The following is a 114,045-nucleotide window of genomic DNA, read 5'->3' on the forward strand; positions in this document are numbered from 1 at the left end:
CTAGCCATCCCATCAACTTCATTTGTTCTTCATTGTTCACCTTCTTCAACGGTAAATGTGTCATGGACTATTCCATGCAGCTGTTTTTGTACTGTGCAATTCACACGATGTATGTCATACATATGTGGAATGCCCTCCTACGGATGGCTTCTGATTTTCTATTGGCTCTGACTTGGATGAAAATAGATCTAAGTTGATACAAGTCTTATTTCACTCGCTGTGACTCTACCCCTTTCTTGACTGCAGTTTATTGATTTCAAATGCCACCTTCTGTTTGAAGTCTTCCCTAATCTCTTCAAGTCCAACTAATCATTTTCTCCTCTGTTCTCCTGTGGGGACATTTCTCTCTCTACTGTGGTGGTTATTTCATCCTGTCTCATGTTACAGCTAAATACAGCGCACCCTCGGTGCCCAGTTCATCTCTGTGTCTCCCAGAGCAACCAGCCCAAGCCTTTCTTCTCCGTGGAGATTATACCATAGACTCTTGTCAAATCAAACCATATTTAACTGGCTCATTAACCAAAACAGGAAATAAACATGAATGAAACTGAGCTCTAAGCAGCACGTAACCTGGCCTGCATCCAGGAAATAGAGGACTTCGGATCCTTCTAACCCTACCACCCAACTGGCCCCAGTACATTCATTCTTTCAGGGAAAAAAAAAAACAAGGTCGCCACAGCAAAGAAAAGGGAGTAGGATCAAGAGATACATGGCTGCTGGCAGAGCAAGGTGAGTCTACTTAATCTGATGGTTGGTAACTGGGAGTTGGTGATAAGGTTTTTCTACCAAATGAGACTTACGGCGAACCGGTGTGGGTAAAGTATAGGCAGAGTGTATTGTACTAGCTTTATTGGGTCTGCTCCAAGAGAAAGAAAGAGAAAGACAGGAGATGGAGGGGGACGGGAGAAACAAAAAGAAAAAGAATTTCTTAAACCACATTAGAATGTGTAAGTAGCCTAGAAAATTGAGCAGTGGAAGCCACCCAATGAACAGACATTGCCTTAGCAATGGGGCTTCCCTTGAGAAGGATAATCTCCATTTAACTAATATTGACATACCTGGGACCTTGGAGGATTCTTGTCCACTCTCTCACCCTGTTTCCTGTTCCAGAGAATGAGAGAATTGAACTCAATGTTGTCCAAGAGATTTTCTAGTTCTGAACTTTTGCTTTCAGCCAGTACTAACATCTGCAAAGCAGCACTCTAAACACTATTAGAGGCCGGGCGCGGTGGTTCACGTCTGTAATCCCAGCACTTTGGGAGGCCGAGGTGAGCGGATCACCTGAGGTCAGGAGTTCAAGACCAGCCTGGCCAACAGGGTGAAACCCCATCTCTACTAAAAATACAATAATTAGCCGGGTGTGGTGGTGGTGGGTGCCTGTAATCCCAGCTACTCAGGAGGCTAAGGCAGAAGAATTGCTTGAACCTGGGAGGCGGAGATTGCAGTGAGCCAACATCATGCCACTGCACTCCAGCCTGGGTGACAGAGCGAGACTCTGTCTCAAAAAAAATAAAAAATAAAAAATAAAAAAAAAACACTATGATGGACACAAAGATGGAAAAGATAGACCCCTTGCCCTCTGGTAGCCTTTACCCTCTTTGAGTCTTAGTTTTCTCACATGTAAAACTGGGCGGGTGAGAGGATGAAAGGAAATGTATTTGTAAAGCACCTCTTAAGTGCCCTATAACTGATATCTATTTTTTGTAACATGGGATTCATAAACTTGTAGAGGGTTAAGATGCTCCAATGAGCCAGAAGAAGCAAAAGTCCTTTTTAAGTAAGTACGAGTCCATATGTGAGGGACAATTCTGTCACATTTATTTCTTGGCAGCATGAATTCGATGACTTCAGCAGTTCCGGTGGCCAATTCTGTGTTGGTGGTGGCACCCCACAATGGTTATCCTGTGACCCCAAGAATCATGTCTCAGGTGCCCTTGTATCCAAACAACCAGCCGCAAGTCCACCTAGTTCCTGGGAACCCACCTAGTTTGGTGTCGAATGTGAATGGGCAGCCTGTGCAGAAAGCTTTGAAAGAAGGCAAAACCTTGGGGGTAAGTGAGATTTCCCTTTGCAGGCCACGGACTGCACAGCTGGAGTGATGGCAGGGGGAAGGGAAGGCCTGGGAAATACAAAACACCACATCCCGCAAGTGGGGCTGAGCTGATTGCGCCTTGCCAGACACAGGTCTATAGAAAGCTCAACTGCACAACATCACGGGGGGGCCTCTGCGCAGACCTTGTATTTTCTGATTTAGGCATTTTAGGAAAGAGAAAGAAAAGCAACAAAAAAGCAGTGCGCTTGAAGGTTGATCCTGTTGCCAGGATCCACGCCCAGCCCTGTGGCCTCTGAAGGGGTCCCAGCAAGACCAAAGGAGACCACAAGGTGGAGTCAGAATCCAATAAGATCGAATCAAATATTTGCCCAACAGGAAACAAAGCAGGTTAGGCAATCAGCAACATAAATGGTCACCCCAACCCCTGAAAGGCTGTCCTGCGCAGGGCAAGGAAAGGCCCATTTCACCGTGCAGCTGAATGATGACGAGCATGAGTTTGGATGCAGACTGCCCGAGCTCCAACCCTAGCTCCACCCTCAAATAGTGGTCATGGGAACATAAATTGACACAACCCTTAGGGAGGGAAATTTGTATCTGCCAAATTTACAAAATATCCAATAATTCCATTGCTGGAACTTCATCCTCCAAATATGCCTGTGCCTACACACACTGTGATATATATGAGCTTATTCATTGCAGCGTGGTTTGTGATAACAAAAAAATTGTAATATTCATCAATATAATACTGGTTAAGTCAGTATATTGGTTAAGTCAGTGTAATGTACTGGTTAAGTCAGTGCATCCAAAGAATAAAATGTAGTGGAGCTATAAAAAGAACAAGAAAGCTCTTTGTGTAATGATAGGGACACACCCCAAGATATGGAGTTAATGGAAGAAAGTAAGGGGCAGACACTGTGTATAATTGGCTTACATTTATGTGAATTTAAGGAAGTAATATATTTGTATTTGCTACCAAGTGTGTAATATACAAACATACACAGATGTTCTTCCATTTACAATGGGATTATGTCCCAGTGTACCCATCATAAATTAAAAATATCATAAGTCAAAAATACATTTAATACACGTAGCCTACCAAACATCATAGCTCAGCCTCACCTACATTAAACACATTCAGAACACTTAGGTTAGCCTACAGTTGGGCAAAATCATCTAACACAAAGCCTATTTAATAATGTTATTGAATATCTAATGTAGTTTATTGAATACTGGACCGAAAGTGAAAAACAGAATGGTTGTATGGGTACTCCAGATACGGTTTCTACTGAACTCATGTCACTTTCACACCATAATAAAGGTGAAAACTTTTTTTGTTTTTTTGAGACAGATTCTCACTCTGTCACCGAGGCTGGAGTGCAGTGGCGCGATCTTGGCAACCTCTGCCTCCCGGGTTTAAGCAATTCTCCCGCCTCAGCCTCCCAAGTAGCTGGGATTACAGGCACCCGCCATCATGCCTGGCTAGTTTTTGTATTTTTGTAGAGACAGGGTTTCACCATGTTGGCCAGGCTGGTCTTGAAGTCCTGACCTCAGGTGATCCGCCCGTCTCAGCTTCCCAAAGTGCTGAGATTACAGGTGTGAGCCACTGTGCCTGGCCCACATGGCATTTTTTGTAAGGACACCAGTCATATTGGATTGGAGACCCGCTCTACTCCAGTGTGACCTCATCCTGGCTGATTACATCTGCAACAACTCTGTTTTCAAATAGAGTCACATTCTGAGGCACTCAGCATTAGAATTTCAACATAAGAATTTGGAGGAGGGTTGGGGGAGGGGAGCATAATTCAACACATAACAATATCCTAAAGAAATAAGAGATGAAGGCAAAGATTTACATACAAGGATGTTTATCACAATGTTACATATAATACAAAAAAAGTAGAAATAATCTTACCTGTCCAGTAACTGTCTCAACTGCTCCACAGACCATCCATAACGGGATCTGAGCAGCCCTGAAAAAACATATGTTCCAAGAATACTTAATGCCATGAGGACACATTCATGATGAAATATTAAGTTAATAAAATTCAGAACCATGTTGTGCTATCAAGGTATATATTTGAAAAGAATAATAGGAGAATACACCAAAATGTAAACAGTTGTTTTCTCCAGGCAGGGGTAGGGGGGAGATTATAGGTAGTTTTTATTTCATTTTTGTATTTCCCATATTACCTTTTAGACCATGAAAATAAAACATTTATCAAAATTAAAAGGATGCTCATAGGGGAGGCAGGACCCAGAAACAAGACTTCAGCTTGTGGCTCTCTTGACAGGCCATCCAGATCATCATTGGCCTGGCTCACATCGGCCTCGGCTCCATCATGGCGACAGTTCTCGTAGGGGAATACCTGTCTATTTCATTCTACGGAGGCTTTCCCTTCTGGGGAGGCTTGTGGGTGAGTAACTCAAGTCCTCCCGCAGATGAGTTCCCAGAAGGTGTCAAGGCACTCAAGGCCAGCTTGCCAAGTTGTACAGCTGTGCCCTGCGGAAGCAGTGCCCTGCGGAAGGTTCCCAGCCACCCAAACGTGGGGGATAGGAATCCAGCCAGCCCTGGCCTTGTTCTACAAGTATATTAGTTTGGTAGGGCCGCCCCAACAGAGTATAGCACCACAGATTGGGTGGCTTAAACAACAGAAATTTGTTATCTCACGGTTCTGGCGGCTGAAAGTCTGAGATGGAGATGTTAGCAGATGTTTTCCCCTAAGGTCTCTCTCCTTGGCTTGCAGAAGGTCATCTTCTCCCTGTGCCTTTCCATGGCCTTTCCTCCATGCCTGTGTCCTAGTCTCCTCTTCCTATGAGGACACCAGTCATATTGGATTAGGGTCCCCCTTGGTGACCTCATTTAACCTGAATTACGGTTTTAATAACCCTATCTCCAAACACAGTCAGATTCTGGAGCACTACAGATTAGGGCTTCAATCTATGAAATTTGGTGGGGGATAGAGGGTGTGGACACAATTCAGCCCATAATATCAAGCTACAACCTCGCAAGGTGACATCCGCTCAAAAGGGATGTATTTTCTTTTTACTTTTTTTTTTGAGATGGAGTCTCACTCTGTCGCCCAAGCTGGAGCACAGTGGTGCAATCTCAGCTCACCGCAACCTCCCCCTCCCGGATTCAAGCAATTCTCCTGCCTCAGCCTCCCCCGTAGCTGGGATTACAGACGCACACCACCACGCCCGGCTAATTTTTGTATTTTTAGTAGAGACAAGGTTTCACCACGTTGGCCAGGCTGGTCTCAAACTCCTGACCTCAGGTGATCCACCTGCCTTGGCCTCCCAAAGTGCTGGGATTACAGGTGTGAGCCACCGCACCCGGCCAAAAGGGATGTATTTTCTTAATTCACAAAGAAAACATCCACATGTAAAAAATACACTGCGAATAGCCCCTGGCATTGTTGAACATAGGCCCACAAGCCTGAGCTCCAGGAGAAAAACACTCAGCAAAGGTGAAGAGTGGCTTCCCAGCTGTAGAACAGCAAGGGTTTGAGTGCTTGAGCAGTGGGGACTCAATCTAGATCTGCAGATGGGCTTTGACGGCTCCATTTTGGCAAAATACCTAATATGTTAAATGTGTATTATTTTTCTGGAAGAGTCCATAGCTTTCGTCAGATTATCAGAGTGATCTGTGACTCCATAAAATGTTAAGAACTACAGTCCTTCTTCCACGTCAGTTTATTACCTTTATGGTTCCTTTGCAGTGTCCCCCTGCCCACACACACACACACACGCACACGCACATGCACACACACACACTCCTTCTCCTCCCCTCTCCACCTTCCTTTCTCCTTTCTCTCCCTTCTGTTAGTCTTCCTCCTGACTCACACACCTACGTGTGACACTAATGCAACTTTCCTCATAAATGGCACAACTCCAGAGTAACCTAAGTGCCAGCCCAAGTCCCTCTACCTTATAAGAGTTAAATAAAATAGCCTAGAGCTATCTCCATCCCCCACAGCCACACAAGTTCTGCAAATGAACAGGGCTCCTCTAGCGAGGCTCTGCACACACCCAAACTCAGAACTCAGCCCCTTTCCCTCCCACAACCACTCACATGATACCTGTTCCTGTATCTCCGACCTTCGTGGAATGTGGGGCTATGAAGAGGGCTAGCAGCACGGCCACCCAGGCCTACCGCTGAGTACACAATGCCTACCACGGAGCACTGGATTCCACCAAGTGCCGGTGAGCAGCAGCCAGTTGTCCTGGCATCTCAAATGCCTCACTGACCACGCCCCCTCCCACCAGGCTGCTGAGTCCCTTCAGCCCTTATGACCTTCCTCCTTTTGCTCTGCAGGGCGGTTGTGCTCTTTGCTGCCCTCTTGATCCCAGGACTGTCTTTCTATTTCCCAAAGATCATCAATATCCTCTTCTGAAACAAAGGCTCATCTCCTCTGGCTCCTCAGAAGGACTGAGAGAGACACCGAAAGTGTAGCCCTTCCTCTCCATCAAATCTCTATAAACAGGAAGGTGTGAGCCTGAGATTTGTTTTTCCACTCATAGGAGAATATGGCCTTGGCCGTGGAAGGCAGAAACAGCTGGAATAAGTTTTCATTGTAAATAACTATTTCCACTCTATGGCACATGCAACTGCCCTGGGTGGGAGGGAGTATGGAGTGAGGGTTAGGAACATGGAGTCTGAAATCAGGCTGCCTGGACTTGATTCTCAAATGCATGTGCCATAGAGTGGAAACACTTATTTACAATGAAAACTCCACTGGATGACGTTGTGTGAGTTTCAAATCTCTAAGCCTTAGTCTCCTCACTGATAAAATAGCAAGAGTAATAGTGCTTGATGGGCCACCATGCAGTTAAATGAGGTGAGGTTAAATAAGTACTTCATCTGTTGGGAGGAGGGCAGTGATGGGTTGCTAGTCAGGACGCGGCTTCTTTTGGGGCTGATGCAAATGTTCTAACTTAGATTGTAGTGATGATTACACAACTCTATAAATATACTAAAAATAATTGCATCATATACTTTAAGTGGGTGAATTATATGATATATGAATTATATGTCAATAAAGCCTTTTTTAAAAAAGCATTTTCTATAGTGCCCCACAAATGGTAGTTCCCATTAAATATAGCTCATGCCCTCTCATACCACCGTTGCTAGCCCATCAGGCAAATGATGGCAGGCAATCCCGTCAGCCACAGTGCCTGCAGAATACCAGTGTTGGATGAAATGCACGCAATTGACATCATCATCCTCCTTGAATTTGATGTTCAGCATCATAGTGACACAACGTTTATCTGAGTAACTAAAAGTTATTTGTCCAGATATGCAGACAGGCAAGGATTGATGTCAGGCTTCTATCTAAAAGCAGCAGAGAAGACGCTGGTAACTCCTTCCTTCTCCCCTCCAGAGCCCCCAAACCTAATTGAATCTTGATATAAAGATTGAAAAACAATAGGGTATACATGTGGGAAAATAAAATACAAGGAAATAATCCAATATTTATTCAGCATCCACTATGTGCAAAGATATACTAAATGCCAGATGTAGGGCATAAGTTGTCTCATGACAATGACACTTGGGAAGAGCTATAAAGTTTTCCATTTTGTAGATAAGGAAATAAAGATTTAGAGAAGTTAGTAACTTACCCAAGGTCAAGAGTTTCTAGCCAGAATTTAAAACCAGGTTTGCTGGATCCTAGAATATATATTTATCCCACCCCAGTGCCCTTTCATGCAGTGCAAAACAGCTCATTTTTTCTGTTCCCCATGTTGAGCTGATGGTTCCAGCAAAGGTACCCACTGTGTGTGACCAGAATCACAGAAGCCTGGGGAAGGGCACCCCAGCCCCTGACCTCTTTCTAAACCCACTCTGTTCTGCACCAGTTTATCATTTCAGGATCTCTCTCCGTGGCAGCGGAAAATCAGCCATATTCTTATTGCCTGGTAAGTTACACTCTGAGACCAGCTCTTCCAACTGGAGACCTATAGAATGGTGTCGCAAGGGAGAAAGTAAGGTCACATACGATTCCTCCCCAGCCTTGCACCTACTATAACCAGTCACAGGGTGCTCACACACATTCCCACTCATACAGACTGGCCACAGGAGCCTGGCCCTGGAGTCACATGTGGAAAAGTCCCAAGAGGATGCAGAAGTGAGAAGGGGCAATACGGTCATCTTAGTTAAGGCACCAGAGTATGGAGAGCGAGAGAGAAAGAGAGAGAGAGATAACAGCTTTCCTAAGAAGCCCTGACACGGAGAGGCACAGAGCTCCCAGGGGCCCAGGGCTGCCCTCTAGCAGAGCAGGAGCCAAGAGTACCTCCAGTACACAGAAGAGGCCTCCGGGGAAGCCGAAGGAGGCTCAGTCACTTGCTTTCCTAAGGAATCTGGCCAACAGAACTCTGATAATCAACATGGACAAAGCTTTGTCCTCCCTTAGCAACAGACCAAGAAAGTACCTTCATTTGTCTCATAATCAGGTTATGAAGGGTAAAGGGTGACCAGGTCCCTACAACCAGATGAGATCTATTTGAAAGTCTTCAAAAGAAAGCTGAAAATATGGAAGCATATCTTTCTGCACATGGCCCAGAATCATGGAGCATCTTAGCTTATCACATCCCAAGACACTTGGGCTAAGATTCTATTTATCCTATGGGACAAATAGGTCAAGTGTTTCCCAGAGACTATTCTTTTTTCTTTTTCTTTTTTTTTTTTTTTTTTTTGTGTGTGTGTGTGTGTGTGTGAGATGGAGTCTCACTCTGTCCCCCAGGCTGGAGTGCAGTGGTTTGATCTCAACTCACTGCAGCATCTGCCTCCTGGGTTCAAGCAATTCACCTGCCTCAGACTCCCTAGTAGCTGGGATCACAGGTGCACACCACCATGCCCAGCTAATTATTGTATTTTTTGTACTTTTTGGTATTTTGGTAGAGATAGAGTTTCACCATTTTGGCCAGGCTGGTCTTGAACTCCTGACCTCAGGTGATCCGCCTGCCTCAGCCTCCCAAAGTGCTGGGATTACAGGTGTGAGCAACTGTGTCCAGCCCCAGAGATTATTCTTGAGAACATTTCTCCCATGATATGCTCAATGAAGATAGTTAGATGAACTTGGGAAAATCTCTATGTATTGTTTCCTCTCTGAAAGACCTAAAATCCTCATTATAAGGCTCTGAGAAATACCACGATGATCTGTTTACCTTTGCCCAACCCAACTATTTTGAAAGCTAACTTACCCCAAAACCTTTTGCACAGAACACCTCTTTACTTGCAGTGGAAATAGGGTTCCTGGGATTCACATTAAGAAACACTTTTTGATTAAAAGAGTTATAGAGATGGATGGTGGCAATGGTTGCACAGCATTGTAGATGTATTTAATGCTACTGAACTGTAACACTTGAAAATGATTAGGATGTTAAATTTTATGTTGCATATATGTTAACACAATTTTAGAAATTGGGGGGAAAAAGAAACACTTGTTGGGTCTCCATTCATCTCAGCTATAACAGTTTTTCTCGCCCACCCTGACCCTCTGTGTCTTCTTCAGCTGTCTGGCAGTTTGGGCTTGAACATCGTCAGTGCAATCTGCTCTGCAGTTGGAGTCATACTCTTCATCACAGATCTAAGTATTCCCCACCCATATGCCTACCCCAACTATTATCCTTACGCCTGGGGTGTGGTGAGTATCCGTCTCAACCAAAGATCCTCTAAGTTCTGAATTAGCTACATTTAGAAAACTCCCAGAAAGGGCTTGACAACCAAGCTTCCTCACTGAACATGGTAGGAAAAGGAGGTGCTTTCAGAAAAGGAACAAATTTTAAAGTCCTTGACCCATAGCTTTAAGCACATGACCTTTCTCAGTTTGGGTTTCTGCCTTTGTAAAACAATACCTACCTTGTGGCAATGTTGAGAGAATTAAATGCAATTTTACAAAGAATGCATACGTGCCCACCAACCAGCACCTCTCCTCACATTCTCTGCCTTCTTGCCCATTACTATAAGCAAGAGGTTAGCAAACTTATTCTCTAAAGAGCCAATAGTAAACAGTTAAGGTTTTGCAGGCCTACAGTTCTCTGTCGTGCAACTATAGCTGCCTTATAGCAGCCACAGAAAACACTAAACAAATGAATATGGCTGTGTTCTGATAAAACTTTATTTACAAAACAGGCAGCAGGCAGGATTTGACCCATGGATCATAATTCGCCAACCTCTACTATACACTAGCACTGTCCAATAGAAATATGCAAGCCACATATGTTATTTTAAATTTTCTAGTTGCCACATTTAAAAGAGAGAGAGCGTGAAAGCAACAGGTGGAACTGATTTTAATAATCTATTTTATTTAACCCCGTATATCCAAAATATTGTCATTTCAACATGTAATCAGTAGAAAAACTTGGTTTGCTATTTTGCATTTGGGGAACAAAATCTTCGAAATCTAGTGTATATTTTGCACTCATGGCACATCTCGATTTGGGACCAGCTGAATCTCAAGTGTTTAAAAGCCACATGGGAATTGTGGCTGCTGAACAGAATAGGGCACCTACAGATGAGCTACCTGTGTCCCATGTAAATTCAATCCTCTGTCTGCACAACTGAGTCCATCTTCTCCTACCTGCTCAAGTTCTCCTCCCTTCTCCCTCATCCCGTCTCTCCTCTACATCATCAGTCTTTCCCCCTTTACTGGGGCTTTTGCATCAGCATTAAGCATGCTTTTGTTTCTTAAAAAACAAACCAACCAACCTCCTCTTCGTTCTACTTCCTTTATCCACTACCACTGTATCTCTCTGGCCCTCTTTGCAGACAAATTCTTAAAAGAATTGTCTACACTTAGTGAGTCCAATCCTCTTCTCTCATATTCTCTCTGAACCTGCTCCAATTAGACTTTCAGCCTCGCTTCCCTAAACACCTGCTCTTCTCCAAATCCCCAATGGGGTGATTGATCCTTCTTCTCGGAGGGACTTTGCTTGACTGGTTGCCCTCTTCTCTGTCTCCTCTGCTAGTTCTCTTTTTCCCAATCTCTTAGGCTTAATAATTGGTTCTCTGGTTTTCTTTCTCTACTCATTTGTCTTTCTCATTTAGTCTGGCAACTTGAAACACCTTGTCTATGACAATTGTTCTAGAATACATGGCTCCAGCCAAATCTTCTCCCCTATACACCAGTCTAGCATGTCCAATAATCAACTCAACAGCTCAAAGTTCATACGTCCAAGTCTGATCTCCAGATTTCACTTCCCAAACCTTCTCTACTCAGTTTTTCTGATTCCAGTTGATGGCAACTCCATCCTTCCAGTTGCTCAGGACAAAACCTTGGAGTCGTCATTGACCCTGTCTTTCTCTTACACCTCACAGCCAATCCCTCGGGCAATCCTGTTAGTTCTACTTTCAAAATGCATTCAGAATCCCACCATTTTCCCTCAGCCCCTCTACTCCCACGCTGGCCTGAGCCACCGCATCTCTCATCTAGTCATGGAAACAGCCTCCTGACTGCTCCCCTTCTCCCACTCTGACCTCACTGCAGCTGTTGATAGCATGGCCACCAGAGGGATCCTTTGGAAACATAAGAGCCCATCACTTCTCTGCTGGCATCTTACTCAGAAAAAAAGCCAATGTCCTTCCAGCAGCCTGAAGATGCTGGCCCTCTGGTGCCCCCAGCCCCAGGCTCTGCTGCTGAACCACGGGAACCTCTGTGATGTTTTCTCCAACACTCCAGGCATGTTTCCACCTTCGGGCTGGAATGTTCCCTCCGACTGGGGAACTCTTCCCTCAGATGTTCCCACAGCTTCCTCCGTCCCTTCCTCACCTCCTTCAGAACACTACTCTGCAACCACCTTCCCAATGAGGCCCACCTGAACAACCCAACACCCACACTCTCCCAGTAACCCGCTTCCCTTCCCTTATCTATCTTTCCTGTAGTCTATGCATCTAACACCCTCTGCAACTGACTTATTTGTTACATTTCATGCTTACTGTCTGTCCCTAGAATGAGATTCTTAAGGACAGGGACGTTTTTGGTTTCATTCACTGTCATACCTCAAATACCTAGAACTGTGTCTGGCACACGGTTGATACTCCATAATCATTTGTCAAGGAATAAATGAATGTGCCAGCTGTGATTCATACTCAGTAAACATCAACAGCCATTAACTGTTGTTTGTATTCGATCAGATCCTTTTATCCACAAGAGACTTAAAGACTTATCTTTCCAAGATTCTTAGGCAAAGCCTCTCCCTAGAGACCCTATGGACCAAGTCCATGTCATTTATCAAAAGTACCTTGAGTTTCTCCCCTCCCAGAAACATTTTATGGCTCCCAGATACTTTACGATTAAAGTCCAAATTCCTCAGCCAGGTATTTGCCCTCCCTGGGGGATCTGGCTCTATCTCACTGTGCTCTACAGTTCACCTCCTTTCGAATCTCTCACTCACCCTGAACCCCAGCTACTCCCATCCACTGGGAAAGGCAGACACAACCGAGTACTCGGGAATTTTCCTGCTGGGAAAGAACCAATCAGGGAGGCATGGACTGCCCAATACAAGAAATTAGGAAGCGAATGCTGATGGAGGAACTAAGGGAAAGGAAGATGGGAGAAGAGTTTAGGAAAGACTAAACCCCGAGCAGCACAGCCAGGTACCCTGGAGTAGAAGGAGCAGCAATTTTTGATTCAGAAAACTTGGCTTTTAATCTTAGTTCTGCCAATGATTGATCTTGGAATTAGAACTCGCCCCAGGCCCACCACCCATTCCACCTTCAGCTCAGTATCCTTCTGAACGTGGGGGTGGACTGCATTGAGCTTGCAAAAGACCAAGAATGGAGGCTGGGTTTACAGCAAATTATTTCATCAAAAAAAATATCTAGCTGCTGAGGACCTTCATGATTTTTAGTGCTCCGGGATACCTTTTTGCTGTTGTGTAGCTCTTACTCTATCTGATGTGAATTATAATTATTATCTGTATCTGTTTTCCTACTAGATTGTGCCTCTCAGGATGCATTTCTTAGCCACTTCTACCAAGTAGATATTTAATAACCACTTGCTAAATGGAGAGGAAGGAGAAGAAAGGGGGCTAAGGAGAGGCCTCTCCAAAGGAGAGAATTCTCCAAGCATCTGGCTGTCACCAATGCTGTTTTTAAAAATCATAATTGAGAATTGAGGCCGGGCGCGGTGGCTCACACCTGTAATCCCAGCACTTTGGGAGACCAAGGCAGGTGGATCACTTGAGCTCAGGAGTTCAAGACCAGCCTGGGCAACGTGGCGAAATCCCAACTATACAAAATATACAAAAATTAGCCAGGCATGGTAGCGCATGCCTGTAATCCCAGCTACTCGGGAGGCTGACTTGAACCCGGGAGGCGGAGCTCATAATGCTGAGCTCATGCCACTGCTCTCCACCCTGAGTGGCAGAGCAACACTCTGTCTCAAAAAAAAAATTAAAAAATCATAATTGACAGACATTTCTTTGGTACCTACTGCATGCCATCCACCTTCACTATGAAATGTTCTCATGTCACATAATTGGAACCCAAATGGCAATGGAAGTCTCCTGGATGGATCTTTTAGATTGAAACTCGCGTCCCACATACTCTGGAAGGCTCCATACTCCTGGGTATTCTTGGGTAACAGCAAATGGAGGGTTTCTATTTCTCCTGGTTACCTCCTGCTACGGTTAATTTACTTCATTTTGGGGATCCTTTCACTGACTCTTCTTCCCAAGCCAGAGAAACAGCCCCAATTCCTCCCCTCCACAAAACACCACTGTCACAAGTCAAGAAAGTCTTTTCAGAGGCTGACTTTTTCCCAAAGGTTCAGATGAAGGGATGGGTTGCCCCTCCACACCTGTGGGCATTTCTTGTTAGGTGGAACAAGAGACTTGGAAAAGAAAGAGACACAGAGACAAAGTATAGAGAAAGAAAAAGGGGGCCCAGGGGACCGGCGTTCAGCATACAGAGGATCCACGCCAGCACCAGCCTCTGAGTTCCCTTAGTATGTATTAATCATTATCGGGCATGGCAGGATAATAGGATAATAGTGGAGAGAAGGTCAGAAGGTAAACACATGAACAAATGTCTCTGCAGCATAAATAAGGTAAAGAAAAAAGTGCTGTGCTTTTGATGTGCATATACATAAACATCTCAATGCCTTAAGGAGAAGTATTGCTGCCAGCATGTCCCACTTCCAGCCCTAAGGTGGTTTTCCCCTATCTCAGTAAATGGAATATACAATGGACTTTACACCAAGACATTCCATTGACCAGGGATGAGCAGGAGACAGAAGCCTTCCTCTTACCTCAACTGCAAAGAGGCGTTCCTTCCTCTTTTACTAATCCTCCTCAGCACAGACCCTTTACGGGTGTTGGGCTGGGGGACGGTCAGGTCTTTCCCTTCCCACGAGGCCATATTTCAGACTATCACATGGGGAGAAACCTTGGACAATACCTGGCTTTCCTAGGCAGAGGTCCCTGCGGCCTTCCACAGTGTTTTGTGTCTCTGGGTACTTGAGATTAGGGAGTGGTTTGAGATTAGGGAGTGGTGATGACTCTTAACAAGCGTGCTGCCTTCAAGCATTTGTTTAACAAAGCACACTCTGCACAACCCTTAATCCATTTAACCCTGAGTTGACACAGCACTTGTTTCAGGGAGCATAGGGTTGGGGGTAGGGTTACAGATTAACAGCAGCTCAAGGCAGAAGAATTTTTCTTAGTACAGAACAAAATGGAGTCTCCTATGTCTACTTCTTTCTGCACAGACACAGTAACGATCTGATCTCTCTTTCTTTTCCCCACATTCAGAGGGATGGTGGAGGTTTACATCAGAGCCCAGCAAACCACTGATTACTGAAGATTAAACATCCTTGCTTTGGGAAGTCTTCATTTTTCACAGGAGGCCTTTTCTTGTGGCCTCCCCCTTCCCACCGTGGCGCTCAGCTCCTTCTTTTTCCTCTAACCATCTCCCTGTTCTGTCTGTGGCTTGTCCATACCCTCCAATTCCTACCCACGGCCTCCCCAGAGCAGTGTCACTGCTCCTCCCCTCTCTGACTCCAGAGCACACCCTCAGGTCTCCACACCCGAAGCAACCTATTAAGGGGCTTCCCTAAACATGGTCATCTTTTTTCTCAGAGGAACACTACCAAGTAAATGTTGCAATAACAATTCTTTTACCCCCCCACTTGATCCTTACAAAAACCCGGTGGGAAAATTCCCCCCACGAGGCTGAGAGAGGATAGGGGACTTCCACAAAGCCACGGAGAGTCCATGGCAGGGCCCCAGTGAGAGGTCAGTTCGGACTCCCAGTCCCATGCTCCTGTCCTCCCCATCTGCTCTGCCTCCAGAACCCTGGAATGGCGATTTCTGGTGTGCTGCTGGTCTTCTGCCTCCTGGAGTTTGGCATCGCATGCGCATCTTCCCACTTTGGCTGCCAGTTGGTCTGCTGTCAATCAAGCAATGTGAGTCCCAGGGCTCCTCAGTGGGTGGAAAGATGCCCTCAAAAAGGTGGAGGCAAGGGAGCTCTTTGCGCTTTCCACTGCCTACTCAGAAGCAGGAGTTCCTCAGTGTCCGAGGCCTTTGCCGCATGCCTGTCCTTCTTAGCATGCCCCCTGTGTGCCTGTGTTTTCCAGGTGAGTGTCATCTATCCAAACATCTATGCAGCAAACCCAGTGGTCACCCCAGAACCAGTGACCTCACCACCAAGTTATTCCAGCGAGATCCAAGCAAATAAGTAAAGCTACAGATTCTGGAAGCATCTTTCACTGGGACCAAAAGAAGTCCTCCTTCCTTTCTGGGCTTCCATAACCCAGGTCGTTCCTGTTCTGACAGCTGAGGAAACGTCTCTCCCACTGTTTGTACTCTCACCTTCATTCTTCAATTCAGTCTAGGAAATCATGCTGTTTCTCTATCAAGAAGAAGACAGAGATTTTAAATGGATGTTAACGAAGAGGGACTCCCTAGGGCACATGCATCTGCGTGTATGTGGGCATCCAGCCTGGGGCTTTGGCACACACACATTCATGTGCTCTGCTGCATGTGAGCTTGTGGGTTAGAGGAACAAATATCTAGACATTCAATCTTCATTCTTTCAATTGTGCATTCATTTAATAAATAGATATTGAGCATTCAATGTGTTCAAGGCTCTCTTCATGGCAGGAGGGGGCTGGACATTGACATGACACAGTCTTGGACCTCAAGGAACTTCTGGCCTCAGGAGAGAAGACACCAGGACATCATGGGAGCAATTTTCACTCACAAAGGGCAACATGGGGGAGAAGCAGAAGGAGCCCAGAGTGAATGTATTCTGGCTGTGATGCAGAAAGGAAGGAATGAGGACAGCAGAGGACAGGTCTGGTTTGGGGAGCAACATCTGAATGGGGCAGTAAAGGACATGAGGATTTTCAGTGTAATAAGGGACCACATGGTTCGGGAGGCCTTCAGAGAGAATGATCAGTCCTTTTAGATTCTGTTACCAATGAGGCAACCAAATTCACGAATGTGCGAGAATGTAGAAGGAATCTTCCAGAGACACAAGGCCAGTACATCACTATCTGTAAAAGGACTAATTCCAAAGAGAAATGGCCATGTCATTACTGTTACCATGTCTGCATTTACAGTGGTAATAGCATCTAAAAGGACTAATCCTTTCAGCAGATGACTCACTCTCCAAAGGTCTCCCAAAGAGCGTCGTCCCTCATACTGAAAATCCCTCACTGTCCTTTAATGACCCATTTAAATGTTGCTTCCTGAACCAGGCAAAATTTAAATATTGTTATGTATGATAACCAATGGGCATCCAAGAAGTTGCATTCTGAGGGGTTATAGCAATCATCTCTAAAGTCCAGCTGTTGTCAAGCTTTCCTTAGCTACAGAAGCACTGCAAAGATTTGTTTGTTTGTTTTTTGTTTTGATTACTAAATACAAAATGTGATTTTTCTCTTGTAAATAACTTTGTTCTTGGGGTTATCTAAGAAGTGTCTTCTAAATGGCATGCAGTTAGAGGTCTGTCCGGTGCACCTGCATCTTCTCATCTTCTCTGATCAGGGATCCTTCTGATGCCCATCAGCTAGCCAGGAACAGGAGGGTTTTCATTTGCTAGAACTAAACGGGCCTTAGGAATTACAGACCCCCCAAAAAACTGATTTTTCAAGTGGAACATCAGGCATGTAATATCCTGGTTCTAGATCAGCCCTTCACATATCTGTTTTGTAAGCTAGGAGGTTAAGACACTGGGCTCCCCAAAAGGGACCCACCTGTTTGCACCTTTCTCTGAGGGCTGGGTAAACAGAGCAAGCCTGCCCCTCTCACCACCGCCTTTCTTATTGCTGCCTCTTGCTGCCCCATCTAACTCCACACTTTCTCATTCTACAGAACTCTACCCCTCAACCCTGACCCTCCATTCTGTTCACAGAGGCTCCTTCCTGACATTTCTGACCTATGAGTCAACTCAGATATTGCTAACATAGCTCACTTCCTGCAGTGTGGGTCATCCCAGAGAAAGCACTTTCTAATGCATCTGGTTCCTCTCCAGATGGGGGCACCTGACCCTGCCCTCCTGAAATCACCATGGGGCTTGTTGGAACAGATTCTTTCCTATCTTATCACCTACTATATTGGTCCTGTGTTCTAGGCCCTTGTCCCAAGGGGGACCAATTGCCAACCAGGGGTGACAGCTCATTGCATAAAATTTTATGCATTCTCTGCACCACTCCACAAGCCCTCCATCCACAGGGTTCCATCCCCTCCCTATCCACTCCATAACAACGGAACATAAAACCCAGAAGAGATCTCAGAGATCTGTGGCCCACCCAACTATTTAACCATAGCACTGTGGTAGTGCAATGGTTTAAATCTCCCCTCCAAAACTCATGTTGCAATTTAATTGCCATTGTAATGGTATTTAAAAGTGGAGTCTTTAAAAGATGATTAGATCATAAGTCCTCTGCCCTCATGAATGGAGTAATGACATTATTTTGGGAGTGGGTTAGTTATCACAGGAGTGGGCTCCTGATAGAAGGATAAATTTTGGCCCCTGTCCTCTCTCCGCCTCTTGTGATCATTTGCCCTTCAGCCATGTTATGATGCATCAAGGCCCTCAGCAGATACTGGCACCACGCTCTTGGACTTCCCAGCCTCCAGAACTGTGAGAAATAAATTTCTTTTCTTTATGAATTACCCAGTCTCTGGTATTCTGTTATAGCAATGTAAAACAGACTAAGACAGGTAGAGATGGAAGTTTGCCCAAGGTAATCAACCCAGCTAGAGGTATAGCCAGGTCCAGAACCAGAACTTCAGGTGGCCAGTTCAGGACTCCTTGCAGAAGGAGGAACATGTGGTAAAAAGAAATCAGGGTGGTTAAGATTAAAACACTATCTTCACTTCCTTAGCTTGAAATGACACAGGATCCTTTGGGTGCCACTTCACCAGCCAGAGACCTCCGCAGCCAGCAACACCTCTGCTGGAGTTTTGCTCATGACTGCTGAGCTGGCTCCTCTCACTTGGCCCAGCAGGCTGTGCTCAGCTCATGCTTCTGGCCCAGATCTCACACCCACCATGGGCAAGTTAGGCGTGGAGCAGCAAGGGGTGTGTGAGCAAGCAAGCGAGAGTGGGGTCTGGCCATGGTACAACTGTGCCGGCTGCTGCAGTGGGGCAGGCAGCTCCAGGGGCCAGCACAGGCACAAGCTCTGTGCAAGGCTATAGCTGGACCAAGTATGCCTTAAGTGGCTTCCACCTTGAGCACTGGCATCTGGACAAGGGGAACGCATGATGCCTGAACACTTAGAGATGCCAGCAACTACAAAGCCCCAAGTGGGTGTTACAGCACATCACAGCTCTGGCTCAGGGAGTACTGAGATCTGGACTCCCAGAAGTTTCACAGCTCTTCTCTCATAATCTGGCAAATAAGAGCATGTCACCACCCATAGCTCGGTAGTCTGGCCAGAAACGTGTTTCAACTTGATTGTTTTACAGCTTGTTTGGTCCTGGTGCCCTGCTCCAGCCCACAGCTCCTGGGGTGGCCTGGCCCTGCCCCGCTTCCCATCATGCGGAGCAGCTGCCCAGCGTCTGTAGAAGGCAGGAGGGATACAATGTTACAGCTCCTTTTGCAGCTGCCATTCTGTGGGTGCTGGGTTTTTGTCCTGTGTCCAGGAAGAATGAGGTTACATGGACAACCAGAAAGTGAGCAAGGCAGAGAAGAGTTTTACTGAGCTCTTAGTGGAGAAGGGGCCCAAAGTGGGTAGCCCCTACCCAGAGGTGGGTAGTCCCATGTGGCTGAGTCCAGAGGTTTTATGGGCTCAGAATGGGCGAGTGTGTGCTCACTGGTCCAGGGCAGGCCTGGTAAGAGCACCACTTGATTGGCTAAAGACATCAAGGACGTTCTCACTCCAGGTCATGGACTTTACCTGGAAAACTGGCAGCCCAGTTTTCAGGCTTCAGGCTCTTTGGCTTGAAGATCAGGTTTCACTGAGGACCCACCCCTCTCTGCTTAGGAATTTGTCTGCCTCCTGCGGCTATCAACACCACTCTCAACTGGCTTTCTCCCCCAATTTCCCATTCACTGAAGATACCATTCTCATGAAACTCACCAATGCCCTTCATGTTCCCAAGCCCAGTAATTCTGTTTCCTACCTTACTGACATCTGCAGCATTTGACCCAGCAAACCACTTCTTAGAACACTGTCTCCTGGTTCTGCTCTGGCTTCTCCAGGTGTCCTCTTCATTCTCCTGCATGAACAACTATTTCTCCTTTTGTGCCTCCAATATGGCACTGCCCTTGGCCTGCTTCTCAGCCAATGTACTCAACCCTATCTCTCAGAGCTGTTGTGAGTCTCAAATGTGCTAGCAAGTGCATGAAAATGCTGCAGGGAGCTTATATCAATCAAACCTAAGCCTCACCATCCTCCAGTTTTGGATTATTTATGAAGGAAGCCATGCTATTTTCTTGTGCAAGTTCAAGTGCCACTTGCACAGGGAAGATAAGAGTCCGTATAAGATAAGAAAAAAACAAGTTGATTGTCCTATCTTAAACTCAACATGTGCAACTTTCAATGTGTGTTTTTCCTAATCTCACATTCAGCCTGTCTCACACTCAACAAAATGTGTGGGGATTTTTCCCATGCTGACCACTTCTCTGGTGGACATCGACTGGCTGTCCTATAATTCAATTCACTTCTGACATTATCTACCTGGAGTTAGCATCAGATCTCACAGCTCAAGGGCTCAGTCTCACAAAACTGCCCCTACTTCAAATGCCAATCACAAGTCTGGATCACTGGAACTTCTGACCGACTGGCTATAAATTATGGGTTCCTACCACTCCCTCCTGGGTTTGACTGTGCTACAGCAACTCACAGAACTCAGGAAAGCCTTTACTTACGTTTATTTGTTCATTATAAAGGATATTATAAAGGATACAGGTAAACAGCCAGATGGAAACATACATAGGGAAAGGCATATGGGAAGGGATATGGAGCTTCCATTATCTCTCCAGGCATACCACCTCCATGTGTTTAACAACCCAGGAGTTATCCAAACTCTGTAGTTCAGAATTTTTTATGGAGGCTTTATCACATAGACATGTTGGATTATTAACTCAACTTCCAGCCCCTCTTCCCTTCCCAGAGAATGGGAGTAGGGCTGAATGTTCCAAGCTTCTAACCATGGCTTGGTTCTTCTGGTGACCGACCCGCATCCAGGAGCACAACAAGAGTCACCCCATAAGAACAAAGGCACTCCTGTCACCCAGGAAATTCCTAGGGATTAGGAGCCCAGTGTCAGGAATCAGAATCAAAGACCAAATATTAGAAAAAAAGATCGTCCTAGCACCACTATTGCTCAGGAAATTGCAAGAATTTTAGGAGCTCTGTGCCAGGAGTCAGGGGCAGAGAATGCATATACACTACTGTTATAATATAGGTTCCCATAGGCAGAAGCATCCAGGGTAAAGCAGACCTGTGGTGGAGTGAGGTTGGGGGTACAACGTGATCTATCACTGTTGATGCCAAGTGCAACCTGGAGGATTGTTTTTTGGTCTTGACTGAAAAAAATTCTGGTTTTTGTATTATGGCTAAAAAAATAATAGAACCATGACTTTATGTTTCACAGTAGCTAATTCACACTTGCAGCATTTATAGCTCTTTCCAACCCCCACTAAGAACATTGGCACATCACACTGGGAAGGTATATTTAGTCTTGGAAAGGTGCATTTCAATGTCATAGGTATGTCATGCCCAAGAAAGACACAAGATTCCCAGAGCCCCCAGCCCCAATAGCACGCTGTGACCCACACAACCCTGACTTTCCCTTCCCAGGACTCTCTGGCCACGGTGTATAGCATTCATGTTGCTGCACTGGCTGCTGATGGTAATTTCAGTCTTCCAAGGTGCTGACATGATGTCTTCAACAGCTCCTAGCTCTCCTGCCAGGCCCAGGATAAGGTTTGGCACGTAGCAGCTGCTCACTGAATATTTGCTAGAATAAAAAGTAGTCTCTTACTTCCAGAAGAGAAACCTTACATATCCATGCCCTCAGTCATTTGGCAATATGAGGTGCCTACTGTGTGTCTGGAGTGGGGCATACAGCAGTGGATAAAACAGATGCAGTTGTTGCCCTCCTAGAGATTGCATGCCAGCGTGTGACAGGCAAGCTGTGTTTCACTTAAGTGAAGAAAAGTGAGATGAGGGAAATGAACAGGATGCTCGTGTAGATGTTATTGGGGAGAGGAAAAGTGGGACAGAGTTTTAGACTGGAAGCCCTCTCTAAACAAAGGCATTTAAATTGCAGTCTGGAGGATAAAGGCTAGCTAGCCACACCAGAATTACAGTGAAAACCATTCCATGGGCCGGGCATGGTGGCTCACATCTGTAATCCTAACACTTTGGGAGGCCAAGGAGGGTGGATCGCTTGAGCCCAGGAGTTCAAAACCAGCCTGGGCAACATGGTGAAACCCCGTCTCTACAAAAAATACAAAAATTAGCCAGGTGTAGTGTTGGGGGCATGTAGTCCTAGCTACTCAGTAGGCTGAGGCAGGAGGATCACCTGAGCCAGGGAGGTCAAGCCTGCGGTAAGCTGTGATTGTGCCACTGCATTCTCAGTAACAGGGTGAGACCCTGTCTCAAAAAATAATAATAATAAAATAAAAAAAGAAAACTGTTCCATGCTCTTGCACTATATCACATGACAGAGACCACACAGCTCACAAAGCCTAAAAACATTTTCTATGTGGCCCTTTACAAAAAAAAAACGTTTTCCTACCCTGGAGACTCATGATCATGATGATGATAAAGTCGCTGTCCTTGGTGTACCAGAATTGTGATGTCCCATGTCACTCGCTCACAGTGGGGATGAAATACCATGACCCACATCCCCTCCTGCCCTTGACACTCAGAGGCTCCCCTGGTGAAAGCAGTTAAGATGGACTCTGTACCCACATGATCATGGCACAGGGAGGTGGTACTCAGGACATAGCTGCTGAACATCTGGACTAGGAAGTGACAGTGGACACAAGGAGGCAGCTTTGGGACATGGTTTGGCGCTGACAACCCTAGGGCTCATGGATGGATTGGAGGGTATAGAGGAAGCTGAGAAAGAGGGGCAAATTGAGGACAAGTTTTCTGGCTCAGGTAACTGGGTGATGGTCCTTTACTGAGACGGAGAAGACTGAAATATAAAAACCAAGATTTTAGTAATATGTCCCTCAAGAACTTTGTGAAAGGAAAATAAGTCTTGGGACTCCAAAATCACTAAGCCAAAGGAAGAGTCAAGCTGCGAACTGAGTCAGGCAAACCTGCCATCCATTTTATTCCTAAATACGACAGCTACAAAGATTAAAAAGCTACATACCTCCCTCACAATTTGCCCACAAGGAAGTTCCTCTTGGACAAAGGACAGACTCAAAGTCATGCCTTTGTTCACCTGAGACAAAAGCACATCTGATGGCTTCCTCTGCCCTATTGTTTCACTAAGCCATACTAAGGCATAAGTGACTATTTCCTCTACCCTAAACTGTGTATTCAGTGAAAGGCTAATCAGAGACTCAAAAGAATGCAACCATTTGGCCAGGCACGGTGGCTCACATCTGTAATCCCAGCACTTTGGGAGGCTGAGGCAGGCAGATCATGAGGTCAGGAGTTCAAGACCAGCCTGGCCAACATGGTAAAACCTGTCTCTACTAAAAATACAAAAATTAGCTGGGCATGGTGGGGTGCGCCTGTGATCCCAGCTACTCAGGAGGCTGAGAGGCAGGAGAATTGCTTGAATCCAGGTGGCAGAGATTCCAGTGAGCCGAGATCATGCCACTGCACTCCAGCCTGAGCGACAGAACAAGACTCCGTCTTGGGAAAAAAAAAAAAAGAATGCAACCATTTGTCTCTTATCTACCTATGACTTGGAAGCCCCTGCCTCGAGTTGTCCTGGCTTTCAGGACCAAACCAATGTATGTTTCACATGTATTGATTGATGTCTCCTGTACCCCTAAAATGTATAAAACCAAGCTGTGCCCTGACCACCCTGGGCACATGTCCTCAGGACCTTACCTTCAGAGGCTGTGTCACAGGCACGTCCTTAACCTTAGGAAAATAAACTTTCTAAATTGGTTGAGGCCTGTCTCAGATATTTTGGTTCACAACTTACAGTAACATAGAATTTCAGAGGTGGCCAGAAACTTAAAGATAACATACTGTAACCTCCATTTAGTGCTTGAGTATCCTCTATAATTTCCCCTGGATTTATAATATTAACATCACCTGGGAGCCTGTTAGACGTGCAAACTCTTTGGCCCCATCCCAGACTTACTGAATTAGCACTCTGCGGACAGGATCCAGCAATCTGTTTTTGAACAAGCCTGCTGGGTGGTTCTGATGCACACTCTCAGATTTGAGAACCACTGCTCCACTGCATCTTCTCAAATGACTGTTTTTCTCATTTTGAATACCTTCTAACGTGATGGCGTATGTTATGACGGTGTTTACAGAGGCAGCCCATGCCATCTGTAGACAATTGTACTGAGAGGCTCTTCTTAAGAATGAACTATGTCAAAAAGGAATGAATTATGTCAAGTTTTCATGAGGGAGATTAAAAAAAAAAAGATGACCCTTCACCTTTAGACTTGCGGAATCAGAGTATTAGATAAGACTCTGTCTCAGCCCATCCACTTGCTGACAGTCTCTGGTAGGTTACGTCCCACATGTTCCCTTTGGTCAACCTTCTCCCCCTTCTTACCCCAGCAAGGCTAGTATCAAGTATACTTTTTATGTCTCATAAAGTTAAATCAACAACCAGGAGTCAATAGAAACTATATAGATACAGAGGGCAATAAAGGCAGAAGCAGCAACATTCGACTTCACCCAGGTAAGAGGGTAATAAAATTCCATAAAGGACAACCCAGTGTGCCAATCCACAGACTGCCAGAAGCATCTGGCAATTGAACACTCCCCACCTCCACTACTGAACACTGCCAGCATGCTGGCCACAAGGCTAGTAGTGCTCAATAAATGTTTGTCAAATGAACACAATCTTATGAAAATGGAAGCAATGAACATTTATTGAGTCTTTAATGTCTGACAACTTATTCTGTTCAATGCCCTTTGATAAAAGAGAAACTTCAGCCGAATTAAATTTAAAGGAGTTTAACTGAGCAATGAACAATTCACAAATCGGGCAGCCCCCAGAATCACAGCAGATTCTCAGAGACTCCATGAGTGCCTCATGGTCAGAACAAATTAATACACAAAAAGGAAACATGATGTACTGGAATTGGAAGTGAGGTACAGAAACAGTGAGATTGGTTATAGCTCCCCATTTGCCTTAGTTGAAGGCAGCTTGAATACTCAGAGGTCTATGAACGGTTGAAGTATGGCCGCTGGGATTGGCCAACGCTCAGCTATTGTTACTGATGCATACTATTAATTTAGGTTTTCAATTTTGTCTGACTATTAAGCTAGGTTACAGTTCATCCACAAGGACTCAAATATAGAAGTACAGAGTCCTTCTCAGGCCATATTTAGTTTGCTTTAACACCTTTCAGCTGCACGATCTCATTTTGTATTGCAACAATACAAAGTGACATTATTTATGCTTTAGGAAAGAGAAAAATGAAAAATCTGGGGCTCAGAGAGGTTAAGTAATTCGCCCAAGTCTGCACTGCTAGTAAATGATAGAGCTGGATCTTAATTCATGTCTCCTCACTCCAAATCCCATGTTCTTTCACTGCAAAATGTATCTGTCACAGTTCTGGAGGCTGGGAAGTCCAAGACCAAATTACCAGCAGATTTGGTGTCTGGTGAGGGGCTGCTTCCTGGTTCATAGATAGCGGTGCTCTCACTATGTCCTCACGTGGCAGAGGGGCCAAGGGAGCTCTCTGGAGTCTCTCTTTTATTATATAAAACTGTGAATCTTATTCATGAGCCCCTCATGACCTAATCACCTCCCAAAAAACCCACCTCCAAATATCATTACATTGAAGACTACGTTTTAACATATGAATTTTAGGATGACAAAAATGCTCAGTCTATAGCACAGAGTACAAAAAGCTTACTGATACAGCTTCAGATTCCACACTGCAAGTAACCTTTCGGGAACTAACACTTGAGTTCAGTGTATCAGGGGTTCTTAAGAAGCGGGAAGAGGTGAATTTGGTAACGTCTGGATGTATTTTTTGTTGCCACAACTGGAGCTGAGGGAAAGAGTGCTACTGGCACCTAGTGGGTAGAAGCCAGGGATAATACTGAACATCCTACAATGCACAGGGCAGCCCCTTCATCAAAGAATTGTCTAGCCCAAAGTGGCAATAACGTTGAGGGCTGAGAAAGAAGACTACCAGTAATTATCTGAAAAGGCTATTAAAATACTCACTTTTCTAACTACCTATCTGATTTTCTTCATATACTTCAACCAAAACAACATACCAAAACAAACAACATATAAGCAGATGTGAAAATCTAGCTCTCTTCCAGTAATCCAAACAGGAAAGAGGTATACATACCTGATATGGTTCAGGTCACACAGCCACAAAATGTGGCATCCTAGCATTGGTGAAAACAGCAGAAACAGGAAGGTCATGCTCACCTTTCCCCACCACTTCTTCCCTAAAGCAACTCATAAGACCCTAATTCGAAAGGTACCCTCCCAACACTTTGGGAGGCTGAGGCAGGAGGATCACCTGAGGCCAGGAGTTGGAGGCTGCAGTGAGCTATGATTGCACCGCTACACTACAGCCTAGATGACAGAATGGGAGCTCAAAGACAAAAAAAAAAAAAAGTAGAAAAGAACAGTGCCCTCCCTACACCCAGAGGAAAGGAACATCCTTATCTCTGAATAAATGTGGTTACAAAGTGATATTAAACAAATAGGCCTTGCTAATTTCACCCCAGTTTATTACCATTAAGTCATGGTTTTTTATTTAATAATACTTCACAATTATTCACGTCCTCATCAAACCTAGCATAAAAAGTACACAAGTTTATCTGTTGCTTCAGGTCTTTATTTCCTTATGAAGACCATCACATCAAGCAAAACTTATATTAAATAAATGTGTATGCTTTTCTCTTGTTAATCTGTCTTTTGTCATAAGGCCCTTGACCATAAATGTAGTGATGGGTGAAGAAAAGGTATTTCTCCTCTCCTACGAACCTATAAAACAATACCATTCTTCTCACTAATTTTTGTTCATTTTGGAAAATATAACTTTTTTATTTAAAAATATTTATTTATGTTAATGTGTAATAAATGTTTTTTATTTTAAAATAGATTAGTAAATCATTTTTAAGTATCTCCATTTTAATTTCTAATATGGTATAAATATCAACAAATTTAACCCAAATAAACAAGTGTTCTTTGAGGGTACTTAATAACTTTTAAAAATGCAAGGGACTCCTGAGACCAAAGAGTGTGGGTCCTGAGACCAGAGTTTATGCTGTTATTCTCCTCCTCAAAGCCCTGCAAGAGTTCCTAGCATCCACCGAATAAATTCCTTATCACGGCATTCAAGACCCTATTCAGCTGCCCATCAATCCCTCTTCCCACAATGTCCAAATCCCAGTTTTCCAGCCTCTCTGTCAATGGCTCCTGCCTTGAACTCACCAAATTCAGGCATCCATTCACTCATTCATCAAATGCCAAGCACCTGCCTCTGCAGGTAAGAACCACATCCCACCGCTTAGGAGCTCAGAAGCTCATAAGGAAGGATACACACATACTCGGATAACAGTGGGGCAAGGATGCAGGAGAGGTTCCAGCAAAATGCTATGGGAGCCTGTAATCCAGCCCTTTGGGAGGCCAAGGCAGGTGGATAGTCTGAGGTCAGCCTGGCCGACATGGTGAAACCTGGTGTCTACCAAAAGTACGAAAATGGGTCTGGTGTGGTGGCAGCCACCTGTAATCCCAGCTAACCTGTAATCCCAGCTACCTGGGAGTCTCAGGCAGGAGAATCGTTTGAACCCGGGAGGCGGAGGTTGCAGTGAACCGAGATTGTGCCACTGCACTCCAGCCTGGGTGACATGAGGCTGAATGAGGGCAAATGAAGCTCCGTCTCAAAAAAAAAAAGCTATGGGAGTTTGGAGTAGGATGCTGTCAAGGGACAAAGCACTTATTTTTTTCAAGTGGCGGCAGGTTTCCTTAGGGAATAACTGTTTTTGGCTCTTTTGGGGTATGGGAAATGAAGCCCTCCTCCCATCCCAAGGAATGGCCAGGTTGGGGAGGGTAAAACAGAGAATTGTTCTGTACAATATTGCAGGGAGTGTCTGGAGATTCTGAGGGCAGCTCTGCAGGGGCTGGAGAACGAGTCTCTAGGATGGGAAGAAAAGGAAAGAGAGGAGAGGAAGAGGATGGGGCCTAGAAGCATGGAGGAAGGCCAGGGTCCTGGAGAAGAAAGGGCCTCACTGAAGTTCTCTGTGACAGGAACGAGCAAGGGACTAAGATCAGAGACATCCAGCACTTGATGTTTAGTTCATTGCTCTGTTTTGGGGCATTGGCATCCTTCCCACCCCCTATACTTTAGTAAAATTCTGCTACACAGAACCACTTTGTGTGAGTAAAGCTGTAGGAAAATCAAGCAAGGGAGAGTTTTCTAGTGCTGCCGTAACAAAGGACTACAAACTGGGTGGCTTGTTAATTCAACGTATCATCTCACAGATCTGGAGACTGGAAGTCTGAGATCAAGGTGTCAGCAGGGTGGGCTCCTTCTGGGGCTGTGAAGGACTCCGTTCCAGGCCTCCCTGCAGGCTTCTGGTGGTCCGAGGGCATCTTGGGCACTCCTTGGCCTGTAGATGCATCACCCCAGAGTCTGCCTTCATGTTCATGCAGGCTTCTCCCTGTGTGCAAGTCTGTGCAATATCCCCTTTTTACAAAAACACCAGTCATAATAAATTAGGGCCTCTTTTAACCTAATTACTTTTGCCATGAAACTATCTCTGAATAAAGTCACATTCTGAGATACTAGATAAGGGGTTAAGACTTCAGTATATCTTTTTGGAGAGTTCCATTTCAACCCACAGCAGGAGATGTGTTCCAGGACTGAGTTCATGTGGGTGGACAAACAGCCATAAAAGGGGAGATGTGAGGGAGATCAGGAGTGTATAGGAAATTGAGCAAGGAAATTGACTATGTAAAGCGTAATCTACATGAAGAAATCCTCCAACTTACTGGGAATGGAGCCACTATACATAGGATGGCGGCTTTAGCCAGTTCATGTAAACTAAAGGAAAGGGTGATTCTATAAGGCTGGAAAAATTGGAGACACACACACACACAAACATCACAGGCAGCTCACATTTGGGGCATGTGGGTTCCAAAGAGATTTAGTTTGACTGGAAAGTTCAGGGAAGGCTTTGTGGAGGAAGAGGCTTCAGGATGAGTGTTGGAGGATGGGGTGAATCTAGACATGACCCCGTGCCTCTGATTCACACTCTTCTGGAATACACTGTGCCTTCTGTGCAGCTTTGATCTAATCCTTCTTTCAATGCCCAACTTGAGTTAGATGTCCAATTCCACGTCCAGCCACTCAACAAACCTCCTAGGACCAGCCCATCCCTTTGACACATCTCCCAGCTACGTCATCACTGATGGTCTGACTGAATATTTGTTTGTTCCTATCCATACTTGTACTAGAATTATCCCAACAGTGGTTATATTCTGTCTCGTCAACTCCTTGCAAATTCTAGAGCACCTTGTTTCCTAGCATACCACCCAGCACACACCAGACACTCAATAAATGCTCACTAATTGCTTATAAGGGAAATCTATTGGCTCACAAAATCTTAATGACCCACTTCTGGATTTCTCACTTTCTCAAAGAGAAACTTTGGAAGGAGATCCCATGGAATCCCACTTTAACCAAGGCCATAAATACTCTGAGGGGCAAATAAACTCAGCGTGGATGCCAGAGAATAGACGTATTGACTCCAAATGAAACTGCAAAGAGGACTTTGGAGCTTGAAAGAGAAACCTAATTTGAGTTTATTTTCTAGATGATTAACATTAAATAGTGCCAATCCATCAGCTAGCACCAGAATTTCTAGATCAGGCTGCAGAAACCCACAGAGTCTGAAGAAAGAGCATCCAAAGACTTACCAGGACCACAAGGTAAGACTTCTGTGAATTCTTCTGCAGGACTCTGACAGAGCCTGAATAGCACCAGCAGAGACATGGATCTAGGCAGTCCCTGGGAAGTGTCTCTTGGGAACCACAAGGATTCAGGTGTTCAGACATAGAGTAGTGCCCTCCACCAAGACAGGCGTGCAGCCACCCATCCTTGGAGGTGCTGGGAGGCTGGGAAGTAACTGAAGAGTCACAACAGATTCTTAAATCCAGCTCCTGTCTCTGCATGGACACAGCAATCTTAAGATAGAAGGCTGGAGACTCTGCTAGGCATTTTCTGGCTGCCTTGCTCCTTGAGCCCAGCTGTAGGCACACTGTGATCAGGTCTACTTAGGACCTCAATCTAGAACTGGTGGAACGGCTTCTGATGGAACCACTCTTTTTTTTTTTTTTTTTTTTTTTTTCTTTTTGAGACGGAGTCTTGCTCTGTCACCCAGGCTGGTGTACAGTGGCGTGATCTCGGCTCACTGCAAGTTCCGCCTCCCGGTTTCACGCCATTCTCCTGCCTCAGCCTCCCAAGTAGCTGGGACTACAGGCCCGCCACCATGCCTGGCTAATTTTTTGTATTTTTTAGTAGAGACGTTGTTTCACCGTGTTAGCCAGGATGGTCTCGATCTCCTGACCTCGTGATCTGCCCACCTCGGCCCCCCAAAGTGCTGGGATTACAGGCGGAACCACTCTCTTTGTTCCTGACATTTTCCTGACTGGAGGTAGAATCTCAGGGGTCCCAGGAGCATCCCTCACAGGGCCCAGCTGTTTGTGCCGATTGTCGGGTCTACAGTTGTATTGTTTTTCACACATCGAAGAAGGAGTCCTGCTCTGAAGAAAAGGAAGAGAGAAATGATTCATTTTTTAATATCATGAAGCACAGTATAATATTTATCACAGTATTCATTATGAAAATTGAAGGCAGGGAGACTTTCAATTCTTGTATTTCAAATCTCAACTTCAGCATTTCCTACCTGTGTGACTATGGTCAAGGTACTTAACCTCTCTGAGCCTCAGATAGTTTGTCTGAAAAATGGTCATAACAATAATATATTGCTGGGGGAACTACCTTATATCTACAGGGTTGTGAGGCATCAACATCCAAGGATGCTGTAGTTATTATTCTAAACCACCCTCCTGGGAAACCTGTTATTCTTCAAGAAAGCAAGGAATGTCAAGGTCTAAGGCAGAAGTGGCTCACACTGCCTGCACAGCCTCCATTCATGCAGCTGAACATTCCACCATCCATATGTCACTGGTAGAACATTTCTTCTGGGAAATGAAAACATAGTGAAATGCAAATAGCAGTCAGAAAAAAATAAATTTGAGTCTGAGATCTATTCCTGTGGGTTGCATAATTGTAGGCAAGTTATTCCACTTTCAGAGCCTTGATCTCCCTACTTTGCAAAGAGGCGGGTCAGATCAAAATGAGTGAGAAGACAGGGGTGAGTGCCTTAGTCGTCAGGTGAAAGACCAATGACAGTTGTTTTTCCTATGGAAGAGTAGCATGGAAAGGGGCCTCAGAGACCAGCTAGATTTTAAAATAAGGAAAAAGCTAGGAATTTCCTGAAGCTTGATATAACCAATATTTTGAACTGTTGGGATCCAAGGAAAGAGAAGTGAAGCCACAAAGGAGAAGTGTAGGGCATTTCTGCATGGAAGTGTTTCTCACAGCAGCATGAGAATCACCTGGAGGGTGTGTTGAAAAACAGATGGCTGATCCTTGCCCCTGAACTTTCTGGTAGTTCTGGGGAGGGGACCAAGAATTTGACTTTTCAACAAGTTCCAAGTGACACTGATACTGCTAGTCCAGAGACCATACTTTGAGATCCTCTGCTATTAATACTAAATCAAAATAGTTTGGGGTCAATTAGGAAAAATATTCAAAACAATGGCCCTTCTCTTTTTTTAGATTGAGGTAACACTTTTATTTTATTTTATTTTATTTTTACTCTAAGTTCTGGGATACATGTGCAGAACATGCAGGTTTGTTACATAGGTATACATGTGCTATGGTGGTTTGCTGCATCTATCAACCCGTCATCTAGGTTTTAAGCCCCACATGCATTAGGTATTTGTCCTAATGCTCTCCCTCCCCTCGCCTCCCACACTCCAACAGGCCCCAGTGTGTAATGTTCCTCTCCCTGTGTCCATGTGTTCTCATTGTTTAACTCCCACTTATGTTTGGTTTTCTGTTCCTGTGTTAGTTTGCTGAGAATGATGGTTTCCAGCTTCATCCACGTCCCTGCAAAGGACATAAACTCATTCTTTTGTATGGCTGCATAGTATTCCATGGTGTATATGTGCCACATTTTCTTTATCCAGTCTATTGTTGAGGGGCATTTGGGTTGGTTCCAAGACTTTGCTAAACAATGGCCCTTCTCTTATGGGTGGTCTCTACCTTTCAACAAAGAACAAATGTTAACTGTTCCCTCTGTGCCAGGTTTATGCTGGCAGTTTTCTCAATCTTCAAAACAACCTTTGGAGATGGTGCCATTATTATGCACCTTTTATAGATAAGAAACTGACAGTGTATGCAACTTGCTCAAGGTCGTACAACTAATAAATGAAGGAACTGAGAAGTGGACTTAGGGCTGTCTGAGCTCTTAACCCTGATACTGTCTTGCTTTCGAGTTTATTTTATAGATGATTAATATTAAATAATGCCAATTCCTCAGCTAGCACCAAACTCAAGATGACCATTGACAATTTGGATGGAGTGTTTCTCTCACTCAGGATGCAGTTGGGACAGGGGGATCAATTTATACTTGTGATTTAGAGAGGACAGAAAGCCTCCTGAGAACATACTTCTGGGGTCCTGCACACGTTATTTTGTGCCATAGGATTTGGTGTCTTGCCAGTAAGGACTGTATAATTTAAGTAAAGGGATAAGCCCACCAGCCACAACAATTAACAAGTAAAGTACACCAGTAACGTTATCTCTCATCTGAATGGGATATCTTTGCATCTAATAATATCTTTAATGTTCTGAGGGCTACATATGTACCTCCTCCCATTGCACACTTGCTCACCAGCATCAAAAAATTAAGCAATTCTCTAAGTCCAGCTTATCAGTCCTTATCAAATCGGGACAATATCCCAGGTCTCCCTCCAAGTGATTCCCTTCTCAACTTTTTCTAATGCCCAAGATTCAGTAGAAACTGCAGGCTACTAAGGGTTTGATCACTGTCATAATCTCTAGGATCCTGGACCATAATGGTTTAAACACAAAGAAAATGCAACAAAATTTCTACATGGTCCCAATCCCAACACCAACATGGACAAGACCCATGAAGAGATTGAAAGGGATGATCATTCCCAGGCCACTTGGTCCATGGTTCCTCCTGGGATGTCAAGGGCACCCAAGAAGCCTGGGAAAGACAGTCTGTTTTTTTGCTCTGAAACCAATTAATGTTGAAAAATCATACACGAAATGCCTTAATTAAATTAAACCCATAAATGAGTTAACTAAAGGACAGAAGTACAGCTGCGGCAAATGAGAACCTAGAACCAAGAGTCAAAAGGACATCAAAGATCAAGGTAGTATCTGTGTGTATGTGTGTATGTATGTGTGTGTGTGTGTGTGTGTGTGTGTGTGTGTCTGCGTGTGTATCTGTGTGTGTGTGTCTGTGTGTCTGTGTCTATGTCTGTGTATCTGTCTTCCTCCCTCCTTCCCTGTGTGTATGTGTGTGTGTTTGTGTCTGTGTATCTGTCTTCCTCCCTCCTTCCCTCTCTGTGTGTGTGTCTGTCTGTCTGTCTATGTCTGTGTCTTCCTCCCTCCTTCCCTCTCTCTGTGTGTGTGTGTCTGTCTGTCTGTCTGTGTCTGTGTATGTGTCTTCCTTTCTCCTTCCCTCTCGCTCTTTCTCTCCTTCCTCCTTCTCCTTCCCCTCTCTCTCTCCTCTCCTCTTCTTTTATCTCTCCCTCCCCCAATGCTTCTCAGCTTTATTCTCTTCACTCTGCTAACTGGTGTTCTCTGCTCCCCCTGCACACAACATACATGTGACCCCTCCAACTCTGCATAGCCTCCCATCCCACAGTAGTCCTTGGATGCAATTCCAAATTCCCAGGAGAAAGAAGTTACCAGAGCATTTGGGATCAGTTGTTCATCCCCAGATCAATCAGCTGTTGCCAGGGCAGGGGGCAAGATGGGGAGCTAGCCTGTGCCCACTCAACAAACTCGAGGCATGCAGATTAAAATGCCAACTGGAGGGGGCTAAGCAAAGCCACCACCCAGACTGTGAACAAAAGGTCTGCAAGGAGCTAAGTAGCCTCAGGAAACCTAGTCTTGCAAATCCAAACCCGTAAAAGGAAAACAGCGTGTTCTTGCCAAGAAAGGCAAGAAGTTTATTTTGTCTGGTACCATGCTAGGTGATTCTTATTTTAATGAAGATGAAACTAAAGATAAGAATGAGATAAGATGCATTATTCATTTTGTCAGGAGAGGGAAATGCACCTTCTTATGTGTTTTGCAGCAGTTGTACACCATGACCGAACAGGTGATTGGAGCCAACAGTGTACCTGGCATTATTGCCCCAGGTAATGTTCACGTCATCCAGCCCAGCTACCTCGTGGCCTCTGGAAGTCATCTGCAGCCTTCAGAGGTGACCACTTACCCAATTTCACCAAAAGTAATCCAGTGTGATACAGCAAGAGCAAACTTACAGAATCCACTCATGGTAAACCAGAACTCAGCAGCAGGTGTACAGAGTCAACCCATTGGGTATCAGCGACACTATCCGGTGGGAACAGCCAGTTTGCAGACTGTGCCTGGAGTGATCCAATACACACAGGGAACGACGAATCTCCAGATACGGCCTGGAGACCTTCAGAATCCTCTGAATGCTAATCTTGGGCTGACACACACCTCAAACTCATCCCAGTGGAACACGTCATTTGCATCATTTACTTCATTTAATCCCAAGAAATTCATAAATGAGGAGGTCAGAACATTAGGGGTGAGTGTGATTTCTCCTTCTCTCCAATTTGGGTCACTTCATAAGCCCTCGTCTAGTGCTCTGGGATGAGGAAGGGAATGTGTTGAGAGGGTAAAGGGGAGATGGAGTGGGTGTGGGGGACGGTTTCTGCAGGCTGGACCCAGTACAATCACCCAGATGCTGGCACCTCTCCCTTGTCTTCCTTCCACTCCCCAAGGAGACCCATGGTTTGGGGGAGGCTGAATAATCAGTGAACTTGCCTACCTCACCCAGCTATCTATCAGGGGCATGGGTCAGCAACAATTCCACTCAAAAGACCACTGAGCAGGGAGTCAGGCAATCCAGGTCTCAGGCCAGCTAGATTTGCTGAGTGGCCTCGCAGACATCTCTTCCTCGCTCTGGGCCTACATTTCCTCATCTTTAGAATAAGAAGATTCAGCTTTCTTAAATTCCTTCCAGCTGCAAGGTTTTGTGATTTCCTCTTCAATCAAGGGGACCCCTGCCTCTTTCCTGCCTCCTCCAGTTTCATTTAGCAAAGCTCAATTCAGTTCTGTTTTTGAGGCAGAAGCCAGATCCCACTGGATGCCCGGCCAACTCCTAGTATGGAGAATGGCATGTCACAGATGCCCATAGTCTATGCACTCATCCATTCAACATGGCAGGTGCCCTGCAAGGAGCTGGAGACTCAGAGATAACCAAGACATCATCCATGAAGACCAAGGAGGGTCTTTGTTCATGGCAGCTGTCGTAATGACAATACCTTCTGGCAACTGCCGTGAGACATGCATAAGTTATTGTGGCTGCCCAAAGTGCAAATTGTCTGGCTTCTTTGAGAAGTAACAAACTGCCTAGTGGAGGCAGGAAGACAAGGAAAGGTGCAGGAAGGGGACCCATTCCTCCTTATTTAATCCAGGATCCTTCAGGAGTAGACAAGTAGATTGTACCAGGAACAAGGCGTTGTTTGCCTCCCAAACAACTCAAAATCAAATCCTGAACTAAATTCTATAAAACAGCAATCAGGAATAGAAATCCTGATCAGGCCGGGCATGGTGGCTCACGCCTGTAATCCCAGCACTTTGGGAGGCCAAGGCAGGCGGATCACGAGGTCAGGAGATCAAGACCACCCTGGCTAACACGGTGAAACCCCATCCGTACTAAAAATACAAAAAATTAGCCAGGTGTGGTGGTGGGCGCCTGTAGTCCCAGCTTCTCGGGAGGTGGAAGCAGGAGAATGGCATGAACCCGAGGCGGAGCTTGCAGTGAGCCGAGATGGGGCCACTGCACTCCAGCCTGGGCGACAGAGCTAGACTCCGTCTCAAAAAAAAAAAAAAAAAAAGAAATCCTGGTCACGAGCATCGAGTGAGATTATAAATGTGTGCGGAAATCCTCCAAAAGGTAAAGCTGGTCTATGATATTGCGTAGTAATTATCACCTTGTATTACAATGACTATCCTTATTATTAATTAATACTGGGTAAAGGCGTGTTAACTTTGGCTCCCAATTATTCTGAGATATTTTGGAAGGATTTGAAAATTTGTCAAAACAGAATTAAGTCAGAGCAAATGTCTGGGGAACCTGGCCAAACAAAATGAAAAGCCAAAAAGCCAAAACTGTGGACTATCTTTAATCAATTACAATTTTGTTTTGGGAAGGAAACTATGCCTGCCTCTTAGCCCTTTTCCCGATTGCCCCAAGAATACTCGCCGGCAGCACTTGCAGCTGCAGTATTTAGCCCGAGATAACTTGGCCAAAATCTCCCTTTTATTATAACTTTCGCATTGCTCTAGCATATCGACCTTGGAAACAAGAGATGTCATTCTATTTATAGCATTCTGTTTTTAGTAGTAGTATTCACATTTACACAATACAGTAATTCTCAATTGCCAAAAATGTCAAATCCTAGAAAATGTAGCATTTCTACCCATGGTGTTAACATTGTTCCCAAACAGTTGTTGGCCGAAGATTCATCTGATGAATCCAATGTTTCCGAAGTAAACAATTCTGATGTTAGTTCTGTTTAGAAATCACTCAAAAAAACCGTTTTTATCATTTATTTTCACACTGAAAATCAGCCAGATTTGCTTCAGCCTCAAGAGTGTGTTTATTTAAAATTAAATGAGTGCTGGCAGCGAGCAGCACTATTTTTTTTCTAAACGGGAACGGGGTTCATTAATATACTGATAAAGTGGGCCTGTAGACAGAGTCAAGCATGTCATCTTAGGAAGGGATGTTCATATGAAACCCAGGTCTGTCACCAATTCATAGACTCATGGACCAGAAGGGCAGAAAGTGGCTGCTCTACACTGGTCATTTGATCCCTGAGGAAACTGAGGCCCGGAGAAGCCAGTGGTAAACACTGTAGGAGCCCCAAATGAGAGGGGATTCATCCTGGATGGGGGGTCAGGAAAAGAATCTGTCTGGTCCTTAAGGGAAGGATAGGATTTCAGTAGGAAGAGGGTAAAGCAAGCAGATTTCAGATAGTGGCAACAGTGGAGGAAAAGCAGGGGGGAAGGGGAAAAACACAGGACTTGCAGGGGACAGAGGATCTCCCCGTGTGTACGTTGCCAAGTGGAACTGTGGGGACATCATAGAGGAGGCCACGAAAAGAATATCGGTACCGGGAAGATGAATAGAGTCAGCAGAGGGCATTGAAATACTTACTGCACCCAGGCTGGCGCAGTGGCTCACGCCTGTAATCCCAGAACTTTGGGAGGCCAAGGCGGGCGGATCACGAGGTCAGGAGATTGAGACCATCCTGGCTAACATGGTGAAACCCCGTCTCTACTAAAAATACAAAAAAAAATCAGCCGGGCGGGGTGGTGGGCACATGTAGTCCCAGCTACTCGGCAGGCTGAGGCAGGAGAATCACGTGAACCCGGGGGGCACAGCTTGCAGCGAGCCGAGATCACGCCATTGCACTCCAGCCTGGGTGACAGGGCAAGACTTTGTCTCAAAAAAAAAAAAAAAAAAGAAAGAAAGAAACTCCTACTGCATGCTAGGAACTGGGCTACAAGTTTCATAGGCACTTTCAATCTCTACCACAGCCCTGCAAGCTGGATACTGTTACCCCCATCTTACAAATATGTAGCCTCTCATAAACATGCTCTTGAGGCTGAAGCAAATCTGGCTGATTTTCAGAGTGAAAATAAAATATAAAGACCTTTCTTTGAGTTATTTCTAAACAGAACTAACATCGAATGGTCTGAATCATCAAAATCATATATTTTGGAAAAATTGGATTCATCACATGAATTTTGGCCAACAACTGTTCGAGAACGATGTTAACATCGCGCGTAGGAATGCCAAGTTTTCTAGGATTTGACATTTTCGGTTTCCCTGCAAATAAGGAAACCCTGAGGCAGAGAGGATATTTGCTGGAGACCACACAGCCGGCCAGTGCTGCAGCCAGGACAGGAGCCCAGGTGGTTTTCAGCCACAACCCAGGCTCAGCCTGTGTCTCTGCACACTTGTGGGCTCAGTCTAAAGGGAACACATTTCTTCCTCTGTTATAGGCTGTCTTACCTTTCCTTTAGGCCTGTGGTTCTCAGCCTGAGTGCAAATTCGCATCACCTGTGAAGTTTTTTAAAAAACACCCAGGCATGGACCCCACCCTCAGAGATTTGTATCCAATTGGTCTGGGATGAGCCTCAACACCAATCACACCTGGGGTTATTCTGGGGCACAGCCAGGGTGGAAAGCACAGCTCCACAGCCCACAGGCCCCCAGTTCTGCTCTCTCACAGTGACTTGTTCTCCCTGCAGGCCATCCAGATCCTCATCGGCCTGACGCACATGTTCTCTGCAATTAACCCTGTGCTGTATCACTATTCTTCTGTGACCTGGTTGTCAGGCTACCCACTCTGGGGAGGATTATCCGTGAGTACAAGGCCATATGGTCTCCTTCCTGGGTCACCAGACTGGGACAAGAAGGAAGTGGAGGAAGAAGGAGCATGGAATCCCATTCCCAGTAATATGCCTCTGTAGACTAGAGCCAGCCTCCAACTTGCAGATACAGCAAAGGGTTGTATCAACTCCCTGCCCCAGCAACACTCCCTCCCACCACCACCCTCCCCATCTCCCATGCCCCCCACCCAGCCTCTAGGGAACTATTAGCTACAAACACTCATTATCATGTGCTTTACCTCTTCTACCCTCTCTGGGTTCTCTTTTATGAGATATTTATCTGATAAGACCGGGCAGGGTGGCTCACACAGGTAATCCCAGCACTTTGGGAGGCCGAGGTAGGTGAATCACTTAGGGTCAGGAGTTTGAGACCAGCCTGGGCAACATGGCAAGACCCCCTATCTCTACAAAAATACAAAAAATTAGCTGGGTGTGGTGGTGTGCGCTTGTAGTCCCAGCTACTTGGGATGCTGAGGTGGGAGGACCACCTGAGCCCAGGAGGTGGAGGCTGCAGTGAGCCATGATCGCACCACTGCACTCCAGCCTGGGTAACAGAGTGAGAGCCTGTCTCAAAGAAAAAACAAAGAAATATCTCATATGTAACTCAGAGTACGTAAAGTTGTGTGCTATAGACAGCATCTACCTACCATACCAGTTATGGGAGCCAACTGCAAAATTTCCAGGAATTATGTAAAATGATTGTCAAACCATTTGGTAGCAGGAAGTTGGCCATGTTGGGTATATATACGACATGGAAATCAACACGTGCTCCAAATCAGGGCCCTTCCCTGCACTGCTGCCACCTCATAAGGCAGATGTACCAGCAGGCCATTCAGTGTATTTAATCTTGCAGAGCTTAAATAATATTAATAAATTGAACACCCACATGTACGATTCCACTTAGATAAGGTCCCTAGGGTAGTCAAATTCATAAAGATAGAAAAAGCAGCATGGTGATTGCCAGGGGCCGGGGTAAGGGGGTAATGGGGAGTTAGTGTTTTATGGGGACAGGGTTTCAATTTGGGATGATAAAAGGAGATCTTGGGGTGGCTGGTTGCACAACAATATGAATTTTCTTTTTTCTTTTTTTTTTTTTTTTTGAGGTAGAGTCTTGCTCTGTTGCCCAGGCTGGAGTGCAGTAGTGCCATCTCAGCTCACTGCAACCTCTGCCTCCTGAGTTCAAGAAATTCTCCTGTGTCGGCCTCCCGAGTAGCTGGGATTACAGGCATGCACCACCATTCCCAGCTAATTTTTTGTATTTTTAGTAGAGACAGGGTTTCGCCATGTTGGCCAGCCTGGTCTCGAACTCCTGACCTCAGGTGATCTGCCCACCTTGGCTTCCTAAAGAGCTGGGATTACAGGCATTAGCCATCCCACCCAGCCTAACAATATGAATTTTCTTGGTGCTAGTAAACCAAACACTTGAAGGAGTTTGAATGGTATGTTTTAAGTTGTGTGTATTTTACCACGATTTAAAATAATACATTAAATTAAAGTTTTTAAAAATGAACACTTATGTGTCCACCACCTAACTTAAAAAACAAAGTATCACTCGTGGTTTTTAAATTTTCAAATCCCTATGAGTATCCCCTCTATGCCCCGAGAGGTAACCACTATTTTCAATGTAATGTTTTTCATTCCCTTGCTTTTTTTTTTTTTTTTTTTTTGAGACAGAGTCACTCTGTCACCCAGGCTGAGACACAGTGGCACAATCTTGGCTCACTGCAACCTCTGCCTCCTAGGTTCAAGCGATTGTCCTGCCTCAGCCTCCTGAGTAGCTGGGATTACAGGCGTGCACCACTACTCCCAGCTAATTTTTGTATTTTCAGTAGAGACAGGGTTTCACCATGTTAGCCAGGCTGGTCTCGAATTCCTGGTCTCATGATCCGCCCACCTCAGCCTCCCAAAGTGCTGGGATTACAGGCGTGAGCCACCGCGTCCAGCCTCCCTTGCTTTTCTTTATGGTCCGATCATATTTCCCTATATGCCTAAGCAACGAGTGGCTTGGCTTTGCATGTTTACAAATGCATATACATGGAATAATCCTGTATCTGCATGCAGCTGGCTCTTTTCCCCCACTGGGCATTTTGTTTGGGAAGAAGTGAGTTCCTTTGAGGGGTAGCTTCAAGAGAGCTAGCAAAACCCCTGAGTGCCCCTATTCTCCCCCACCAATAATCCCACCCTTGTTCTCTCACTTGAACTGCATGACCCACTTGTAGATAGAGAGGGCCGGAATCATTATCTATGCCCATTTGCCAGATGAGGAGACTGAAGCTCAAGATACTCCTCTAGCACTTTCTGGCTATGAGGATGACACCACCACATCCTCATAGCCAGAAATTGCTGGAGGAATGTCCTGAGCCCAGGCCTCCTCAGTTCAGGGCTCTCATAACTGAACAGAGCTCTTACTGCCTCTGATGCTCATGTTTCCATCACCTGCCTAGCAGCATCAAGTGCTAAAGAGGACCCTCCAGCTGGGTCCAGCACCACAGCAGATGAGGCCACAGCCCAGGTCTCCTGTCTCCCAGCCCCAAGGCTCCACCCCCCACACTACTCAGCCCCTGAGTTTCCAACATCACAGTTGACGATAGGGCAGCGTGAGGCCAAATGAGCAATAAATGCATTTGGGCGATGATATGTCCAGACAGTGGACTCAAGGAGAATCAGTCAAAAAATAATAATAATGAGATTTACAGCATCCTAGGACAAAATTCAGGTTTTTAGGGGAAAGGAAGGTGTTAGCCTAGACCCACAGAAGTTTGAGTATCATGGTATTTAGTATATTTGGTGCCTAACCATTGGGATAGTAAAAATGTTGGGAGGAAATAAACAGATTTGCACATTTTGTGAAACAAGGTGCATAGAACATAAAGATTGAGAAATGCGTCCCCGAGTGGACAGCTGTCTTTTTTAACATGCTGCACAATTGGTCATTCTTTTTTTTGTCTGCATAGTATATTGTATCTGGATCCCTCTCAGTATGGGCTGCAAAGGACCCCAGTCCTTGTGTGGTAAGTCACAGTGCTGTCTTTGATGATCCTTGAATGTTAGAATTTGACTCTCTACCAAACATGAAAAACAGAGACTCACAGTAGTGGTGTGGCCTGGCCCTGGCCCTGGGTACAGTGCATTTCCATACCTTATTCCAGTCAATCCCCATCACTCTATGAAGCTGTATTATCCCCATTTTTCAGAGGAGAAAATTGAGGAGCAGAGAGGTCAGGTGGCTTGCCTAAGATCACACAGTGAGTACATGGCAGAGCTGGGATTTGACCCCAGAACCCTCTTATTCCGAAGCTGTTCTTTTTTAACTATTGCATTTTACTATTCAAAAACTTAGCTCTTTGGGAAACTCATGAGTATTTATGCGCAGTGCCTTATGGGTGCTCTGAATTAAGCAGAAAGCCAGGCCTGAGCCAAACGAAAATGTGTGTGCATTTTAGCCATCTCTTTAAGATATTTTCCACCATCCTCTTTGTGTGGACCTAGAAAAGTGACAGCAATGCCTGCCTTGAACAATTTAAAGTCCCAACCAAGAGCACAGGACCCAGAATTCCCTTGCACCTTTGGGGCATTTATTCTCTGTCTCAGCATCCAGCAAAGTATCTGGTCATGTTTTGATTTTTGTTGCAGCTTCTAAGAAGCTTAGGGATAAATTTAGAGCTCCACAATGGCCCTTCTCTCATCTCCTTCCTTCTCAGATCCTCCTTTCCCTCTCCACTTTCTCTACATGGCTTGTCGTCTTTCTTCTGCCTTTTGATGGGAAATCAGTGGGTCAGCTAGGTGCTGGGTGTCTAACAGAGGGTTTCCCAATTACCAATCTCCAGTCTACAAGGCAAACTCCTGTGGCCCCACAGTCTGCCTTGCTTCACCCCCTTTAGGAAGAACAGAGTCCTCCAGACACCCCAGCATCAGCCAAGCTCACACCGCCTGCTCATATTCGAACAGGACTGGGAAGTTCCATATCCCCTGGGAAGTCAAATGCTCTCCCTAAGGTGTCTGCTGACTTGTGGGGGTCTCCTGGTCCTCTCTTGCTCTGACATCTGACTTTCTATTGAAATCTCAACTTCCGTTTCTACTTTATACATCTTACAGCTGTCCTGGCCTCAGCCCAAATGTAGAACACGGTCCCTTTCTCTTTCACCTTTCTCTCTTCATCCCCATAACCCTCTTAAAGGGAAGCAGCTTGAGTAGGGGACGGATAATGAATAATTAGAGGATTTCAGCCTCTCAACACTGAGCAGCAGACCCCTCAAAGTTGAATATGAGACTTTCCGGTTCTGAAAACCTTCCCCAGCCAATCCTGCCAGCATGCTGGCCCCAGCCTTCCACCACAGGGACCAAGTCTCCCCAATTCCCTTCCCTCAATTCAAGCTTGGGATCTCTGCTCACTTGTTCTGCAGAGCAGTTTTGCATCTTTGCCTTATCTCTTTCTGAATCTCATTGCCTACTCTCTGCTGCTTCGCAAGAAATTTTCCCAAACAAATCCAGTCCCTGCCATAGAAGGATGCTGCACATTGATTAACGAATGATTTTGGGTGGAGGTTTGGAGGAAAGAAAGGATCAGGTAAAACAATTAACAGGTACTAGGCTTAATACCTGAGTGATGAAATAATCTCTACCACAAACCCCCATGCCACAAGTTTACCCATGAAACAAACCTGGACTTGTACCCATGAACTTAAAATAAAAGTTTAAAAAAAATGCGATGGTTTTTCTCACCTCACTATCGCTAAAATAAATGCTTCTCCACCCTGCCTGGCCATCTCTTTTCTGCCCTGCCTTCTCTCTTCTCTGCCCTGCCTTCTCTCTTCTCTGCCCTGCCTTCTCTCTTCTCTGACTTCCCAAGAGTCCCCACAAGCTGGGCTTCAGACTCTTCAGACTCGGTTCCCTCTCTCCTCTCCCTCCTCTCCTGCAGGTGAACAGCAGCATCAGTTTGAACATCATCAGCTCACTCTTTGCCTTTGCCGGGATCTTCGTTATCATTACAGATCTGATCCTTTACTATGTGACGGTGAGCATTTGACTGCCAGGGCCCCGTGCTGCCAAAGGACCAGGAGGGCTTCTGAGGTTGCCTCCAGAGCAGAATGGAATTGCCCCAGAATTCCATCCTAATATGACAACCACTACATCCATAAGCTATTTAACCCTCACCAAAACTCTGTGCCCTCTGAGGTGGCCATGATAAACTCCATTTCACAGTGAGGACACTGAGACTCAGAGAGGTATAGCCACTTGACCCTCCTCATACCTATCCTATTCTCTGCTTGGAGGTAGCAGGTGGCCAGGTAAGCAGCCTAGGCAGCTGCCACACTCAGACTCACAAGATCACCTGCCCCTAGGGGTCTCTCGAGGGATAGCCTTTCACATAAACAGGAGGTGCTGATGCTAGTTCTGGTCTTTTGGTGGGGGGACCTCCAGATGCAGATGCAAAGACAAGGATTCAGGTGCAAGTCGTCTATTTCAGAGGTTATTCTAGGAAACCTCGCTAGAGGAGGGAAGAAGTAAGACAAGCAAGGGGAGGAAGCTGCACTATAAACGTTATTATCTGGCAAGGACCCCTGGAGACGGACCTGCCAGGGCCCTAGTAGCCAAGGAATGATATGCACCTTAGCTACACCCTGTCTTGGAGTGAGGGAGCTGGGGTATTTATCCATCAACTCCCCTCAATCATTGATCAAAAACTGCCCCGAGGGGCATCAATTCCCTAGTGCTTCCAGTCTGCCATGCTCATGGGCAAAGGAGTTTCTTGTGGCCAAAGGAAGCCCTCAAGTGAAGCCATGCAAATGAAAGTCAGGCAGCAGGCATGGAAGGACATCAGTAACATTGACACAGTACTTGAGGAGGCCTGAAGAACAAGATCGAGAGTAGCTAGCTCCACAGTTGGCTGCAATCTGATCCTCTCTCAGGACTAACCAAATGGGCAAGGGAAGGCTGGCAGGACACACGGTCTTAAACCAGACGTGTCTACAGGGGTGAGGGCAGTCTCTAAGGGGAGAGCTCCCTGAAGGCCCCAGGAAGAAACCTGATGCACAGGGTGTAACCTGGTATCCAGGGAATGTGGCAGCAAGACGCTGGCCTCTGGAGTCCAACAGGATGCAACAGGATGTCCCAACAAGGGAGTGGATTGTGGTCATGCAGAACCAAGAGCACAACAGCTACAAATCCTAAAGGTGGTCATTTGGCAATCAGTATCTCTGTCATCAAGGAGCATACTAGTGCAGTGTAGCACAACGGCGCTGGATTCCAACAGGCATTCCAAGCCCTGGGCTCCCCACCCTCTGCTCCAGAGAAAGAGTGTGTAGGCATGAGAGGAGCTCAGTGACCCCTCCCACCCTACTGTGGGCAGGGACCAGGCCCAGAGCACACTGAGCTCTCTGGGGCCCCTTCAATCCTGCCTTAGCTTCTGTCTTGACAGAATCTCTTGAAGCTCTGAGGTCCCATCCCAACCTGTCAAGGGCAGTATGAGGCAGGGATACTGGAAGAGAGCTGAGAAAGCCAGGAGCCAGGCAGAGCTAATGACCCCGACCTAGCTGGTTTCTATCCCCTGGCCCCATGCAAGGAGCCCAGACCCTCACACAGGGTTTCCTAGACAGTGCACTTGTTGAAGTGTCTCAGTTTGGGTTCCTCCCAGAAGCAGAATTTGAGACAAGTAGTTTATCTGGGAGAGGAAACAAACACCAACCTAAGCAGTAAGGGAGCTGGGGTATTTATACACCAGACCCTGACAGTCATGGAGAGAGGGCTATTCTCAAGAGGCACTCATTTCCTGGAACTCTGAGCCTGTGCAAACAGCAAAGTAGGCTCCAGAGGCCAGAGAGAGCCCTGAGGCAAAGGAATACAGGTGCTGGCAGTTGAAGTCAGGCCAGTGACTAAGAGGGTAAGGCAAGGGCATATAAAATGGGTGACCCAAGCATCTGTTCCAAAGGGCCACATGCAGAGAGGGTCTCAGGCCTTCTAGGTGAGGTGTGTGGCACTCCAAATGAGGACTGTCACCTAGGCCATCAACCTGAAGGACTAAATGCCTTCCATTTCTCTTTGCCTTTAGACATATACAAAGGCAGTTTCTGGCAGTCTTCTCCCCTTTGCCCTCCTGGAGGTCATCCTCACTTGTGTGGTCTCACATTTTGGGTGCCAGGCTACCTGCTGCAGACAATTTGAGGTAAGCATTGGACTCTGTTCCAGGAATCAGAGCATGCTCTGGGGTTGGGCATGGGCTATAGCAAGAGGTAACCAGAGATCTGGAGAAATGAGGCCTAAGAGAGGGTATATTAGTTAAGTTTTGCTGCATAGCAACCTACCCCAGAACTTAGTGACTCCCGGTTATTTAGCTCTTTATTCTGTGCATCATTAGCTTGGGCTATGATCAGTGGGTAGCTCTTCTGTTGGCTTCAGATGAACTCACCCTTGTATCTTAGCTTGGGGATGGATGGTCTCCAGAGACCTTCGTGAAATAGCTCACCTCGGCTCCAGATGTTATCTCATCCTCCAGTACGCTCACCAGAGCTTCTTCATGGGGAGCTGGGTTCCAAGAGTAGCAAGACACAGCAAGCTCCCACAGGCAAGCACTTTAAGTCCCTGCTTGCATCACATTTGCTAATGTTCCACTGGCCACAGTCAGTCACATGGCCAAACCCAGATTCCACGAGTGGAGCAACAGCTTTACCTCCTGATAAGAGGAGCTACAAAGTCACCCAGCAAAGGTTAATGAATATAAGGATTTGTAACCAGTATTGCAGTCTACAACACTCTTTCCTCTGGCCACAAATTACTCACAGCTGTCCAAGATGCAAAGTATGCTCAGCCCATATTTTGGATGCCCAAACGTCCCATCTAATCATGACATCAGGCTTGAAGTCTAGGATCCAAATCAGATCTAGATGTGACTGAGGATTTGGGTGTATTGCTTTTCTTGATCCAGAAACCATGAACTAAAAGCAAGTTCTGTCCCCATATATCCAACCTACTTTAGTGAGAGAAAAATAGGATAAATAGAATTCTGTTATTTCCCCATTCAATAAAGGAAAGAACAGAAGCACAAGATTGTCACTGCTCCATAATAATTCTGAAATCCTATGGGGCACATGTTGTCCTACCCTGGAAGCAGAGAATGTTTCTTGATTAGGAGTCAATTTGTCTCTCTGGAAGACTCTACCCATGCCATTGTTTTCTACTGCTTCCTGAGAGGAGCTCTCTAATCCATTGTTTTCCAGGACCTTGACTCCATCCTCTGGACTCTTGGCTCCACCCTCAGAAACATGTTTTCTTTTTGCATAAGAAAAGGCCTATATTTTCCACCTTGCTTTCTCAATCTGCTTCCCATATTAAGAGTGAGCCCCAAAGGTCTTTTTGCAGTTTGAGCAATTTCAGTCAGATTCAGTCCAAGTTGGTAATCCTGTTACTAATACAATTCCCTTAAAAACTCCAAGGGTGTTTTATGTATCAGATTATGGCTTTCACCGTCTGATAAGAGCCACACCTGAGACTGTGTTCTAGACACACTTCTCGATCTAAATCTACCAATGTCTATTGTGGGATTAGGCTTCTGTGAGACCAATACCTTAAGATTCTTAGAAGCATTTCTGTCTAGCTGAAAGGGTCTAATAAGCACTGATTAAGCTTTTCAAAGGTCTTAACAAAGGGCTGTGTAGACACATCCTTGTTTGATCTTTGTTCTTAGGCCTGGTTTTACTTTGAATGCTATTTATCCATTGAGGACCTTGGAAATTAGAGAAAATCTTGTTTTCTAACTCATCAAGTCCTGGGCTCTCTACTTTGCCTCTAAATACCGCTTGCAAACTAAATCATTCCTTCTTTATCCTCTCACTTTCTCACAGCACTTTACCATACGCAACCAGTAGCACCCAAATGACATTTTCAGTACTTTGCCTGATGATCTCCTTAGCCAAGTCCAAAAGTTATTAGATGCATATTTTTGTCTTCTAAAGTACAACAGCACTCCACCACTACACAACATGGGAAATCATTTCTCCAGTCTGCTGTGGCAGTTTCCTCTCCCCTTTTCCAGACTCCTCCAGCAGTGAGATCACCACTTTTCCAGCCTTTGCTAGAGGCTTACTCACAGCTTCTCCAGCCCCACCTGCCACCTAGTCCCAAACCCAATGCATGTGTTGGATTATTGTTATCTTACTTCTAGCTACCAATTTCTAAGTCAATTAGCTTTTGCCCCATATCAAACAACTCCAAAACTTAATAGCTTACTCAACAACCACTTATTTAGCTCCCGATTCCCTGGGTCTGCTGGGCAGTTCTTCTGATCTCTGCTGGGCTTGCCATGAGTCTGCAATCAGTTGGTGAGTTGTCTGGTGGCTGGATAATATTGGGCAGTCCCACATGGGTGTCTGGCTGTTTGCAAGCTGGCAATCAACAGGGACAACTGGGCCACTTGTCTTGCATTATCCAGCAGTCAGGCCAGTCTTTATGATCAGTGTTCCAAAGAGCAACAAGAGAAAGCAAGCTCCAATGGGCAGACACTGTACAGGCCACATTTACTGTTATCCCCTTGGCCAAAGAAAGTCACATGACCAAGCCCAGCATCAGGGAGAGGGTCTACCTAAAGGTATGGAAACAGAAAGGAGAAAAAATTTATGGCCATTTTTGTTGTTTACTACAGAGGAAGATGATGACCACATGTCCTTTGTCTTTCAGAATGTGACAGTGATTCCAACCGTATCCAGTTTCGACCCAGCCAATACCACCACCAGCCCTGTCAATGCTACCACTGGTCCTGTCAATGCTACCACTGGCCCTTTCAGTGCTACCAATGGTCCCATCAATGCTACCATTCACCCTGTCAACACCACCACCAGCCCTGTCAATGGTACCACTGGTCCTGTCAATGCTAACATTGGCCTTGTCAATGTGACAACTGGCCCCGTTAACACTACCACTGCCTGTGCCAAAACTACCACCAGCTCTGTTGATGCTATCCACACCAACAGTGTACCCCCGAACCCTCATACCAAGAAATAGCTGATTTGCACAGAGATAGATGACATGGGATGCCTGTCTCAATGACAAGGGGATATACTGCAGCAGTATCTTTCTTTCTCCCTGAAACTTCCATGACCATAACTCTAGCCTTGTTGCTAGACTGAAATGAACAAGCATTTCCTCTCCTCTTCACTCCTAAGCTTCATTTTTGTTTGTTATTGATGTCTTTTTTTCATTCATAAATAATTTTCCTTTGGCTCTCAGTATCTTTTAACCTTGGCAAAGTGCAGGGTGCATTTTGTTTCCATGGTTCCTGATGTATGCTCACTGTTGAAAAACCGGTTCTAAATCGGTGCCTCAGCCATGGAATTCTTATAGGTCCAACTTCTTCCCAGTCCCCAGCTCTAACTCTGACATGGTTCTCCCCAACAGAGGACGGAGAGCAATGTGGAGTGTGTTCAGTATTCCCAGGTGTAGGAGGAAGAAAATCTTTGTGACCTAGAGTTAGGTGAAGAGTTTTTAAACAAGACACCAAAAATACAATTCACAAAAGGAAAAAAATCAATAAGTTGGACTTAGAATTAAAAACAGTTGCTCTGTGAAAGATCTTGCTAAGATAAACAGTCACAGGCTGGAAGAAAATATTTGCAAATCATATATCTGACAAAGGACATGTTTCCACAATATATAAAGAATTCTCTAAACTCAACAGTATAAAAAAATCTAATCACAAAATGGACAAAAGGCTTGAACAGAGGCTCTAACAAAGAGAATATAGGGTTGCAAATAAGCGTATGAAAAGATGTTCAATGTTATTAGCCGTTAAGTACAATGAAATAACACTACACACCTATTAGAATGGCTAAAATTAAAAATACTGATAATACCAAGTGCTGGTGAAAACAGAGCAACTGGAGGTCTCAGATGTTGTTAGGATGTAAATGGCACTGCTACTCTGGAAAACAACTTGGCTGATTATTATAAAGCAAAGTATACACTTACCACATGACTCAGCAATCTTGCTCCTGGGTATTTATCCTAGAGAAAATAAAACTTACTTCCACACGAAATGCGAATAGCAGCTTTATTTGTAATAAACAAAAACTGGAAACAACCTGAGTGTTCTTCACTGGATAAATAATGGAAAAGCAAATCGTGCTACATCCATACAACAGAATACTTCTCAGCAGTAAAAAGGAACAAGCTATTGATGGCTGTGGGGGAAGCAAAACTTTACCTCTACCTATCTTCATTTTTGTTTGTTATTGATGTCTTTTTTTTTCATTCATAATAATTCTCCTTTGGCTCTCGGTATCTTTTAACCTGGCAAAGGGCAGGTGCATTTTTGTTCCGTGGTCCCTGAAGTGTGTTCACTGTTGAAAAACCAGTTTTAAGCCAGTTCTAAATCAAGCTAAACTAGGTTTTTCAGCTGAGGCTCTTTAACAAAAAGACAGGTTAACAAGAGAAAAGCAGTTTAATTAGCCCACACAGCACACATCACCTGGGAAAAACCTCAAGGAGAAGTAACTCAGGGCAGCGGCTTGGAATCTGCTTACATAGCATCTTCCCCAAAGAACAATGGATTTGTAGAGAAATGACAGGACAAAGGAAAGCAGTTTTAGGCTTCCAAAGGCAGGAAACGGTGGGAAGTTAAATATATGGAAAGAAACTAATGGAGTAAGGTTTGCTTACAGTTTCCTCTGGAGCCATTTCTGGGCTAATAAGAGTCTAGAGTCTTCTCCAGCAAAGGAGAATTTACATCCTGCCTTTAGGCAGAAAAGGAAGAGGATAGAGGGAACTTTTCCTGCATTTGCTTCTTCTTAATTGCCTTCAGCTTGAAATACTTTTTACATCAAAGAGGCATATTTGGGGGTGACATAATCTGGTTTCCTTCAATACACACAACAATTTGGATTTCAAGGACATGAGTGAAAAACCCAATCTCAAAGTATTGCATACTGCATGACTCCACGTGTATAATATTCTCATAATGACAAAATTATAGCCAAAAAAAGGAATGAATTAGAACATCAAGAATAATAGCAATGGCCGGGCACAGTGGCTCACGCTTGTAATCCCACCACTTTGGGAGGCTGAGGGGGGGGGCAGATCACCTGAGGTCAGGAGTTCGAAACCAGCCTGGCCGACATGGTGAAACCCTGTCTCTACTAATAATACAAAAATTAGCTGGGTGTGGTGGTGTACGCCTGTAATCTCAGCTACTTGGGAGGCTGAGGCAGAAGAATTGCTTGAACTCAGGAGGCAGAGGTTGCAGTGAGCTGAGATAGCACCATTACACTCCAGCCTGGGTGATAAGAGTGAAACTCTGTTGAAGAAGAAGAGGAAGAGGAGGAGGAGGAGGAAGAGGAAGAGGAAGAGGAAGAAGAAGAAGAAAAGAAGAAGAAGAAGAAGAAGAAGAAGAAGAAGAAGAAGAAGAAGAAGAAGAAGAAGAAGAAGAAGAGGAGCAATCGCAATAATAATAATAGCAACAACACTAAAAACTTGTAAATAACGGGAAACAATCGAGCATTCCCAAAAGCAAAAGCAAGGAAGGAATCACTCGGCCTATAGCAGCACCAAGGAAGGTAAATAGGTCATCAGCTGGGATAGCACAGCACTGGGCAATGAGAGGGTAGGGCTTAGTGCTGGGCTTAGAGTCTGGACATTTCCATTTTTTCCTGCTGTTCCTAGTTCTTAAATTGCAGCATGCCTTGCTTGGTCTGGGCCTACAGGGTTGCTGATATGAGCAATGATCAGGCCACCATAAAGAAACGGACTGTTGCACTTAGCTATTGCCACAAAATTTCTGTAAAACCTCAGAGGCATCCCACAAGAAGCGTTTATTTTTGCTCACAAGTCTGTTGGTTGGCTGGGCAGCCTTCCTGATCTGATCTGGGCTTGGCAGGACTCATCCATGTGCTTGTGTTCAGCTGAGGGTCAGCTAGGTGGCCCTGCTGACCTTGACTGCATGTGTGGGGCCTCAGCGGGGACAACTGGGCCAGCTTGGCTGCGCTCCATGTGTCTCATCCTCCAGCAGGCTGGTCCAGGAGTGGTCCATGGTGGTTGCAGAGCTCCAAGGGAGAACAGAAGCAGCTCAGACCCGATACATGGCCACTTCTGCCTTGTTCTATTGGCAAAGGAAGCCACAAGGCAGCTCAGTTTCAAGGATTTGGCAAAAGAGACTCCATCTCTAGCTTCAGGAGGTGTGGTGCTGGTTCAACTGAGAGCTGGCCCAGCCATGGGCATCCAGACCATTCCCTGTGCCATCTTGAGCCCTCAGGTCCTGTGTCATCTCCCTAACTTTGTGTGGGGCCATCAGGAGCAATTTTGGTGAGAACTTGAACCCAGAAACTGATGAACAAATTGCTCCACTTGCATGTGCCACTCCAATATCACTCCATGTGCACACTCACACTAACGTGTGCACACATTCACACACACACATGCACACACACTCATTTGTACACACATGCACACGTGTGCATCATGCACATGGGTGCACACAGACTTACACATGTGTGTGCACACTCACCCATATGTGTTCTCACACACATGTGTGTGCATAGGCACGTGTGTGCACACACCTTACTCTCACATGCATGCACACACACCCACATGCTCATGTGCACAAGCACGTGTGCACACACACTCGCACCTACATGTGCACACACATTCACACTCACATCCTCACATGTATTTACACACACGTGTATGTGCACACACGTTAACGCCCACCCTCACACATTCACACACCGCCACACACATCCACGCACTCACACACTCACATCCACACACATCCACACACATCCACACTCACATGCACACACATGCTCACATATTCACACACACATGTGTGCGCATGCTCAAACCCTCACACACCCTCACCCCTATGCTCACACACCGCTATGCTCCTGCCATTGGGAAGTTGTGGGATCCCTGGCCCCCAGTCTAACATTGGACAAGTCCAGTGGAAGAAAGCCAGTTGGCCTCTGATTACTCAGTTACCCCCTCTCAGCGGCAGGAGGATGAAGGCCAGTGTGGATCCCCATCCCAGCTCTGATGCTAACTGGGGGACCCCAGCAGGCAACCTGCCTCTCTGGGCCGCGGTTTCCCCTTTTGTAGATTGTAGGAAGGGATCCAGATGCTCTCCCTGGGCCCTTGCGGCCTGGCGGCCGATGATTCCACGAGCGGCTTCCTCCTCTCCCTCAGTTGGGCCATATGGACAGAGGCCTCTGAGCCAGGAGGGACCTGAGAACTTCCCAGAGGCGGCAGCTCGCAAGCAGAGTGGATTTCCAAGCCCCACGCAAATAGCAAGGATTTCACATGAATATGTGTGAACTCAGGAGAGTTGGCTGCGGGAGAGCAGACGCAGCCGGGAGCAAGCGGCAGCATAGCAGCGGTGGCAGCCCGGTGAGTACCCTCTGCCCTTCCAGGGGGGCAGTGCAGGCCCCCCAGGCCGGAGGCGTAGCAGGGGAACTGGCGCAGGAGCACCTGGGATCCCCGGGAAAGGAAAGAGGTAGAGCTGCTCATCAGAGGAGGGTGCGGCCCTCCCCGTGCATCTTATCCCCCACCTGGCACTAAGGGGCTGGACGGCTCCCGGGGCCCTCTGAACTCCTTGCCTCCCATAGACAGGGAACCACCAGCCCAGAGCCCGTGGGCCCCATTGCACAGGTGAGTGGGGTAAAGGAGGGGCCTCTGTCTTCTCTCCTCAAAGCCGGTGGCTGAGACGACTCAGGCATCCCCTAGAGACCCTGGGGCCCTAACCATTCTCCCAGGGAAATGGAGTGTAGGTCCCCACTCCCACCCAGCCCCGGACTGGGCAGAAAGGTGATTCCTGCTGAGATGCAGGCAGCTTGCAAGAAAAAGAGAAGGACCCGGCAGGGCTTCTTAGCTGGAAAGGAGCCAAGGGGCCAATTGTTTCACCTCTCATTTATAGATGAAGAAACGGAAGCCCAGGGCAGGAAAGGGGCTGTCCCTGCACCTGGCCCTTAGTGGCGATGGAGAGCACAGTGGCGTAGAGCAGAACCCTGCCAAGGGGCCAAGCTTGGGGAGTGGGAAGGCAGGGGAGGCCTGCGTCCACCATGGTGTGTTTGCATCTGTTGGCATCCTTTCTAGGCCGGCAGGGCAGGTCTAGGCTGTCCTGGAAGGGCTGAGATCGGAGGAACCCGGGCCCAGCTTCCCGGCTCTGGCATCCAGATAGATGCCATAGGGTCAGACTTAGACAGAAGGGGTGAATTCCTACCTGATCCACAAAGTGGTGGGGCCACAGCGACCAATGGGCACAGTAGATGGAGCATCCTCAGGAGCCTGGAGCACCCACCACCCTCACAGCCACCCATCTGGCAGATGGGGAAAGTGAGGCCCAGAGAGCCTAAGCAACTTGCCCAAAGTCATGCAGCTAGTTAAGCTCATTGAATAGTAGGGTGCATTCTTACCAAGCTGATCCCAAGGCCTGTAGCTTAACCACTAAGCAGAACTGCCTCCTCTCAGATGTGCAGATGTGTAGGGCCTCACCACCCAGATGTGCTCTTGTAAATTTTGTCCAAGACACCCTCTCTTCCAGCTGGTAATGCCCCATTCCTGGCAGCAGCTGCAGCCCGTGAACAAAGCTGCTTTTGGCTCCTCGTGAATAAAGGTGATAAACAGAGATGCTCACACGACAAGTCCTGGCTGCTCAGGGCGGCTCAGCCTAGGACTCTGGGGCAGCCTGTCACTGAATGTCCTGAGCTCAGTTTCCTCATCTGCAAAATGGGAAGACTAATAGTACCAACCTCATAAGGTTGTTAAAATAATAGAAGCTAAAAGGCATGGCAATGGCATGCCTCCTGTGTACCAGGCACTGTGCTAGGCACAAGGTTGGGTATTAACTCTTTTAAAACTCACAGCAACCATAGAAGGCTGAGATTGGGGCAGTCCAATGGCTTTTCTGACTGCACTCAGACAAGACAAACAGCTGTGATCTAGTAATTAAAGTGTTCAATCTTGTGTTATGTCACGACTTGATTTGGGGCCCCTCGGTTCTCAGCCCAGGCACATGGCAGGTGAGAAAGGGTGTCTGGTGGGCTTCCTCTCCCTTTTCCCACTGGATTTCCCTCCTCCTCCCCAGCCAGCCAGCTAACTGTGGCTTCTGCTCCCTCCAAGGCTGAATAATGGGGAAAGAGGGGAACGGGGTAGGAATGCGTACTTGTCTGATACTGTTGGAAGCTAGCATCAACTCCCTGAGACTGGCAGAGGAAAAGCTGACTCCTCTGCAGGTGTTTTCATGGGTTCTACGGAAATGCCCCCCACACTTGGGATCTCTCTCCTGTGTCCCCCCCACAAAATTCCTCCCTCAACTCAGGAGGAATCTGGCAGGTCCACTATGCAGGCTGTACATTGAAATGTCTCCCAGGAGTCTCCTTAAAACCAGCCTCTCTGCCTTAAGATGAAGAAGGACGCATCCCCCTCCCCCATATACAGTGCTCAGATGATTCTATAAGTTCTCTCCCAAAACCTGCTCTCAATCCCCACTCCCAACCCCATGGGGGAGGTGCGAAAGGCATCTAGCAGGTTCTCAGCCACCCACTTTCTGCACGTCCCACTGGGCCGTCTACAGCACAGCTCACTTGAGTACCTGGTCTCAGCTGAAACCTCCCTTTAACATCTCTGATAAATACATCAGCCTTCAAGGCCCACAGCCTGTCCCATTCTCCCACACTGCTATTTCTAGCCTTTGGTTTACTGGTCTGCAAAATGGGCTGAATAACACTCACCTTACAGGGCTACTGGATGGTTCTGTAGTCTCATACAGGTGATGGCTCTTTATAAACTGTGAAAGGGCTGTGCATATGAGGGGCTGTAACTACCACTGCTCATTCATTGGGTGATGACATGCATTTTGGTGATGTCTAGGTATTTTCTGTGTCTCTGCTACAGGCAGCTGTTCCTCTGGTGGGTATCTTGCAGATTCCTAGAGGCAAGGGACAGTGGCTTTCCCTCCTCCACCTGTCTGTCCCTGACATACATGCATTTGTGTTTTGGGCATGCTGACTGATTGGTTAGTAAGAGAAAGAGACTCCTCCTTCTGAGTGGCACAGAGCTGGGGCATGGGCCAGGTGGCCTCTGGAATGTGGTGGATGGGTTAGTCCCTGGCCCCAGTGTGCAGAGGTGCTGGTGGTGGCTGCAGAGGGCTAGGAAGAGAGAGGAATTTGCAATCTCAGGAACTATGTGACACTTTCATGCTCATGATTTCACTTAACCTGCCTGTTGACAGGGAGCCTATTTTTGTAGGTGTTTTCTCTTGAGGATCACAAGGTCTCCATTTTCTCAAATTTCTCACCACCTGCCCAGGAGAGATGTTGTTAATTACACATGTGCTCCCTTCTGGGGCTGGGCAGGCCCAGTCTGACCTGAAAGACCAGGAAGAGCCCAGCTGAACTGCATGGGGCTGGTCCTTCCCCACCCCAGAAGGTCCACAAACCTGCCACACACCACTGTGGGTCTCAGACGCAGTGTTCACCTGTCCCTAGTGAAATGACAACTATACGGGCAGAGTGGTGAGGGGCTCACCAAGTTAAAATTGTTTCATTTAAATTTTAAGGTTTGAGATGGAGTCTTGCTCTATCGCCCAGGCTGAAGTGCAGGGGCACGATCTTGGCTCACCTCCACCTCCTGGGTTCAAGCGATTCTCCTGTCTCAGCCTCCCAAGTAGCTGGGATTACAGGTATATGCCATCACGCCCAGCTAATTTTTGTATTTTTAGTAGAGACGGGGTTTTACCGTGTTGGCCAGGATGGTCTCAATCTCCTGACCTCATGATCCACCCACCTCGGGTTCCCAAAATCCTGGGATTACAGGTGTAAGCCACCGCACCCAGCCTGTATCTTAAAATTATGTCCTTTCTACTTCTTTGGTGTTAAAATATCTTTTCTAGATGATGTTGAAAACATGGATGACTTTTTGCATGAACTTACTTGGGGAAGTAGAAAACTGGCACACTCATTTGGTCCCAATTTGTTTCTCATTTGCTGATCTGTGAACAACAAGCATTTCAGAACTATTACTCCCAGGAGTGAAGTTCAAGCATTTGTTCCTTCATCTGACAAAGCCAGGACTCAAACCTAAAAGTATAGGAATTCCATAACGTCAGCACTCTTCCTACTGACAGATGGGAGTCTGGGTCCATTCCTGTTCTGCCACTGAGGTGCTGTGCAACTAGAAGGAAAATACTCGTCCTCTCTGAACTTCTGTTTTCTTATCTCTAAATCACACCTAATAATCCCTTAGAGTGAGATGCAGGCTGTAAATGTTCATAATTACATCTGAGGAAGGGAGAGACCGATGGGCGGGGTGGGTCCCCTCTCACCCCGAGTTCTTCGTCGTTCTGCTATTTGTTTCTCTTGTCCAGTGTTCATGGACTCCCAGCCAAGGCAATCTTTAGCAATGTCCTCAGAAACTGTACAGTCTCCCCAAATATGTCCATTTTGTGCTGCTATCACAGAATACCCAAGACTGGGTTATTTATTTATTTATTTATTTAAGACAGAGTTTTGCTCTGTCACCCAGGCTGGAGTGCAGTGGCATGATCTCGGCTCACTGCAAGCTCCGCCTCCCAGGTTCAGGCCATTCTCCTGCCTCAGCCTCCCGAGTAGCTGGAACTACAGGCACCCGCCACCAGGCCCGGCTAATTTTTTGTATTTTTAGTAGAGATGGCGTTTCACCATGTTAACCAGGATGGTCTTGATCTCCTGACCTCGTGATCCACCCGCCTTGGCCTCCCAAAGGGACTGGGTAATTTATAAACATCAGAAATGTATGCCTCACAGCTCTGAAGGCTGAGACGTCCAAGATCAAGGTGCCAGCAGATTTGGTGTCTGGTGTGAGCCCCATTCCTCACTTACTTCTGAGGTGGCACCTTGTTGCGGCATCTTCCGTGGAGGACAAATGCTGTGTCTTCACATCGTGGAAGGCATAAGGGCAAAAGGACCTCAGCTAGTTCCCTCTCTGCCTTTTATAAGGCATGAATCTATTCATAAGGCAGAGCCCTCATGACTTAACCATTTTCCAAAAGGCCCCACCTCCTAATGCCATCACAATGGAGATTGAGTTTCAACATGAATTTTGGAGGGGACACATCCAAACCACAGAAGGTGGGGAACGAGAAAGAGATTGAAGAAGAGAGAAAAAGGAAAGAGAAGGAGCGTGGGGCAAGGGAGATGGGGACAGCAGGAGAGCAGGCAGAGGACCCTTGTTTTGGGTCCACGTCCTCCCTGAAGACATCCCGGAGTTCCACAATCAGGAACACTTCTCCCTCCCCTCACTGAGCCTCCTCTACCTTGCTAGTCTCTGAGAGCAGGACATCCAGCCTTAATTCATCATTGCATTCCCAGCCCCTGAACTTGGTGCTCATAGTAAACACTCAACAATTGTTTGTTGGACTGAATTGCAAACCGCTCTTGCTCCTCCTACTAAACTCTAAGTCCTTTGAGGACATGGACTTTGTGTTTTACTCCTGTATGTATTCATTCTGGGAAAATGTAACAATCAGGAGAAACTAAGTTATGCTGCTATAACAAACAGCTCAGTGGCTTAACACAACAAAGGTTTATTTCTTCCTTCTGTTCTATGTCTCCTGGAGGCTCTGCTCACTCAGGGACACAGATCGATAAGGTAGCCTCTGCCTGGAACACTGACAGTCACTGTGACAAAGGGAAAAAGAGCCCTGCAGAGTCACGTGCTGACACCTAAATGCTCCACCCAGAAGCTATGCGTTTACTTCCACTTGCATTGGTTTAACCAAAACAAGTCACATGGCCATGCCAAACTTGAAGGCACCCAGAATGTAAGGGCTGGAACAATGGGGAGATAACAGTTGTGTCTGGCACTGGAGACAGCAATAGGGGGTACAGATGCAGACTTTGCAGATGACCAAACTTGGACTTGAATACCAGCTCAGCCATTTCATGACATATCACCTTGAGCAAGTCCTTTCACTGCCCTGAACCGAGGTTATCACATCCATAAAACAAACTTTCAGGAATTATCAAAGGACCATTGTGAGGATAAGAAATAACTTATTTGAAGTGCCTAGAAAAGAGTAAGTCCTCAAAAAATGTTTATGATAAGCTCTTATTAACCTGGCACCAGTGCAGAAACAATGTGGGGCTCTATCACTGTTAATTGGTTTAGAAAGTTCCAGAGAGGGCCAAACGAGGTGGCTCGCACCTGTAATCCCAGCACTTTGGGAGGCCAAGGTGGGTGGATCACCTGAGGTCAGGAGTTCAAGACCATCCTGGCCAAGATGGCCAAATCCTGTCTCTACTAAAAATACAAAAATTAACTGGGCATGTTGGTGATGCCTATAGTCCCAGCTACTTGGGAGGCTAAGGCAGGAGAATTGCTTGAACCTGGGAGGTGGTGGTTGCAGTTAGTCAAGATTGCGCCATTGCACTCCAGCCTGACAGAGCAAGACTCCGTCTCAAAAAAAAAAAAGAAAGTTCCAGAGAGGTGAGTGATGAGATAGGATCATTAGCAACATCGTCTTGAAACCCTCACCCAAAAGTGAACCCCAACACATCCACAGCACCTCGCCAGTTTCCAAGGACTTTCTTACCATTTTCGACCCTTACAATAAACTGAGGCATAGTGAGCGGCCTTCAGTATCTTTATTTTATGGAAATGTAGAGTAGCTCAGTGCCATTTCACATTTTGCCCAAAATCACAGCAAATAATCAAAATAAACAACTAGGATAGGCAATATTTAGCAATGTCCCCAGAAACTATATAGTCTTTCCAAATATGTCCATTTTGTGCTGCTATAACAGAACACCTGAGGCTGGGTAATTTATAAAGAAAAGAAATTTATGCCTCACAGTTCTGGAGGCTGAGACACACAAGTTGAAGCAATAGCTAAAATTTACTGAGCATTTACTATGTGCCAGGCAGTGTTCTAAGAATGGGGTTGGCAAATTACAGCCCACAGATCAGACCTGGCTCACCATCTGTTTCTGTAAATAAGTTTTTGTTTTGTTTTGTTTGAGACAAGGTCTCACTCTGTCACTCAGGCTGGAGTGCAGGGGTGCAGTCTCAGCTCACTGCAGCCTTGACCTCTGGGGCTCAAGAGATCCTCCCACCTCAGCCTCACAAGTAGCTGGGACATGTGTGTGCCACCACACTTGGCTATTTTTTTGTATTTTTTTTTTTGGTAGGGACAAGGTTTCACCATGTTGCCCAGGCTGGTCTCAAACTCCTGAGCTCAACCAATCTGCCCACCTCAGCCTGCCAAAGTGCTGGGATTACAGACATGAGCCACTGCACCCAGGCATAAATAAAGTTTTATTGGAACACAGCCACACCCATTGGGGTATATATTGACTATGTCTGCTTTGCACTACAATGGAAGAGTCACGTGGTTGCAATCAAAGTTATATGGGTCCCCAAAGCCCAAAATACTTACTATCTGATTCTCTCTCTTTTTTTTTTTTTTTTCTTTTGAGATGGAGTCTCGCTCTGTCGCCCAGGCTGTAGCACAGTGGCGCGATCTCAGCTCACTGCAAGCTCTGCCTCCCAGGTTCACGCCATTCTCCTGCCTCAGCCTCCCGAGTAGCTGGGACTACAGGCGCCCACCACCACGCACGGCTAATTTTTTGTATTTTTAGTAGAGACAGGGTTTCACCATATTAGCCAGGATGGTCTCGATCTCCTGACCTCATGATCCGCACGTCTCGGCCTCCCAAAGTGCTGGGATTACAGGCATGAGCCACCACGCCCAGCCTACTATCTGATTCTTGACAGAAAAAGTTTGCCAACTCTGTTCTGAGTAGTTGTCATGTCTACTAATAATCAGGTTAGTGTCAGATCATGGAAATGAGAGACTCAGTGGAGATGGTGTTTTGTGGGAAGTCACAGCATAATCTCTCTGGAGATCCACTCTGAGCATCACGTGTTGGTCACACCTCCTAGGCTGAAGGGAGCCATGTTAGTAAGCCCTTAAAAATGTCAAATGGCTTCCCCCACCCCTTAATGCCAGCAGATTTTTATCCTGTGTTTTCTCAGCCATCTCCTTGGAGGTGCCTCCAGTCACTGAAAACCTTGCTTAAGAGCCTATGTGTCCTTTTCCCTCTGATTCTCTGCATAGGGTCCAACGCTGTCCCTTGCTCCCTTTGTCCACCAATATAGGTCAGACCTATCACAAAATAAATGGCACAGAGGCTTCCCGAAGACACACATATTTTGAGCACAGAATAGCGAGGCTGAGCCCTTATCAGCCAAGAGTGCTTACAGAACCACAGAGAATGTGCTGCACAATCTGCAAGCTGGCGGTCTCCCGAGCATGCACAGCAGCTCTCAGAGCACTGGGAAGCAATGCACATCCACGGCCCATTGTAAGTCACTGGCTTAGATATGTTATATTTAACAAAACATCTCAGCTGCATCGTGTTATAACAAGTCGCATTGTAAGGGATGGATTTTATCAAGTTGGTGTGTGTTCCCCACCAAACTCTACGAGATTGGTATTATCCTGATTTCACAGGTAAGGAAACTGAGGCAGAGGGGTGACCCTCTTGCTCCCGTGCCTCACAGTAACCAGAGGAGCCGGAATTCAAATCCTGGCTTCTATCTCAGACCCTTACACTGAACTGGTAAACTCCTCACCCACCCATGCCAACAAGAAGGATGACTGTTTTCGATCTCATTGTATAATCTGGCAGATTCATCACTCTGTTGTTTCCTGGTAAGATCGTCGCCTGACACCTGGGTAATGGGTGTTTTTTCCCAAAGTGTTTGCCCAGGCCAGTCACACCTAAAGTGTGAGGGTACATGGCAACATATCCAAGCTTATGTACGTGGCATTTGAGGTTGGGGCATGGAAAAATACGGAGGCACTGTGTGTATGTTATTTGTGCATAAGAATGTAACTCCTTGGCCCTAAAAACAGGACAAGCAGTGAAGTGTGTCATAAGGAACGCTGAAAACAGCCTCCTAAGAATGTGGTTGGAGAGCTTTTACAAGGCCACAGGTGTCTCATGACCCCACCTCAAAAAGCCATCTAGAGGATGTTTGTGGTTTAACAAGCCCTTTCAATAAATACTTGGCGGACGGATGCTGGGGCGGACTCTCTCAGAAGAGCTGCCCCCACCCCCTCCCCCAGCCCCCTTCGGCTGAAATTGTCTAAGAACTCATTCTTGGCGTTCACTGCAAGCTATACACTCTGCAAGTGGTGACCCCGATGTGATCGCCTTGAAGTTACGCGTGAAGGAGGAAAACTCATCAATTTTCGGGGAATCCCGGTAAGGGACAGTCCTGACTCCCGTCAGAAGGATGGGACCCGGCATAAAATATCAGGGCTTGGATTATCATGGGTCAAGAAATGACCAAAGAACAGAAAGTGTTTTTTTAAAAATAGTGCAACAGCTACTTAAGGCTAACCAGTGCACTGTAGAGCCTGGAGCTCTACACAAGGCTATGATTTTAATTCGGCAGGAACGCCCTTGGTTTCCTCATCAAGGAACCTTAGACTTGAGTCATGGGAGCAGGTAGGTCATTGCCTGAAAAGAGGATATGAGGAAGGTCATTTTACTAAGGTTATTGTTTTGACCACCTGGGCGCTGGTACACTCGGTGTTGTATCCTCTTTATCTGCCAGATTGCGGTGGGTCAGACCGCCCATCTTCTCTGCCTGAAGGGAATTCAGGTTTAAAGGAGAAGGAAGAACAGGAACCAGAACAGCGGGAGGGTCCTCTCTCTACTTCATTCCCTTCTGTAGGGCATAAGGGGATATTTTTTTCTAGTGATGATGAGGATGGCCTTTTCCTTCCCCTATAGAAAAGCCATTGCCCTCTTTTCTTCCACCCTTAAAGGGACCTGTATTCGTTGGCCCCATTCAGGCAATGGCGCCTCCCATCCCCCTTGAGGAGATTGGAGGCCGCCCAAGAGATGGTTCTTGGATAAGACCTCCAGTCAGTGAATATCTATATGATCGGGTGGCCGCGTCCTCAACGCTGACTCCTTGTCAAACTTCCTTAGTAGAGGAGTGCCTCCAAGAGGGACTTAGGAAGGGAGACTCTGAGGCGCTTTTTGGCACATTCCCTGTTATTGTTCAAAACAACAGGAGATGGCATGAGAGCTTGCCTTTTACTGTCTTTAAAGAGTTAAAGAAAAGTATCCGTGAAAACAGTGTACATTCACCGTTTACCAAGGGGATGATTGAGGCTCTGGGAAATGGCTATAAGATGACTCCACATGATTGGAAAACTTTGGTAAAAGTTTTGGTTTCAACTGCAGAATATACTGTGTGGTGGAGTGAGTACAGTGATTTAGCCATGTAGCAGTCCTTGCAAAATTTGGATAATAATATCCCGATACAACTTGATATGCTATTGGGAACAGGGCCTTTTGCTTCAGCTCGGACTCAGGGTCAAGCAGATGGCCATCTATTTCCTCAACACTCACAGCTAGCAATACAAACATTAAAAAAAAAACCCATAAGACAATCCCAGGGTTCCTTTATAACAGTTAAACAGGGTGCCACAGAAACATACATTAAATTTATCAACCGATTGCAAGCTGCAGTTAAAAACGGGTACCCCATCCTAAAGCTACCAAACTTCTTATGTTACAATTGGCTTTTGAAAATGCAAATAAGGATTGTAAGACAGCAATAACTCCAGTCTAAGCCACTGCCACTGAAATCAGTGTGTTTATTAAAGCATGCCAAAATATAGGCACTACAACTCATCTGACTCAAACTTTTGCTGCAATAATGACCGGAACCACATATTATAATTGTGACCTAACCAGGCATATGGCAAAAATAACCCTGCTACTGTTTTCCTACCGTTAAGCAAAAAACAATTTCATACTCTTCTAGCTTGTGCTCTTGATTGGCAAGTCGCAATAGCTGACTTTATTGGTAATATCGGCTTTCATTTACCAGCCTCTGAGCTCCTGAACTTTTTATAAACTGTGCCTGTTAAATTTGTATCTATTGTTGTTTCTGAGCCCTTGCTTCACGCCACTACTGTCTTTACAGATGGTTTAGGAAAAACTGGAAGAGCAGCTATAGTGTGGCAAGATGCCATGCAGAAATGGCAGCACAAAATCCAGGAACATTTTAAAACTACGCAACAGACAGTTAGGTGCCCTGATATTGGCCTTACAAACTTTTCCTCACCAAGACATAAACATAGTTAGTGATTCTGCTTATGCCGTGTGTAGTATTACTCATTTAGATCTTGCACATGTGAAGGGCATTACTAATGAACCCCTACTAGCTTTGTTTCTCGCAGCATGAGAGCTCCTCTGTGCCCATCATTGTGGGGAAAAGAAAGAGAGATCAGACTGTTACTATGCCTATGTAGAAAAGGAAGACAAAAGAAACTCCATTTTGACCTGTACAAAGAAAAACTGTTATGCTTTGAGATGCTATTAACCTGTAACTTTAGCCCCAACCCTGTGCTCACAGAAACATGTGCTGTATTGAATCAAGGTTTAAGGGATTTAGGGCTGTGCAGGATGAGCCTTGTTAACAATATGTTTGCAGACAGTATGCTTGGTAAAAGTCATCGCCATTCTCCATTCTCTATTAACCAGGGACACGACGCACTGCGGAAAGCCGCAGGGACCTCTGTCCAAGAAAGCCTGGGTATTGTCCAAGGTTTCCCCCGACTGAGACAGCCTGAGATAGGGCCTCGTGGAATTGGAAAGACCTTACCGTCCCCTAGCCCGACACCTGTAAAGGGTCTGTGCTGAGGAGGATTAGTAAAAGAGGAAGGCCTCTTTGTGGTTGAGATAAGAGGAAGGCCTCTGTTTCCTGCATGCCCCTGGGAATGGAACATCTCGGTGTAAAGTTCTATTCTGAGATAGGAGAAAACTGCCCTGTGGCTGGAGGCGAGATATGCTGGCAGCAATACTGCTCTGACTCTTTACTAACTGAGATGTTTGGGTAAAGAGAAACATAAATCTAGTCTACGTGCACATCTGGGCACAGCACCTTCTCTTGAACTTATTTATGACGCAGATTCCCTTACTCACATGTTTTCCTGCTGACCTTCTCCCCACCATCACCCTGTTCACCCTGTTCTTCTGCCGCACCCCCCATGCCAAGATAGTGAAACTAGTAATCAATAAACCCTGAGGGAACTCGGAGACCGGCGCCGGTGCAGTTCCTCCCATGCTGAGTGTGCCGGTCCCCTGGGCCCACTGTTCCTTCTCTATACTTTGTGTCTTATTTCTATTCTCAGTCTCTTGTCTCCACCTGACGAGAAATACCCACAGGTGTGGAGGGGCAAGCCCCCTTCGATCATCACCCTCTTTACATCACACATATTCACTCGCATTCTGGGCTACCTGGTCCCTTATCAGAAGGGAACGCTCGAGCTAATGATCTGGTACAAACACAGATGTGGTTTGCAGACTCTCCTGCTTTTTTGCGAGTTCAAGCTGATTGTGCTTTTTTTTCATCAGAACGCCTGCAGCCTTAAAGAATAGTTTCATTTAACACTTGCTCAAGCTCACATGATTATTAAAACTTATCCTGATTGCCAACAGCATTCTCTTTCCCCTTTTTCCTTAGGACTTGGTGCCAACCCACGAGGTCTGGTGCCTAATGCTGTCTGGCAAACTGATGTTACTCAGTATCCACCTTTGGACGTTTTAAATCTTTCCACGTTACTGTGGACACTTACATAGGCCTACTACATGCTACTCCCCAGGCCGGAGAAAAAATTAAAGATGCAGTTGCTCATTTGTTTGAATCTATTATGACTCCAGGCCTTCCACAAACTGTAAAACTGATAATGGCTCCTGCTATCTTAGTGCTTACTTTGGCTATGCATTGCAACTTTGGCAATGAAATCAACATACAACACAAGACTGGGATTCTCTATACCTCAACTGGTCAGGCCATTATTAAACAAGCTCATCAAACTCTTAAAGTATATCTTAATAAACAAAAAAGGGGGGATATCGGGCCCTCTTCTCGAGAACAGGACCTGTCATTGGAGAATTGACTGACAATGACAGTGATGACTCAGAAGGCACCTGACATTACCTGGGGACAGCTAAAGAAATTGGATCAACAGGCAACTATCCAGCTTGCAGCCATAGAAGCCTCTGTAACTGCAGAGAATCAGTTTCTTATGTATCTGGCGGTAATTGGGAAAACTTCTGAGAAAGTAAGACAGACATAGATGTTGGGGTGGCTGCTAATTCTTGTCCTTTGCCAAGTGGGATCAGCTCAAGAACATGTTTACTGGAGTCATGTTCTAAATCCCCCTGTTTTTAATGTTATTTCATGGTGGGATGCTGACCTGCCTTTGTCATCTAGTGATACTTCTTGGACAAGAGGTAGATGGATGCCCCTGTCTTATCCTTTAATGGAAAATTTGGGATGGATTAAACTTAATGACTCCTTGGTTGTATTGTCCAGTAATCCCCCTCTTTGTTTTTCCACAATAGCACATGCTAAGTGTGTTACTCTTATTCTTCAGGAGTATCTTTACTATCAGCCTGAAAGGGGTGCTAAGCTTGCAAACTTGACCTTTGTTTCTGCTATTACCACTAATCTTACGGAGGTCTCTAATGAAGCCACACAAGTGCCTGATCTTCCTATATGCCGTCTGAGTAGGGACTGGCGATGTAAGTTTGAAGCCATTCAGTGGTCTCCATCCAGACAGCCTGCGCCATGTCAAGGGCCTCTGTTTGATAATGGCACCTTGCTTGGTTGGAGTTCCCATGGTTATCTTACGTCTGCAAATCAGACTATTGGATCTGGGAGTCCCTCCAATAAGTCTATCACCTGGTCAGAGTACAGGCTTTCAGGACCAATATTACAACTAAAAGGGAAACAAGCTTTAAGCCCTGCTCATACCCAAATTTGGAGATTAGGACTTCCTTTTTTTGAACGGGTTCTTTCACATGGTGAGTATATTACTAGCGGTGGCAATTATACCCTCTCTTTCCATAATAATGTTACTGACACAGTTATGATTTGTACTACGCACCCTTATAGACTTTTGTTTGGGCAAGGTGTTCCTAACATAGAGCAGAATCGATCCTTTTATAGTATTAAAGTCTCTTCCAGTATGCTACATGCCTGTCTCATCGAAATGTTACCTAGTTAAATATAACCTATGTCATGATCTTAAAATGGCGTGCAGAATTTTGGCTGCCTGTAAATTTAACCTGGAGCTGGGAAGGAGATTCGACCCTGCAGCTATTTAGAAAAGCACTGTCTCCTACTCAGAGAAAAAGATTTCTGGCCACTTTAATTGCTTTTTTAGTCGCAGCTATTATTATATTAGCAACTGCTGCTACTGCAGCTGTTTTTCTAACTAAATCTATTCACACAGCTTCAGTGGTGAACCACATGGTATATGATGTAACCCATAAATTTCAAAAACAGGTAAATATTAATAGAACTACTCTGTCTCACCTGGAGGCTCTTAAAGCCGCTGTTGAATGGCTGGGGGATCAGCAGCAGGTATTCATTACCCATCAAAATTTATATTGTAATTGGCAATATAATTCTATCTATGTCACACCTCTGCCATATAATAGCTCCCAATATGCTTGGGAGAGAGTGAAAACACACCTGCAAGAGGCTTATCACAACCATTAGTCTTCTCACATTTCCACTCTTAAGTGTCAATTTAAAAAACAACTTAAAAAATGGTCGCAGCAACTATAAACAAATACCCTTCAACAATTATAAAAAGGCTTTCAACAGTTAAACCCAAACAGTTATCTGGGTTAAACATACACCTTTGGGTAATGGCCGCTATACTTATTCTTTTTTGTATTTGTTTGCTAGGTATGTACAAATGGCTCTGTGCTGCCACTCAGCACATCTATAACCAAGAAAAAGCAATAGAAGCTTACCTCGCTTTAAATAACCAACATACTCTAAAAATTAAAGAAGAGGGAGATGTTGAGGGTGCACGGCAACATATCCAAGCTTATGTACGTGGCATTTGAGGTCGGGGCATGGAAAAATACTGAGGCACTGTGTGTATGTTATTTATGCATGAGAATGTAACTCCTTGACCCTAAAAACAGGACAAGGATTGAGGTGTGTAACAAGGAACGCTGAAAACAGCCTCCTAAGAAGGTGGTTTGAGAGTTTCTACAAGGCCATAGGTGTCTCATGACCCTCAAAAAGCCATCTAGTGGATGTTTGTGGTTTAACAAGCTCTTTCAATAAATACTTGGCGGACAGATGCTGGGGTGGTCTCTCTCAGAAGAGCTCCCCCCACCCGCCCCCAGCCCCACTCAGCTGGAATTGTCTAAGAACTCATTCTTGGCGTTCACTGCAAGCTATAAACTCTGCATAAAGTTTCCATATCTACACATTTCTTGGCTACATCAATGGTAACTGCTTGGGTGGCCAAATAGAAAGCTTCCCACAGCAGGTGGGAAGTTCCCACACCCAGGGGAATTATTGACACCAGCTCAATAGCCGAGAGCTGAGAGGCAGGAAGTGGCAGTGAGTCCTGGTCTAGGGGTGAAGAAACCGGTGCTGTAGCTAAGCTCTACCTTGCACTAGCTGTGTGTCCTTAGGTAAGTCACTTGCCCTTTCTGGGAAAAGAAGGGCATTTAAATATACGCTCCTCCAAAAGGAGCTTTCCACATAATATAGCTCAGAGATTAAGAGCAGGGCCCTTTGAAACCAGAGAGACTGGAATTCAAATCTCAGTCTTACCCCACCTAGAGGCCCTCGACCTCAGACATCTTTCGCTTCTCTTAGTCTCAGCTTCCCCAGCTTTGATGAGAGCGTTTGGGGCCATCCTCACAGGGCTGCAGTAAGCAAGGGTAAGTAGGCCCGTTGCTTATCAGCTAAAAAGCTTTATGCACATGTGTGACAATCATCATTACCATTATTATCTCCCAGGCCTTTGTTTTCCAGGCTCTCTGAACACGATGTCTGCAGCTCCCGCCAGCAATGGAGTGTTTGTCGTCATCCTGCCAAGCAATGCCAGTGGCCTCTGCCCACCTCCAGCCATTCCGCCCACATCCATGTGCCAACCTCCAGGGATTATGCAGTTTGAGGAGCCACCACTGGGGGTACAGATACCAAGGGCCACACAGCCACCTGACTTGCAGCCTGTGGAGACATTCCTGACAGGAGAGCCCAAAGTTTTGGGGGTAAGAACAGCCTCTCTGCACAACCTGAGGCAGGTAGTGAGTATCCCAGCACCGGAACATTCATGCATGTTTTGTAGGGGGGAGAAGGCAGTTAACAAATACTTAGTAATGACTCAAAGATTCAGCCATGCACCAGGTAGACAAGCACCCTTCCCGCATAAAGCTCACAGAGAGTAAACCAGTAAACAAATGACTCAGAAACCTCCAAAGAGAAAAGCAAGGTTGAAAATGATGACTAGGGCTAAGGGGAATACTAGCGAGGGTAGATGGAAACTTCTCCCTGGGGAGATGACATTTAAGCCCAAACCTGGCTGTTAGATTGAAGCCAGCCAAGGGAATAGCTGGTGGAGGAGCTGGAGAGGGAGGGTTCACCAGGTAGAGAGAACAGCAAGTGCAAAGACCTTGGGAATGAGTGTGGCTGTTAAAGGAAGAGGTGAAAGCTTGACATAGCTGGAATGTAATGACCAAAGGAAAGGGGGAGATGAGATGGAATGAAAGTGGTAGATGAAAGTCAGCCCTGATAGAGCTGAAGGCGCATGAAGGATTTCAATCTCAGATGGCCTTGAGCTATTTTGGTCTCAATAAAATACTGAAGGCATAAAATATTAGGTAGAGATAGAAAGATACATACACACATTTGCACGTGTATGTGTATACATGCAGTGTTAAAAAGAAAAGCTTTAGGCCAGGCACAGTGGCTTACACCTGTAATCCCAGCATTTTGGGAGGCCAAGGCGGGTGGATCACGAAGTCAGGAGATCAAGACCACCCTGGCCAACATGGTGAAACCCCATCTCTACTAGAAATGCAAAAATTAGCTGGGCATGGAGCTGTGTGCCTGTAGTCCCAGCTACTCGGGAGGCTGAGGCAGGAGAATTGCTTGAACTCAGGAGGCGGAGGTTGCAGTGAGCTGAGATTGTGCCACTGCACTCCAGCCTGGGCAACAGCGTGAGAACCCATCTCAAAAAAAAAAGAAAAAGAAAAGCTTTAAACAAATTAAATTTAACAGAGTTTATGTGAGCTAAGAATAATTCAGGAATCTGGCAGCACTCAAAACCAGAAGAGGTTCAGAGAGCTCCATCCAGCTGTGTGCGCAGCAAGCTCCTATAGGTCAAACACAGAAGTGAAGTAATCTCCTGATCAGCTGCAGCTAGGTGTCTGCCTTATTTGGGCATCACGTCATGAGGCATTTGCCTTATTTGGGCATAGTCTGATCAGTTGGCTGAAGCTGTTTGTCATTAGCTGCAACCCAGCTATCTGTTATAAAAATTTACTCCTAGGTTAGGTTTCAGTGTGTTTATGTACTGGTTGGGTTGCAGTTTGTTATGTAGGAACTCAAATTATGGAGACAGGCTAATGGCCGCCTGCTATTTTAATTATACTCACATATATGTAGATTCTTCAGTATGTTCCTTGGCCTCAGTTTCTCCAAGTAGAAGATGAAAGCATAGATTAAGCAATGGTGATGATGATGATGATGAAGGTGAAGATGATGACAGCTCTTGCTTATGAAGCATCTCTGAGAGGTGCACGTACTGTGCCGGCGACTTTGCATGCATCATCTCACTAGATTCTCAGCACCACCTTGTAAGAAGGGGATCATCGTTCCTATTAGACAGATTAGGAAACTGAGGTTTCTTAAGACTAAGTCATTTGCCTAAGGCCACACTGCTGATAAATGGCATCCTGTAAACTAGTGATGGCTGACCCTAAAGTTCTACTTCCACCCCTCTGCTTTGTGGCATCCAGGACCTCTGGCTCAAACATGTTGGAATTCTACCCTAATAGCTGCACCACATCCATTGGTGCAGGGGGGGACTGGACTGGGGGCACAGACACCAAGGGCCACACAGCCACTGACTTGTGGCCCATGGAGACAGTGGACAAAGAGGGGGTCAACAATTGCTGGAATTCCGAAGCCTCAGAGCAGACCCTGGGAACCAGTGCTCTACCCCTCCAAAAAAAAAAAAAAATTGATGAGACAAACAAACTGCCGAAAAGCACAAAAAAGTGGAAAATACAAATAAGAGTTATGGAATGCCACCCACTAAGAATACCACTGCAGACTTAGCTGGCCTGCCGCCTCATAGCGGGGACACTTCGGGCAAGTTACTGAACATCTCTGACCCTCAGTTTCCTCATATCCAAAATTAGGATAATAGTAACCTACCTCTGGCGGGGCACAGTGGCTCACGCCTGTAATCCCAGCACTTTGGGAGGCCAAGGTGGGTGGATCACCTGAGGTCAGGAGTTCGAGACCAGCCTGGCCAACATGGTGAAACCCCGTCTCTACCAAAAATACAAAAATTAGCCAGGCAGGGTGGCAGGCACCTGTAATCCCCACTACTCAGGAGGCTGAGGCAGGATAATCACTTGAACCTGGGAGGCAGAGGTTGCAGTGAGCCAAGATCGCACCATTGCACTCCAGCCTGGGCAACAAGAGCAAAGCTCCTCAAAAATAACAATAATAGTAATAACCTACCTCTTCTCATTAGGATTAAATGAGACCACATCTGTAAAACCCCCAGCACAGTGCTTAGCATAGACAGGTGTTCAATAAGCGGCAGCTGGTGTTTCCCAAGGCATAATGGCAGTGGCTGTGGTGGTCTATCCGCAGGGGAAAGATCTACCAGGAAGGGGAGCAACGCTGGCGCCTTGGACGCCATGCCATGCTGTGCCCTGTGAGGACACTGAAAAGATGAAAGACATGTAGCTGAAGAGAAAAAGAAGCTGAAGATTCAGGGGCTCATGTCCATGAATATCCAAATACTTGGCACTCATGTTAGAAAGAAATATATATCCCATGTAATGCTGAGATGACAATACTAGTTGTTCCCCGTCAGAACTGCCCATAGAAGGACCATGCTGGTTTGGGTAGTGGTGAGTACTGGTCACTGGAGACCCCGTGAAAGGCTCCCAGGGCTGGATTCCAGCGGTCTTCAACATCTCTTTCCACTCAGTTCCAGAATTCTATAGTTACCCAAAACGTTGCAATGTTTCTGCTATGTGGCAGACCTTACTAGAAGCTCACTCTTGGGAAAACCATCCCACTTCTGGGCATAGACTAGTAGGGTGCTAGTAAACCAACTCTTAGAAAGAGAAAAATCCCACTGGAAATTTCAGCAGGCTGAGAGGCAGCTGCTGCACAGGGCTGGGACGATCAGTGACGCACACTGAAATAGAAAGATGCTCTAGGAGAAGGTGCTCGCTGCAGATTGACAGGGTGGTATGGGATGAGGAAGGGCAAGGTGAGGCATGCGGTGCAGGGAATGTTGGGCCATTGAACCGAGTCCTGAGAAAGCCAGGTAGGGACACAGCGATGCTTGAGATCCATGGATCAGAGCAGAAAGCAGGAGGCAGGTTGGCTGAGAGCTGTGCTTTGTGGGTCCCGTAGGCTGCGGGGAACTAGCTTTCTCCTTTGAAGTGTCTCTATTGGTTTCTGTAATAATGTCGCCTCTAAAGAACAGAGTCTGAGTTTCTTTCCCAGTCGCCAACAAGCTAGAGGAGGGCGGGGCCAGCCACGCTCTCCGCGGGGCCGGCAGGGGGCGATGTGGAACAGGGCCCGCAGCACTGAGCCTCCGGGCTTCCCGCAGACGGTGCAGATCCTCATCGGCCTCATCCACCTGGGCTTTGGCAGCGTGCTGCTCTTGGTTCGCCGCGGCCACGTGGGCATCTTCTTCATCGAGGGCGGTGTCCCCTTCTGGGGAGGAGCCTGCGTGAGTGCCGGGGCCATGGAGAGGGAGGGTAGGGGGATGCTGCCCAGGCTCACCTCTCCCCCACGCGCCCATCCCCACCATCCTCCTGGGCACAGCCTCTCCTAGGTGGGAGCCTGGAGGCACTTCCTAGAAGAACTAGAGTCTAAATCTAACTCCCTCCAAACCCTCACCATAAACTTGAGCCTGACCCCACTCCTGCGGATCAAAAGCTCCCAGCAAACAGCCAGAGAACCTGCCAAAAAGGACGGGAAAGGCCGGGCACGGTGGCTCATGCCTGTAATCCCAGCACTTTGGGAGGCCGAGGCGGGCAGATCACTTGAGGTCAGTAGTTGGAGGCCAGCCTGACCAACATGGTGATACCCTGTCTCTACTAAAAATACAAAAATTAGCCGGGCAAGGTGGTACATGCCTGTAATCCCAGCTACTTGGGAGGCTGAGGCAGGTGAATCGCTTTAACCCGGGAGGAGGAGGTTGCAGTGAGCTGAGATCTTGCCACTGCACTCCAGCCTGGGTGACAGAGCAAGACTCCACCTCAAAAAGGAGAAAAAACGGGATGGAGGGCATCAGGGCTGGGTGCAAACCACCTGCACTGCCCAGATCCTAAGCCTCACCCCGCAACTAAACCCCTCCTGCAGAAACCCTCTAGCTCCCTGAGTTGGGTCCCAGCCCTCCAGGAGCTCTGTCCCCTGGGAGTCCAACCAGCTCTGAAGCCCCTGAGCCCATTCCTTTGACCTCCTTCCGGCCAAACTGGCCACTCACCCCTACCGGAAAACAGGCAGGTGAGTCCTTGTCATTGCCAACATTAAAGGGCACTTGAGTGTATACAGTGAACCCTGGTGTTTGCACCCCCATCAACACATCACCAGAGCCTCCAGCCACCCCAAGGAAGCACAGGCCTCAGGATCAGGTCAACGGGGTCTGAATCTCAGCTCCACCGCGTGTTAGGGTGGAGTCCCTTGGGCGTGTCGCTGAATCTCAAGACTCAACTTCCTCATCTAAAACTTGGGCTCATAGATCTAGCCCTGCCTCCCCCATAGTTTGCAGAGGAAATCAAGAGATAAGGTGCATGGTGAGTGGATTACTAACCCTAAAATTCTGCACCAAATGGTGACTGTTGAGCGATTCCCTTTTTCGAGAGAAAGACAGAGATATGCATAAAAGGGGTCTCCATTGCGTGAGTGCTGGTTCCAGAACCGAGGCACAGTGACTTTCTTCCCCTGCCCAGGCTGCCTCCAGCAAGAGCGCAAAATCCACCAGAATGGGGTTCAGGGAGGACAAAGTGGCTGACACATCATAACCAGATCAGGATGGTCACCTTGCCATGCTTGGGGACAAGCGCTGGCCCTTTGAATGGTCCCCCTGACCTGAAGGTGGAGGAAAATTTTGCAATCGGGAGAACCCACGGGGAGAAATCACAACAGGAAGAAACAAAGGGGACACTTTCCCCTCTGAGCCCCCTCCTGCCAGGCTTTATCACCAATATGCCCAGTAAAGCTTCAAAAATGGGAGAAGGAACAAAAGCAAAAACTTGATTTTCAATCTCAGGAGACATCAGGGTTGGGAGATCCTGGCAGGACACGTGTGAGCTCCAACATTTAATCATTGTGTTGGATCTTCACATCGCTGACGTCTGGGGACCCCTGAAAGTACAGGGGTATTATGTGCATTTTTCTAGAAAGCAGGCTCATAGCTTTTCTTGGAGGCTCAAAGGAGTCCTTAGTTGAAAATTCCCAGAATTCCAGGATGGGGGATGAGTTGGAACAGAAGGAAAGAGGCAGTCAGCCGGCGTGGGGGTGCAGCCAGGCCTCCTTCTCTGTGTGAACCTGGGCAAGTCGCTGCCTGTCTCTGGGGCTTGACTTTCTCATCAATAAGACATCATGCCTGTCTCCAGCCCAGAGAGCCAGATTCTAAACCCAGCTGCCCTCTCGACAACTCCGCTTGATGTTGAAGAGGCAACTCAGTATATCAAAATGAAACTCTTGATTCCTGCCATAGGCTTGTCCCCAACCCCATCCCTCCTATCACCTCCTCATCTCAGCAGATGGCACCTCCAGCCACCCAACTGCCAAAGCTAAACACATCCCAAGAATTGTCCTAGAGTCTTCTTTCCCTGCTGCGCATCCACCCCAGCAGCCGGTCCCGCCGGCTCGCCCTCCAGAGCATAGCCTGAGTGTGTCCCCTTCTTCCCACCCCCATGGCCACCACGCTGAGCTACACCTGCTTGAGACCTGTAGTGACTCCTTCCTGGTCCTCTGTTTCCATGTCACCCCAGGGCCTCCTCCACCCACCGCTGACCCTGTGGTCTCCCCAGCATGGCAGCTGAGTGCCCCCTGCAAATTGCAGACCTGCTAAGCTGCAGGCCCAGAGTGGCGCAGCGCTGCTCAGCCCCATCCTCTCAGCTCAGCAGACGCAGGGCCTGCCCCACCTCAGTGTGTCAGGTGACTGCCAAGTACATAGATGCCATGATGCAGGTCCCTGGGCTATCCTTATGGGCAGCTTTGTGCCCGGCTGTTGTCATCCCAGCTCACAGAGACAACCCTGACACCCACCCGACCTCGAGTAGCCCCGGTGACCGCTATGACTTCATCACAGCTCTTAGCACCACTGTCTGTACTTTTCTTCACTGTTTGCTAAGTGTCAGTCTTCCCCAATTAGAATATAAGATCTGGCCGGGCATGGTGGCTCATGCCTGTAATCCCAGCACTTTGGGAGACTGAAGCAGGTGGATCACGAGGTCAGGAGTTCAAGACCAGCCTGACCAATATGGTGAAACCTCGTCTCTACTAAAAATACTAAAATTAGCTGGGTGTGGTGACGGGCGTCTGTAGTCCCAGCTGCTTGGGAGGCTGGGGCAGGAGAATCGCTTGAACCTGGGAGGCGGAGGTTGCAGTGAGCCGAGATCATGCCACTGCACTCCAGCCTGGGTGACAGAGCAAGACTCTGTCTTAAAAAAAAAGAATATAAGCTCCTTGAGGGCCGAGATCTGGTCTGCCTTATTCAACTCTGTTATGTTCCTGGCACATAACTGCCACTCAGAAAATGTTTGGTTTTTTTTGTTTTTTGTTTTGAGACAGAGTCTCACTCTGTCCCCCAGGCTGGAGTGCAGTGGCACTATCTTGGCTCACTGCAACCTCCGCCTCCCAGATTCAAGTGCTTCTTGCTCCTTAGCCTCCCAAGTAGCTGGGATTACAGGTGCACGCCACTATGCCCAGCTCATTTTTGTATTTTTAGTAGAGACTGGAGTTTCACCATGTTGGCCAGGCTGGTCTTGAACTCTTGACTTCAAGTGATCCTCCTGCCTCAGCCTCCCAAACTTCTGGGATTACAGGCATGAGCTACCACATTCAGCCTCACTCAGTAAATGTTTGATGAGTGAATGTTTGAAGGAACAATGCCTTCCCCATGAGGCCCTGATGATATGATGTCAATGAAAACATTCACCTTGTAAGCCACAGCCCTAGTTCTCTGGACAGGGGACACCCCTACTGAAAGACCCCAAGGTGCCTGCCTGGCAGAGAAAGTGGCATCAGGAGGCTGTTGTCTCTCCCTGGCACCTCTTGACAGATCCCAAGCAGGGTGTGCCCTGCCCAGGGTCCTGGCTGAGGCCTCACTGGGTCCCCTCTCCCCATACAGTTCATCATCTCCGGATCCCTCTCAGTGGCAGCTGAGAAGAACCACGCCAGCTGCCTGGTGAGTGTGAACAGGGGGACCCAGGGGTGGGGATGAGGCCACAGCTAAATCTCACTCTACCCTGCCCCTCCCATCCACTCCTTCAGCTCATTCCCCAGCACTTCAGGGGAACTGCAAAGTGCCAGGGGAGGGGCACCACCCAGGCAGACCAGACGCAGACTGTGCACGTCCAGGAGAAGAAGACAGGGATACTCTTTCAATACACAAACCAGGGTGGAAAGTGAGGTCCATGGATAAAATGCTCGTGGTCATTCTGAGAAAGGAAAGATGCTAGAAGATCTCCTGTAAGAGACCTGCTGGGCCTTGGTGAGCAGAGAGGACTTAGAAATGCCACAGGGAAAGCTGGAGAATGCACGGAGGAGTGTGGGCAGGGTTGCCACTGAAACCACGCCTGGCTCCGTCCAACGAAGGCAAAGGTAGGAGAAGGAAAGTGGAAAGAAGTTAGATAGGGAGATTTAATCCCATGATGGGGCTGGATCGTGGAAGGCTTGGTGCCTTCTGCAGGCACTGGGAGGCGATGGAGGCTTTGAACAGGAGGGTGTGAGCTTTATGTCAGGCTCAGAGAACACGGCAATGAAGATCATGAACACGGCGGCGAAGGTCATGAACACAGCAGTGAAGGTCATGGCACTTACCTTCTGGTGCCTTGTAAGACACCCATAAAGCAAACTAACAAAGATAGTTGCCAAGCATGAGAAGTGCTGAAAGGAAGCAGGCAGGATAATATGAGTCATTCTAAGCTCAGCTGGGATGGTCTGGAGTCCCTGAGCAGGGGTCACAGAACCGAGTCTTCACAGTTCAGAGGGCAACAACCATGGAAGAGCCCGGTCGGGAAACGCCATGGCTGGACGGGGGACCAGAGTGCAGGACCATCACAGGCAAGGGGTGGGCCGAGAGGGAGAGGCTGGGGCGGTGACTCAGAGCCTAAATGCCAAGTTCAGGATTTGTTTTAAGGACAATGAGAGACCACGGAGGCTTCAGCAGGGGATTCCTTGCCCTGTTTCCATACTTGAGAGGTATCCCAGGTGCTGGGCAGAGAATGGGTTGTGGAGGGGCAGGACTAGAAGAGAGGACTCTGTGGACCAAACCCAGTGTCCCCCAGGCCATGAGCTCCAGGAGGACAAGACCTGACTTACTCTCTGCTGGACTCACAGTACTTTGCATAGTGCCTGGCAGGCAGTAGGTGCTCAATAAAAGCTTTTGGCTTAATTAATCAATAATGGATTTCTTGTGAGGCTCTTCTGATCTCAATGACCTCCTGATTGCCATTTAAAAAGAAGAATCAGGGGTCTTTAAACCTGAAGAGGTCCTAGAGTCCCCAGCCCACCCATGAATGTTTCCCCTTGGGGCAGTTTAACCAGAAGGCTCCAGCTATGGGTCACAAGACCGCAGGTTCTGGCTGCACGGGGATGGTGATGCCTGGGTGGCTGCCTGGACCACCCCGGGAGTCACTTGCCCTGCACGCTCTTCAGACCCTGGAGTCCTAGGCCTCTCAGCCCACCCAGACTTCAGACCTTCAGCTCCTGCCTCTCCTGTCTCCCCTGCCTGGTGCCCCACCAGTGTCTGCAGTGCCTCACTCCGCCAGCTGCTTCCTGGGACCTCATGGAAATGAACTCAACCCTCTCCCAACCAGGCCTCAGTGTCCACAGCAAAGGGCTTCCCCCAACCCACGCCCCTGAGCAGGCCTCAGCTGCAGCTGCTCCTGCGAGGTGCTGGGCCTGGGGTTGAGGGAGCCACAGTAAGGGGTAGGCTGGAGGCTGCAAACTCCACCCAGAGAGGCTGTAAAGGAGGTGGTGCCCTTCTCCCTAGCAGCTTCCAAGAAGACAAGAGAAGGAAAGAGAGACAACAAGACCTCTGACCGAGGTCCCAGGGGAGGAGAAGAGAAAAGGGGAGCAGTCAATGAGAACACAGCTGCGTGCAGGGTGGTGCAGCCACTGCCTCCTTGGCTGTGGGAGGCAGCGTGCTGGGGGCTGAGCAGCAGAGCCACAGCCCCTGTCTTTTCTCCTTCTCTTTGCCTCTTCCCTCTGCTCCTGTCTCTCTGCTCTCTGCAGGTGAGGAGCAGCCTGGGCACCAACATCCTCAGCGTCGTGGTGGCCTTTGCTGGGACAGCCATTCTGCTCATGGATTTTGGTGTTACTAACTGGGTGCGTTGTCAGATGGCCCTTGGGGTGGGAAAACTTGGAAAATGATGCAGCCATGTCCAGGAGGGCAGGGAGGTGAGAGTTTGCAGTACCAGCACATTGGCAGGGCCTGCCAGTCCCTATAGACCCCATGAATCCATGGATCCTCTGAGCCTTCCCCAAGATAGGCATCAGAAGGAGCAAGGAGGCAGCCTGCAGGGTGAAGGGGAGGGTGCAGGACTGGTGGCAGGGGGACTGGCTCCAGTCACAGCTCTGCTCCCAACTAGCTGTGTGACCTTGGGCAAGTGGTTCTCACTCGGGGGACCCCCTTACTCTAGAACTCTGGACTCACCTTTCTGTGGGTTTTGGTCCCCAGGATGTGGACAGGGGCTATCTGGCTGTGCTTACTATCTTCACCATCCTGGAGTTCTTCATCGCAGTCACTGCCACTCACTTCGGGTGCCAAGCCACCCATGCCCAGGCCAGTGCAGTGAGTACCCCCACCCCCACGTCCACTAAACCTGAGCTGAGCCTCTGTGGAAGGCAGTTGTCTGGGAGCCCACTCTGACTCCAGCCCCTCCCTCTGCACTCTGGGAAGCAATAAGAAGAGACAGCGCTAGGAGGGGTGTCCCATCCGTGTCAGGGGGCCCAAAGAAGTTTTTGGGCTGGGCATGGTGACTCATGCCCTTAACCCCAGCACTTTGAAAAATGAGATGGGAGGATCTCTTGAGCCCTGGAGTTTGAGACAAGCCTGGGTAACATAAAAAGATCCTATCGCTACAAAAAAAATGTATTTTTAATTAGCCAGGTGTGGTGATACATGCCTGTACTCCTGGCTAGTTGGGAGGCTGAGGCAGGAGGATGGCTTGAGCCCAGGAGGTTGAGGCTGCAGTGAGCTATGATCACACCACTGCCCTTCAGCCTGGGTGACAGAGCAAGGCTGTCTCTAAAACCAAAACAATACCAAAGACGTCTTCGCAGGTCAGTGAAGACAGGACTGCTCTCCCCGTGGCACTGGGTGCACCAGCACCCACATGGCCACTGCTCTGTGCAGCCCCGCAGGGAGCCTTGCAGAATGGAAGGCTGGGGCTCGGGGCATGGGGGCAGTGCTGCACCCAGAGGAGTGGGACTTTTTGGAGTTCCCAGGCCACATGGGAGACGGGGGCATCAGGGAGGGCAGCATGATGCCGATGGAAATTAAGCTTTGATTTCCAAAAAAAAAAATGGAGGACAGTGATGACAGAAAGGGGCTGGAGTGAGTGTTCAAGGCAGGGGAACCAGTTGGAGCAAAGGCTGCCTCGGGCAGGCAAATGCAGGCCACAGGGTGGGGTGCCCTTGGCAGGTGCACGATGGGATGCATTGAGGGTGAGGGGATTGAAGGTCTGAGCAGGAGAGTGAGCTGGTTCCAGGAAATCAGTCAAGAGGATTTGTCCAGTGCCAGAAGGTGGAGAGGGTGGACAAGCAGGGGCTGGAGGTCAGGAAGCTGCAAGGAGGCTGGTGCATGGTGCAGGCAAGAGAAAGCGAAGTCCTGAACCAGGCCAGGGCAGTCGAGAGAGAAAGAACAGCAGAGCCAGGCGCGGTGGCTCATGCCTGTAATCCCAGCACTTTGGGAGGCTGAGGCGGGTGGATCACCTGAGGTCAGGAGTTCAAGACCAGCCTGGCCAACATAATGAAACCCCGTCTCTACTAAAAATACAAAAAATTACCTGGGCGTGGTGGCAGGCACCTGTACTCCAGCTACTCGGGAGGCTGAGGCAGGAGAATAGCTTCAGGCCAGGAGGCAGAGGTTGCAGTGAGCCGAGATCACGCCATTGCACTCCAGCCTGGGCAACAAGAGCGAAACTCCGTCTCAAAAAAAAAAAAAGAAAAAAGAAAAGAACAAGAACAGCAGAATGTTAGCGAACAGCTAACAGCAGAATGTTAGCGCCTGGAGAAATGGGACTTTTGTCTGTTTTGTTCACTGCTGTATTCCCAATGCCTAGATCATAGTTGGTCCCAGTAAATGCTGTTTGAAATATTGGTTGCACAGAGAGCCCTGAGCAAGCGATTCAGACTTGCGGAATTCAGTACCAGGGCGCTGTTCTCAGATTACCCACAAGGGGGCACTATTGCGACACTACCCTGAAGCTCCAGCGTCCTCCAGGATGCTCAGTGCTGTTTTCTTTGCAGCCTGTGATCTTCCTGCCAAACGCCTTCACCGCAGACTTCAACATCCCCAGCCCGGCAGCCTCTCCACCCCCTGCCTATGACAATGTGGCATATGCCCAAGGAGTCGTCTGAGTAGCAGATGTGGCACCTGCGGGTGGAGTCCAGCCTTTTCCCTCTGGGCCCAGCCTCTCCCCACCCCCACCTTGTTCATCAGGGGCCAGCCCCATCCCAGCTGCCCTCCCTCACCACATCCACACATGCTCCGGCATCTGAGTGAAGCGTGCCCAGGGACGTCTCTCCCACACTTTCCCCAGTGGTTTCTTTCTAAAAGACACCAGGCTGACGTCAGGGGTGTGTGTCCTTCAGCTCCCCGAGCCCTGTCACCCTTCCAGGGACACCCACCTTGTGCATCTAAGCATTTCTGTGCTCATTTCTGGCCTCACTGGAGACTCAGGTTCGAGGCCTGCCCTGACCCTCAGGCCTCGGGAAGGTCATTCAGGCCTCGGGAAGGTCAGAGAGCCCGGAATCCTCCAGAATGGAAGAGTCTGACTCTGGCATTTCACAGAGGTGCCGATACCAGGCCAAGGCCTCACAGCAGGGCAGTGGCCTGGCGGCAGGTCTCTTGGCCCCAAGGTCAGCTCTGTCCTTTGTCATCTGTTGCCACATCCGTGGACCTCAGGTTTCCCATTTGGAAACTGGAGTGTTGAACCAGATAAGGTTCATCAGGCCCTTCCAGCTCCCCAGGCTCCCTGAAGTCCTGGGTCTAGGCCAGGCATTGTCCCCCTGCTTCCTGGAAACCCTCATTTTCCTTGTCTGTAATATGAAGTCAGCATTTGCCCTGCCCCCCGCCCCCACCATTTCCCAAGGGAGGGGAGGTTGCAGGGGAGAGCTGACGCCAGCCCACTCCTAAGGCGCCACCACAGTCAGCATCGACAGGGGCACAGCAGTGGCAGTTTGGGACGTCCCTGTGCCTCTCAGCACTCCCTTCCCCACCCCCATAGCCCAAGGACAAGGCTACCACAGAAGGTTACCACGGGACCTGGGCTTCGTTTCCAGGGGATAAGGAGACACTGTCAGCCTGGTGTTCACCAGCCCTGGTAGATGAGATAGCTTGTCTCATCCATACCACAGGAGGAAATAAACCATGTGGCTTAAATTTTGAGCTGGTCTTGTTGCAATGACTTTTTCTTTTTAACCTCAGGAGCTTCCAAGGGTCATCCCACATCTCTCAGAACACCTGGGTAACTGTCCCACTATCACAAAAGGGCACCTCTGGGTGCCTCGCTCTGTGTGGTGTAATCCTTACACTTACTCTGTCCCCATCTCGGTTCAAACAAACGTGCCTTCATATCCCCACTCCACAACTAAGGACACTGAAGCTTAAAGGTGTTAAATTATATGCCCAAGGCCACCGAGCTAGTTAGGAGCAAAACTGGGATCCGAACCTAGTTCCATGTGACGTCAGAGTCCGTGTTCTCACCACTTGGTCTCCCCTTAGTACAAACCTAAGGGCTTCCCACCAACCCCTTTTCCTCCTTCCTTCTGTTTCTTCATCCCCAAAACTAAGGCACGGCTGCATTCCTCAACACACTCACTTCTTCTTCACCCAGCAAACTCCCACTCCTCCTTGAAGGCCCTATTTAAATGTTGCCCCTTCTGTGAAGTCTTCCCAAAGGAAGCGTGGTCCACGAGGTAGCTAAGTGCCGTGACCACAACACTGGAATGAGGGTGGGGCTAGGGAGGTGCCATTCAAGGGGACATTCACTCTCAGGATCATGCCAGTTGGGGTGAGGGGTACAACAAGCTTTGGCTTTTACAATCAAGAAAGGAGACTCGAGGATTTAGAGCTTTGAGTTTAAGACCGTTAAGTATAGAGCTGGAGGAAATGTACTTGAAGATTTAGGACCGGTTTTCTCGCCATATAAAGGAGACTAGAGACATTTCAGAACTGAGGGGAGGAGTTTGGGGAGAGAGAGGGAGAAAAAGAGAGAGGTTAGCCCCAAGCTGGGATTGCTACCCTCTCTCTTCTGCTGACTGAATCCCTCAGGAAGTGTGTAGGCCAAAAACCACAGATCCATTAAGAGGAATTAGAGACTACAAGGTCCCTAGAGATGTCCCATATCCAGACAGCATGGAGCCACAACAGAAAGATGGCTGGGGACTGTGCCTGGTGACACAATAGTCCTGCATTCCCATGTAGTATATGAGTCCAAGCATGACAAAGCTCCCTGCGTTTCCTGAGCTGGCCAGTGGCCGGATGTGCAATGTGGATTATGTGAGACTATAACTTTATAACAAATATGAGTAGCAAATAAGAGTGGGGACAGTGGCCACCACTGAGAGACCAGCAAGGACAAACTACACCTCAGCAGAGGCTAGCAAGGACAGATGAGGGCTGAGGGTTTATGGACTGGAAGTCATTGGAAGTGACTGAGTTATCCTGAATTGGCAAAATTAAGTTCTCTACCACTACTGAGAGTAAATGGGAGGTAGAGATATAATTTCTGTGAAAAAGAACTCTGAGAACTACAAGACATTACTAAGAGAAATTAACAAAGATCTAAGTCAATGAAATGATATCCTATGTTCATGAACTGAGAAGCTCAAGTTTGTTAAAATGGCATTGATTTTCAAAATTTACCTATAAATTCAATATGATTCTATTCAAAATTTTAGCAGTTTATTTTGGGGAAATTGACAAGTTAATTCTAAAATTCATTTGGAAATTCAAAGAATCTTAAGAAATACAAGGAAACTTAAAGACAAAGTTGGAGGATTTAAATAACCTGATTTCAAAATGTACTACATAGCAATAATTTAGACAGCATAGTTTTAGCACAAAAATAGACAAAAAGACCAATGGAATAAAATAGAGAGCTCAGAAACAGACCCTCACATACGGTCCTTTGATCTATGGCAAAGGCACCCACAATTAAGTGGATAAATGACGTTCTTTTTAATCAATGGTACTGAAGCCATTAGATATTGGCATAGAAAAAAATGGACCTTAATTCCTACTTCACACCATACATAAAAATTAATTCCGGATGAGTCACAGATCTAAATTTTATAACAAAGCAAGCTTCTAAGAGAAAACATAGGAAAATATTATTTGGGGATAAGCAAAGATTTACTAAACTAGAAATGCAAAAAACGCTAACCATAAAAGACATAAAAACCATAAAAGAAATTGGAGTTTACTAAACATTAAGAGCTCTGTTTATCAAAAATCACATTATAAGTGTGAAAATGCAAAACATATACTGGGAGAAAATTTTGAAATACATCTTATCTGACATAGGTCTCATGTGCAGAACATATAAATAACTCCTAAAAATAATAAGTAGGCCAGGTGCACTGGCTCATGCCTGTAATCTCAGCACTTTGACAGGCCAAGGTGGCTGGATCACCTGAGGTCAGGAGTTCAAGACCAGCCTAGCCGACATGGTGAAACCTCGTCTCTATTGAAAATACAAAAATTAGCTGGGCGTGGTGGCATGAGCCTGTAATCTCAGCTACCTGGGAGGCTGAGGCAGGAGAATCACTTGAACCTGGTGGGGGCAGAGGTTGTAGTGAGCTGAGATTGTGCCACTGTGCTCCATCCTGGACAACAGAGTGAGACTCTGTCTCAAAAAAATAAATAAATAAAATTAAATAAATAAATACATAAAAGATAGAGAGCTCAATTTAAAATGGGCAAAGAACTTGAGCAGACATTTCACAAAAGAAGATATAGAAGAGGCCAATAAATGTGCTCAACATCATTAGTCCTTAGAGAAATACAAATTAAAACTACAATGAGATACCACAACACACTAGAATGGCTAAAATTTAAAAGACTGACTACAGAAGTGTTTATTAGCTTGGGAAGCTAATCTTCTTATACATTGCTGGTGGGAGTAAAAATTAATACAACCACTTTGGAAAAAAATGTTTGGTAATATCTACTAAAGCTAAACATACACATTCGGTATAACCCAACAATTTTATTCCTGGATACGAACCCAACAAAAATCACTAAAAGACATGGACAAGAGATTTTGATGACAGCTTTATGTATCACAGGCAAAAACTTGAAACCACTCAAATGTCTGTCAACCACAGAGGTAAATAAACTGTTCTATATTCGTTAAAAAGGAATAAATAAAAAGAACAAACTACCGATACATCTAACACGTGGATGAATGCCTATGTGAAAGAAGACAAATATAAAAGGGCACATTCTGTGTTATTCCACTGATAGGAATTTCAAGAACAGTTTGGATAAACTAATGGTAGTAGAAGTCAGCACAGTTGTTGGCCCTTGGGAGCAGCATGGGAGGGGAGTGTGAGGTAGTCTCCTGGGGCAGTGCAGATCTTCATATCTTGATCTGAATTATGGCTGCATGAATGTATACATAGATAAAAGTTAACCAACTTGGACATACCTGTGCACTTTACTGTATGTTATTGCCTCCATTTTTTTTAAGTGGGAAAAAAATAAATTAAAAAGTTACTATATTAGCTATCTATTTCTGCACAATAAATGACCACACACTTAATGGCTTAAAGCCACACACATACCTATTACCTCACAATTTCTGTGGTCAGATACAGGTGCATCTTGGTTGGGTCCCCTGGTTAGGGCTTCACAAAGCTGCACTCAAGATGGTGGCTGGGCTGCACTCTTATCTGGAGACTCAACTGGTGAAGAATCCACTTCCAAGCTCACTCAGGTTGATGGCAGAATTCATTTTCTTGAAACTCTGGGACTGAGGGCCATAGCCTCTTTCTGACTGTCATTACCCTCAGCCCCTAGAGGCTGAGCTAAGCTCCTTGCCCAGGGAACCTTATAACATGGACATTTACTTGTTTGAAACCAGCTGGGGAGCGATCCCTATAGTGAGTTGACTAGCAGGGTGAAGATTTATATAAGAACATAATTATAGAAGTGCCATCCCGTCACCTTTGCAATAGGTTACTGGTTAGAAGCAAGTCACAGGTGCTACCCACACTCAAAGGGAAGGGTTATTGGGACCGCCTTCGAATTTGTCTGCCTCTGTTACAGTTCTGCTCATTTAAATTTGTAATTTTGAAAATGCAAATTCAATGTATTTAATTCTCTCCCAGTTTAAAAAGCCCTATCTATACCCCCTAAAACCCTTCAGCTGCAGGTTAATTTTTCTCCTCTCCTTTATTTTCCTCACTGCCACTCAACCCATTGAAATCACTCTCTGTAAGGTTATTGCATTGACCTTGTCACCAAAATCAATGGGCTTTTAAAAATCCTTGTTTTAATAATGGCTCTCTCCATTTCTTAAATGTTGCCTACCCATAGATTTCCTCTGTGTACACTACATACTCTCTACATTATCTCATCCACCACTTCAGGTTCATTTCATCTTTTATTCAGCAAGTGCTGATTGGGTGTGTGCTGTGTAAGCTCTGGAGACACCAGACATTAGCCAAGATCCCCGTTCTCACAGAGCTCACATTAGCCATCTATCACCATCCTGACAGTTTTCAAATCACTATCTTCCACCCAGATCTCTTTCATTGAGACAGCCTCAGCATCTACTTTCTTGTCTCACAAAAAGGAATTCACATCTTCTCTTCCAACTCAAGCCATTTCCCCTCCTGTGTTCCTGATGTCAGTTGATGTCCCTATAGACTTTGGGCCACCCAACACTGAACCCAAGCATCATTCTTGGTTTCCCCTCTCTCTAAGCCACACAGAATCATCCTCCACTGATTCTCCTTGCTCTGGTTTCTCAACTGAGTCCACTCTCCTTATCCTCCTCCTTTGAGCCACATCACTCTTCACCTGCATCTTTGAACCACATCACCTTGGAACCACGTCACCCTTCACCTGCATCAGGCATCAGCCTCCTGCCACGTCCCCAGCTCCGAGCCTGCCCCATGCGTCTCTTGGCTAGATAACAGCCAGAGGGATTTTTCTAAAGTACAAAGTCATCATGTTACTGTTCCGCCAAAACTTATTCAGGCTCTCCTTTGCCCTTGGGCTAAAGTCCAAATGCTCTAGCAACACTTACAAAGCCCTGGAGATGTAGCAGCTCACCTCTCCAGCCCCATCCCTCCTCACCCTCCACTTACACTTGACCCCGAGCCATCCTGAGCCTCTGTGAGCTCCATCTTCCTGGAAGGCTGCTCTCTGCCGCTTCCAACCCTCCTATTTGTCCTGCTTAGCTCCCAGCCCCCCTTCAGACCTTCATTTAGATACCACTTCCTCCAGGAAGGCTTACCTTGCCTCATCCCCCCAACCCCTTCTAGATTAAGGGAACTCCTCCAGGCTCTCACCACACCCACATCTCAGTATCACATCACTCACCCGTCCACAGCACAGTTACCTGTCTCCCTGTTCATCTTATTCAATGGACTTCATATTCATTCCCTATTGCTGCTGCAACAAATTACCATGAACTTAGTGGCTTAACATAACACAGACTTATTATTAGACAGTTCTGAGGTCAGAGGTCCTAAAATCCAGGTGTGGGCAGGGCTGAGTTCCTTCTGGAGGCTCCAAGGAGATCCCACTTCCTTGCCTTTTCCAGCTTCTAGAGGCCACCTGCCTTGCTTGGCTTGGGACCTCGGCCTCCACCTGCCAAGCTCTTCCACTAACACTGACCCTCTTGCCTCCCACTTGGGAATACATTGGGCCCACTGAATAATCTCCCCCTATCAACAACTTTGACTTAATCACATCTGCAAAGCCCTTTTCACTGCATAAGGTAACATATTCACAGATTCTAGGGATGTGGACATTGTTGAGGTGCCATTGTTCTGACTACCACAAATTCCGAGCTCCTCAAGGCCAGGGACAGTCTCTTGCCCACTCCTGGATCCCCAGCATGTCGCACAGTGCCTGGCCCTAGTAAGTGCTCATTAGCTGTTTTATCAATGAATGGGTCAGTTAATGAACAAGGGTATCAGGGGAGTGGGGGCTGTCTTCTTACTCAACAAAAAAGCACTGTTCCTGGAAAAATACTCACCCCATGTTTGAGGAGCTGAAGTCGTGGGTGATGAGCAGGTGCAGGGCAACCAATGACAGGGATTATTGGCCTCACATGTCTCAGCATTACAGTGGGCAGGTGGGTGACTTCAGAAGAAACGGGTCTCTCTCAAAGCTACCAGCTGCTGCTCAGCCTGGCCCCCCATCCTTCAGGGGAAGCTTGCATAGTCCAGCAGGTCTGAGAGGGGTGAGTGGCCTTTCACCTGATTGTGTGTGTGATATTGATGTCTATACCACATTGAACACGCATGACAGCTGAGCACGAGCGACCCTGAAAGCACACAGCAACTAAAATAATTAAGCACGGCCACTGACACGTATGAGGCACTGCTTTTAAGCATTTTACATATTCTAACTCCTTTAACCCTCCAGCAACTTTATGGGTACTATTATTCCCATTTTATAGAGGGGAAAACTGAGGCCCGCCAAAGTCAAATAACTTGCCCAAGGTCACACAACTATTAAGAGGTAGAATCAAGATTTGAACTCAGGCATCCCAGATGCAGAGTCAGCTCTGAAGTGCTATGCTGTGCTCAGCAAGTCAAAGTCAGTAAGTCCCGGCATCAGGGACGATCTGTACAGCCGCTGGGCTCTGCCTCGCGCTTCCCTGTCCGCCCTCAGCAGAGCAATGTGGAGAGAGAAGCCAGATGGAAAACGAAGAGCCCAAGGCGGGATCTAGGGATCGCTGGATCTGGGGGTCACTGGATCTGGGGGTTGCTGGATCTGGGGGGTCGCTGGATCTGGGGGTCGCTGGATCTGGGGGTCACAGGATCTGGGGGTTGCTGGATCTGGGGGTTGTGGGATCTGAGGGTTGTTGGATCTGGGAGTTGTGGGATCTGGGGGTTGCTGGATCTGGGGGTTGTGGGATCTGGGGATTGCTGGATCTGGGGGTCACTGGATCTGGGGGTCATGGGATATGGGGGGTCACTGGATCTGGGGTCATAGGATCTGGGGGTCACTGGATCTGGGGATCAAAGTATCTGTGGGTCATGGGATCTGGGGGTCACTGGATCTGGGGGTCATGGGATCTGGGAGGTCACAGGATCTGGGGGTCACTGTATCTGGGGGTTGTGGGACCTGGGGGTCACTGGATCTGGGGGTTGTGGGACCTGGGGGTCGCTGGATCTGGGGGTCACTGGATCTGGGGGTCACTGGAGCCCACTCCACACCTCCTCCACCAGAACAGCCTCACGGAAGACCTTCACACTTCCCAGAGCAGCACCGTGCTCATGGAAAGATCAGGGCACAAGACGTGGCAACTGATTCTGCCAGATGCAATTTGTGGGCCATGCCTGTATCCTGGATCCTGATTTGAACAAATCAAAAGTAACAAGACATTTGTGAGATAATCAGAAATTGAAGCTCTGACTAGTTATTTGATACCCAGTAAGTACCAAAAGCTACGTAAGAACAGGTTTTTCTGACTCCTAGGGTTAAGCTTGTCCCCCACAACAGGGGTCCCCAACCCCCAGGCCATGGATCTATACCAGTCTGTGGCCTGTTAGGAACCGGGCCTCACAGCAGAAGGTGAGGGGCAGCGAGCGAGCATTACCTACAGCCTGAGTGCTGCCTCCTGTCAGATCAGCCGCAGCAATAGATTCTCATAGCAGAGCGGGCCCTATTGTGAATTGTACATGCGAGGGATCTAGCTGGTGCACTCATGAGAATCGAATGCCTGATGATCTGAGGTGGACTAATTTTATCCCAGAACCATCCCCCGCCCCTACCCCAGCCCATGGAAAAATTGTCTTCCACGAAACTGGTCCCTAGTGCCAGAATGGTTGGGGACCACTGCTCTACAAAAGTAGTTTCTTTTTTCCTTTCCTCTTTTTTTTTTTTTTTTTTGTTGTTGTTGCCCAGATTGAGGTGCAGTGGTGTGACCATAGCTCACTGGACTCAAGTGATGCTCCCACCTCAGCCTCCCAAGCAGCTGGGACCATAGACATGGACCAAGACACCTGGCTCATTTTTGAATTTTTTAATTTTTGTAGAGATGAGGTCTCGCTATGTTGCCCAGGCTGGTCTTGAGCTCCTGGGCTCAAGTGATGCTCCCACTTTTGTCTCCCAAAGAGCTGGGATTGCAGGCATGAGCCCCTTCCCAGCCCTTTAAAAGACTAGTTTCCAAATGTTCAACAGAGCTCTGTGGGGCTGCAGGGTTAAACCCTGAGCGTAAATAGACCTCAGTGAGCACCAGGACTCGGTTTTAATTTTTTTGTTCTGATCATGTGGTCACACTTTTTTTTAAAGAGTCCATATCTTTTAGAGATAAATACTAAAATGCTTATAAATAAAATGGAAAGATGTCTGAGTTTTACTTACTTTCGGGGGAGAATAAGATTGGCCAAGAGCTGCTGATGGTGGCTCTAGCTCGGGAATGGGCACAGGGGGGTCATGGAACCATTCTCTCTACTTTTGTGAGTGCTTGAAATTTTCCAAAATTAAAGATTCTTTCAAAAGTTTCAACTTCTTACTCTACTCCCAGGACCTAAGGAGATTACAACCACCTTCACTCCATCAGTCCTGCCCTGAAAACAGATTAAATTATCAACATTTCCCTTGCCAGAGGAAATTTGCAACTATCAAGGAGAGACATAAAGAAGGGCACTAAGATTTTCACCTGCCAGGGATTGGGGGAGGGGGAAAGACTTTGACAGCTTCCATGCAACCGGGGCATGAAGCAGGGGGTGGGTCCAGGAGGGAGAAGATTCAAAGTCTAATGTTGTAAAGATGTGCTGATTTCCCAACGCTGTCTCTGGGCAGCTCCGGCAGCGCCAGAGGGCAAAGCACAGCTGGAAGCTCAGAGCTGTGGTCCCAGGTCCTGGGGTGAGTGGTTCCCCCATGGCAGGAACAGAGGGGAGTGATTTTGTGTTTCCATGTAGAGTTGGGGGGTTGCTCAGGTGTACAGACCTGGTCCCACAAATTTGAAGCCAGGGGACCGGCCTCTTATACCCCTAGCCAGTCAGTTGTTGTCTATAGGGTTGCAGCGGTGTAACTTAAACTGCCAGAAGGGAGCAGATGTGAGCCTTTAGCAACAAACAATTATACCAGCTGGAGAATGAGTGGCCCACCCAGCAGAGGGGATCTGGGAAGTAGGGGGCACCATCGGCCTCTCCCCTGGGGAGCCCCATCCTGCTACCAGTCACTGACCCTTAGAGCTGGAGGAGCCCCAGACACTTCTCTTGCAGTCTGGAAATGCATACACACAGAGAGACTAGTTCGGGAAAACAGAGTCCCAGGGAGGAGAAGGGACTTGTCGAGGGCCACGAAGGGGCAGGACTAGAATCCAGATTCTTGACTTCCTCCTTGGACGGAGGCCTCTGTTTCCTGCAGGCCTTCCAGCTGCTTGTGGGTGAGCTCCCTTTACACCAGGCACACTGTCTGGAAGCACCAGGAGGCTGGTTCAGTACAGTCATAGGTGGTTTTCTAACTGGCATTCACTGAAACGCTGATCCTCTAAGGGACCCCACCCCCAACACCAGCCTGCCTGTCACATGTTGTGACACTCTCTCACTCAGCACCTCTCAATTCCTGCCTTTCTGTCCTTGACGTGCATGCACACACACATGCACACAAACGCACACACACGCACACAAACGCGCGCACACACACACACACACACACACCCTGAGAAGCTCTCTCTGTCGTCTAGGGCTCCACTGCACAATCTGATGAGGGTCACATTATTCGTGCCACGTTTCGTCTGCCTGCTCAGCCACAGACCTCCCATGGACACATCTTACTCACTCCTGCCTCGGTCCCTGCAGTGTCCAGTGTAGAAACTCCACAAACAAATCCACGAATGACAGTGTTGGATCTCAGATCACTAGCTCAATACACTCAGTGCCTTTCTTCCCTCACGACCCCCTACCCCCACCCCAGGGCCCCAGAGCTCTCATGACCCTCTCCCCCTGTAAGCAGGATGGGGATGGAGGCAATAAACTCACCACTCCAGATGACAGGGACAGGGTGTATCATGTCTTAACCGAGAACCAGCCGAGGACAAGGTGGAGCCTCGCTGGTGGGATTCCAGACACGCAACAGGCCAGTGGCAACTGTGGCTGACATTTATTGCTATACGCCAGGCCTTGTCTGTTGCAGCCATTGTTTCAGCTACTCCTCACCACCTACCCCCCAGGGACAGGCAGTGGCACTCCCCATGAGAAGGTGAGGGGAGACTCAGATGCTGAGATGTAAACAACCTGCCCAAGGTCAAAGCTCGGGGGAGCAGAGCCAGGACTTTGCACGGGGCACCCATTCTGGCCGACAACTTCCAGCACTCATGGCTGGGCCCACTCTGCTGCTTTGCTGGGGGATTCTGGAGGGTCCTGCCCAGCTCTGTCCCTGTCCTCTCTCCCGTCCCAGAACTGAAGGAACAATGAGAATACGTATGGGACCCAGGCATCACGTGGCCCTGTGCAGAACGCTGAGGCCCTAGTGGCAGTGGATTTCCCGTGGGATACCAAGCTGGCTGGGTCCGTGGTCCTGAGCTGGCTGAGGGGGCTGGGGGTGGGCAGGGAAAGGCTAAAAAAGTTCCTTCGTGCACCAAACAGTCTGCTGCCTGCCCCCCTCTGTCAGCACTCTGTCACCTCCTAGCAGCCCTGCACAGGTGCTGGAGGTGGGCCAGGACAGCAGGGAATAAGTGTTCTAAGGAATCAGAGTTCATGCTCTTTGTCTTGGAAAGGCAGACCAGACAGTCATAACAAACTTTTCCCCATGATGACTAAGGTCTGCCCTCTGCAACTCCTTCCTCTCCTGGTTGTATAAAATTCCTTGTAGCGGCTCTCTATCCCGTGAGAGAAGTATTATATTTAAAGTTGGAAGGGACCCTAGAGATCATCACTCAATTCCCATTGCCACTGTGATATGCACATGAGCAAACCAAAAGCAGAGAAAAGGCCAAAAACCAGAGCCCAGAACCAGAAATTGAAACCTTCAAGGCCACTTTACCCAAAAGCAGACCCCACAGAATACCAATTGCATAGAACCATTGGACAATGAGAAAGAAAAAATCCTATGGCCAGCCGGGCGCAGTGGCTCACGCCTGTAATCTTAGCACTTCCGGAGGCCGAGGCGGGTGGATCACCTGGGGTCGGGAGTTTGAGACCAGCCTGACCAACATGGAGAAACCCCGTCTCTACTAAAAATACAAAATTAGCAGGGCGTGGTGGCAGGTGCCTGTAATCCCAGTTACTCAGGAGGCTGAGGCAGGAGAATCACTTGAACCCGGGAGGCGGAGGTTGCAGTGAGCCAAGATTACGCCATTGCACTCCAGCCTGGGTGACGAGTGAAACTCCGTGTCAAAAATAAAAAGAAATAAATAAATAAAAAATAAAGATTCTATGGCCAATTAAGTTTGGGAAATGCCCTTAATACTAAAACAGAGTGTGCCACTTGTAGAAAATCTCAGAGTCTTTAATATGAGAAAAAGAGAGAAGAGGCTATCCATGGTTTCTCAAACTTATTTGACCATGGAACCCTTTTACTGCAGATCCATCAGGACTGATGTTCCATGGAACATACTTTGGGAAAGGTTATTCTGGATTCTTGAATCCAACTCCCTGTTGGATATCTGAACCATTCCTGCTGCCACAGCTCTCGCAAGAGAATGTCTAGGTGGAGGTACAGCTCCAGTGCCCAGGCACTCACTATCCCCATGGACGACCAGTTCCATCTGAGGCAGCTCTACTAAGAAGTCCCTCTTCTTCTGTTCTTTGCAGTGGAGTCCAGGCCTGGGTCCAGGTATTGTCCTCCCAGGTGTGCAGAGTCTAGGTGAAGCCAGTGGCTAATCCGGTTCAGGCCTCTGCCACCAAATACATCTCTTAGTCCAGCTAGCTGTGTCAGACGGCCTTCTGAAGGCTCGGGAACTGAGAGAGGGACAGTTCCCATGCATAGCTGGGCAGAGTCACAAAGAGAGTCATGCAGCACTGTGTCTATGAGCACAGCTTCTGAAGCCCAGGAAAGAAGGAGACCCTTTGCCCACTCACCCCACAAAATCAGGGGTCATCACTGCAGGCCCATGGAGATATCGATCAGGGGGTCCCACCCAGCAGCCCAGGCCCAGAGCACTGGCGATGGAGTAAGACCATGCGTGGTTCCAATTCCAGGCACTTCCTCACTGTGTGACCATGGCCAAGGCAGGCAACCTCTCTGAACCTTGGTTTCCTCTTCTATGCAATGGTGCTGACTTCCTGAGTATTAAGGGAGGTTGCCAGGCAAAACTGCCTCCTGGCACAGTGACCGGCATACAGTGCTCACCTGACTGTGAGGCCCCATCTGGCTCTTTGGCTCTTGATAATGTCCTTTCCTTTCCCCTCTACCCAATCCAGGATATAGTCACCTGGGCTATCTGTCCCTCCAAACTTCCCAAGGTTCTTTCCCTGCATCCCTGTGGAAAATGTGGATGCTCCATGGAACTTCCTGGATCCACAAGTCAGACTTAAAAGTGAGAGGAATGCCCCTCCCTTTTCATTCATCCAGGATAGAGTCTGAGGGCAGCCTCTCTCTCTCTCTCTCAAGGATTTGCTCATGAGCCTCAACCCCATGGAGAAACCATCTCTGACCTCAATCCCCGCAAGCCAGCTCCCTTTACTCCCCACCCAGCTCTCCACTTTCTGGGACAGAAAGGCTACATTGAATTTTTCTCACCAAGTCCCCAGGCAGCCCCCAAGCCCTAGTGCATCCCGCGGCATCAGTATACACTATACCAGGCCCTGTCTGCAGGTCGCGTGTTCAGCCCGCTTCTAAGTTTTTTCCTAACTCCATTTTGTGCCCATGAGAACATCCAGAACATTCATTTCCAATTGTTGAGCCAACAGTGCATGAAGGACTTAAGCCCCAGGCTCTGGAGCCAGCCTGTCATGCTTCAGTCCAAGTCACTTATTGGCTGTGTGACCATGGGCAAGTGGCTTAACCTTTCTGAGCCTCATCTGCAAAATGAGAGTGAGGACAGTATTTACCTAATAGGTTTGGAATGAGGACAAAATCAGGTAATGCATGTAGAAGGTTTATCTCAGTGCCTGGAGCAGAGAAAGTATTTATAAATGTTAACATCGTTAAATATGGACTTCCTGACTCAGTGTTGGCTCATAAAAAGTCCTCAGTGTAAGATATTTTCTTCCCTTCTCTCCAGGAGGCATGGGCACCACCACCGGAGGCAGGACAATTATTTCCCACCTGTCTTCAGCCACTCATCTTGGACCAGTGGATGGAGACTGTTTACAAAGCCCCTCCATCGACCCGCACCTCCCAACTCTTCCAAACTGCAGTCTGGCCACTTTGGGTGAGCTCTGTCTTCCACTGGTTGTGAAGTTTGCCTGGTCCTCGTTTTTCTGCCCCAAAAGGAGCTGTGTCTTTGCAACCCCAGAAAGGCTGTGAGCAGCAATTACTCCCATCCCCAGGGGCCAGATTATTCCAGGTCCAATCAAGACCAGGGGCTGCTGGACAGGGCAACCACGGTTCTGGAAAGATCCAGTCCCGTAAACAGAGGTGATTGGCAGAGGCTCACCCAGGTACAAGCCTCAGAAATTAGACAGGTTCTGATGGCCTTTCTCCCCATCCTGCAGCCAGGGCCCCCATCCAGCGTCAATGAAAGCAGAAGCCACAGTTATTCCCAGCCATTGTGCTAGGGGGCTCCCGTCATGGCAAGTCCTCAGCCCAGTCCAGCCCTGGCAGACAAGTGCACCCCAGAAGACAACCCAGCCCAAGCTCCTGGCTCCATGCCAGCACGAGAAATCCCAGAAGAGGAGCAGCCTTCTCAAGGAACTGGGGGTGAGCATCCACTTCCCAGGGTCCCGGCAGTGGGAGGAAGAGGAGAGGGGGATATGAGGAGGATGCTGGGGGGGCCCCAAGGGGAGAAAGGGAAAAGAGATAGGCTCCAGCTTTCCTGTTGAACATTCATCTGAGCTAGAAAAGGCCTTGAGGATTGGAGAGAATCTGCCCACACCTAATACTGCCTTGTGAGGTTTGGACAGGGCCCTGTCCTGGGGAGAATGGCAGAAGGCTGCCAGCTCCAGGATAGACAGCTCCCACCCATGGGGCCCTTGGCAGCTTCAGCTCTTTCTGCAGGAAATCCTAGGGAGTGGTCCTTCTTAGAGAGCCTGGTCTCTGGGATCCCTAAGAGGATGGAAGGGACTCAGCACAGCCAGTAGGTCCAGGGCACTAGTAGCCTCAATTAGAGCCAGTGACCGATGCCCTCACCCCAGCCATTCTCTCTTCCCCACCCAGGCCTTCCACATCACCATCGGTCTGCTGCATCTGGTCTTTGGGGGCTACCTGGCCTCTACAGTCAAGAGCCTCCACCTGGTGGTGCTGAAGTCTTGGTATCCATTCTGGGGGGCTGCCTCTGTGAGTAGAAGGCAAAACACAGACCGGGTGTGGGAGTCTGCAAGGCAGGCCTGGGAGGCCCTGGCATTTGGGACAGGATGCAGGGTGGGATAGAGAGAGCTAGTAGGTGTGCGGCAGAAGTGAGGCCCTTTCTCCAGTGGTCCTATCTCTGCTTCTTTTATCTCAGTCACCATGGAAATAGCTCCTTCCAGGTAGCCCCTGTCAATTCTGAGTCCCAAGAGAGCACTCAGAGGCTATCCACTCCCCCATAATTGAATATGTGCATTTGGCAAAGAGGAGGGTGAGTAGGACCCAAAGACAGCTTCATTCTTCCCTGGCCTTCTGAGCAGCCAGGCTGCCTCTGGATCCAGCTACAGGTGCCCTGTTGGGGTTGGGCTACGAAAACACACAGGGTGTAAGGCGTGGCTCCCATTCTCCCAAGGCTATCAGCCAGGATGGGAGATGACACTGGACCAGTGCATGCACCATTTCCCAGAAGCTCTACATTCCTTCAGGTCTCCGGGGAGCCCACCCCATTCCTGACTCCCAGGTAGAGTCCTGCCTATGCACTAAGTCCAAGCTCCACGGCACTGTCTTGGGCAAGTATCCCAATCCCCCTTTCATATCAGTCCTCTGTTCCCACTGCCCACAGGATGGGGCTTTCACTGCACAGTGATAGAACTTTCTACACATGCAGTGTTTATTCACCCTGTGCTCCCAGGGACTAGCCCATAGTAGGTGCTCAGTGCACATTGCAAAGAATGATTGCAGAGGTGCTCCCACAGACCTTGGAAGCAAGAACTCATATCCTCCCACCTGCAAGATTCAGGAAAAGAGAAACAGTCGGGGTAGAGGAGGTAGTGCCACTGATCCCAGAGGGATGGTTTGGGTTTGTAAAATGAGAGAAGCAGGAGGGGCTAAGAGGGAGCTCTAAGTGCAGGGCACAGCTTGGTCCAAGGTGTAGAGACGGGAGGAGGTATGGAGGTTTGTGCACATGGGAAGATGTGAGGTGGGGCAGTGCCTGGGATGGGCCACATGGCAGGCAAGAGGAGCTCACTTTGCCAGAGGAATAGTATTCTCTGCCCCACTGGCTGCCAAGGGTTGATTTTCTTGGAGAATAGGGGTGGGGGTGGGAATTTGTGGGTTTTGAGGAACCCCAGCTTCTCTCTTTTGACTTTCAAATCTGTCCTGCAGTTTCTCATTTCAGGGATCTTGGTGATAACAATGAAGACCTTTTCTAAAACTTACCTGGTGAGTGGGTGCACTGAGATCATTCTCTTCCATCCAAGCACGGCATAGCTTTGTTAAGGGCATCTGTCTGTAGGGGTGATTGTGAGGGCACTTCTCCAGGACTTGCTAAGAGCAGGCTCTTGCCTTCAGGACAGCAGAGGATGTCCAAGCAGAAGGGTCCAGATGCAGACAGGCAGACAGATTTGGCTGTGGGAGGAAAGGAAGCACCATCTGAAGATTCTCTCCTTCCAGTGCAGTGAGGCAGAGAAGGAAATGACTCCCAGACACCCTGACCCATCCATCTAGGACACAACTTTGCTTCCTCTCAAATCTACTGAGTCTTAATCTTAATCACCACGTAGCCTGCAAGCCCCAGCCTCCAGCTGGATTTGCATCTACTTCTCCTCTCTAAGAGCCAGGCAGATGGAACTGTGGTCCTCCCTGTTCTGCCCATGCTGGCCACTGTTCAAACACCTTGCCCTCTCCCCTGCACACATGGCTCCCATCTTTGACTTACTCCTGACCACTCAAGACAACCTGTATGTCTGGTCCTCCTGGAGATCTTCCCTGACCTCCATGGCTGTCTTCCATGCTCCCACAACTCTGTGGACTTACCTGTCTCTACCATACACTAAATTCCGTCTGGGCAGAATGTGCCTGAGCATCGTGGTAGCCCAAGGTAGCCCAAGTAGGCACAGAGTAGACACCTAGCACAAGACTGGATGGATGGAGGTAGATGGATGATGGAAGGAACATCCCTGCAAATCACAACCCACACCCAGGTTTTCTCACCTCCCCTCCTTCTGCCCCCAGAGCCCAAGCCAGGTCCTTCCCTTATTTGTGTCCCTCAGCCTGGCTAGGCTGTGGTTGCTCCCTGCTTTCTCAGAGGGCATAGAGAATAGAAGGATGGTTGTGCAGTTTACCCAGCAGAGGCAGGAGATGCTTGACAAAGACGTGCCCATTCCCCAGACCTCACCCTCCTGGGCTGAGCCCCTTTTAGAACCATAGGCCTCTTGCTTTGTATACCTGAGCATAAGGACACTCTTACTGTAAAGAAACCCATTCCAGTATAAAAGGCTACAGATTCCACGTGTGCATAGTCTTTCCTCACTGCAAGGATTTGCACTTGGCAAGAGGCTCTTGGAATGATGCTTAACCCAAGAGGACGATGAATACAGGCATTTCAGGGACCATGGTGGGTGGGCAGAGAAAAGGCCTGGTACTGGGATATGTGAGGATAGGGCACTTTCAGAGCTCCTCCTGACCTTTCTGGTGGGGAAGGAGCTGGATGAGGGGTCACCTGGGTGTCGAATCCCTGACACTTGGCATAGCTGATGTAGGATGGTCGGGGCTGGCTTTGAGCAGGAGGTGGCAATAGGGCATCCTTTACTGCAAAGCTCTTGGATCTGAAGGCAGCTCTTGGGTTCTCCCAATTTGTCCCATAGAAGGCAAGGGCCAGCTGGGGCCTCCTCAGTGGTCACACAAGAGCAGCTCAGCTCCTGCGTGAGGGGCTGAGGGGCCAGTGACAGGCAGAGGGGGCCTTGGGCCCAATGACAGGCAGAGTCTCTCCTGAGGCTACAGAGGAAGCTACTGGGAAGCATGGGGGGAGGACCTAGCCCCAGGTCTCCACCCGTTGGACAGCTGTTACCTTTATTTTTCACCTATAGAAGATGTTGTGCCTGATGACAAACCTCGTCAGCCTCTTTTGCGTGCTGTCTGGCCTCTTCGTCATCTCCAAGGATCTCTTTCTGGACAGCCCATTTGAGTCCCCGATCTGGAGAATGTATCCCAACTCCACGGTGAGTACCCAGGCCTGGAGGGCCCTCTGACTTCAGTGAAGGTGCTGCCTTGGATTTGGCCAACAGGAGGTTTCCAGCTCACAGAAAGCCCCTCCTGGAGCCCAGGTGTGGGCTGCTGGGCCCTTGGCCAACCTGTTTCTGTCCCCCACAAGGTGTGGTGGAAAGGGAGGTGCTGGGCTGCTGACTGGTCAGCATCACTGAATCCAAGTCCACTTTTATAGATTGGGAAATCGGGCCAGAGACGGGGAGGAGCCTGCGTGAGGTCATGCAGCAACTTGACCACAAATCCAGGACCACAGCCTAAAACTGCTGATTTCCCAGCCAGGGCTGTAAGCATGGTGTCCCTGGTGGCCCCTGTGATCCGGAAGCCTCCCAGCAGCCTTGCAAAGCTGGCCAAGTCCACTTTGTTACCCTCATCTTCTGGGAACGAACGCTGAGGTCCAGAAAGGCTAGATTAGTGGGTCTTTGACTCCAAGCCTGGTGCTCTTTTCACCATACCACTGCTGCCTCTGAAGCAGAAGGCAGACCGCTGAGTGCCTCTGGGCCAGGCTCCAAGAATTCTTTTTTCTTTTTTTGGTGGGGAATCGGGGGGGAACGGAGTCTCACTCTTGTCACCCGGGCTGGAGTGCAGTAGCACGATCGAGGCTCACTGTAACCTCCACCTCCCAGATTCAAGCAATTCTCCTGCCTCAGCCTCTCGAGTAGCTGGGATTACAGGCACCCACCACCACGCCAGGCTAATTTTTGTATTTTTAGTAGAGATGGGGTTTCACCATGTTGGCCAGGCAGGTCTCGAACTCCTGACCTCTAGTGATCCTCCCACCTCAGCCTCCCAAAGTGCTGGGATTACAGGCGTGAGCCACCACGCCCACAAGGGTTCTGACCATAATGGTTTGTTATTCCTTATCTCCTCCCAGCACATACACACACGTGCATACACATGCACATCACATGCATGTGCGAGCATGCATGGACACACATGTGCGTGCACACACACACATATACATATGCTTCCCCATCAAATGCATGTGATACTATGAGATGTCTCCCAGCTGCACAGCTCTTCCCCTCCCCTGCTGTAAAACATGCTCCCTCACTCTGGGACTAGGTACCCCCATCTGTCAAATAGGCTTGGATCAGAGGATCCTAAGGCTACCTTCATTCTTACCAGGGACCCATGAGATTCTCCAGCCCTCAAACGTTAGGCCAATACTCACCAAAGACCCATATGTGCCAGGCATTGAGTGTAGGGCAGTGACCAAGACAGACCCAGTCCCCATCCCACAGAGACCCACCCTGCCTTCCCCACGCACACCTGGGAGCTGAAGCCCCAACTGCCCTCTGCTGTGGATCTGACCCCTGCCTGGCTAAGCCCACGTGACGCGTGCAGACACCCAGCGAGGCCTCACCCTGCCTTCCTTCCCTCTCCCCTCTCAGGTCCACATCCAGAGGCTGGAGCTGGCCTTGCTCTGCTTCACTGTCCTAGAGCTGTTCCTGCCAGTGCCCACAGCTGTCACAGCCTGGAGAGGGGACTGCCCATCTGCAAAGGTAAGACAAGGGCTTGTCTTCCCAGGAAGACAACAAATGGGGGCATGAGGCAGCAGAGGGCTCAGAAAGGAAAGATACGTGGGGGTTACAACAGGAGCGTGTTTCATTCATTCCTCACGTTGCTGCGCATTCACTAAGTGACAGCCCACAGTCCACTAGGGGAGCCAAGGCACGGGGGCGAGAGAGGAGGCCAATCCAAGGAGAAAAGGGTGAGGCTGCCAGAGAGGAAACTCCATGCATGCTCAGAACAACAGGCTACTGTGCTGCCAGCTCTGAAGGCCCTGGGGAAATTGCATCACAGAGGCCCATGGTGACTGGGCAGGACTCGAACCCACAGGCATAGGTGGAAGAGGGACTTTCAGCAGAGCAACAACAGCACGAGCACTGGCTTGGAGACAGGACAGAGAAGGCCTGGGGAAGCCACAGTGTGTGTGGAGTTTGGCCGCGGTGGAAACAAGTGACGGACAGAGTCATTAAAGATTGGGCATTTAAGGAATTCCAGGGACTCTATTAAGCACTACATTGATGGATCAATCGATGATGTACGGATGGATATAGATGTGCAGATATACAGATAAATATAGCTGTATTTAACTTTATCTTCTCAACAACCCTTTTTCTTTTGAGACTGAGTCTCACTCTGTCACCCAAGCTGGAGTACAGTGGCACGATCTCGGCCACTGCAACCTCTGCCTCCCAGGTTCAAACAATTCTCCCACCTCAGCCTCCCAAGTAGCTGGGACTACAGGCACGTGCCACCACACCTGGCTAATTTTTGTATTTTTTTAAGTATAGATGAGGTTTTGCCATGTTGGCCAGGCTGGTCTCAAACTCCTGACCACAAGTGATCCACCAGCGTTGGCTTGTGGCCCCTTCTCCCACCTTCAAAGCCAGCATCACAACATCCTCCAATAACCCTGTCTCCCTCTTCTACCTTTAAGGACCCTTATCATCATACTGGGCCTAGACAGATAATCCAGGAGAATCTCCCCATCTCAAAGCTGATTGGAAACCTTAATTCCATCTGGGAATTCCAGAATTCCCAAAGTTCTGGAATTACAGGCATGAGCCATCATGCCCAGCCCTCAACAACTCTTTGAGGTATTTAAATTCCCATACTACAGACTAACAAGCTAAGGTTCAGAGAGGTCACATCACTTCCCAAGGAGAAGAAGCCAGTCAGGAAATCCAGGACTCAGCCCTCAGGTTGACCCACAGCCTCACCCTTGTCTACCAGTGGGGATGGCAGAATGGCAGACTGGGGCTAGATATATTTTAAAATAGAAGGTAAGTCTCTCCCCACCCCAAAGATCCTTAAAAGTTCAGGATAAGGATATTTTATAAAAGAAAAAAATAAATAAATAATAAAGACCCTAACCAGAAGTGATCTCCAAGGCTCATTTCTTTAAAGAAAAAAAAAATCATATTACAATCTCAACTTTAGAACACTATTAAAAAAAGTGCCAAATCCCCCATAATTCTTCAAGTTTGACACTGATTTTCATGTTAGTGACCTCATCACACACCAAGTGTTCATGTAATGCATATATAAGTTGATGGCCTCTGAGTTTCATTTAACATCAAGCAGAGAAGTTGTCTTTGTTAATTCCTGGCTGCCTGGCAGGAAGTCTTCTCATTAAGACATCAGAAAGCCAGATGGGGGTCTTGAGTCACTGAGGCCAACTCCACTTTTAAGGATGGGGAAAACTGAGGTCCCGTACCCAGCTGCAGCTGTGAGCAATAATTGTTCCTATTTATTGACCTTTGCTGTGTTCCAGGCACTGTGCTAGTGCTGCAGGTGGCTGTATTGGTTTTCTATTGATGTTGTAGTAAATTATCACAAATTTGGTGGCTTAAAATGACACCTGTATTATCCTACAGCTCTGGAGGTTGGCAGCTTGAAATGAGTCTCAAGGTCTCAAATCAAGGTGTGTTGCCAGGACTGCATCCCTTCTGGGGGCATCGAAAAGAATCTCTTTCCTTGCCTTTTCCAGCTTCTAGAGGCTGCCTGCATTCCTCGGCTTGCGGCCCCTTCTTCCATCTGCAAAGCCAGCATCACAACATCCTCCAATAACCCTGTCTCCCTCTTCTACCTTTAAGGACCCTTGTCATCATACTGGGCCTAGAGAGATAATTCAGGAGAATCTCCCCATCTCAAAACTGATTGGAAAACTTAATTCCATCTGCAACCTTAATTCCTCTCTGCCATGTGACCAGAGATTAGGACATGGACGTCTCCTGGGGGCCGTGCTTCTGCCTACTGCACTAGCTAAGACTTCCTTGAATCTCATAGCCATTCTGGGACACAGGTTCTGCTTTTCCATTTTAAAGAGGAAAAAATGAACCTTAGAAGAGTTAAGTGACTTCCCATGGTCTCACAGCCAGTAAGCAGCCAGGCTAGGTCTCCCAATGGGCCCTGTGCCCTCCCCATCGGTAAGGACAGTGCCAGGGACAGGCTTTCCAGCACTGAGTTGGTGCCACCCTCATCAAGAATCAGGGATGGAGGTGTGGCAGCAATCACTGGGGGACACTGTTGGCATTAGACCTGCCCCTAGAGTGTATCCTGGCTAGAAGGGACTTGGGTCATTACCTGGCCCAGCCCCACTCAGGAAACCCAACAGGGTGAGTGACTTGCACCTGGTCACCAGGACACTGGTAGCGGGATGGGAACCAGGGCCCCATCCACTGACTCCCATGTGGGCCTCCCCCTACTCCCTTTTCAAGAACAGGGAGGGTGGAGGGAGTCACACGCTGGTCTATGGAAGTCACTTCATCTCTCAAGCCTCAGTTTCCCCATGTTCATGGAGAACTTGAGTCTTCAGAAATGAACTAGCAGAGAAGTGTTTCCAAAGCAGCCAGTCACTCCACAGCTGTGAGCAGCAGGGGCGGTGACTCTTCTTTTGCAGAATGATGACGCATGCCTTGTTCCAAACACACCATTGCATCTCAAAGGCCTGCCGATGGAGCCCCCACCATCCTACCAGAGTGTGATTCAAGAGGACGCACAACACAAGCAACATCAGAGGTGGAGAGGTTTGGCCCCGGCTCCCCAGACCTTCAGAACCCACGCTTGGCCCCTTCTCCCTGGCGTGGATAGAAACCAGTTCCCAAGGGAGCTGTGATGGGCAAGGGGCTAACAGTGCTGCAGCTAGGACTGCCTGGCCTGGGAGTGGTAGCCAAGGCAGCAATGGTCCTATCCCCTCAGGCACTAGAGGAACTCCCAGGGCCCCCCAGGAACATCTCAGCCCCTGACTTTGTTGACGGGAGCTACCTCAGCTGAACCTGAGCGCAACCAGGACCCCTCACCTTCCCTGCCAGCCTCCAGAGCAAACTCCTGGGCCTGCAGCCCCCAGGTGCCCCCCATGTCCTCTGGCCTCCCTTGCCTGCCTTCTCTGATCAATGGTGGATGCACAGGGGGATATAAGGGCGGCCAGGAAGGAAGGTCTCCAGAGCGGCACAGGCAGGGGCTTCCCTTGCCTCAACCTACTAAGACGTCTCTGAGGGAGCCTGTGTGTCTGAATCCCTGGATTTGGGCTGAGGGCAGCTGGGGAGTTGAGTCCCATAGAAACTGTGTACAGTTCTTCCCTCTGAACCAGACCCTCTGCCTGAATCTTTTTGCCCTCCTGGGCCTCAATGTCTCCATCTGTAAAGTGGAGGTGCAAGGATGACATGATCCAGGAGTCTCCAAGCTTGAAAGCTCTGAGATCAGGAGAATTCAAGGTTCGCAGTTGTCACATCGAGGTTGCCAGTAAAACTTCAGCCTCGGAATTTCAAACCTACTTGTGCTGAGTAAATAATGGGAGGGAGAGGGGCCTGCCTTCCTCATTTTCCTAATTTCAGTCATCTGAGGATAGTCTTCAGGATTTTTGCTTATTTGTGAGCCGCAATGTATTCTGGTTTTTTTCCACACTGATTCTTTTTTCTATATTATTTTAAAGGGGCACTTTGTAGCAGCAAGATATGGGAAATCAGTATCTTTCCATAAACAGAAGCAAACCCCAAAAATAACAAACACGTGAAATAAAACACAATTTTCCCCTCCAATCCCGTGGTCTCACCCACTGCTTCCCTTCCTCTTGCTAGCTCTGCCCCAGCCACCATGGCTTCCTTGAGGTTCCACAGACACCCCAGGGATACCCCTGCCTCTGAGCCATCACCCTTGCCCTTCCTCCACCTGGATTCTCTTCCCCCAGGTATTGGCAGAGCTCACTCTTTGAATCTTTACTGGGCTACCGACTCTGAGCCAAGTAAATGTCATTTCATCTCAATGTCATTTAATCCTCCCATCAATCTGTGACATAGCTGCTGTTACTATTAATATCTCCATTTCATGCAGGCTCAGAGAAGTTAAGCAAGTTGCCCCAGACGCATGGATCATCACTGACGGAGCTGGGATCTGGACCCAGACTGCAAACTGAAGAGCCACTGCCTGACAATGCCCAAACTTGGTTGGAGCATAGCCCCTGCTCTCCCAAAGTTGCACTTTCACTGGGAAGATGAGATTTGCACATACAAAAGGCTAGTGCGATGGTCTATACAGCAAAGTCAGCCCTTATAGTTCCTGGGAACCCTGTCCTCTCGGATAAGCCATTTCTTACACAGTTGACGGCTCGATACATGTGGTAACCCAGATTGTTTTGTTTTCTTTCGCTTTGTTTTGTTTTGTGAGATGGAGTCTTGCTCTGTTGCCCAGGCTAGAGTGCAGTGGCACTATCTCAGCTCACCGCAACCTTCGCCTCCCTGGTTCAAGTGATTCTCCTATCTCAGCCTCCCAAGTAGCTGGGACTACAGGCACACGCCACCACGCCCAGCTATTTTTTATATTTTTAGTAGAGACAGGATTGCACCATATTGGTCAGGCTGGTCTCAAACTCCTGACCTCAGGTGATCCACCTGCCTCGGCCTCCCAAAGTGCTGGGATTACAGGCGTGAGCCACTGTGCCCAGCCCAGGTTTTGAAGTTGTCCGAGATAGCAGTCTGCTCTCTACTGTCTTATAAAATCCCTGTGTGAAGGGATGCTCTCAGTATCATTTGCCCTTGCACAGAATATCCCTGGGGTTTGAGGTTCTTTGAATTCTCCTTCTTTGTCATCTCTTTCACTGCCACTTCTGGCTGTGGTCACTAGCTTGGCCGTAGCACCTCTCTTCTCCACTTCCGATCTGCTGCTTCTAACCTTCTATAGATTGCAGCTGGCTTTAAAATAGATTGTAAAGTGTAAGGCATTAGGTTCTGAGAGAGCGGCAGAGAGAGCCATGCAAATGTTTAGGACAAACCCAGTCTTTCTTTTTTTTTTTTTGAGATGGAGTCTCGCTCTGTCACCCAGGCTGGAGTGCAGTGGTGCGATCTCGGCTCACTGCAACCTCCGCCTCCCGAGTTCAAGCAATTCTCCTGCCTCAGCCTCCCGAGTAGCTGGGATTGCAGGCGACCGCCACCACGCCCGGCTAATTTTTTGTATTTTTAGTAGAGACGGGGTTTCACCATGTTAGCCAGGATGGTCTCGAACTTCTGACCTCATAATCAGCCCGCCTCAGCCTCCCAAAGTGCTGGGATTACAGGCGTGAGCCACCGCCTCTGGCTGAAACCCAATCTTTCAAAAGATGAAAGGGGGTAATGGAGAAAACCTTAGCTTGTTTGTCTAAAGACCTGGGTGCAAACTCTAGATCTGCCAATCACTTACTGTGTGGGTTTGACTCAGTTCCTTCCCCTCACTAGGTCCCAGTTTCTCCATTTGTAAAACAAGCAATTGTGCTACACTGATGGTTTACATCAATAAAGGTCGAAACGGCTTCTGGTTCGACTTCTATTTTTCAAAAATAAGTCAGTGGAAGACTTGTCAATGTTCCCTTTGAAAGGGCACTGCCTCCGCAGGTGCGTGGTGGAAGCCCAGGCAGGGTTAGCTGGTCTCGGGGGAGCATGGCCACAGCCCAGTCCCTGAGTGGCTCATCAATACTGCGACCTGCTAGAATGGCTGGTATCTTCTACACAGTATGCAGAATTTCTAACACCAGGCTAGAAACAGAAAGCAATCTTTGACTATTGTTAATGCTGTGGTTAAATTTTAGTCTGTATTTTGACTTTTTTTTTTTCAATTTTTTTTCTCTTTTGAGATGGAGTCTCACTCTGTCGCCCAGGCTAGAGTGCAATGGCATGATCTCTGCTCACTGCAACCTCCACCTCCCGTGTTCAAGCGATTCTCCTGCCTCAGCCTCCTGAGTAGCTGGGACTACAGGCGTGTGCCACCACACTCGGCTAATTTTTGTATTTTTAGTAGAGACAAGGTTTCACCATATTGGTCGCACTGGTCTCGAACTTCTGACCTCGTGATCTGCCCACCTCAGCCTCCCAAAGTGCTGGGATTACAGGCGTGAGCCACCATGCGCAGCCTTGTTTTTTTCAATGTTTTGAGACAGGATTTTGCTCTGTCACCCAGGTTGGAGTGCAGTGGCACAGCCATAGCCCGCTGCCAGCTTGAACTCCTGGGCCCAAGCAGTCCTCCCATCTCAGCCTCCTGAGTAGCTGGGACTACAGGTGTGCACCACCACACCCAGCTAATTTTTTTATTTTTAGCAGAGCTCTCGATATGCTGCCCAGGCTGGTTCCTCAAACTCCTGGTCTCAAGCAGTCCTCTCGCCTCGGCCTTCCAAAGTGCTGAAATTACAAGTGTGAGCTGCCACACCAGCTAATTTTGATATGGATTCAGCCCTAAATGAAGCCTAATATCATTTTTACTCATGATGAAAAATTCAAACACACAGAAAAGTTAATAGTACAAATTGACACCCTTATAGCTCCCCTGAGATTACAGTGTTAACATTTTGCATATTTGCTTTCCCTCCTTCTCCACATATATATATATCTCTTTATATATATGTATGTGTGTATATAGAGTATGTATATAGTACGCATAGATAGGCATACATTTGTATATATACTTTTTCATTGAACCATTTGTAAGTTGCAGGCATCATGACTTTTCCTCTCTAAATTCTTCTACCTGCATTATTTCCTAAGAATAAGCACATCCTCCTATGTAATCATAATACTATTATCACACTAGGAAAATTAAAAATAATTCTATAATCCTAATACCCTGTCCATATTCAAATTTCCCCCACTAGGCCAAAAATGTCTTTATGTGTTTTTTTTAACCTGGATCTGGCCACGTTTCACACATTAGATTTGATTGTTACATCACTTTATTTTCTTTGAATCTAGAAAAGCCCTCTCACCTTTTTCATGATATGGACTTTTGAGACCAGTTGTCTTGCAGCATGTTGATGGTTTCTTCATGGTGTCTTTCCCCTGCTCCTCCGCCCTCCCTCTTTCCTGTAGCCTGGTAGTCACATCTAGAAGAACCTCGAAGCTTGGTTCAATGTGGGGTAAGCACGGTTGGGGAGAACACTCCAGAGGTGATGGTGTGGCCTTCACCCTGCACCCAACCCGGGGTACTGAGGGCCAGCTCACCCCTCGATTAGCGGCTGGACCCAAGGAACTGTCATGTCTCTCCATGGCCAGCGTCATTTTTCATTTCTTCCTTCTCCTACAAAGTTTCTTTGCAGAAGATGAACCAGGTGGCATCACTTGCCAAGTAGGGAAATGTTGAAGTGTGTCTTTCTGTAATATCTGAACATGTACTATAGAAAATTTTCACATGTATTAAACCCTAGCTTTATAACACTGTATTAAAACCAATGACTTGAACTCTATTTTTTTTTCTTTTTACTTAGAGTCTTTTTATCCTGGGCCACGCAAAATGCAGTCATTGGAAATATTTCTGGAGGAGTCATATGATGATGAAGCCCATCACAATGTACAGGGACTTCACAAGTCTGGATAAAGTTTAGGGGACACTGAACCAGATGATGGTTTTGTTCCTGGCCAGCTCTAGCACTAGAGGTTTCTACCATGAGACAAAAGGACGATGTCACGGCCAACATCTGGCCTCAGGATGCTCTAACCTACAGATGTCAGTTCAATGGCCTTGAGGCAAATAAACCAGAAGGCTCAGGGCCCTGGGTCCCCATAGACAGATCCTTTCATTCCTTAGCAAAGACACTACCACAGTATCCCTGAGCCTGGGGAGGGACAGGCTGTGTGTACCCTGTCTAGGGCAGGAGTGGGCGGCAGCAGCTCTCAGGGAGAAAGAGCACCTGGAACTAAGAACTTCCTCAACCACTTTCTGCAGAACTCAGGTAAAACAGCTAACTTCCCCAAGCCTCAGTTTTCTCATCTGTAAAATGGGAATGATAATCCCTCCCTCACAGAGTTATAGTGAGGCTCAGAAGAGACTATGGATATGAAAGCCCAACCTTAGTGGTCCCCAAAATGTGAGACGCTGAGGGGAAACCTCTTAGGGATTACTTCTTTTTCAATCTGTTAGATTTATTGAAGGACAAAATCTTGGTTTGGGACAGCTATATCTTTTTTGTTTGTTTGTTTTTTGAGACGGAGTCTCGCTCTGTCGCCCAGGCTGGGGTGCAGTGGCGCCATCTCGGCTCACTGCAAGCTCCGCCTCCCGGGTTCATGCCAGTCTCCTGCCTCAGCCTCCTGAGTAGCTGGGACTACAGGCGCCCGCCACCTCGCCCGGCTAATTTTTTGTATTTTTAGTAGAGAAGGGGTTTCATCGTGTTAGCCAGGATGGTCTCGATCTCCCGACCTCATGATCCGCCCGCCTTGGCCTCCCAAAGTGCTGGGATTACAGGCGTGAGCCACCATGCCCAGCCTGGGACAGCTATATCTTTAACACCTAACACTTGTTCTTCCTTCCTTTTACTAAAACAGCAAGCCCAGCGTGCAGCAGGCAATCGTATAGAGCCAGAATTCCACAACACCGTTTTGTTCCCATTGGGTTTTTTTTTTTTTTTTTTTTGGTTTTTTTTTGTGTGTGTGCTGTTTTGTTTTGTTTTGTTTGTTTGTTTTTTTGAGACAGCATCTTGCTCTGTCGCCCAGGCTGGAGTGCAGTGGCACGATCTCGGCTCACTGCAAGCTCTGCCTCCCGGGTTCACGCCATCCTCCTGCCTCAGCCTCCCGAGTAGCTGGGACTACAGGTGCCCACTACCACGCCCAGCTAATTTTTTGTATTTTTAGTAGAGACAGGGTTTCACCGTATTAGCCAGAATGCCCATGGGGTTTACTTTTATGTATACCTTCCATTTATGGCAAGTGATACTAAATTTCTATTTATGGTAATGGTATGAAGTGCTCTTTTATAATATACATATGTAAGTTAAAACAGTGATAGCGGATATGGGGTTTTCTGAAGGAGTGACAAAAATGTTCTAATATTAATTGTAATGATGCTTGCATAAGTCTGCCCATACTAAAAATCATTGATTTAAAAAATAGGCCACTTAAGGAAACTTATTAAACAAATAATGACACAAAACACAAATGTTTTAGAGTCATGAAGTTAGGCCGGGTGTGGTAACTCACACATGTAATCCCAGCACTTTGGGAGGTGGAGGTGCGTGGATCACCTCAGGTCAGGAGTTCGAGACCAACCTGGCCAACATGGTGAAACCCCGTGTCTACGAAAAATACAAAATAATTAGCCAGGTGTGGTGGCGCATGCCTGTAATCCCAGCTACTCGGGAGGCTGAGGCAGGGGAATCACTTGAACCCAGGAGGCAGAAGTTGTAGTGAGCTGAGATCTTGCCATTGTACTCCAGCCTGGGCAGCAAGAGTCTCTGTCTCAATAAAAACAAATAAATTAATTAATAAAAATATTAAAAAATAAAGTCACGAAGTTAGAGTTTGAAGGACTGAAGTCTGGAAAACAAGGCAAGTAGATCTCTTCACTCCACTCTGTTTGCAGAAGGGAAGTGCAAGGGTTTGCACTCTGCAATTGAGATTAAAAATTTACTGTGGCCCTTGAACCTAGAATTCTACTTCCTAATCTCACTGAACTCTGGTGTTGGAAGAATCTTTGCGGATCATCTCACCTAACCCATCATGAGACAGATGAAGAAACTTGGCCCAGATGGAGCTGAGCGAAGTTACCCAGCAGACCTTTGATGGACATGAGGCTAGAACCTAGGGCTTGGGCTATCACCGAACTACCCATGACATCCTTCCCCAGTCTGCCCCACCTGCTTTCCTAGGAGCCTGAGAGCAGGAACAAGGCCAACTCCTATCTGCATCCAGCACTCTGACTTCCTGGTTCCCAAATTTATCATCTCCCCTAGCCTATGAGATAATTCTGGAAACTCTAACCCCAACCCCACCCCGGAAGCCTTGAAGAAACCTCAAAGCCACACCCTCTTCCTTCTCCGTCTCCATGAGCTTAAGGCAGGTCACAGAGGCAGGACAGCATTGCACTCATTTACTCTTCATTCATTCCACAGGTAAAGACTGAGTCCCTACAATGCTACATCCAGGGGCAAACCACCATGAGCAAACCCCAGCCTCTCAGAGCTTGGACTCTGGTGGGAGAGACAGGCACTAATCCAACGATCACACCTGCGAACGTATAAGTACCATAAAGGGAAATTGAGAGGCATTATGAGAGAATGTGATGGAGATCTAATCTGGAATACAGGGCATGGCCAGAAGGAGAGGCTGCGTGAGAAGAGGCCTGCAGGTGTCTGAGCTGTCCTGGCCCTGACATTTCTTCTGCACAGAGACTTAGCTCTTCCCAGCGAAAACCCTTAGCCTACCCCTCACCTCCCCTCATGGCTGTGATCACTTCCTCCCCACCTCCTCACTTCCTTCCAAACAGTTCGATTGCCTTGCATCCGTTCAGAAGCAGATTGTCCCCAAGGTGTGTCAGAGGCCCCTGCCAGGTGCTGGACGCTCTTATCAGTTAGGGTTCCCCCATAGAAACAGAATCAGTGAGACACATAGACTAAGATTCATTGCAAGGAATTGGCTTATACGATTAGGGGGAGCTGCAGGAGCAAGTGTACAATTGGCAGAGCAGACACTCAGGAAGGCAGAGCTGGAGCTGCTGTCCACAGGGGGAATAACTTCATCAGGGGAACCTCAGTTCTATTCTTTAAGCTTTCCAACGGAATCAGGCCCACCCAGATTATCTAGGAAAATCTCCCTTACTTACAGCCAACTCATTGTGGATTCAATCACACCTACAAAATACTTTCACAGGTTTTTGTTTGTTTTTTTTTTTTTTTTTTTTTGACAGAGTCTCACTCTGTCGCCCAAGCTGGAGTGCAATGGCAGGATCCTGGCTCACTGCAACCTCCACCTCCAGGGTTCAAGCGATTCTCCTGCCTCAGCTTCCTGAGTAGCTGGGATTACAGGCACGTGCCACCACGTCCAGCTAATTTTTTGTGTTTTTAGTAGAGACGGGGTTTCAACATGTTGGTCAGGCTGGTCTCAAATTCCTGACCTCATGATCCGCCTGCCTCGGCCTCCCAAAGTGCTGGGGTTACTGGCGTAAGCCACTGTGCCCGGCCTACTTTCACAGGTTAGATTTCACACCTAGATTAATGCTTGGTCAAATTGCTGGGGATGTAGCCCAGCCAAACTGACACATCAGAAGATCATCACAGGCACACAGAGGCAAGAGAAGTTGCAGAACAAGTGGACAGGACTGGCAATCACAGAATTATCTTTGGCAGCCTGGAGGCTGGAAGTCGTCAAACATCCCCACGTTAAATTTTATTCCACTCCAATAGCTAACCTTTACTGAGTGCTTACTCTATGCCAGACACCATTCTAAGCACTTTGGCAAGAAGTCCTCACAAAAAGCAGTTTATGGATTAGGAGACTCAGGCACAAAGGAGTTAAGTAATTTCCTGAAAGTCACATAGCAAGAAAGTGGTAGAACCAGGAATCACACTCCTTTGGATGCCAGAACCTGAATTTATGACTCGTGGCTGCTCTGCAATGCTGCCTCCATTTGTCAGTTTATTTGTGCCAGAAGTGGCTGAGCAGTTTATCAGCATCTCTTCGTCCTCAGGGATCTTTCTCTTTTTTTTTTTGAAACAGAGCCTCGCTCTGTTGCCCAGGCTGGAGTGCAGTGGCATGACCTTGGCTCACTACAACCTCCTCTTCCTGGGTTCAAGCGATTCTCCTGCCTCAGCCTCCCGGGTATCTGGGATTACAGGCACGCACTCGCAGCTAATTTTTGTATTTTTAGTAGAGATGGGGTTTCACCGTGTTGGTCAGACTGGTCTCGAACTCCTGACCTCGAGTGATCCACCCGCCTCAGCCTTCCAAAGTGCTGGGATTATAGGCATGAGCCACCAGGCCCGGTCATCCTCAAGGATCTTCTCAGAAAAGGGCTGTGGTTGTCTCCATTTTACAGATAAAGATATGGAGGCCTAGAGAGGCTGCTTAATGCAGCTTCATGGTGGCAGAAACAGGACTCAAGCCTTCGTCTGATAATGACAAAGTCCAGGCTCTTCTGTCTCTGAAACAGAAGTGAAAAGGCCCTTCTGCAAGGTGGCTCCAGGGAGTGAAAAAGTCAACACAAGACAACACAGTGAAATTAGGAGGCCGGGCACCAGGTGTCATAGGAACACAGAGGAGCAAGCCACATTCGGCCTGGGCTGGGGCAGCCAGGGAAGTGCTGTAGCAGGATTAGATGCCTGAGCTGAGTCCCAGGGGGAAGAATGATATTCCAGGCACAGGGCGAGCATGGGCAAAGGCATGAGATGAGAGAAGCAGGGAGCAAGTGTGGCCTCCAAACACAGGAAACTCCCATTACACAGAGGTTAGCATCCCAAGCCAATGGATAAGATAAAAATCATGTAGGGGATAGCCGGGCGCAGTGGCTCATGCCTGTAATCCCAGCACTTTGGGAGGCCAAGGCGGGCGATCACCTCAGGTCAGGAGTTCGAGACCAGCCTGGCCAACTTGGCAAAACCCTGTCTCTACTAAAAATACAAAAATTAACTGGTCACGGTGGTGCACGCCTGTGGTCCCAGCTACTTGGGAGGCTGAAGCAGGAGAACTGCTTGAACCCAGAAAGCAGAGGTTGCAGTGAGCTGAGACCCCGCCACTGCACTCCAGCCTGGGCGACAGAGGAAGACTCCATCTCAAAAAAAAAAAAAAAAATCAAGTGGGGTCAAAGTTGTCCTTGAAGATCTCTTAAATTTCCCAAATAGTTTAATAACACAACACAGACCAACTGCGGGAACACCACATTCCCTCTCCCGCACAGACTCACTCCGGGCATCAGCTCACGGAGAGGAAGCTCGTGGGAATGCCCTAGCTATTTAAACCTTACTTTTTTCTACCCCAACCTCTTGGGCAGGGTGGGAGGTAAGGGGGACAGAGCATGATGGTTGAACCTCTGAGGAGGTTCCACATCTTGTCTGGGGTCTGCTCGAAGTTGACATGACAACTGGTAGGGATGTCGCAGCAGTGGGACCAGCTCAGAGGTCCCACATGGATCAGAACCACCTGGGAAGCCTTTAAAATCCCCAGCCCCCTCCCAACCCGCCCCCACCTCTAACAGCTCCCATTTATTTAGTCTAGAGCAGTGGTTCTAATTGGCAACGTCTGGAAACATTTTTCGTTGTAATGATGGGGATGGGGATGCTACTGGCATCTTGGGTAGAGGGCGAGGACGCTGCTAGACATCCTATATGCTAGGGGCAGCCCTACAACAGAGAAGCACCCAGTCCCAAATGCCAGTACTGCTGAGGCTGGGGAACCTTGTGCTAGGATGAGGCCCCAGAGTCCAGATTGTGCTGTAGGCCATAGGGAGCCATTGGTTTGTGTCCTGGGAAGATCTGTCTAGGACCGCATTATAGAAAGTCTGGATAATTTCCTACTTGGATAGGAGCCAGCAATGCCCCACTGGCTCATCAGCTCCTGTGCAAACCACATTCCAGGCTCTGAGGAACTTCTTTCCTATTTAACCCTGCCCTTTACCCTTCCCACAGTGAGTCCCCTGCCCTGCTCTGGCCAGCAGTTCTTGCCCTCAGAGAGGTCAAGTGCCTTGCCTAAGGTGGCACAGCAGGTGAGTGGTAGAGCTGGGTCAGGGCTATAAGGGACTTGCCCAGGTGAGGGG

The 114,045-nt window shown here is 47.6% G+C and overlaps 4 protein-coding genes across 5 annotated transcripts; all 4 read left to right on the forward strand.

The window, feature by feature from the left end:
- Window positions 1-521: 521 nt before the first annotated feature.
- On the forward strand, window positions 522-16,127 carry MS4A8 (membrane spanning 4-domains A8). The gene is made up of 7 exons (XM_003275228.2): window positions 522-729; window positions 1,832-2,051; window positions 4,345-4,467; window positions 7,910-7,969; window positions 9,565-9,696; window positions 15,343-15,456; window positions 15,628-16,127. The coding sequence occupies exons 1-7, from the start codon at window positions 710-712 to the stop codon at window positions 15,730-15,732; spliced, it is 774 nt and encodes a 257-aa protein (XP_003275276.1). The 5' UTR covers window positions 522-709; the 3' UTR covers window positions 15,733-16,127.
- Window positions 16,128-28,781: 12,654 nt separating this feature from the next.
- Window positions 28,782-48,622, forward strand: MS4A18 (membrane spanning 4-domains A18). The gene is made up of 7 exons (XM_003275271.2): window positions 28,782-29,572; window positions 34,048-34,530; window positions 38,271-38,384; window positions 41,366-41,422; window positions 43,330-43,425; window positions 45,460-45,573; window positions 48,081-48,622. The coding sequence occupies exons 2-7, from the start codon at window positions 34,060-34,062 to the stop codon at window positions 48,402-48,404; spliced, it is 1,176 nt and encodes a 391-aa protein (XP_003275319.1). The 5' UTR covers window positions 28,782-29,572; window positions 34,048-34,059; the 3' UTR covers window positions 48,405-48,622.
- A 19,638-nt stretch (window positions 48,623-68,260) lies between these two features.
- Window positions 68,261-80,455, forward strand: MS4A15 (membrane spanning 4-domains A15). Of its 2 annotated transcripts, XM_003275229.2 has the most exons (6): window positions 68,261-68,485; window positions 72,079-72,201; window positions 75,835-75,891; window positions 77,943-78,035; window positions 78,388-78,501; window positions 80,181-80,455. In XM_003275229.2, exons 1-6 carry the CDS (start codon window positions 68,261-68,263, stop codon window positions 80,289-80,291), a joined length of 723 nt encoding a protein of 240 aa, XP_003275277.1. In that variant the 3' UTR covers window positions 80,292-80,455. The 2 variants fall into 2 exon arrangements, with proteins under 2 accessions (XP_003275277.1, XP_012367609.1); XM_012512155.1 differs by lacking the exon at window positions 72,079-72,201 and having other exon boundaries at window positions 80,181-80,291.
- Window positions 80,456-89,908: 9,453 nt separating this feature from the next.
- Window positions 89,909-105,853, forward strand: MS4A10 (membrane spanning 4-domains A10). The gene is made up of 8 exons (XM_003275231.3): window positions 89,909-89,991; window positions 94,731-94,935; window positions 95,392-95,511; window positions 96,685-96,741; window positions 98,388-98,519; window positions 99,957-100,067; window positions 102,974-103,092; window positions 104,404-105,853. Exons 2-8 carry the CDS (start codon window positions 94,753-94,755, stop codon window positions 104,483-104,485), a joined length of 804 nt encoding a protein of 267 aa, XP_003275279.1. The 5' UTR covers window positions 89,909-89,991; window positions 94,731-94,752; the 3' UTR covers window positions 104,486-105,853.
- The last annotated feature ends 8,192 nt before the right edge of the window (window positions 105,854-114,045 follow it).

Source organism: Nomascus leucogenys, chromosome 4 (assembly GCF_006542625.1).
Source record: "Nomascus leucogenys isolate Asia chromosome 4, Asia_NLE_v1, whole genome shotgun sequence".
NCBI classification, from domain to species: domain Eukaryota; kingdom Metazoa; phylum Chordata; class Mammalia; order Primates; family Hylobatidae; genus Nomascus; species Nomascus leucogenys.

Coding starts and splice junctions, on each gene's coding strand:
- MS4A8 (XM_003275228.2), top strand. CDS start 710: ATGGCTGCTGGCAGAGCAAG. Junction 730..1,831: donor ATGGCTGCTGGCAGAGCAAG/GTGAGTCTACTT, acceptor ATTTCTTGGCAG/CATGAATTCGATGACTTCAG. Junction 2,052..4,344: donor AAGAAGGCAAAACCTTGGGG/GTAAGTGAGATT, acceptor CTCTCTTGACAG/GCCATCCAGATCATCATTGG.
- MS4A18 (XM_003275271.2), top strand. CDS start 34,060: ATGACCGAACAGGTGATTGGAGCCAACAGTGTACCTGGCATTATTGCC. Junction 43,426..45,459: donor TGATCCTTTACTATGTGACG/GTGAGCATTTGA, acceptor CTTTGCCTTTAG/ACATATACAAAGGCAGTTTC. Junction 45,574..48,080: donor CCTGCTGCAGACAATTTGAG/GTAAGCATTGGA, acceptor TTTGTCTTTCAG/AATGTGACAGTGATTCCAAC.
- MS4A15 (XM_003275229.2), top strand. CDS start 68,261: ATGTCTGCAGCTCCCGCCAGCAATGGAGTGTTTGTCGTCATCCTGCCA. Junction 78,036..78,387: donor ATTTTGGTGTTACTAACTGG/GTGCGTTGTCAG, acceptor TTTGGTCCCCAG/GATGTGGACAGGGGCTATCT. Junction 78,502..80,180: donor CCCATGCCCAGGCCAGTGCA/GTGAGTACCCCC, acceptor TTTTCTTTGCAG/CCTGTGATCTTCCTGCCAAA.
- MS4A10 (XM_003275231.3), top strand. CDS start 94,753: ATGAAAGCAGAAGCCACAGTTATTCCCAGCCATTGTGCTAGGGGGCTC. Junction 95,512..96,684: donor CATTCTGGGGGGCTGCCTCT/GTGAGTAGAAGG, acceptor TCTGTCCTGCAG/TTTCTCATTTCAGGGATCTT. Junction 98,520..99,956: donor GAATGTATCCCAACTCCACG/GTGAGTACCCAG, acceptor CTCCCCTCTCAG/GTCCACATCCAGAGGCTGGA.